Here is a 144,179-nt window from a genome sequence, read left to right on the forward strand (position 1 = left end):
GCCCCGCCTGGGAGGAAGTGGCCAGTGGCATGGCTGGCATCTCCCCAGATGCCACAGTCACTGGCAGAGGGGTGGAGGAGCTGCTGCCATCATCCAGAATGCCTCAGTGCCAGTATGGGAGATGGATGAGGCACCCAGTATCCCAGCTAGGTGCCCATCCATCAATGGCAAGCAGGGAGGTCCAGAGCGACCTCACATTGGCGCACAAGCTGCTTGTCGTCTCTGCGGGCTCCTCTCAGGACCACCTGAGGTCATTGCCGGTGTGAGGGCTTGCAGGTCCAAGCGCAACCCCAGGAACCCCTGATTCTGTCCCTGGAGCTGCCTCTCCATGAGAGTTGCCACTCTATCAATGGAGGAGGTAGTGCGTTCAGCCATGAGGGTCAACACAGTGCTTATACTCCTCATGGGCTCCTCCACAACAGAGACTATGGCACGCATACCCTCATGGGTCTCTGCCAGATTCTCCCACATATCCTGCTGGACATCTGCCACCTAATAGGCAACCCCAGAGGCTCATCACCTGCTTTTGACTCAGCATCATCCTGGTCTCCAGCAATCCTCCGACTGCCGGCGCCCAGGGCACTCTCTGCCTCCGCCTGCACTTCAAGCGAGTGTGACATACCCTCACCGCTGAGTGCCAATGTTTCAGCCGGAGATCTAATGCTCACCAAGGTGCAGGTATCTGCGCTGGTGCCTGGTTCAGAGAGCGGGTGTACGCAGGTGTAGCTGGAGCCCTGTGGCCCTCTGCAGCTGGGGTGGCTCCCCAGGGTCTTGCGAACGAGTGCCTGCTGGCAAATGTAAGGGAGAGCAACCACATGTCATTAGTTTCAGTCATCGCACTGTCACTGTGCATGCCAGGCACCCTGGTGAGACAATGGAGATCTGCATCATGGTGCCATCGTCTTTCAATGATCAATGGGGACTCCAGTTTTGAAGGTTCCCATCAATGAAGAGACTAAACAAGAATGTTTGCACCATCCGAAACTCGCACCTCTGTGCACTGCACCCTTACCTTCGTCTGACACCCCAGTCTCTCCAGGACTGGCAGAATAAGGTGCTTGGCAGTTCCAAGGCTTCTGGCTCAAATCTGGTCAATATTAGGAGGTTTGGGTGTTGTTATGGCTCATTTCCTGAAAGGACAGAGGAGCATTAATTCGTCCACTTTCTACCTGCAGCACCATTGCAACCTGACCAACCCCACCTGAGGAACACCTTGCAGGGCACACCCGAGTCGTGGCCCTCGAGCTGCAAGGCACTCAGTCCAAGCAGCCAGGGCTCACCCCCTTGGCCAGCTCCAGCGTCATTGACAGTTGGCACTCAGACTCTAACACCCCTGAGCTCCATGGGGGGGATGGCCAGACCTTAACACTTCCCCACACTGATCCATGCCAACACGGTACTCACCCTTCCCAAGCGCAGAAGGCCATTGAGCCTTTTGTGACACTGTACCCATGTGCGCCGCACAACGTCATGGCTACTGACTTTGGCTGCCACCTCCTCCCAAGCTTTTTTTGTCTGGTGCAGTGGCCTCCTCCTTCCATCTCTGGGGATGATGGTGTCCCTCCTGGCAGCCACTTCCTCCAAGAGCACTGCAAGGTACTCGTCTGATAAATGGGGGGCCGAGTGCCCACCCGACCTGCCTTTGTGCCTGACATCACCAGCTGCTGTTGAGGCCACAGCTTCACTCTCTGGAACGCAGAATATATGGTTCTTCCCTGGCGGCCTTCAAGGAGCTGCCTGGGGTGTTTTTAAAGCATCTGCCGGGCTGCCATTGGACCCAGTGCCTGACAGGCCCCCACCCCGCCCTTCCCGACCATTGGGAAGATGCGCTTCATGCTGGGGGGTCCTTAATTACCGAGCCAGTGTGAAATTGCGGTTGTGGGCCAATTGCGGGCATGGGCCTGTTTCCCGACTGGTCCCGGGCCCGCCGATCACACAGGCCCACCAAGGGTAAGATTCAGGCCAGAGTTTTCTTTCTCCCTGAGGGGTCTGAGTGAGCGCTGTCTGTCTCCTGATTTGGAATCAGTGTTTCTTTCTCCCTGAGGGGTCTGAGTGAGCGCTGTCTGTCTCCTAATTTGGAATCAGTGTTTCTATCTCCCTGAGGGGTCTGAGTGAGCACTGTCTGTCTCCTGATTTGGAATCAGTGTTTCCATCTCCCTGAGGGGTCTGAGTGAGCGCTGTCTGTCTCCTGATTTGGAATCAGTGTTTCTTTCTCCCTGAGGGGTCTGAGTGAGCGCTGTCTGTCTCCTAATTTGGAATCAGTGTTTCTATCTCCCTGAGGGGTCTGAGTGAGCGCTGTCTGTCTCCTGATTTGGAATCAGTGTTTCCATCTCCCTGAGGGGTCTGAGTGAGCGCTGTCTGTCTCCTGATTTGGAATCAGTGTTTCCATCTCCCTGAGGGGTCTGAGTGAGCGCTGTCTGTCTCCTAATTAGGAATCAGTGTTTCCATCTCCCTGAGGGGTCTGAGTGAGCGCTGTCTGTCTCCTGATTTGGAATCAGTGTTTCTATCTCCCTGAGGGGTCTGAGTGAGCGCTGTCTGTCCTGATTTGGAATCAGTGTTTCCATCTCCCTGAGGGGTCTGAGTGAGCGCTGTCTGTCTCCTGATTTGGAATCAGTGTTTCTATCTCCCTGAGGGGTCTGAGTGAGCGCTGTCTGTCTCCTGATTTGGAATCAGTGTTTCTATCTCCCTGAGGGGTCTGAGTGAGCGCTGTCTGTCTCCTGATTTGGAATCAGTGTTTCTATCTCCCTGAGGAGTCTGAGTGAGCGCTGTCTGTCTCCTGATTTGGAGTCAGTGTTTCTATCTCCCTGAGGGGTCTGAGTGAGCGCTGTCTGTCTCCTGATTTGGAATCAGTGTTTCTATCTCCCTGAGGGGTCTGAGTGAGTGCTGTCTGTCTCCTGATTTGGAATCAGTGTTTCCATCTCCCTGAGGGGTCTGAGTGAGCGCTGTCTGTCTCCTGATTTGGAATCAGTGTTTCCATCTCCCTGAGGGGTCTGAGTGAGCGCTGTCTGTCTCCTGATTTGGAATCAGTGTTTCTATCTCCCTGAGGAGTCTAAGTGAGCGCTGTCTGTCTCCTGATTTGGAATCAGTGTTTCTATCTCCCTGAGGAGTCTGAGTGAGCGCTGTCTGTCTCCTGATTTGGAATCAATGTTTCTATCTCCCTGAGGGGTCTGAGTGAGCGCTGTCTGTCTCCTGATTTGGAATCAGTGTTTCCATCTCCCTGAGGGGTCTGAGTGAGCGCTGTCTGTCTCCTGATTTGGAATCAGTGTTTCTATCTCCCTGAGGGGTCTGAGTGAGCGCTGTCTGTCTCCTGATTTGGAATCAGTGTTTCTATCTCCCTGAGGGGTCTGAGTGAGCGCTGTCTGTCTCCTGATTTGGAATCAGTGTTTCCATCTCCCTGAGGGGTCTGAGTGAGCGCTGTCTGTCTCCTGATTTGGAATCAGTGTTTCCATCTCCCTGAGGGGTCTGAGTGAGCGCTGTCTGTCTCCTGATTTGGAATCAGTGTTTCCATCTCCCTGAGGGGTCTGCGTGAGTGCTATCTGTCCTGATTTGGAATCAGTGTTTCCATCTCCCTGAGGAGTCTGAGTGAGCGCTGTCTGTCTCCTGATTTGGAATCAGTGTTTCTATCTCCCTGAGGGGTCTGAGTGAGCGTTGTCTGTCTCCTGATTTGGAATCAGTGTTTCCATCTCCCTGAGGGGTCTGAGTGAGCGCTGTCTGTCTCCTGATTTGGAATCAGTGTTTCTATCTCCCTGAGGGGTCTGAGTGAGCGCTGTCTGTCTCCTGATTTGGAATCAGTGTTTCTATCTCCCTGAGGGGTCTGAGTGAGTGCTATCTGTCCTGATTTGGAATCAGTGTTTCTATCTCCCTGAGGGGTCTGAGTGAGCGCTGTCTGTCTCCTGGTTTGGAATCAGTGTTTCCATCTCCATGAGGGGTCTGAGTGAGTGCTATCTGTCCTGATTTGGAATCAGTGTTTCCATCTCCCTGAGGAGTCTGAGTGAGCGCTGTCTGTCTCCTGATTTGGAATCAGTGTTTCCATCTCCCTGAGGAGTCTGAGTGAGCGCTGTCTGTCTCCTGATTTGGAATCAGTGTTTCCATCTCCCTGAGGGGTCTGAGTGAGCGCTGTCTGTCTCCTGATTTGGAATCAGTGTTTCCATCTCCCTGAGGAGTCTGAGTGAGCGCTGTCTGTCTCCTGATTTGGAATCAGTGTTTCCATCTCCCTGAGGAGTCTGAGTGAGCGCTGTCTGTCTCCTGGTTTGGAATCAGTGTTTCTATCTCCCTGAGGGGTCTGAGTGAGCGCTGTCTGTCTCCTGATTTGGAATCAGTGTTTCCATCTCCCTGAGGAGTCTGAGTGAGCGCTGTCTGTCTCCTGATTTGGAATCAGTGTTTCCATCTCCCTGAGGGGTCTGAGTGAGTGCTGTCTGTCTCCCTGTCGGAAATGAGTGAGCACTGTCTGTCTGAGTTTGGAATGAAGAGGCTGTAACCTCTGAGCTCCAGGGTGTCATTTGGGAGGTGGGGCTGGCAGGGTTCCCCAAAGATGCACTGGGGCACCCCCCCGCCCCCTCCAGCTTCCTACCCCCAGTGGTTCACAGGCAAGGTTTGCACGGTATTTGCCATGAAGTGCAATCTTTCCCTGGGCAACTGCCCTGTACTGGGAACCATCTGAAAATGTGATTTATCTCGTAATCTCCGGAATTTTCCGACTGCGTTCCATCAATAGGTACCCTGCCCCCAGCCAGGCCTGACTCTCACCCCTCCCACCTGGCCTGACCCAAACTGGCCCATCCCCCCTCCCTCTGAAGCCCGTTATGACCCCCTGAGGCCTGTCCTGACACCCCTTCCTCTACAGCCATTGAGGCCTGACCTGACACCCATCCCCGTTGCCCAACCCGAACCACGCCCCCCACCGAGGCCCAACAGCCCCTCCACCTCCAGAGGTCCGACTCCCAACGCCCCCCCCCACCAAGGCGTGTGACCTGACCCACCCCCATTTGAGGCCCAACCCGACCTGTCACTCCACTGACCTGACACCCCTCCCAAGGCCTGACCCGACCATTCCCCCCCATCGACTTGCACCCCACCTCCCCTCAGAGGCCTGAACCAACCCCTCACTGAGGTCATTGAACTGCCTGTGGCACTGAAGATCTTGTAGGCTGATGTGGAGGCAGCACTTACTGTCATAGCCATCCCCCTCTAATGTGTTGCTTTGGATGGCCTTCTCCACTGTAGCTCGGACAGGGCCTCCCATTCATGATGATTTGAGGCCAGCAGCATTGGGGTTAATACTTCCAAAAGTTTGGGAGCTCTTTACCCTGCAGCATAAGGACCAGATACCTTTTGTGGCTCCTACTCCTGATTCTGTTTGAAAACAGCTGCTGTCGCCTAAATTCTGCAGCACCGAGCTGGATTCAGGAATACTGCCAAGAGCCTTCCTCCAGTATTTAAATAAAATCGGTCAAAGAATGACTCTGTTGGGTGGGCACAAGTACCAGCCCTTGCTGCAAATAGGCAGGAACTAATGATTTTTGTCATGTGCAAAGTGCAATGCCTAAGCTAACTGCAGGCTTCTTTGTTAACAAGTGGTCTTGGTAGTACCTATTATTCCACTGGAACAGAAACTTTGGTTGCAGCTTGGTTTTGTATGTAGTTCTTCAAACTCACTCTTTCTGTATTTAAAATACAAATTCTGACTGATTTATTTTTGTTGTGTTTAGAGGAAGGATGCGCCTCTGAATGGCCTTTGATACATAAATTATTTGGTGCTGTTGCTTCACCATTTTTGTTATGTCTGCTTGTCGTCAGTTACAGTAAGTATTGCAAGTATCTATGCATATCCATAACTAATTTAAAGTGGAAACTTTAGAAAACTTTACAAAGTTGATAAATTAAAATGAAATCAAGAAATTACTGCTCAACAGAAGGTGGTAAAAACAAGTTCATAATTCCTGTCATCCGTTGCCTTTTAAAATGCTGCATCACACGCTATTCTCTTATCAAAGAGAACAAGTAGGAGAGCTGCTCCTAGGCCACGGCCATTGCCACCCTGAAACTATCCTTCCCTGCTTCATTGGCACTGTAATTGTAATTACCAATTGTAATATTCCTATTGCCCTCCTCGCTTAGAGCAGATACCTCAGCAGATGCTGGGAATTGAGCCTGGGACTTTACCTAATGTGTGTGGCTAAGTGCTATATTAGACAGATTGGTCCATTAAGCAAACAGAGACATACTGCGGTTATCATAATTGAACCTCTCCTTGTTCCTTTATTGAAGTAAGCATTCGATTATCTTTTTCTTTCTGTCTTGGATATAATTTACTTCCTTTTGGCTAGCAGTTGCTATCGAACTATAGAAGTCTACAACACAGAAACCTCTTTACTAGAGGTATCCAGAACTAATCCCACTGCTGTTTTCTCCCCAATACCCTCTATCTTCTCTGTTGCAAAACTCTCTCTGTTACTTCTTAAAAATACTTCCTTTGTCAAAGCATTTCATGCCCCAGCCACTATCACTATTTTTGCTAATTTCGTCCTTATCCTCTTAATAGCGATTTTAAATTGATGAATCCCCTATTACCATCTCCCTAAAGAGATGCAGAATGTATAGGGGAAAAGTATCAAAACGTATCATCATTTTAAATGCCTCTTTCAAATCTCTTCTGCTCCAGTGAAAACTGTCCCATGTCTTAAGTCTCTCCTCATAACCATCAATTTTCCCTTCACAGGCATTTATTTTCACTCATTCATGGGATATGGGGTTGCTGGCTGAGCCAGTATTTATTGCCCATTCCTAGTTGCCCTTGAGAAGGTGGTGGTGAGCTGCCTTCTTGAGCTGCTGCAGTCCATGTGGTGTAGGTACACCCACAGCGCTGTTAGGGAGAGAGTTCCAGGATTTTGACCCAGTGACAGTGAAGGAATGGCGATATATTTCCAAGTCAGGATTGTAAGTGCCCTTGTCCTTCTAGATGGGAGTGGTCATGGGTTTGGAAGGTGCTGCCGAAGGAGCCTTGGTGAATTCCTGCAGTGCATCTTGTAGATGGTACACACTGCTACTACTGTGTGTCGGTGGTGGAGGGAGTGAATGTTTGTGGATGGGGTGCCAATCAAGTGGGCTGCTTTTTCCTGGATGGTGTCAAGCTTCTTGGGTGTTGTGGGAGCTGCACTCATCCAAGCAAGGGAATGGTGGTGAATCTATGCTGAGCATTCTCAATGGCTTTTAGGTCATTTTTATAATATGGTGCCCAAACTACCAAACAGTACTCGAACTCTAGCCTAAACATTACCTTGTCTAAATTTATCGATACTTCTTTACTCAAGTACTCAATGGGCTGGATTTTACAGCCCCCACTGGGCGTGTTTTCGGCAGGGAACATGTAAAATACATCGGGTGAGAAGCCCATGGCCTCTTGCCTGCTACTGACCCAGTCCCCATACTACTGGCAAATAGGGTGGTATTGTGGGTAAGGCACCTACTTGGCTGTCCACTCTTAGGCCTATTGAGGCCCTAAGTGACATTTAAATGCCTCAATCTGCTTCCACTGCATAATACTCTGGGCAGTGGAGGGCATGCGAGAGTGGGCAGGCTGCTTTTTCACCAAAGTTGTTGAAAGGGCGGGAAGGAAGGGGGGTGCTTCCTTTGGGGGTGCCCTGCGCATGTCAAGGACATCCCCTCTAAGAGTGTAGTCCCCTTTTTGCCTCCCCACATAGCCTCCAAAACCTGCCCCCCTCACCCTTAAAGTGCTCAGTCCCTGCCACTGAAAAAGCCCTGGACTTACCTGGGTCCGTCGCCATCCATCTTCTTCACGGAGATGCTTGCAGTCCCACCAGCACCCACCACTGAGTTTTGACGGCCAATCTGATTAGCCGACAGCTCTCGAGGGTAGGACTTCTTTCCACTGAGGGGCAGAGGTCCCACTCTCTGCTTTTTAATTCCACCCGCAGCATAAACTCAATGTGGGACGGCCTTTCTTAAAGTCGGGCAGGCGGTTTGCAACCGATATTTCTAAAGGGGGTGGTGAGGGGGCAAGCCATACACTTCCCTGTAAAATTCATACCCATGTTTCTTTTATACTAATTTATCATATGACTTTAATAACCAGTATTTGCACTTAGGAAAATATGTATTTCTTCCCTCCTGTTTGTTGACTTCTTTTAGCATTTGACCATTTTTGTTAAACAAGTTACGTTTATATAGAACCGTACCACATCCTCAAGATATCCCAAAGTAATTCACAGCTGACACATTATGTTTGAATATAGTGCCTGTCCTTTTGCAAACAAAGATACAACAAGAAGCAGTTCACAGAATCACCGAATTTTAACAGCACAGAAGTAGGCCATTCGGCCTATCTGTCTGCACCAAATGAGCATTATGACCTGGTACCATTGCTCCGCCTTTTCCCTGTACATTGTTTCTATTCAAATAATCATCCAATACCCTCTTGAATGCCTCGATTGAACCTGCCACCACCACACTTCCAGGTATTGCATTCCAGACCTGAACCACTCGTTGTATGAAAAAGATTTTTCTCACGTTACATTTGCTTCTTTTACAAATCACTTTAAATCTGTGTCTTCTCATTCTTGATCCTTTTAAGAGCGGGAACAGCTTCTCCCTATCTACTCTGTTCAGCCTCATGATTTTGAACATCTCTATCAAATCTTCTTCTCTCCAAGGAGAACAGTCCTAACCTCTCCAATCTATCCTCATAGCTGAAGTTTCTCATCCCTGGAACCATTCTTGTAAACCTCTTCTACACTCTCTCCAATGTGTTCACATCCTTCCTATAATGTGGTGCCCAGAACTGTACACAATACTCCAGCTGCTGTCTAACGAGTGTCTTATATAAATTCAGCATAACCTCCTTGATCTTGTACGCTATGCCCCTATTAATAAATGCTTTATTAACTGCTCTCTCCACCTGTCCTGCTACCTTCAATGATCTATGCACATATAGACCCAAGTCTTTCTGCTCCTGCACCCCCAAATTACCAAATGGTTTACCAATGTAAAATGCTGAAAATCAGAAATAAAAATCGAAAATGATGGAAATACTCAGTAGGTCTGGCAGCAATTTCAATGGCACTACTATTGCTGAATCCCCCACTATCAACATCCTGGGGGTTACCATTTACCAGAAACTGAACTAGACCAGCCATATAAATACTGTGACTAAAAGAGCAGGTCAGAGGCTCGGAATCCTGCGGCGAGTAACTCACCTCCTGACTCCCCAAAGCCTGTCCACTATCTACAAGGCACAAGTCAAGACCATGATGGAACACTCCCCACTTGCCTGGATGAGTGCAGCTCCCACAACACTCAAGAAGCTCGACACCATCCAGGACAAAGCAGCATGCTTGATTGGCTCCCCATCCACAAACATTCACTCCCTCCACCACCGACGCACAGTAGCAGCAGTGTGTACCATCTACAAGATGCACTGCAGGAACTCACCAAGGCTCCTTCGACAGCACTTTCCAAACCCATGACCACTACCATCTAGAAGGACAAGGGCAGCAGATAGATGGGAACACCACCACCTGGAAGTTCCCCTCCAAGTCACTCACCATTCTGACTTGGAAATATATCACCGTTCCTTCACTGTTGCTGGGTCAAAATCTTGGAACTCCTTCCCTAACAGCACTGTGGTGTACCTACACCATAGGGACTGCAGCAGTTCAAGAAGGCAGCTCACCACCACCTTCTCAAGGGCAACTAGGAATGGGCAATAAATGCTGGCCTAGCCAGCGAAGCCCACACCCCATGAATGATTTTAAAGAAGACTGTGGAAGTTAAACTGAGTTAACAGGCTGATTTCTAAGACTCCATTCAGGCACCTCTGTGGTCATTGGGGCAGGCACATGGTAAAAATAGTACCACAGGGCAGCTGCCGTATCCTCTGCTCCATCACAACCCGCATGCCATTTTCCTGGAGGCAGGCTGTGGGTAATTGCAATGCTACCCACCCGCAGGCAGTGGGCAACCAGTTGACCCTGTTGGTGGCCACAAGACCAATAGATGGAGGCCAATTGGAATGTTCATTTGGCCTCCAGATCCCCTCAGGCAGCGTGGGACAGTGCTGCTGCCTGGAGTCCACCTCATGGTGGCAGACTGGGGAGCAAGGGCTGAAATAGGCTTAGAAACAGGGTTGCTGACCTTGCCAGATTGGCTGGAAGTCTACTGATCTTAGCATCTATCTCCCGGTGACCATTAAATGCAATCCAGAAGATGTAGGATATGCACTTGTGTTATGTTAATGGGTGTACATAGAGTGAATGAGTTGATGGGGTTGGCAAGTAGCCAAGTCTTTTGTCTGGTGGGTGCTGATGGCAGCCAGACATTCGCAGAGCACCAGTTCAATTTCCGGTAAAGATGGCGCCCCCAAAGCTGGGATGAGGCTGCTGCTCCCTTTGTTGAGCCTGAGGATTGTTTTGGGTGTCCTCTCCAGCTGCAGCATTTCTGACATGGATAAAGTGCAGGTTTGGAACGCTGTGCTGTGGTGTTAGTTCTCGCCAAAAGGCTATCTGTTCCTGGATGGTGTGCCAGGCAGAAGTGGTGCTCAGCCTGAAATCTAGTGAGTAACTGGGCCTGGGGGACAGGAGCAGCCCCGAGCTCCGCTGCCCTCAACCTGGCTGAGAGACCAATGGTAGGAGTCTGGGGAGTGGGCAGATGAAGGTAGGGGGTCATGTGACATTGCCTGGAATCTGTGCAGCCAAAATTGGCAACCCTTTTTAGTGGCCCCACCACCTGCCTAGATTTAGCTTCAGCCGCAGGCTGCCGTGTGAAATGGCAGCCCTGCTACTGGATCTCTTTTCTATTTTACATAGGAACTTAGGAGCAATAGTAGGCCATTTGGCCCTTCAAGCCTGCTCCACCATTCAATAAGATCATAGCTGACCTGATTGTAGTTTCTCCATTTCCCCATTATCCAAGAAAACTCAGTTTTCTTGTCTGCCCCCCTTAACCCTTGACTCCCTTGTCTATCAAAAGTCTGTTTAACTCTGTCTTCAGTAAATTCATGACCCAGCCTCCACTGTTCTCTGGGGAAGAAAATTCCACATACTAACGACCCGCTGAAAGAAAAAATATTCTCCTCATGTCAGTTTTAAAAGGGACACCATTTATTTTTAAACTGTGTCCTCTGGTTCTAGTCTCCCTCATGAGTGAAACATCCTATCAAGACCCCTCAAGAGCTTAAATGTTTCAATAAGATCACCTCTCATTCTTCTGAACCCCAATGGGTATCGGCCCAACTTGTTCAACCTTTCTTCATAGGATAAGGCCTTCATCTCAGGAATGAGTTGAGTGGACCTTCTCTGTACTGCTTCTAATGCAATTATATCTTTTCTCAAATGAGAAGAACAAAACTGTGCACAATATTCCAGATGTGGTCTTATCAGTGCCATACACAGCTGCAGTAAAACTTCCCTACTTTAATATTCCATTCCCCTTGCAATAAATACCAACATTCCATTTGCCTTTCTAATCACTTGCTGTACCTGCACACTAACTTTATGCGATTCATATACCAGAACACCCAGATTACTATGTACCACAGGATTCTGAAATCTCTCTCCATTTAAATAGTATACTGATTTTCCATTCTTCCTGCCAAAGTAGATAAGTTCGCATTTTCCCACATTATACTCCATCTGCCAATTTTTTGCCCACTCGCTTAAACTGCCTATATTCCTTTGCAGACTCTTTACCTCCTCTTGACAACTTACTTTCCTACCCACCTTGATGTCATTGACAAATTTAGCTGCCAGACATTCGGTCCCTTCATCCAAATTATTGATCTAGATTGTAAATAAGTGAGACCCCAAAACTGATCCCTGTGGAACTGCACAAATACAGCTTGCCAAGTCAAAAAAGACCCATTTATCCCTACTCTCTACTTCCTGTTAGCTAACCAATCCGTTATCCATGCTAATATGTTACCCCTACACAATGTACTCTTATCTGTGATGTGGCACCTTATCATATATCACATCTACAGGCTCCCCTTTATCCACCTTCATGTTACTTCCTCAAAAACCTATAATAAATTAGTTAAACATGATTTCCCTTTCACAAAGCCATGTTGTCACTGGGCAGTCACATTATGATTTTCCAGGTATTCTGCTATAACCTCCTTAATAATGGATTCTAGCAACTTCCCTATGACAGGTGACAAATGCATGGCTCAAAGACTGTATTGGGAGAAATGGGTTTTGATTCATGGGGCACTGGCACCAGTACTCGGTAAAGTGGGAGCTGTACCGTTGGGATGGTCTTCACCTGAACTGTACTGGGACCAGTGTTCTGGTGAGTTGTATAACTAGGGAGGTAGAGAGGGGTTTAAACTAAATAGTGGTTGGAAGGGATCATATCATGCAAGAGGAGATGTGGTAAATCAAAAGGAATTAATGAGGTAATAGAACAGAGTAGTGATCTACGTAATGATAACCAGAGCATGGCAGGAAGGGACAGAGAGTATAAACTTTAGAGTGCACCAGCCCGATAATGTTGGAGAGTGCAAAAATGGTAAAAAGACAGAGTTAAAGGCTCTATTTCTGAATGTGCACAGCATTTGTAATAAAATGGATGAATTGTTAGCACAAATAGAAATAAATATGTTTGATCTGATAACCATTTTGGAGACATGGTTGCAGGGTGGCCAAGGCTGGGACCTAAATGTTGAAGGGTATTTGATATTTCGATAAGATAGTAATCTAGGAAAAGGTGGTGGGGTAGCTCTGTTAATTAAGGGATGACAGTACAGCAGTGAGAGATGACCTTGGCTCAAAAGAGCAAGACATAAAATCAGTTTGGGTAGAGATAAGAAATAGTAAAGGTAAGAGGTCACTTGTGGGAATAGTTTATAGGCCCTCTAACAGTGGTTACATGGTTGGACAGGGTATACAGGAAGAAATAAATGGGGAGTGTAAGAAAGTTACTACAATAATCATGGGTGACTTTAATCTACATATAGATTGGGTGAATATAATTGGCAAAAGTAGACTGGAACATGAGTTCATAGAGTGTATTCGGGACAATTTCTTAGAGCAGTACGTTCTAGAGCCAACCAGGGAGCAGGCTATTCTGGACCTGATAATGAACAATGAGAGAGGATTAATCAATAACCTCATAGTAAAGGAGCCTCTAGGCGACAGTGAACATAACATGGTGGAATTTCACCTTCAGTTTGAAGGGGAGAAGTATGAGTCTAAGACCAGTGGTTTTAACCTGAATGAAGGTAATTATAAGGGCATGAAAGCAGATCTAGCTAAAGTGAACTGGGAAATTAGGTTAAAGGGTAAGACAGTAGAAATGCAGTGGCAGACATTTTAGGAGATATTTAATAACTCGCAGCAAAGATTTATCTCAGTGAGAAAGAATGATTTTGAGAAGGATGCTTCATCCATGGCTGAATAAGGAGGCTAAGGATAGTATCAAATTGAAAGAAATGATTTATAAATTGCTTTATAAATGCTTTATAAAACACTTGTAGACCTGTAAGACTCTATCTGTAGACCTGTAAGACTCTATCTGTAGACCTCTATGACTCTATTAGTGCTGGAAAATGGGATTAGAATAGTTAGGTACTTGTTTGACCGGCGCAGACTCGATGGGCCGAAGGGCCTTTTTCTGCGCTGTAGACGTCTCTGACTCTATGACTCTAAATCTGAAAAGATTAGTGGTAGATCAGAAGATTGGTGAAATTTTAGGAGCAGAAAAGAATGACTAAAAAAAATAAGGAGGGAGAAAGAAGATAATGAGAGAAGCTAGTTAGAAATATAAAAACAGATAATAAGAGTTTCTACAAGTATTTAAATAGGAAAAGAGTAACTAAAGCTAGTGTTGGTCCTCTAGAGAGTGAATCTGGGGAATTAATAATGGAAGTGGCTGCAGAGATAGTGGAGGCACTGATTGAAATATTCCAGAACTCACTGGATTCCAGGAGAGTCCCAGCGGATTGGAAAACTGCTAATGTGATGCTCCTGTTCAAGAAGGGAGGGAGACAAAAAACAGGAAACATTCAGCCAGTCAGCCTAACATCTGTCTTTGGGAAAATGCTGGAGTCCATTATTAAGAAAGAAATGGCAGGACATTTAGAAAAGCTGAACATAATCAAACAGAGTCAACATGGTTTTGTGAAGGGGAAATCATGTTTGACAAATTTGCTAGAGTTCTTTGAGGATATAACAAGCAGAGTTGGTAAAGGGGAACTGGTAGATGTAGTGTATTTGGATTTCCAGAAGGCATTCGATAAGGTGCCACATAAAAGGTCATTGCACAAGATAGGAGCTCACGGTATTGGGGGGTAATGTATTAGCATAGATTGAGGATTGGTTAGCACACAGAAGGCAGGGATTTGGGATTAATGGGTCTTTTTCAGATTGGGAAGACATAACTAGTGGAGTGCCACATGGATCAGTCCTAGGGCCTCAATTAGTTACTATCTATATTAATGACTTGGAGGAGGGGGCAGAGTGTAATGTATCCAAATTTGCTGATGATACAAAAATAGGTAGGAGGGTATGTTGTGATGAGGACATAAGGAATCTGCAAGGGGATATAGATGGGTTGAGTGAGTGGGCAAAAACGTGAAGTTTCATGTAGGAAAGTGTGAGGTCATGCATTTTGGCAGGAAGAATCAAAAGGCAGACTACTATTTAAATAGAGAAAGACCCCAAAAAAGTGCAGCAAAATGTTAGCATGCAGATGCAGCAAGTAATTATAAGGCAAATGGAATTTTGGCCTGTATTGCTGGGGGGTTGGAGTTTAAAAAAAGGGAAGTCTTGTAATAACTATACAGGGCATTGGTGAGGCTGCACCTGGAGAATTGTGTACAGTTTGAGTCCCCATATTTAAGAAAGGATATACTGGCACTGGGCAGTTCAAAAGAGATTCACTAGGTTGATTCCTGGGATGAAGGGGTTGACTTATCAAGAACGGCTAAACAGGTTAGGCCTTTATTCATTGGAGTTTGGAAGAATGAGGGGTGATCTTATTGAAACGTAAAAGATCCTGAGGGGGCTTGACAGGGTAGATGTTGAGAAGATGTTTCCTCTAGTGGGGGAATCTTGAACTAGAGGACATCGTTACAGAATAAGGGGACACTCATTTAAAACTGAGATGCAAAGAAATTTCTTCTCTCAGAGGGTAGTGAATGTCTGGAATTCTCTACCCCAGAGAGTTGTGGAGGCCAGATCACTGAAAGTGTTTAAAGAGGAGGTAGATAGTTTTTTGAAATATCGGGGAGTTGAGGGCTACAAGGAGCTGGCACGAAAGAGGAGTTAAGGCCTGGGGCAGATCAGCCATGATCTTATTGAATGGCAGAGCAGGCTTGAGGGGCCGAATGGCCTACTCCTCTTTCTTATGTTCTTATGAAAACAAGCAAAGGCAGAGGTGTGTCTGTCTTCATTATAGAAGACTTGGAAAACCTCAAAGATCAAGAGGAGAACGGAGGGAGGAACTTAAAACAATCACCATCACTAGGGAAAAGATGCTGGGAAAAACGGTTAGACCTAAAGGCTGACAAGTACCGAGGACCAGATGGCCTGTATCCTAAGGTCTTAAAGGAAGCGGTTGCGGAGATGGAAGATGCATTGGTTACAGTCTTCCAAAATTCCTTTGCCTGAGCGCACTGACCATAGCACCATCGTACAGGAAACCATTCAAGCAGAGGAAGTTAATAGGAATGCAGTGGGAGTTGGGGACAGGATAGTCAGTGGGATAGATCCAGTTCTGTGCAGCTGAGAGTGGTAATCCAGATGGCTGTGTTGCCTGCCAGATGCCAGGGTTTGGGACATCTGCTCCGCGCTGGGGAGGAACTTGCAGTGGGAGGGGAAGGATCCAGTGGTCATGGTCGACATAGGTAGAACTAGGAAAGAGGTCCTGCTGAGAGATTATGAGCAGCTAGGGACTAAATTAAAAAGCTGCATGTCAAAGGTAATAATCTCTGGATTACTACCTAAACCATGAATAAATTGGCAGAGGGTAAATCAGATTAGAGTTAAATGAAATAAAAACAGAAAATGCTGGAAAAGCTCAGCAGGTCTGGCAGCATCTGTGTAGAGAGAAACAGAGTTAACGTTTCGAGTATGTATGACTCTTCTTCACAACTCAGACAATGCTTCCACATCCTAACCACTCGATTGACCCTGTCTCCACCACACTATCAGACAGTGCATTCCAGATCCTAGCCACTCGATTGACCCTGTCTCCACCACACTCTCAGACAGTACATTTCAGATCCTAGCCACTCGATTAACCCTGTCTCCACCACACTCTCAGACAGTGTATTCCACATCCTAACCACTCGATTGACCCTGTCTCCACCACACTCTAGGCAGTGCATTCCAGATCCTAACCAATTGGTTGACCCTGTCTCCACCACACTCTCAGACAGTGCATTCCAGACCCTAACCACTCGATTGACCCTGTCTCCACCACACTCTCAGACAGTGCATTCCAGATCCTAACCACTCGATTAACCTAGTCTCCACCACACTCTCAGGCAGTGCATTCCAGACCCTAACCACTCGATTGACCCTGTCTCCACCACACTCTCAGACAGTGCATTCCAGACCCTAACCACTCGATTGACCCTGTCTCCGCCACACTCTGACACTTCATTACAGATCCTAACCACTCGATTGACCTTGTCTCCACCACACTCTCAGACAGTGTATTCCAGATCCTAACCACTCGATTGACCCTGTCTCCACCACACTCTCAGACAATGCTTCCACATCCTAACCACTCGATTGACCCTGTTTCCACCACATTCTCAGGCAGTGCATTCCAGATCCTAACCACTCGATTGACCCTGTCTCCACCACACTCTGACAGTGCATTCCAGATCCTAACCACTCGATTGACCCTGTCTCCAGCACACTCTCAGACAGTGCATTCCAGATGCTAACCACTCGATTGACCCTGTCTCCACCACACTATCAGACAGTGTATTCCAGATCCTAACCACTCGATTGACCCTGTCTCCACCACACTCTCAGACAGTGCATTCCAGATCCTAACCACTCGATTGACCATGTCTCCACCACACTCTCAGACAGTGCATTCCAGATCCTAACCACTCGATTAACCCTGTCTCCACCACACTCTCAGACAGTGCATTCCAGATGCTAACCACTCAATTGACCCTGTCTCCACCACACACACAGGCAGTGCATTCCAGATCGTAACCACTCGATTGACCCTGTCTCCACCACACTCTCAGGCAGTGCATTCCAGACCCTAACCACTCGATTGACCCTGTCTCCACCACACTCTCAGACAGTGCAGTCCAGACCCTAACCACTCGATTGACCCTGTCTCCACCACACTCTGACAGTGCATTCCAGATCCTAACCACTCGATTGACCCTGTCTACACCACACTCTGACACTGCATTCCAGATCCTAACCACTCAATTGACCTTGTCTCCACCACACTCTCAGACAGTGTATTCCAGATCCTAACCACTCGATTGACCCTGTCTCCACCACACTCTCAGACAATGCTTCCACATCCTAACCACTCGATTGACCCTGTCTCCACCACATTCTCAGGCAGTGCATTCCAGATCCTAACCACTCGATTGACCCTGTCTCCACCACACTCTCAGACAGTGCATTCCAGATGCTAACCACTCGATTGACCCTGTCTCCAGCACACTTTGAGACAGCTCATTCCAGACCTTAACCACTCAATTGACCCTGTCTCCACCACACTCTGACAGTGCATTCCAGATCCTAACCACTCGATTGACCCTGTCTCCACCACACTCTCAGAAAGTGCATTCCAGATGCTAACCACTCGATTGACCCTGTCTCCACCACACTTTCAGACAGCTCATTCCAGACCCTAACCACTCGATTGACCTTGTCTCCACCACACACACAGGCAGTGCATTCCAGACCCTAACCACTCGATTGACCCTGTCTCCACCACACTCTGACAGTGCATTCCAGATCCTAACCACTCGATTGACCCTGTCTCCACCACACTCTCAGACAGTGCATTCCAGATGCTAACCACTCGATTGACCCTGTCTCCACCACACTTTCAGACAGCTCATTCCAGACCCTAACCACTCAATTGACCCTGTCTCCACCACACACACAGGCAGTGCATTCCAGATCCTAACCACTCGATTGACCCTGTCTCCACCACACTCTCAGGCAGTGCATTCCAGACCCTAACCACTCGATTGACCCTGTCTCCACCACACTCTCAGACAGTGCATTCCAGACCCTAACCACTCGATTGACCCTGTCTCCACCACACTCTGACAGTGTATTCCAGATCCTAACCATTCGATTGACCCTGTCTACACCACACTCTGACACTGCATTCCAGATCCTAACCACTCGATTGACCTTGTCTCCACCACACTCTCAGACAGTGTATTCCAGATCCTAACCACTCGATTTACCCTGTCTCCACCACACTCTCAGACAATGCTTCCACATCCTAACCACTCGATTGACCCTGTCTCCACCACATTCTCAGGCAGTGCATTCCAGATGCTAACCACTCGATTGACCCTGTCTCCTCCCCACTTTGAGACAGCTCATTCCAGACCTTAACCACTCAATTGACCCTGTCTCCACCACACTCTGACAGTGCATTCCAGATCCTGACCACTCGATTGACCCTGTCTCCACCACACTCTCAGAAAGTGCATTCCAGATGCTAACCACTCGATTGACCCTGTCTCCACCACACTTTCAGACAGCTCATTCCAGACCCTAACCACTCGATTGACCTTGTCTCCACCACACACACAGGCAGTGCATTCCAGACCCTAACCACTCGATTGACCCTGTCTCCACCACACTCTCAGACAATGCTTCCACATCCTAACCACTCGATTGACCCTGTCTCCACCACATTCTCAGGCAGTGCATTCCAGATCCTATCCACTCGATTGACCCTGTCTCCACCACACTCTGACAGTGCATTCCAGATACTAACCACTCAATTGACCCTGTCTCCACCACACACTCGGGCAGTGCATTCCAGATCCTAACCACTCGATTGACCCTGTCTCCACCACACACTCGGGCAGTGCATTCCAGATCCTAACCACTCGATTGACCCTGTCTCCACCACACTCTCAGACAGTGCATTCCAGATCCTAACCACTCGATTGACCCTGTCTCCACCACACACTCAGGCAGTGCATTCCAGATCCTAACCACTCGATTGACCCTGTCTCCCTCACACTCTCAGACAGTGCATTTCAGACCCTAACCACTCGATTGACCTTGTCTCCACCACACTCTCAGACAGTGCATTCCAGATCCTAACCACTCGATTGACCCTGTCTCCACCACACTCTCAGACAGTGAATTCCAGATGCTAACCACTCGATTGACCCTGTCTCCACCACACTTTCAGACAGCTCATTCCAGATCCTAACCACTCAATTGACCCTGTCTCCACCACACTCTGACAGTGCATTCCAGATCCTAACCACTCGATTGACCCTGTCTCCACCACACTCTCAGACAGTGCATTCCAGATGCTAACCACTCGATTGACCCTGTGTCCCTCACACTCTTAGACAGTGCATTCCAGATCCTAACCACTCGATTGACCCTGTCTCCACCACACTCTCAGACAGTGCATTCCAGACCCTAACCACTCGATTGACCCTGTCTCCACAACACTCTGACAGTGCATTCCAGATCCTAACCACTCGATTGAGCCTGTCTCCACCACACTTTCAGACAGCTCATTCCAGACCCTAACCACTCAATTGACCCTGTCTCCACCACACACACAGGCAGTGCATTCCAGATCCTAACCACTCGATTGACCCTGTCTCCACCACACTCTCAGGCAGTGCATTCCAGACCCTAACCACTCGATTGACCCTGTCTCCACCACACTCTGACACTGCATTCCAGATCCTAACCACTCGATTGACCTTGTCTCCACCACACTCTCAGACAGTGTATTCCAGATCCTAACCACTCGATTGACCCTGTCTCCACCACACTCTCAGACAATGCTTCCACATCCTAACCACTCGATTGACCCTGTCTCCACCACATTTTCAGGCAGTGCATTCCAGATCCTAACCACTCGATTGACCCTGTCTCCACCACACTCTCAGACAGTGCATTCCAGATCCTAACCACTCGATTGACCCTGTCTCCACCACACTCTCAGACAGTGCATTCCAGATCCTAACCACTCGATTAACCCTGTCTCCACCACACTCTCAGGCAGTGCATTCCAGATGCTAACCACTCGATTGACCTTGTCTCCACCACACTTTGAGACAGCTCATTCCAGACCTTAACCACGCAATTGACCCTGTCTCCACCACATTCTCAGGCAGTGCATTCCAGATCCTAACCACTCGATTGACCCTGTCTCCACCACACTCTCAGACAGTGCATTCCAGATCCTAACCACTCGATTGACCCTGTCTCCACCACACTCTCAGACAGTGCATTCCAGATCCTAACCACTCGATTAACCCTGTCTCCACCACACTCTCAGACAGTGCATTCCAGATGCTAACCACTCGATTGACCCTGTCTCCACCACACTTTGAGACAGCTCATTCCAGACCTTAACCACTCAATTGACCCTGTCTCCACCACACTCTGACAGTGCATTCCAGATCCTAACCACTCGATTGACCCTGTCTCCACCACACTCTCAGAAAGTGCATTCCAGATGCTAACCACTCGATTGACCCTGTCTCCACCACACTTTCAGACAGCTCATTCCAGACCCTAACCACTCGATTGACCTTGTCTCCACCACACACACAGGCAGTGCATTCCAGACCCTAACCACTCGATTGACCCTGTCTCCACCACACTCTGACAGTGCATTCCAGATCCTAACCACTCGATTGACCTTGTCTCCACCACACTCTCAGACAGTGTATTCCAGATCCTAACCACTCGATTGACCCTGTCTCCACCACACTCTCAGACAATGCTTCCACATCCTAACCACTCGATTGACCCTGTCTCCACCACATTCTCAGGCAGTGCATTCCAGATCCTAACCACTCGATTGACCCTGTCTCCACCACACTCTGACAGTGCATTCCAGATACTAACCACTCAATTGACCCTGTCTCCACCACACACTCGGGCAGTGCATTCCAGATCCTAACCACTCGATTGACCCTGTCTCCCTCACACTCTCAGACAGTGCATTTCAGACCCTAACCACTCGATTGACCCTGTCTCCACCACACTCTCAGACAGTGCATTCTAGATCCTAACCACTCGATTTACCCTGTCTCCACCACACTCTCAGACAGTGCATTCCAGATGCTAACCACTCGATTGACCCTGTCTCCACCACACTTTCAGACAGCTCATTCCAGACCCTAACCACTCAATTGACCCTGTCTCCACCACACTCTGACAGTGCATTCCAGATCCTAACCACTCGATTGACCCTGTCTCCACCACACTCTCGGACAGTGCATTCCAGATCCTAACCACTCGATTGACCCTGTCTCCCTCACACTCTCAGACAGTGCATTCCAGACCCTAACCACTCGATTGACCCTGTCCCCACCACACTCTCAGACAGTGCATTCCAGACCCTAACCACTCGATTGACCCTGTCTCCACCACACTCTCAGACAGTGCGTTCCAGACCCTAACCACTCGATTGACCCTGTCTCCACCACACTCTCAGACAGTGCATTCCAGACCCTAACCACTCGATTGACCCTGTCTCCACCACACTCTCAGACAGTGCATTCCAGATGCTAACCACTCGATTGACCCTGTCTCCACCACACTTTCAGACAGCTCATTCCAGACCCTAACCACTCAATTGACCCTGTCTCCACCACACTCTGACTGTGCATTCCAGATCCTAACCACTCAATTGACCCTGTCTCCACCACACACTCGGGCAGTGCATTCCAGACCCTAACCACTCGATTGACCCTGTCTCCACCACACTCTCAGACAGTGCAGTCCAGACCCTAACCACTCGATTGACCCTGTCTCCACCACACTCTGACAGTGCATTCCAGATCCTAACCACTCGATTGACCCTGTCTACACCACACTCTGACACTGCATTCCAGATCCTAACCACTCAATTGACCTTGTCTCCACCACACTCTCAGACAGTGTATTCCAGATCCTAACCACTCGATTGACCCTGTCTCCACCACACTCTCAGACAATGCTTCCACATCCTAACCACTCGATTGACCCTGTCTCCACCACATTCTCAGGCAGTGCATTCCAGATCCTAACCACTCGATTGACCCTGTCTCCACCACACTCTCAGACAGTGCATTCCAGATGCTAACCACTCGATTGACCCTGTCTCCAGCACACTTTGAGACAGCTCATTCCAGACCTTAACCACTCAATTGACCCTGTCTCCACCACACTCTGACAGTGCATTCCAGATCCTAACCACTCGATTGACCCTGTCTCCACCACACTCTCAGAAAGTGCATTCCAGATGCTAACCACTCGATTGACCCTGTCTCCACCACACTTTCAGACAGCTCATTCCAGACCCTAACCACTCGATTGACCTTGTCTCCACCACACACACAGGCAGTGCATTCCAGACCCTAACCACTCGATTGACCCTGTCTCCACCACACTCTGACAGTGCATTCCAGATCCTAACCACTCGATTGACCCTGTCTCCACCACACTCTCAGACAGTGCATTCCAGATGCTAACCACTCGATTGACCCTGTCTCCACCACACTTTCAGACAGCTCATTCCAGACCCTAACCACTCAATTGACCCTGTCTCCACCACACACACAGGCAGTGCATTCCAGATCCTAACCACTCGATTGACCCTGTCTCCACCACACTCTCAGGCAGTGCATTCCAGACCCTAACCACTCGATTGACCCTGTCTCCACCACACTCTCAGACAGTGCATTCCAGACCCTAACCACTCGATTGACCCTGTCTCCACCACACTCTGACAGTGTATTCCAGATCCTAACCACTCGATTGACCCTGTCTACACCACACTCTGACACTGCATTCCAGATCCTAACCACTCGATTGACCTTGTCTCCACCACACTCTCAGACAGTGTATTCCAGATCCTAACCACTCGATTTACCCTGTCTCCACCACACTCTCAGACAATGCTTCCACATCCTAACCACTCGATTGACCCTGTCTCCACCACATTCTCAGGCAGTGCATTCCAGATGCTAACCACTCGATTGACCCTGTCTCCTCCCCACTTTGAGACAGCTCATTCCAGACCTTAACCACTCAATTGACCCTGTCTCCACCACACTCTGACAGTGCATTCCAGATCCTGACCACTCGATTGACCCTGTCTCCACCACACTTTCAGACAGCTCATTCCAGACCCTAACCACTCGATTGACCTTGTCTCCACCACACACACAGGCAGTGCATTCCAGACCCTAACCACTCGATTGACCCTGTCTCCACCACACTCTCAGACAATGCTTCCACATCCTAACCACTCGATTGACCCTGTCTCCACCACATTCTCAGGCAGTGCATTCCAGATCCTATCCACTCGATTGACCCTGTCTCCACCACACTCTGACAGTGCATTCCAGATACTAACCACTCAATTGACCCTGTCTCCACCACACACTCGGGCAGTGCATTCCAGATCCTAACCACTCGATTGACCCTGTCTCCACCACACTCTCAGACAGTGCATTCCAGATCCTAACCACTCGATTGACCCTGTCTCCACCACACACTCAGGCAGTGCATTCCAAATCCTAACCACTCGATTGACCCTGTCTCCCTCACACTCTCAGACAGTGCATTTCAGACCCTAACCACTCGATTGACCTTGTCTCCACCACACTCTCAGACAGTGCATTCCAGATCCTAACCACTCGATTGACCCTGTCTCCACCACACTCTCAGACAGTGAATTCCAGATGCTAACCACTCGATTGACCCTGTCTCCACCACACTTTCAGACAGCTCATTCCAGATCCTAACCACTCAATTGACCCTGTCTCCACCACACTCTGACAGTGCATTCCAGATCCTAACCACTCGATTGACCCTGTCTCCACCACACTCTCAGACAGTGCATTCCAGATGCTAACCACTCGATTGACCCTGTGTCCCTCACACTCTTAGACAGTGCATTCCAGATCCTAACCACTCGATTGACCCTGTCTCCACCACACTCTCAGACAGTGCATTCCAGACCCTAACCACTCGATTGACCCTGTCTCCACAACACTCTGACAGTGCATTCCAGATCCTAACCACTCGATTGAGCCTGTCTCCACCACACTTTCAGACAGCTCATTCCAGACCCTAACCACTCAATTGACCCTGTCTCCACCACACACACAGGCAGTGCATTCCAGATCCTAACCACTCGATTGACCCTGTCTCCACCACACTCTCAGGCAGTGCATTCCAGACCCTAACCACTCGATTGACCCTGTCTCCACCACACTCTGACACTGCATTCCAGATCCTAACCACTCGATTGACCTTGTCTCCACCACACTCTCAGACAGTGTATTCCAGATCCTAACCACTCGATTGACCCTGTCTCCACCACACTCTCAGACAATGCTTCCACATCCTAACCACTCGATTGACCCTGTCTCCACCACATTTTCAGGCAGTGCATTCCAGATCCTAACCACTCGATTGACCCTGTCTCCACCACACTCTCAGACAGTGCATTCCAGATCCTAACCACTCGATTGACCCTGTCTCCACCACACTCTCAGACAGTGCATTCCAGATCCTAACCACTCGATTAACCCTGTCTCCACCACACTCTCAGGCAGTGCATTCCAGATGCTAACCACTCGATTGACCTTGTCTCCACCACACTTTGAGACAGCTCATTCCAGACCTTAACCACGCAATTGACCCTGTCTCCACCACATTCTCAGGCAGTGCATTCCAGATCCTAACCACTCGATTGACCCTGTCTCCACCACACTCTCAGACAGTGCATTCCAGATCCTAACCACTCGATTGACCCTGTCTCCACCACACTCTCAGACAGTGCATTCCAGATCCTAACCACTCGATTAACCCTGTCTCCACCACACTCTCAGACAGTGCATTCCAGATGCTAACCACTCGATTGACCCTGTCTCCACCACACTTTGAGACAGCTCATTCCAGACCTTAACCACTCAATTGACCCTGTCTCCACCACACTCTGACAGTGCATTCCAGATCCTAACCACTCGATTGACCCTGTCTCCACCACACTCTCAGAAAGTGCATTCCAGATGCTAACCACTCGATTGACCCTGTCTCCACCACACTTTCAGACAGCTCATTCCAGACCCTAACCACTCGATTGACCTTGTCTCCACCACACACACAGGCAGTGCATTCCAGACCCTAACCACTCGATTGACCCTGTCTCCACCACACTCTGACAGTGCATTCCAGATCCTAACCACTCGATTGACCTTGTCTCCACCACACTCTCAGACAGTGTATTCCAGATCCTAACCACTCGATTGACCCTGTCTCCACCACACTCTCAGACAATGCTTCCACATCCTAACCACTCGATTGACCCTGTCTCCACCACATTCTCAGGCAGTGCATTCCAGATCCTAACCACTCGATTGACCCTGTCTCCACCACACTCTGACAGTGCATTCCAGATACTAACCACTCAATTGACCCTGTCTCCACCACACACTCGGGCAGTGCATTCCAGATCCTAACCACTCGATTGACCCTGTCTCCCTCACACTCTCAGACAGTGCATTTCAGACCCTAACCACTCGATTGACCCTGTCTCCACCACACTCTCAGACAGTGCATTCTAGATCCTAACCACTCGATTGACCCTGTCTCCACCACACTCTCAGACAGTGCATTCCAGATGCTAACCACTCGATTGACCCTGTCTCCACCACACTTTCAGACAGCTCATTCCAGACCCTAACCACTCAATTGACCCTGTCTCCACCACACTCTGACAGTGCATTCCAGATCCTAACCACTCGATTGACCCTGTCTCCACCACACTCTCGGACAGTGCATTCCAGATCCTAACCACTCGATTGACCCTGTCTCCCTCACACTCTCAGACAGTGCATTCCAGACCCTAAGCACTCGATTGACCCTGTCCCCACCACACTCTCAGACAGTGCATTCCAGACCCTAACCACTCGATTGACCCTGTCTCCACCACACTCTCAGACAGTGCGTTCCAGACCCTAACCACTCGATTGACCCTGTCTCCACCACACTCTCAGACAGTGCATTCCAGATCCTAACCACTCGATTGACCCTGTCTCCACCACACTCTCAGACAGTGCATTCCAGATGCTAACCACTCGATTGACCCTGTCTCCACCACACTTTCAGACAGCTCATTCCAGACCCTAACCACTCAATTGACCCTGTCTCCACCACACTCTGACAGTGCATTCCAGATCCTAACCACTCAATTGACCCTGTCTCCACCACACACTCGGGCAGTGCATTCCAGATCCTAACCACTCGATTGACCCTGTCTCCCTCACACTCTCAGACAGTGCATTTCAGACCCTAACCACTCGATTGACCCTGTCTCCACCACACTGTCAGACAGTGCATTCTAGATCCTAACCACTCGATTGACCCTGTCTCCACCACACTCTCAGACAGTGCATTCCAGACCCTAACCACTCGATTGACCCTGTCTCCACCACACTTTGAGACAGCTCATTCCACACCCTAACCACTCAATTGACCCTGTCTCCACCACACTCTGACAGTGCATTCCAGATCCTAACCATTCGATTGACCCTGTCTCCACCACACTCTGACAGTGCATTCCAGATCCTAACCATTCGATTGACCCTGTCTCCACCACACTCTCGGACAGTGCATTCCAGACCCTAACCACTCGATTGACCCTGTCCCCACCACACTCTCAGACAGTGCATTCCAGACCCTAACCACTCGATTGACCCTGTCTCCACCACACTCTCAGACAGTGCCTTCCAGACCCTTACCACTCGATTGACCCTGTCTCCACCACACTCTGACAGTGCATTCCAGATCCTAACCCACTCACTGCGTGAAAAAGATTCACCTCATGTCACTGTAGCTTCTTTTACCAATCACCTTAAATCAGTGTCCTTTGGTTCTCGATCCCTTCACCAAGGAGCAGTTTCTCTCTATCTACCCTGTCCAGATGCCTCATGATTTTGAATACATCTATCAAATCTCCTCTCAACCTTCTCTTCTCCAAGGAGAACAGACCCAGCTTCTCTGATCTATCTACGTAACTGAAGTTCCTCATCCTTGGAACCATACTTGTGTAATTTTCCTGCATCCTCTCTAATACCTTCACATTCTTCCTAAATTGTTGGTGCCAAGAACTGGATAAATACTCCAGTTGAGGTCAAACCAATGTTTTATACAGATTTATCATCACCTACTCAATCCCAATAAATCTCAGCAGTGGTAATATAGCTAGTAATATCCATTTGAAAATAGCAGTGGATCCTAAGATATGGGATCCCATGTTTCTATATAGCAAGGCAGAATTGATTGCGGATGAGTTCCTGAAAAGGAGGGTGAAACATGAACTGCCCAGCTTCAAAAGATAAAGAACCCGTGAAAGCGTTAGGAGAAAACATCTGACCCATCGAGCCTGTCCCATCCTGAAGTAGTACAGTCACACACACCATTACCTAGTCTCCCTAGGTATACCTGAGAAATGAGTTGTAGTTACCTTAATGCCAGTCTATATAAACTATACAGTCAGACATGAACTATTCTGTCATGCCTTCACATTGTAATTATAAATAATTATTTAGTTATTATGCTTGAACAATGGTTATCTCCAGATTTTTTAAATCTATATACAGAAAAGTCAGATCTACTGGCAGAACAGGAGCCTGCAAGACAACACGCAGAGATTGCTGCTGCCTCCACTACTGCCTCTGCTACTGCTGCTGACATACTGATCACTGCTGCCAGTGACGGCATATCCACTTCTAGCACCATTGCATCCATCAGATCCATTACTCCCAGCTCTGCCACCAATGCCAAGCTCATTAACATTACCCATACCTCTGCTGTCAGCAGCCCACCCAACTGCATTAATATCACACCCTGCATCGACACCATACCCATCAAAATCACATCTGCTGTGACCCCTGCAACCAGTGTCACTGCCCCTTTCATACCCAAGAATATATCCACGAATACCAGCCTTGCTACTGCTGTCATCCATGCCACCCCCCTCGTCACTCCCACCAAAAGCACACCTACCACCCTTGCCACCACCAGACCCACTAATACTTTGACTGTGGCTATTACATCCACTGTCACTACACCCATCACCTCCAGACATTCTGCAGGGACTTACCCTGTGATTATCACATATGATGAACCAGTACCATCCATCTCCACACCAGTAGATGTAGCACAGCAGGAGGAAGAAGCATTCGCTGGAACATTTGGATGGCCACGGAGACGTTGGCGTGTACCAGCGGGTGGTGTAAACACAGCATCACAGGAACTTCTGGCCCTGATGTTCCACGATGAATTCTCCGGGGTGCAGCAGGGGGAAAGTACGAGTGTTGGAGGCCTATTCACTGGCATACAGTCTGCCATGGCAGATATGCAGGCCTCCTTCCACACTGATTTACATAATGTACACAGAAGTATGCAGTCAGACATTGTAGATCTGCAATCCAAAATTCAGACAGGGTTTACAGGATTGCAGTGTATCTTGCAAAGTGGTATAGCCGAGCATCTGACAGTTGTGAGGACTGGATTAGGCAACATTCAGGATGTTCTTTGCAGAGGCTTGTCAGATATAAGGGATACTGTTCACAGTGGCCTCACTCAAGGAGATTCAAGCATTCAAAACGTACACACAACAGTTCTAGAGGGTTTAGCTCAAATCAGTGAGGAGGCTGACTCTGTAGTCAGCCTCCTCACTGAAGTGGTGGACAATCAAAGCTCTGCACAGTTCAGCAGGACAGAAATCTTTGAGACACCAGATGACTTAAGAGAACAAGAGGCGAACGCAGTTCCTAGTGGGGATGCATCTTCCCTTGGAGCTGGGTTCTCCACACATACTAAGGGTAGACCAACCCGTACTTCCTCCAGCAAAAGCACCACATTAAGAAAAGAACCATTAGTGCCCACACGAAAAAGTTTACGAAAGAAAAAGTGGAAGGGTAGAAAATATAAATAGTAACCACACATTATTTAATAAAATTACATTTTTCACAAAGCTTCGACTTATGTTCATTATTTAGTTGCATTGTTATGTGTATTAGAATTCTTGAAAGCTGAGTCAGATTGCACAATGCATACTATTTCAATTTTTTACACATGAGTCACTTTAGGATGCTCTGTTCATATCAATTGGTTTAGAATGGTTTGGAATATTTCCTCTTTGTTGCTGTCGTTTGAAGTGTAGCTGGAGTAAATTGTTTCTTGTTGTAATGTTGCTGTCTTGAAAGATCTGAAATGATATTGTCCCCTGGCAATGGTGTACAAGAGACATGCTGCATAATTTGCAAACATTTACATGGCATGTAGAAGAGAAAGATCATCTAGAGATACTGGAAGATCATTGTCAAGTATGCCAAAGATATGTTCTGTGACTCATGGAGTCATTATGGTGCGGAAGGAGGCCATTCAATCCATCAAGTCCATGCTGGCTCTCTGTAGAGAAATCCAGTCAGTCCCATTCTCCCGCTCTATTCCCGTAAGCCCTGCAAGTTTATTTCCCTCAAGTGCCTATCCAATTTCCTTCCCTGTAACAATTAGTGTGCCTCATGATAATTGCCTCAAAGCATCCTCAGCCTTAAATAGGGAATCACTGACTACCACTGCATTTCACAGTACCAAAGCCTCTATGTCTCTCCAGGGAGGTGACATATAAATTAAACCTGCAAGAAAATGAAGCTTTACAAAGCTTTATCCCTGTCTGATCATTGTGCACAACAACAGGTTATTAATCAACTTTGTACCTTTGGTGTCATACCTGACCCAAGATGAGCTATTGACCACATGTCTTCGCCATCACTAAGGCTGCCTATTTCCACCTCCTTAATTTGGCCCCACCTCAGATCATTTGCTGCTGAAACCTTAATTCATGCCTTTGTTATCCCCTGCCCTATTTCAATTCTCTCTGGCTTCCCACTCTACCCTCTGTAAACCTGAGGTCGTCCAAGGCTCTGCTGTCCTTATCTTTACTCACGCCAAGCTCTGTTCACCTATCACCTCTGTGCTCACTGTTGGCTCCTGGTCAAGCAACACCTTGATTTGAAAATTCTGATCCTTTTCAAACCCCTCTAGAGCCTGGCCCCTCCCTATCTCTGTCATCTCCTCCAGCCCCCACAATTCTCCGAGATATCTACGCTCCTCTAATTCTGGCCTCTTGAGCATTCCTGATTTGAATTGGTCCTCTATTGGTGGCTGTGTCCTAAACTTCTCTGACTCTGTATCTTTCTTTCTTTATGACACTCCTTAAAGCCTACTACTTTGACAAGCATTTGGTCATCTGCACTAACATCGCCTTATGTGGCTTGGTGTCTAATTTTGTCTTACAATGCTCCTGTGAAGTGCCTTGGGATGTTTTGTCACGTTAAAGGAGCTATATAAATACAAGTTGTTGCTGTTATTTGTAACCCACATTATTGATCTGTTGACCAGTTATATTCCGTAGTTTACATCTATGGATCCCCATAGATCCAGCAGCATCTGTGTTTCCTTAAATATGTATCCAGCATTTCTCGTGAATTTTTGCAATATTAGCTGCTTCTGCTGAGAGTCTATTGCACAAAACCAATGCTTTATATGAAAATCCTCAGAAAAATGTCAGCTGTGACTTTCAAGCACCCGGTGAGAAAGGAAATGTTTAATTCTTGGCCTGAACCAAGGCGAGTTAATTTTTTTGCCTTGAGTCTTCCAATTCTGAAATCTCACTCTTTTAAGTTAAATGACTTGTTTACACCTACAATATCCACAGCTTTTCCCCTCTCGGGCTCACAGTGAACCATCAGCCTGTTTTGCTCTGCACCCCATTTCCTTTCTTATCAGGCGGGGGTTTAAAACCGGCCACCAGTGCACCGTAAATCCGCTTTGCATTTCTGAGGTTAACCAATTCCGCTCCCATACAATGTTAGGACACAGAATTAGGCTGTTGGCCCTTCAAGGTCTGTGCCATGTTTTATCCGTGAGGCACTTAGTCTAATTTCACTCATCTGCTCATTCCCCTTTTTAATATTTCTCTTTTTCAAACAGCTAATTCCTTTCCAAAATGATTTATGGCAGAGAATTCCACATTCTAACCGCTCTGTAAAGATTATTTTTCTGACTTCCCTTTAATTCTTGTGATTATCTTCGAATGGTGCCCTCTTATTTATTGTCTTTCCAATAACTGGAAGCAGTCTTCCTTATAATTTTCCTTATAACCCTTCTTAATCTTCACCTTGTAAATACTCTCTTCTACAATGCTTATGAATAGTGTAATTAGCAGCAGCCCAAGACCAGGTTCCCACTGAACCCAGCAAACAGGGCTTCTCTCACTAATTAATGAAGCACCTCCTGCTTCAATTCTATTGCCCAGCCTGTGTTCTATTCATTCAACCCAATTACCATTAATTCCATTGGTCTTAATCTCTCTTTAAAGGCTTTGCATGTTGAATTTTGTCCAATGACTTCTGCATGTTTTTTTATTCATTCATGGGTGTGGACGTTGCTGCTAGACCAGCATTTGTTGCTCATCCCTAATTGTCTAAACACAGTAAATTAATTTAAAATTATCTTGAGCCGAGGTGGGTCAAGCATGGCTCTCAGGCCAGTTTAAGCCTGTGCACTATCTGCAATGAAGCAGAGCTGAAGGTAGTCCTTGTAATTCATGTCACCAAAGGGAGCGAGCAGGCAAGGACTCATAAGTGATTTGATTGACATTTTCATTTATATAAAAAAAATTTAAATAGAATATGGTTGTCTATTTTCTTTGAAAAGGAAGCAATATTCCAACTTTGGCTTCCCTTGTTTTGGTTATACTTTATGGTTACATGAAAACAAAATTTTACATTGAAATCACTTTGGAAAGGGAGTGGTTTGAGTGATGTTAAAAGCCAGGATAGAAAAGAATAAGCCGATCACTTTGAATTTAAAACTGAACATACTTGCTGTCCTGAATGGGTTTTTTTTTCTCTCTTTGTAGAAAAGTGTAACGCATTGATAAGAGAAAATAAGGTAATTACTTTTTTTCAAACTTTGCTGTTAAATAATTGCTATACCCTCACCTGCCACTTTACTAGTTTGCAAATTTGATGTTTTTTTTATAACATATGACTGATAGTTTCAGTTGTATGTTTTAACATTATTGAAGAGCATTAGAGATGCTTTTCTCCCCAGCAATCCAAAATTAAACATTTAACAATACAACATCATATTTCCCCACATATTAAGTTCCAGAATGGATCATTAAGCGGTCAGATGAATTCAGTCAGCTTTATTCTGGATGTGAAAATCGTTGAATTTGCCCTGTTACCTGGGCCAATACAAAAAGTACAGCTTTTCATTTTTAGCATCCTGCATATGAGCTTCACCCATCAGAAATTTGGGCACGAATTGACTGCAGAAAGACATTAACCGTAACTTGCATATGGGTGCTCCCAGCAGAGATAACCATCGTGCCCAGATACTGAAGAGGAAGTTTAGGCTGTAGGAATTTAATTACTCCGAGGGGAGCTAGAGATGCTCCCTCTAATCTCTTCAAATTTATTGAAAACCTTATTTATACAAGACAGTCTGAAGTACGATTTCTGGCAGTGACACCAAAGGATTTTTTTTTTAACAAATGCAAAAGAATGCTTTCAGGGTCTACTTATTTTAAACCAGTCAACAACTCCATTAACATGTTGCAAATTAAAAATTACAGCAGAGTATTAAGCAATCTTATGGTGATCCTTAAAAATAAAACAAAAATGAGCTGGACTTTTTAATCTAGTTATTACATTTTTTTAAAAAATTGCTTTGATCCACTAAAATGTGGTCAAAATGTGTACTGACAGATCTCCAAAAAACAAGCTAGTGCCATGATTGTTGACTTATGGATAAGTTGGTGCAAACATTCATTTAAAAAAAGTATAACACATTTAACAATTTTTTGCCTGTGAGATTTCTGGCCACCAAATTTACATTATCCTATCCTGCGGCATTGAATTCCAATGAATGGCACACACCTGGTGAAGAGGGGCTGGGATCTGAGCCCAGCAGAGACTGGGAGTGCCGCGCATGGCAGAACATAGGAGCTCTCAGCAAAATAGGGCATCACGAACTAAGGCATGGAAGTCTGAGAGAAGAGTGCAGCACAATGTGCAGGTAAAACACTCGAAGAACCAATGAACAGAATGTGGAACAAAAACAGAAAATGCTGGAAAACTCAGCAGGTCTAACAGCATCTGTGGAGAGAAAAAAATACAAGAGTTAACGTTTCGAATCCTTATGAGTCTTCTCCAGAGCAGAATGTGGAGCTGAGTTACAGGGGCATAGCAGTAGATGTAAAATATAGAGGGAATCAATGGGAGACAGATATGTGAAGCTAGAAGCAAAGGCAATTTATTCTGCTCTTTGCAGATTGTCATAGAGACCTACAGCACAGAAAAAGGCCCTTCGACCCATCAAGTCTGGTCAAACAAGTACCTAATTATTCTAATCCCATTTTCCACCACTAGCCCCATAGCCTTGTATGCCATGTGACATCGCAAGTGCACATCCAACTACTTCTGAAATGTTATGAGGGTTTCTGCCTCTACCACCCTTTCAGGCAGTGAGTTCCAGATTCCCACCACCCTCTGGGTGAAAAAATTCTTCCTCGCATCCCCTCTAAACCTCCTGCCCCTTACCTTAAATCTACACCCCCTGGTTATTGATCCCTCCACCAAGATGGAAAGTTTCTTCCTGTCTACCTTATCTATGCCCCTCATAATTTTATACACCTCAATCTTTTCCCCCCTCAATCTCCTCTGCTCCAGGGAAAATAACCCTAGTCTATCCAATCTCTCCTCATAACTAAAACTCTCCAGCCCAGGCAACATCCTGGTAAATCTCCTCTGGACTCTCTCTAGTGCAGTCATATCCTTCCTATAATGCGGATTCCAGAACTGCACACAATACTCTAGCTGTGACCTATCCAGCGTTTTATACTGTTCCAGCATAACCTCCCTGCTCTTATATTCTATGCCTCGGCTAATAAAGGCAAATATCCCATATGCCTTCTTAACCACCTTATCTACCTGTCCCGCTACCTTAAGAGACCGGTGGACATGCACACCAAGGTCCCTCTGATCCTTGGTACTTCCCAGGGTCCTACCATTCATCGTGTATTCCCGTGCCTTGTTTGTCCTGCCCAAGTGCATCACCTCACACTTATCTGGATTAAATTCCATTTGCCACTGATCAGCTCACCTGACCAGCCCGTCTATATCCTCCCGTAATCTAAGGCTATCCTCCTCACTATTTATCACCTCACCACTTTTTGTGTCGTCCATGAACTTACTGATCAACCTCCCTACATTCAAGTCTAAATCGTTTATATATACCACAAACAGCAAGGGACCCAACACCGATCCTTGTGGAACCCCACTGGACACAGGCATCCAGTCACAAAAACACCCCTCGACCATCACCCTCTGCTTCCTGCCACTCAGCCAATTCTGGATCCAATTTGCCTTGGATCCCATGGGCTCTTACCTTTGTTATCAGTCTCCCATGCAGGACCTTATCAAAAGCCTTGCTGATGTCCAAGTAGACTACGTCAAATGCATTGCCCACATTTACACACCTGGTCACCTCTTCGAAAAATTCAATCAAATTGGTCAGGCATGACCTCCCCTTAACAAAACCATGCTGACTGTCCTTGCTTAATCCCTGCCTCTCCAATTGCAGATTAATTCTGTCCCTCAGAATTGCTTCCAATAGTTTCCCCACCACTGAGGTTAGACTGACTGGCCTGTAGTTCCCTGGTTTATCCCTTCCTCCCTTCTTGAACAATGGTACCACATTGGCTGTCCTCCAGTCCTTTGGCACCTCTCCTGTGGCCAGAGAGGTATTGAAAATTATTGCCAGCGCCCCTGCTATCACCACCCTTGTCTCACTCAACAGCCTGGGATACATTTCATCTGGGCCTAGAGATTTATCTACTTATAAGCCTGCCAGACCACTTAGAACTTCCTCCCTTTCTATGCTAATTTCTTTAATTATATCACAGTCCTTCTGCCTGATTTCCATACCCACGTCGTCCCTCTCACTTGTGAACACCGACACAAAGTATTCATTTAGAACCCTACCTACATCTTCCAGCTCCACACACAAATTACCACTATGGTCCTTAATGGGCCCTACTCTTTCCCTAGTTACCCTCTTACTCTTAATGTACTTATGAAATAACTTTGAATTTTCCTTTATTTTACCTGCCAATGTTTTTTCATGCCCCCTTTTTGCTCTCCTAATTTCCTTTTTAAGTTCCCCCCTACACATTCTATACTCCTCTAGGGCTTCTGCTGTTTTGAGCCCTCAGTATCTGCCATAAGCCTCCCTTTTTCTCTTTATCCAATCCTGTATATCCCTCAACATCCAGGGTACCCTAGATTTGTTGGTCCCACCCTTTTTCTTTACTGGAATATGTTGGCCCTGTATTCTCCCTACTTCCTTCTTGAATGACTCCCTCTGCTCTGACACAGATTTACCTAAAAATAGCTGCTCCCAGTCCACTCTGGCCAAATCATATCTGATCTTATTAAAATCAGCCTTCCCCCAGTTTAGAACTCTGATTTCTAGCCCATCCCTGTCCTTTTCCATAACAACAGTGAATCAAACGGAATTATGATCACTATCTGCAAAATGCTCCCCCATTGATACCTCTACCATTTGCCCAGCTTCATTCCCTAAAATTAAGTCCAGGACCGCCCCCTCTCTTGTAGGTCCTTTTACGTACTGGCTTAAAAAGCTCTCCTGGATGCATTTTAAGAATTCCGCACTCTCTAAACCTATCGCACTATGACTAATCCAGTTAATGTTGGGGAAGTTGAAATCCCCAGATGTAACAAAGTGGATCAGGAACTGTCATGATGGCTTTTTGTAGGAGATTTTGTTCATATTTGAATGATTCAATAGTTTGATGAATTTCTCTTTAGGGTATGTCCTCATGGTACTAGACTAGTAATCCAGAAGTTATAAATTCAAATACTACCACATAAGTTGTGGAATTGAATTCAATATAACCTGGTAATACACCAGAAAATGATCATGAAGCTATCACTTTGTTCTTGATTTCTTCACTCATGTCCTTCAAGCAAGGGAACCTGGCCCACTTGATCTACACTTTCCTTATTCATTCATGGGATGTGAGCTTTGTTGGCAAGGCCAGCATTTATTGCCCATCCCTAATTGCCCATGAAGGTGTTCATGGGCTGCTTTCTTGAACTGCTGCAATCCATGTGGTGTAGGTACACCCTCAGTGGTATTAGGAAGGGAGTTCTTGGATTTTGACCTAGCAACAGTGAAGGATATAGTTCCAAGTCAGGATGGTGAGTGACTTGGAGGGGAACTTGCAGATGGTGGTGTTCCCATGTATCTGCTGTCCTTGTCTTTCTAGGAAGGAGATGTCAGTGTTTGGAAGGTGCTGTCAAAGGAGCCTTGGTGAGTTGCTGCAGTGCATCTTGTAGACGGTACACACTGCTGCTACTGTGCGTCGGTGGTGGAGGGAGTGAATATTTGTGGATGGGGTGCTAATCAAGCGGGGCTGCTTTGTCCTGGATGATGTCGAGCCTCTTGAGTGTTGTGGGAGCTGCACTCATCCAGGCAAGTGGGGAGTATTCCATCACACTCCTGACTTGTTCCTTGTCGATGGTAGACAGGCTTTGGGGAGTCAGGAGGATGGATGGTTAGATTATCTCTTATTGGAGATGGTCAATTCCCAGCATTTGGCGCGAATGTTACTTGTCACTTATCAGCCCAAACCTGAATGTTGTCCAGGTCTTGCTGCATACAGGCATGGACCTTTAATTGGAATGGAACAGAAGAAGAAAGCAGAGTGAGAAGAGCAATGTGGAAGAATAGAATGAAACACCAATCACAATAGAAACCAGCAATTTTGTTAAAGATTTATTAGGAGACAGCTATTCATTCAATCACTTAACTTCAACTGTTTTAATTAAGAACTTAGATGATCTCCTTTTGCAGTGCAGGGAGTCAAAACCAAGCATTGTTTTCTGGTGAAGGGGTGTTGGAGATTGGGGAGCGTTTGGGCTAGAGCATGTAGAGGAGATCGAGGCCCCAGATACAGTCAAATATCCTGTCCTTCCCTTTCCACATCCACATCTAAACTGGGAATTGGCCAATCCTTCTTCAACAATATCTTCCAAACCTGCAGCCTCTATCATCTAGAAAGACAAGGGAAGCAGATGCATGGGAACACCACCATCTGCAAGTTCCCCTCCAAGTCACTCACCATCCTGACTTGGAAATATATCACCGTTCCTTCACTGTCGCTGGGTCAAAATCTTGGAACTCCCTCCCTAACAGCACTGTTGATGTACCTACACCACATGGACTGCAGCGGTTCAAGAAGGCAGCTCACCCACCACCTTCTCAAGGGGCAATTAGGGATGGGCAATAAATGCTGGCCCAGCCAGCGACGCCCACATCCCGTGAATGAATTAATAATAACCATCTATATATGTAAAAATATCAGTGTTGGCCCTGCTGAAAGGGAAACATGGTGGAAGGGGGGAGGACAAAGAATGAAGAGGGAGAGGAAAGGGATTGGGGAGGAAGAAGTTAGAGGTCTGGTGGAGGAGAGAAGAGGGAAGATCAGGTTGGGGAGGAAGCTGAGCTAAAGGAAGAGCAAGGGGAAGTAAGTGATATGGAGGTGCAGCAGGAGAAGAGAAGGATAAGGAGAACTTCAAAGGGAGGAAGCAGGGAAGCTGGTTGGGGCAGAAGGAAGGTGGTTGGCAGGGGGTGTGGGGGGGGTAGATAGGAGGATGAGGAGGAGATGTGAAGGAGAGGATAACCCTTGCTAATGCTTCCATAGCCACAATAAAAAATAGTACAGAATTCACATTCTATCCTCAGCTGTCAAATAATTGAAGCCTGCTCCTGGTGCCACCTTCCCACATTCCCTGACATCCAGACTGAAACACTAAAATGCTCTCTGTTCTCCACTCCTTCCTGACATAATCCAGCACTGATTGACATGCTGGACTACATTACCAGGCAGAAGTGGCGGTCACACGGTGTGGAGAGGGGAAGAAGGGGAGAGAACCAGCCACATCAGGAATAGTTGCTGAGGGGGACAGGGTGAATACCAGGATAACAGCACCATCTTAGCCACACCTACAAGTAGAATGGCAGGAGGCTTGAAATCATAGTGCTCCTGGAGTCCAGGAGGCAATGGCACACAATGAATCATTACTGATCATACTGTGTATTAATTTAATAAATTCACCACTACTGATCCAGTCTGGAAGTATGGGGTTAAATTTCTGTGGGTTTCTCCCGTTCGTCTGCTATTGTCTTCAGCTGAAGACCAGAGGGAATTCTTGAATAATGTAAGGTTCACTAGGGACTGCACTAAAGTCACAGCAGGCGATCGGAAATTCAATGCCTATACAAAGACAGGATCAGGAGAAGGCCCTGTCGAACATGTCCGTTCATTGTTAGATCATGTTGTTCTGTATCTTAACTGCATTTGCCAAGAGTCTAAAAAAATGGAAAACATTTCAAATGAAAATATTATTTTAAAAAACTGTCAAAAAATGACAATGAAACAATTAACTGAAAAAAAATAAAGGTCACAGACAGACTGAGAACTTTCAGAGAGGAACTCTCTACAAAAATCACAGACTCCAGGAGGACTCTCTAAAAATATTAAAACAGACAGTACAATAAGCTATGCACTGGCCAGATTGCATAATGACAGTAAGGGCTGTTTACAGAGCCACGTATCCATATTAAATGGAGGCTTAGGAATTTATAATGGTGAAAAGGTGACACAAAAAATAGATGTTAAGTGGTCCTGACAGCAAGTGTGCACAGATGTAAGTTTTAACCATATTATAGATAGAGATACTTACCAGGATCAGCCAGCAGCATTGGCCTCACCAAAGTGGCAGGTACCTCCTCTCCATCGGACAGGTGGGCATAAACACGACTTTAGGAACATCCCAGGTGCTGGCCTGTTGATAACTACCAGTAACCAAGGAGGGGAAAGTGTTGCCCAGGCCTGAGTTACCCTGGATATGCTGCTCTTGGCCTTCTGTGCAAGAGGATCATTTGTCTGGTCTAGGTCCCCACCAGTGGGTACATAAGAACATAAGAATTAGGAACAGGAGTAGGCCATTCGAGCCCTGGAGCCTGCTTCGCCATTCAATAAAATCATGGCTGATCCGATTATGGCCTTAACCCAACTTTCCTGCCTGTCCACTATGACCCTCAACTCCCCTATAGTTCAAAAATGTGTTTATCTCAGCCTTGAATATATTCAATGCCCCAGCCTCCAAAGGTTCTGTGGTTCTTCTAGTTTCCGAGTTGCCTTGTGTGAGATGGAACCACATCCGCACTGTAAAATGTCAGTCAGAGGCAACTCCCTATGCCAAAGTTCCCAATCCTTAGAATGGATTCATTTAGACCTAGTATACCAGTGATCAACTGTATGCCAAGAGTAGTGAAATATGCCAAACTCCAAAATGGTAACTGGAAGCCTGGGTGTTAGCTATGGCTCAGCTGGTACCACTCACACTTCAGAGTCAGAATGTTGAGAGTTCAAATCCTGCTCCAATGACCTGAGCACAAAATATCACGCTGACATTCTAGCATAGTACTGAGGAAGTGCCATCTGTTATGGAGACAGGGCCAATCGAGTAGCTAGCATCTGGAATGCACTGTCTTGAGTGTGTGTTGGAGACAGGGTCAATCAAGTGGATAGGGTCTGGAATGCACTGCCCAAGAGTGTGGTGGAGGCAGGTTCAAATGCGTGGTTAGGGTCTGGAATACACTGCCTGCGTGTATGGCGGAGACAGGGTCAATTGAGTGGTTAGGCTCTGGAACGTACTGCCCGAGAGTGTGGTGGAGACAGGGTCAATCGAGTGGTTAGGGTCTGGAATGCACTGTCTGAGAGTGAGCTGGAGACAGGGTCAATCGAGTGGTTAGGATCTGGAATGCACTGCCTGAGAGTGTGGGGGAGACAGGGTCAATCGAGTGGTTAGGGTCTGGAATGCACTGCCTGAGAGTGTGGTGGAGATAGGGTCAATCGAGTGGTTAGGATCTGGAATACACTGTCTGAGAGTGTGGTGGAGACAGGGTCAATCAAGTGGATAGGGTCTGGAATGCACTGCCCAAGAGTGTGGTGGAGACAGGTTCAAATGCATGGTTAGGGTCTGGAATACACTGCTTGTGTGTATGGCGGAGACAGGGTCAATCGAGTGGTTAGGCTCTGGAACGTACTGCCCGAGAGTGTGGTGGAGACAGGGTCAATCGAGTGGTTAGGGTCTGGAATGCACTGTCTGAAAGTGAGATGGAGACAGGGTCAATCGAGTGGTTAGGATCTGGAATGCACTGTCTGAGAGTGTGGTGGAGACAGGGTCAATCGAGTGGTTAGGGTCTGGAATGCACTGCCTGAGAGTGTGGGGGAGACAGGGTCAATCGAGTGGTTAGGGTCTGGAATGCACTGCCTGAGAGTGTGGTGGAGACAGGGTCAATCGAGTGGTTAGGATCTGGAATACACTGTCTGAGTGTGTGGTGGAGACAGGGTCAATCGAGTGGTTAGGGTCTGGAATGCACTGCCCGAGTGTGTGGTGGAGACAGGGTCAATTGAGGCTTTCAAAAATGAATTGGATTGTCATCTGAAGAGAAAAGAAAAGATTGTAGGACGACAGGGAAACCGTGGAAGTGGGTGAATTGCTATTGCAGAGGGGCCAGCAGAGAGACAACAGGGAACTGACCACCTTCTGTGCTGTAACTATTCTATGATTGTATAGTCCTACCAAGCAATGAACTTGATGTATTCTGCTATGCCATGAATTTTGACCTAAATGAGTGTCAGCAGTGGCTCATTTGGTAACACTTTTGCTTCTGAGATAAGGTTCTAGGTTCCAGTCCCACTTCAGTACAAGATTAAGGGTGTGCTGCACTCTGAGGTGCTATCTTTTAGATTTGCCTATGACACCAAGATAGGTAGGAATGTAAGGTGTCAAGAGTCCACAAGGGGATATAGCCAAGTTAAATGAGTGAGCAAAAATTGGCAAAGTATAATATGGGAAACAGTGGATTTGTCCACTTTGGCAGGAAGAATAGAAAAGCAGTACGCTATTTAATTGGAGAGATTTTGCAGGATTCAGTGGTACAGAGGATCTGGGTGTCCTGATACATGAATCACAAAAAGTTAGTATGCAGGTACAAGAAGTGATTAGGAAGGTATATGGAAATGTTGGTGTTTATTGCAGGGGGAATGGAATATAAAAGTAGGGAAGTTTTACTGCAGCTGTACAGGACCTTAGTGAGACCACATATGGAATACTCTGTACAGTTTTGGTCTCCTTATTTGAAAAAAAGATAGAATTGTGTTAGCAGTTCAGAGAAGGTTCATTTGACTCATTCCAGGGATGAGAGGCTTATGTTATGAAGAAGGGTTGAGCAGGTTGGGCCTATACCCATTAGTTTAGAAAAATGATAGGTGATCTGATTGAAATATGTAAGACCTTGAGGGGACTTGATAGGGTCAATATCTGGAGGATGCTTCCTCTTGTGGGGAAGACCAGAACTCAGGACACAGTTTAAGAATAAGAGGTCTCCCCTTTTCAGATGGAGGTAAGATTTTTTCTCTGAGAGAGCAGGTTGGGTCATTTATGAGGTAGGTAGATTTTTGATAGACGAGAGAGTAAAGGGTATGGAGGGTAGGTAGGAAAGAGTTGACGACACAACAGGATCAACTATGTTATTGATTGGCAGAGCAGACTCGAAGGGCCGATGGCCTACTCCTAAGTCTTAGCTACTATTCAGCATCCCTCCTTTTCAAAGTTATCTTTTATAGACTCTTCTCCATCAACAGCTTGTAAATGAAAGTGCTACATTCCAATCTGTGAAGAGCGCTCCGATGTTGCTGGCTGTTACAGGAGCTAAAGGACATGGGTGGCAGTGAATGGGTTAATTGCCAGGAAAGTCACTCCTGCCCTGAAGGTGTGGGTAGCTCTAATCCATTGTGGTCTAAGTAATAAACCTAAATGCATTATGTATTCAGCTGAAAGAACTGCAATACCATTTTTTCCCCCATTTTGTAAATGTTTTGTTATCCCCCAACACAGAAAAGATACCAAGATGAAGATGAGGAGAGTGAAACTGATCCTGAGAAAGAAGTTGCTGGGCCTTCAAAGACCTGATACAGGCTTCAACTGACTGGAACAAGCTTAAATACCCAGGTGTAGGAATAATCTTTAAAATGGTTTCCTATAATTCCTCCTGTTACAAAGATGTTGAAGTTTTTCTTTTTGCAGTGGAGACTGAAGGCACATCACTTGTGTTCCTGTTAGTCACAAAGGCAGAACACACAATAAAGGGTGGAGATAAAAGCACCCCCTGTGCTGTGCCAATATCTTCACTTCAGGTCAATCCTGCAGGGAAATGCAACACTAACTTGCTACAAGTAGATTTGTGGCTGTTGTTAGCAGGTGCAAAGCCTCATAATCAGAATGTACTCATCCTGAATAGGAGTTCAGAAAAATGTCTATGCTTCTTGTTATAATTTGTTACATTTTCTCATTTGTAAAAGGTGAAGGATGTTGTTATTGTGGGGAATGGAGGGGAGGAATATATTACAAAAATCATCCTCCCAGATCTATCAATATGAGCGAGATCAATGGAGTCAAAGACAGTATAGAGCTGGATTTCTTTTTAGCCATCAGATGTGAGCCAAAATATTAAATATTTATAAACAAATGCACAATGGTTTTCATTGTAATGTCTAATAAGTGAAATGAAGATAGTTTCTAGAAGTTTTTCAATGTCGATAGTTTTAATACCTTCATATTATGCAGTGACCTACGAGTATACTACTGATGCTGGAAATCAAAATAAAGCCAGAAAATACTCAACCAGTCTGGCAATATCTGTGGAGAGAGAAACAGAGTTAATGCTTCAAGTCCAATATGACTTATTCAGAACTTACTTACCTGCAAGTCCTGAATCTGATACCTCAGCAGGAGTTGTTGATGGATAGTAAAATGGAGAAGGTTAAAAAGGGCAGGAGTTACACCTCCTGCTCCTGCATGGGAAGGGGACAGGTGTGATACTCTTGCTCCATACTCCACCACCAGGTTTGAACATGTGAAAGTCTATTACATTTCCAATTTTTCTCAGTAATCAGGGCAGGTCATCAATGTGAAACATTAACACTGTTTCTCTCTCCACCGATGGCAGTGGCCTGCTGAATATTTCCAGCATCGTGTTTTTATTTCAGATATTCAGGATTTTGCTTTTGGCCTTGATCAACTTGTTGAACACCTGTCCACGTATCTCCTGCTGTGGCTTGTCGTGAAATTCTGTGAAGCACCTTGGGGATATTTTATGACGATAAAGGTAGTGTATAAATGCAAATAGTTATTGCAAACATGAAGCTACAAATACCAGCAGCAATTGTAAACAGCAGACAAAATTTCTAATTGCCCAAGCAGAGCATCTTGACCAAAACAGGCAAAGGTGGGACAGCTCATGGGTTCAGGCTAGTGAGGGCAACTGAACAAGCTGTAGGAACAGAGGTCGATTAAACGATGCCATTTCTGCCCAAGCCAAGATAGGTTCAGGCAGTAAAGCCCCTGATGGTGCTGCAAACAAGGAGGGACCAACAAGGCAGTTACATTAGAGCAAAATCTATTCTCTCTCTAAAGAATTAAGACACTTATTGTTCAAAAAAGTACCTTTAATATGACACTAAACCAACAATTGAATTGTTCATAAGACATCAATAGAAAATTAACTTTGGAATTAAAAAAAACTTAAGGTATACAGCACACTTGAGGTAAACACTTAAATCCATTCCCACCGCCCCCCTCCCCTTCCCAAGGGTTTCCCCATCGTTACACTCCTTAACCCAACATAGCATCCTCTAACCAGCAGGTTGGAAGTGCCTGGGTTTCACACAAAGGCATTCCTGTCCCCTCTGTGATAGGACAGCCAGGCCAGTTCTGTTTCTCTGCTTTTCTGAGCTGATGGAACACACTCGTGTTGTTCACCAGAGCAGTTTTTGTCAGCTTTCCTAGTGGCACACATGAAGCAGGCTGCATTTAGTCAGGGATGCTCCTTTGCACCTGCTGTATCCCATTTACTCCAAACTATCAAATATTGTACTTTTTTCAAAAAACTTAACACGTCCTACTGCCATTTAGAAACCAGTTCATTAAATGAATTCATTTTAAAAGAGAGGGCAGCAGGAAAGATAAAATTAACCCTGATCCATGGCCATTCCGACCTGTTCATGTAGCAGCTCATCACCCTAAGAACAGTGGGGGATGTGGCAGGGACAAGAGGCAGAAGCTGTAATGAAGGGGCAGCAGGGAAGAAATATTTCTAGGGAGAAGGGATAGCACATAAGTGTGTACACATGCGAGGAACAGAGCAAGTGCTATGGACAGAAAGCGACAATTAAACAGTATAAAGATAAATAATATGCACCCTCAAAAAAAATGAACATACTGAATATACATAAAACAAGCGGTGACCCTGGCCACAGCTGCCCAGCTTGGGTCTCACTCAACTGTACTTCAGTTAAATTTGGAGGGGGGTGTGGAATTTGGGGGAAGAGAAAGAGAGGTCAGAAAGACAAAATCTCACAGATACCACCTTGTGGCCGAGTAGAAAATCGTCTGCAGGGATGGAGTCAAGAGGATATGCGTGATGTGTGACTGAGCTTTTATGGAGGGGGGGGCTCAAATCACTAAAACCATGAGTGTCATCGCCAGCCTACAGCTCATTAAATATTTTTAAATAGCATTATTAAAAACACACTCTTACCCTGTCATTATACATAAAAATATATGTAAATTACTAGGGGTTTCGTCCTTTTTTTAAAAAGGAACATTTAGCTAGCACTTTGTTACCTGTCTAAACTGTTTTGAGATCAGATAGGAGGAAGGAGAATGGTTCCTGCACTCCCCACAAAGTAGTCCCCCTTGATGGGAATCCCTCCCTGTAGCACTGCCCCAGTATAAAAAGACCCTCTCTAGCATAAAACTAACCGGAAATGATCTATCATTCTAACAGCCTGTCACCAAACACAGGAGACAATCTGGACATCTCCCCCACCACCACCCAGCGCAGTGTTTTCTAAATCTCTCCCTTTAATCATTATTAAATGGAGCTAGATCTCTAGACAGTGTGAATGTGCTGCAGAAGACAGTCTTCCTTTTCTATACAACCTTTCCTGACCTCAGGATGTCCCAAAGCAACTCTCAGGCAAGTGTAGTCACTAGTTTGCGACGTAAGAAACAAGCCTGATAATTTGCACACAGCAAGGTCCCTCAAATAGCAAATAATGAGATGAACGACCAGTTAAGATGTTTGTGATGTTGGTTGATGGATATACATTGACCAGGGCAGAGAGGAAAGCTCCCCACATTTGCCTCACCACTGCACTTTGAATAGTGTCATAAGGTCATTTACACCCATCCGAGGGGCAGTCCATGTCAATCTGAACAATACTGTGTTAACCCATTTTCCCTCTCTCCACAGATGCTGTCTGACCTGTTGAGTGTTTCCATAATTTTCTCCTTTATATAATCAAAGTAGGGATTATGGCTGATTCTCCCCGCCCCCTTAAACTCTGTGGCAAACAGGCAGAGCATAAAACTAATTCAGAATCAGAAATCAAATCTGGCCCAACTACTTTGCAAGGCAGCAAGAGAAACTCCCGCAGCCCTTCTCCCATACCTCGCTACAAAAGAGAACCGAAGTTGTAGCCAAACTCGACTGAACCATTCACCGTGTTCTCAGTTTACCCAGGAACCAGTCAGCTGCCTGTTTACAAATCAGCACCTTGCCTGCATGACCAACTGCCTCAAGAAAATAGCAAAAAAATCTGGCAGGTCGCATCTTGTAAAAAATTGATGCAAGTCAGTTTGGAAAACTATGGTCAAGAAGCATGAAAAATATTAAACGACAGCTGTTGCTCAGAAAGGCTCAGATTGAAAGGTTTTGCATTTTCAGCAGTTTGGGATTCACTGTAGTGGGGGGGTCGGGACACAGGGTGGGAGAGAAGCAGACAGATTTGCAACTAAAATACTTATTGAAGAATGACAGCAGCTTTCCTCCCTGTAAAGAGGGCGAGGAACCGCCACTCATCTTTAGCTGCTTGGGACCAGTGAAGGATTTCAGCAACATGGCCTTTAAAAGAACAAAACACAGGGTTCATTCCTGGAGGAGTAAATTGAAAACCAGAGAAGGAATGTGAAACTACATGGAGTACTGTGAATAGTTCCGGACTCCATGTTAGAAAAACGATAGAGGAATGACTCTCCTCTATAAGAGTGAATGAGGGATGACCAGATCTTAAAACAGGTCTTTAAGATTATGAAAGGGTTTGATAGGGTAGATGCAAAGATGTTCCTCCTTGTATAGGAGACCAAAAATAGGGGCCATAAATAGGAGATAGTCATCGATAAATCTAGTAGGGTATTCAGGAGAAACTTCTTGTGTGGGTGGAGGGTGAACCAAGAGCGCACGAACATGAGTCTACAGCGAGTGTCAGGAAATAATCTGGTGCTCAAAACAGTTTCCGCTTCAGAGGGCTTTTGGGGTGCCAGGCATCTTGCAGTTTATGGCTCAGTGAATTGGAATAATCACTGCATACCACAGAAAAAAAGTTTCTTGCAGAAAGACTGGCAAAGTGCATGAAATCTACAGTGCGCTTGTTTCTTGGAGCCATCTACACCTATTTTAAGGCCATTCTACTTGGGTTAATGGCCATTTGAGTTAACCTTCAACTGGCACTTTGGGTAACAAGCTTAAATCCACTACTTCCAAACAACATTGTTATTAAAGCAAACACACTAAGGGTATGAAAGCGTTCTGAAAGAAGCAAGGACAAGAGAGACTGCTTTACAGAGGGCTGCTGGAGCAAAGGATGTTTAGAGTGTTGTTGAGGGAGGAATCACTGCATCTTCTATGGGATAGTGGCAGAGGGTGCAAAGGGCTATGGGGAGAGAGTAGTCTGTGGGACTGCTCCAAAAAGCCAACACAGATACCAATGACCAGATGGTTTGCTTCAGTGTTGTCAACTTGCACCTAAATTCTTAATTGAAAATTGCGAGAAACTAATTAATTGGCCTCTAATGGCCATGCACTAGTTTTGGAGACAAGCTCTTCAATGGGTCATGAATTGTGGAGAAAATACAGGCACTTCTTTCCCTGGTTAAGAGGAAATTTAACCCTTAGAGTCAACAAATTAAGAGTTTGTCATTTCTGCACAGCTGCATCAAGCAGCCATCTTTGCCCAGTGCAAATAGTCATCTTCCTACTTTTCAAACTAGAGCTGTCTGAATCCAGTCATGAGTTTGCGATGTAGCTGCCTGGAACTTTCCCTTATTAACTGCACTCGTAAAAAGTTCCTGTCCGTTAAGTCAGTGGCTTGTGCAGAGATTTGCATCACTGAGAAAGGAGACGTTAGTCAAAAATGCAACAGTTCAGCTCTGCTAAAGTCGACTCTACGTGCATCCTAGTGTCTTTAAATACAAAGCTCAAGAAAGGAAAATCAGAGCTGCAGAGCAGGATTTCATTGGTTTCCCCCCTCACCTCTTAAAAACACTCAATACCATAAGCAGTATGGATTAACTGGGGAACAAGGCAGCGAGTACATTTCTATTCACAAGACATTGAGTAAACCACCTATGTTTTATACTCACATTTTTTATTAATTCATTGAGAGCTATTGGCAGAATTTCTGCTCAATAATCCACTGAACTCTGTATACAATACATATAATACACGATTCCCTGGGATTAGCATCAGCTACATCAATGTATTCATTTCTGATGCGGGTGACCCCTTTTGCTTCTCAGCTCTGACTTCCTCTGCGTCCGAGTGTGCGCTATTGAGTCTCCACAGCTCATTTCCATTGTGGGGGACAGGAACAATCAGCGCGTCCCAAGGAGGTGAAAGGTGGCAGGAGTTCCCGTGAACTTAGTGAACCAGCTCCAATGTTTTTGGCCAGGTTCTGACCAGGATTTTATTTTGTAATTTAAACTTTTAGTGCAGAACTGAAAGTTCTCTCTGCATTTAAAATGTGACAGGCTAAATAAATTGAATTAAAGGACAAGAAACTGTAAATCCCAGCCTGGGATGTGAGAAAGGACAATAATATTGCGCAATGAAATGTCCACTTACCCAACCAAATTAGTGATATTCATCAGCTGCATGCCTCACCCAATTCACACCAACTGCTTAAAAAGGCACAATAAGCACTGATGGCTGCAACGCTGGAGGAACTGAAGGGTGGATGGGAGTCAGAGAGAGAATGGTCCCAGCTTTGATCCCATACTTAGGGTAGGAAGGAACCAGAGTACAGGCCCCACTTCTTTCTTACTGACTGGTGGGCAGATGGAAACTGGAAGAGGGATCAGTGTGTGTGGCAGAGATAGCCCTGCCTGATATATAACAATGGGGTCAACACACCAGTGAGGTTCACGCCTGGGGAAGGTAAAGGGGAACCCTGTGGAAACTGTGTCCCAGCAGGTGCCTGTGGAACAGAATCAAACTTCAGAAACTGAGGGAAAGAGAACTGCAACTAAAAATACTGAAGAAAATTTTCACAAGAGTTGTGCAGTTAATTATGAAATTACCATTTAACGTCAAAACCCCAGAGGAGAATTACCAGAGTCAATGCTTTCTGGTGAATCCATTTTTGAACTGTTTGGAAAGTACAGGTGTGAAGGGCTTATGCGAACAATCAGTCCACAAAAAAGTGTTTTTTTTATTTTATATATATATATATATATAGAGATATATATATTTTTAAAAAAGTACTGCTAATCTTTCACAATCAGAAAATGCATCAACTGCACTTTGCACAGTGCACTCTGTAGAAAGCACCTCTAACAAAAGATGGCAGATTAATTTATACATCAATTTCAATAACAACCTTCCACCTTGAAGCAGAACAGAATTTCTTCATCTCTCACCCCCACTCCACCCCTAAAAACAGTGAAGTGGATATCTGATCAGCGTGGGAGAGGTCAGATGTGGAAAACCCATCCAGCTAGTGGACCTGGCTCCAGACATTTCGAGACAGGAGCTCCCTTGGGCCTGAATTGAGGCCCAACTCAAAAATTTAAAAAAAAACAAGTTTGCCTGCAGCTTTCGTCTTGCAATGCTTAAATTATACAAGAGAGCGAGTGAGGAGGCAGCACAGAGCATCAGTGCAAACTTTCCCCCGTTTCCTTGACAATTTATATTAACTCCCTGCAATCGAGGAGAGTCCAAACATCCGTCAGTGCTTCAGTCAGAGTCCGACAGGACAATGATTTCTTCTGGGTCACATTGAGTTGCCACATTCACCTGAAACATGGGCACAAACACAACAGGGTCAGGAAACAAGCTATACACATTCACTAGATGTCAACGCCCTTTCACTGCTTGCCACGAAGGAAAGGCCATTGCATTAACAAAACCACCCAGAGCTGCACTTTGAGAATCCTAATCACTGCTACAAATGTAGGGATTTGTTAAGAGTTATTTATTGTAGGATATGGGTGAGGCCACAGTTAAGTGCTCACCCCAAGCTGTGCTGAGGTGATAGGTGCTGAATCTCAGCAGGTGAGACAGTCTCTCTCTCCAGACCCCGGTTTTACAGCCACATGAGACAATATGGTACTTTACAAACCTTGCTTGAAAGCACAACCTCGGGACACTATCTGGAGCAGCTAGTGGAGGGGAAGCAATGGGCAGCAGGAATTTGCACCCTGTACAGGTACTGGGAGCCCACCATCATTCAGCAAGGAGCGGTTCCAGTCAGACCGAATCAGTCTTGCAGTTCAGATTCCTGCTTCTCCCTGCCCTTCACCTCTTGGGGGCAGTGGAGTTCAACTAAACGGCCGTTTTAAAATTGCAAGAGACTAACTCCCACAGTTGGGAAAAGATCCTGACACCTGATGCTCGGACATCTTCAGGCCGGTGTCCAACATGACAAGTTCAACAGCAAGGATGGGAAAGGATAGCCACCTGCAGCCTGCATTCCTGCACAGAACCCACCTGTTAAATCATGTCCTGTTTATGCCACTGCCTGTGAAGTGCTGAGACAGCAAGAGATGGGCTCATTTCCCATGGGGATACAGTTCTCTCCTCAACAGGACTGACCAAATGAGCTGGTAGCTAGGAGCAAGGGCTGCCAAACTGCACAAGCACATCCAAAATGTTGTAAGGACTGAAATCTCTCTCACCGCATGTCCTAAAGGTATGTGGGAAGGTGGTAGTGAGGGAGAGCCTCTCCCTACAGAGAACAAACTCCACAGCAACTCTCTGCTCACCACCTCTCCAGCTCCAGGGCACTTTACACAGCTGACAACAGGCTTCCTTGCCAAGGCTCAGAGCTCAAATGGTGCAATAGGGAAGGGCAAAGGAATGGATGGTCAAAGTGGGAGCACCATAGCTGGCTGGCTGCAAGTTTGCTGCCTGATACAAGACAGAGAGAAATACAATGGACAGCAAATCCCAGTCTCATTCCTTGCTAACTAGCATAAACTCAGCTCCGCCAACAGAGCCAGCTTTATCATTTATTCAACATCCTCCAGTTAGGGCAAACTATACACTAAATCAGACACCTTCCAAGAGCCCATGTAGGTGCCAGGCAAGGACAGGGTCAGTCTCTGCTGAGAACACACTAGTCTGGGCCCATTAAACAGTGGGATCAGGACTGGGACCTAAATATCCAAGGATATACATCCTATCGAAAAGATAGGCAGGTTGGCAGAGGGGGTGGGGTTGCTTTGTTAGTAAATGAAATTAAATCGATAGCAATAAACAACGTAGGGTCAGATGATGTAGAATCTGTGTGGGTAGAGTTGAGGAACCGCAAAGGTAAAAAAACCCATAATGGGAGTTCAGATACATAATTCCCTGAAAGTGGCGTCACAGGTAGACAAGGTTGTAAAGAAAGCTTTTGGCATACTGGCCTTCATAAATCAAAGTATTGCGTATAGGAGTTGGGATGTTATGGTGAGGTTGTATAGGACATTGGTGAGGCCAACTTTGGAGTATTGTGTGCAGTTCTGGTCGCCTAACTACAGGAAGGATATCAGTAAGATTGAGAGAGTGCAGAGAAGATTTACTAGGATGTTGCCGGGCCTTAAGGAGTTGAGTTACAGGGAAAGATTAAACAGGTTAGGACTTTATTCCTTGGAGCGTAGAAGAATGAGGGGAGATTTGATAGAAGTTTACAAAAGTGTGACGGGAATAGACAGAGTAAATGCGAGTAGGCTCTTTCCACTTAGATTAGGAGAAATAAACATGAGAGGACATGGCTTTAGGGTGAAAGGGGAAAGGTTTAGGAGGAACATTAGGAGGAACTTCTTCACTCAGAGTGGTGAGTGTGTGGAATGAGCTACCATCTGATGTGGTAAATGTGGGCTCACTCTTAAGTTTTAAGAATAAATTAGATAGATACATGGATGGGAGAGGTCTGGAGGGTTATGGACTAGGTGCAGGTCAATGGGACTAGCGGAATAATATTTCGGCACAGACTAGAAGGGTCGAATGGCCTGTTTTCTGTGCTGTAGTGTTCTATGGGAGTTATGTACAAGCCTCCGAACAGTAGTCAGGATGTGGGGCACAAGATACACCAGGAGATAGAAAAAGCGTGTAAGAAAGGCAAGGTTACAGTGATCATGGGGGATTTCAATATGCAGGTAAACTGGGAAAATCAGGTTGGTAGTGGATCCCAAGAAAAAGAATTTGTAGAACGTCTACGAGATGGCTTTTTGGAGCAGCTTGTGGTGGAGCCCACTAGGGAACAGGCAATTCTAGATTTAGTGATGTGTAATGAGGCAGATTTGATAAGGGAGCTTCAGGTGAAGGAACCCTTAGGAGGAAGTGACCATAATATGATAGAATTTACCCTGCAATTTGAGAGGAAAAAGCTGGAATCAGATGTAACGGTATTACAGTTGAATAAAGGCAACTAGAGAGGCATGAGGGAGGAGCTGGCCAGAATTGACTGGGAGATGACCCTAGCAGGAAAGACAGTGAAACAGCAATGGCAGGAGTTTCTGGGAGTAATTTGGGAGACACAGCAAAAGTTAATCCCTAGGAAGAAGAAGCATACTAAAGGGAGGACGAGGCAACCATGGCTGACAAGGGAAGTCAGGGACAGCATAAAAGCTAAAGAGAAAGCATACAATGCGGTGAAGAGCAGTGGGAAGCCAGGGGATTGGGAAGCCTACAAAGACCAAAAGAGGACAACTAAAAAAGAAATAAGGAGGGAGAAGATTAAATATGAGGGTAAATTAGCCAGTAATATAAAAGAAGATTGGAAGAGTTTTTAAAAAATATATAAAGGGTAAGAGAGAGGCATTGGGCCGCTGGAAAATGACGCGGGAGTAGTAGTAGTGGGGAACAAAGAAATGACGGAGGAACTGAATAGGTACTTTACGTCAGTCTTCACGGTGGAAGACACGAGTAACATCCCCAAAATTCAAGAGAGTCGGGGGGCAGAGGTGAGTATGGTGGCCATTACCAAGGAGAAGGTGCTAGGAAAACTGAAAGGTCTGAAGGTGGATACATCTCCTGGACCAGATGGATTACACCCCAGAGTTCTGAAGGAGATAGCTGAAGAGATAGTGGAGGCATTAGTGGTGATCTTTCAGGAATCACTGGAGTCAGAGAGGGTCCCAGAGGACTGGAAAATCTCTAATGTAACCCCCCCTGTTTAAGAAGGGAGTGAGGCAAAAGACGGGAAATTACAGGCCGATTAGCCTGACCTCGGACATTGGTAAGATTTTAGAGTCCATTATTAAGGATGAGATTTCAGAATACTTGGAAGTGCATGGTAAAATCGGGCAAAGTCAGCATGGTTTCATCAAGGGGAGGTCATGCCTGACAAATCTGTTAGAATTCTTTGAGGAGGTAACGAGTAGGTTAGACAATGGAGAGCCAATGGATGTTATCTACTTGGACTTCCAGAAGGCCTTTGACAAGGTGCCGCACAGGAGTTTGCTTAGTAAGATAAGAGCCCATGGTGTTAGAGGCAAGGTACTAACATGGATAGAAGATTGGCTGTCTGGCAGGAGGCAGAGAGTGGGGATAAGGGGGTCCTTCTCAGGATGGCAGCCGGTGACTAGTGGAGTTCCGCAGGGGTCAGTGTTGGGACCACAACTTTTCACTTTATACATTAATGATCTCGATGAAGGAACTGAGGGCATTCTGGCTAAGTTTGCAGATGATACAAAGATAGGTGGAGGGACAGGTAGTATTGAGGAGACGGGGAGGCTGCAGAAGGATTTAGACAGATTAGGAGAATGGGCAAAGAAGTGGCAGATGGAATACAATGTGGGGAAGTGTGAGGTCATGCACTTTGGTAGGAAGAATAGAGGCATAGACTATTTTCTAAATGGGGAGAGAATTCAGAAATCTGGAGTGCAAAGGGACTTGGGAGTCCTAGTCCAGGATTCTCTTAAGGTTAACTTGCAGGTTGAGTCGGTAGTTAGGAAGGCAAATGTAATGTTGGCATTTATTTCGTGAGGACTAGAATATAAAAGCAGGGATGCGCTGCTGATGCTTTATGAGGCTCTGGTCAGACCACATTTAGAATATTGAGAGCAATTTTGGGCCCCGTATCTCGGGAAGGATGTGCTGGCCCTGGAGAGGGTCCAGAGGAGGTTCACGAGAACGATCCCAGGAATGAAAGGCTTAACATATGAGGAACATTTGAGGACTCTGGGTCTATTTTCGATGGAGTTTAGAAGGATGAGGGGGGAATCTGATTGAAACTTACAGAATACTGAAAGGCCTGGATAGAGTGGATGTGGGGAAGATGTTTCTATTAGTAGGAGAGACTAGGACCCGAGGGCACAGCCTCAGAGTAAAGGGAAGACCTTTTAGAACAGAGATGAGGAGAAACTTCTTTAGCCAGAGAGTGGTGAATCTATGGAATTCATTGCCACAGAAGGCTATGGAGGCCAGGTCATTGAATGTATTTAAGACCAAGATAGATAGGTTCTTGATTGGTAAGGGGGTCAAAGGTTACAGGGAGAAGGCAGGAGAATGGGGTTGAGAAACTTATCAGCCATGATTGAATGGCGGAGCAGACTCGATGGGCCGAATGGTCTAATTTCTGTTCCTATGTCTTATGGTACAAGGTATCCCACACCAGTGACTGCTCTAAGATCACATAGGATGGCTACATCAGCAAAGAGCTGCTGCGCAATCAAATCAGCACTCAGAGGTTCCCAGTCTGCTGACTTCTCTCCATACCCTTGCTAGTTAACCAGCAGCTTCTGCATAGTGAGTAGACTCCTGGAGAGCAGGGGGGCAAAACCTAAACAGCAAGCAGCAGAACTTAAACAGCAACAGTCTGATCCCAATGTCTCCCTAATGACCTGCTCTTTTCATGGTCTGTAACTGATGCAGTGTCTACTGAAGGAAAGGGATCAAACAGCAGGGTGTAAAAGGTTGAACAATATAAAAGTGTACATGTCCATAGATCCCTGAAGGCAGCAGCACAGGTAGATAAGGCGGTTAAGGTGACAAATGGGATACTTGCCTTTATTAACCAAGGCATAGAATATAAGATCAGGGAGGTTATGTTGGAGCTGTATAAAACGCTAGTTAGGCCACAGCTGGAGCACTGTGTGCAGTTCTAGTTGCCGCACTACAGGAAGGATGTGATTGGACTGGGGAGTGCAATCAGATATGGGGAGATTCACCAGGATGTTGCATGGGCTGGAGGGTCTGAGCTATGAAGAGAGACTGGATAGGCTAGGGTTGTTTTCCTTAGAACAGAGAAGGCTGAGGGGTAGAGCTATACAAAGTTATGAGGGGCATAGATAGGAAGAAACTTTTCCCCTTAGCGGAGGTGTCAATAACCAGGGGGCATGGATTTAAGGTAAAGGGGCAGGAGGTTTAGCAGGGATTTGAGGAAAACATTTTTTCACCCAGAGGGTGGTTGGAATCTGGGACACACTGCCTCAGGGGGTGGTAGAGGCAGGAACCCTCACAACATTTAATAAGTATTTAGATGAACACTTGAAACGCCGCAGCATGCAGGGCTACAGACCGAGTGCTGGAAAATGGGATTAGAATAGATAGGTGCTTGTTGGCCGGCACGGACACGATGGGCCGAAGGGCCTGTTTCTGTGCTGTATAACTCTATGATAAGATGTACATCGCCATTCACTGGTCACTCTGTACAACAGAGCAGGATACTGCCATTCACTGCCGTAACTGGAGTGGAACCAGGCTGGAGGCAGCCATATCGCTTAAAATGTACAGGGTCAATGCCAAAATCATTAGTACAAGCTCCATCTAAACACACACAGCATTCCAAACAAAACAGATGAGCCGATAGCGTAAATAGAAATGAATACAATCTGACAGCCATTACATAGATAAAGCTACAGAATAACAGATTGGGACCTAACTATTGAAGGGTACGTGACATTTAGGAAGGGCAGGAAGTTAGGAAAAGGTGGAGGGGTAGCTCTGTTAATTAATGATGGTATTAGCACTTTAGAGAGGGATGACCGAAGTTCAGGAAACCAGGATGTAGAAGCGGTTTGGGTTGAGATGAGGAATGATAAAGGCAAGAAGCCACTTGTGGGAGTGGTGCACAGGCTCCCTAACTGTAATTAAACTGTAGGACAGAGTATAAAAGAACAGATAATGGGATCTTGTCAGAAAGGTACAACAATCATAATAAGGGGTTTCATCTACATACAGACTGAAAAAATCAGATGGGCAAATGTAGCATAGATGAGTTCATAGAATGTTTTCGGGATAGTTTCTTAGAACAGCACGTTCTGGAGCCAACCAGACAGCAGGATATACTAGACCTGGTATTGAGTAACGAGATAAGTTTAATTAATGACCTCATGGTGAAGGCACCCCTAGGTAGCAGTGATCATATGCTGATTGAATTTTACATTCATTTTGAGGGAGAAATCAGTGCGTCCAAGACCAGTATTTTGGTCTTAAATAAGGGCAATTATGAAGGCATGAAAGCAGAGTGAAGTGGCAAATGAGGCTAAGGGATAGGTCACTAGAGGTTCCGTGGCAGACATTTAAAGGGATATTTCAGAATACACAGACTATATACATTCCAATGAGAAAGAAAACTTACAAAGGGAGGGTCCACCATCCGTGGTTAACTAGAAATGTTAAAGACAGTATCAAACTTAAAGAAAATGCATATAATTACGCAAAGACAGGTGACAGGTCAGAAGATTGGAAAGAATATAAAGAACAGCAAAGAACGACAAAAAGATTAAGAAAAACGAGTGTATGAGAGGAAGCTAGCTAGTAATATAAAGATGGAAGAAAGAGTTTCCATAGATCCTTAAATAAGAAAAGGGTTAACAAAGCGAGTGTTGGTCCTATAGAAACTGCGTCTGGGGAATTGATAATGGAAGATAGGGAGATAGTGGATGAATTAAACAGGTACTTTGCTTTGGCATTCACCATAGAGGACACGAATAACATCCCAGAAATAGCTGTAAATCAGGAAATGGGAGGGAGGGAGGAAGAAACTTGAGAAAATTACAATCACCAGGGAAGTGGTACTGAGCAAATTGTTGGGGGTGTGGGCTGACAAATCCCCAGATCCGGAGGAACTAAGATCTTGAGAGAAGTGGCCAGTGAGATAGTTGATGCATTGGTTTCAATTTCCAAAAAATTCCCTAGATTCAGGGAAGGTTCCATTAGCTTGGAAAATAGCAAATGTAACTCCTTTATTCAAAAAGGGGAGGCAGAAAGCAGGAAACTACAGGCCAGTTAGCCTAACATCTTGTCATAGGGGAAAATGTTGGAAGCTGTTGTTAAAAATGTTATAGCAGGGCACTTAGAAAAATTCAAGGCAATCAGGTAGAGTCAACATGGTTTTGTGAAAGGGAAATCATGTTGAACAAATTTACTAGAGTTCTTTGAAGGAGTCACGTGCTGTGGATAAAGGGGAATCAGTGGATGTTCTGTACTTAGATTTCCAGAAGGCATTTGATAAGGTGCCACATTAAAAAGATATTGAAGAAAATAAAAGCTCTAGTGTAGGGGATAACATATTGGTATGGATAGATAGAAGGTTGGCGAGCTAACAGGAAGCAGTGAGTTGGCATATGTGGGTCAGGATATGAGAAGTGGTGTGCCACAGGGATCAGTGCTGGGGCCTCAACTTTTTACAATTTATATGAATAACTTGGATGAAGGAATGGTTGATAAATTGCTGACATCACAAAGATAGGTAGGAAAGTAAATTCTGAAGAGGGCATAAGGAGGCTACAAAGGGACATAGATATGTTAAGTGACAGGACAAGGATCTGCCAAATGGAATATAATGTGGGCAAATGTGAAATTGTTTATTTTGGCAGGAAGAAAATTATCTAAATGGTGAGCAGTTACAGGGTTCTGAGATTCAGAGGGATCTGGGTGTCCTAGTGCATGAATCACAAAAGGTTAGTATGCGGGTACAGCAAGTAATTAAGAAAGCTAATAGAATGCTATCATTTATTGTGAGGGAAATTGAATACAAATGTAGGGAGGTTACGCTTCAGTTACACAGAGCACTAGAGAGACCACATTTGGCGTATTGTGTACAGTACTGGTCTCCTTATTCAAGGAAAGATGTAAACGTGTTTGCAGTTCAGAGAAGGTTTACTAGACTAATACCAGGAATGGGCGAGTTGTCTAATGAGGAAAGGCTGGACAGGTAAGTATGGAAGAGAAAGGTTCCAATCAAGACACCTGTTAAAGGTCCTGAGAAGTCTTCACCGGATGGATGTGGAGAGAATGTTTCCTCATGGGAGAATCTAGAACTAGGGGTCACGGTTTAAAAATAAGGGGTCACTCATTTAAGATAGAGATGAGGAGACATTTTTTCTCGAGGGTCGAGTGTCTTTGGAGCTCTGCTTCTACTGCCTTTTGAGGGAGAGAGTCCTTGAATATTTTTAAGGCAGAGCTAGATAGATTCTTGATTAACAAGGGGGTGAAAGGTTATCGGGGGTCAGCAGGAATGTGGAGTTGAGGTTACAATCAGGTCAGCCATGATCTCATTGAATGGCAGAGCAGGTTCGAGGGGTCTACTCCTGCTCCTAATTCATATGTTTGTATATAAACTTGGATTCAGCACCAATAACCAACTAGTGGGAAAGATGTACAGGAGCAAACTTGTAAAGAAATTAGAGAAGTGCGAGAATTATAGAGTAGTTATAATGGGGACAAGAGCTCCTAGAATGTGTTCAAGAGAATTTTCTACAGCAGTATGTGTTCCAGTCCAACAAGGAAGGAGGCACTGCTAGACCTGGTTCTTGGGAATGAGGTGGGCCAAGCAGATCAAGTGTCAGTGGGGGAACATTTAGGGGACAGTGATCATTGTATTATAAGGTTTATGCTGGCTATTGAAAACAGAAAGGGGCAACCCAGAGTGAGAAAAATTAACCAGGGGAAAGCCAGCTTCAATGGGGTGATAATGGATCTGGCTCAGATAAATGGGAATCAAAGATTAGCAGGCAAAGCTGTAACCCAACAATGGGCTGACTTTAAAGAGGAGTGTGTTTGGGCACAGTCAAGGTATATTCCCAAGAGGAGGTAAGGTAGAGCAAACAAATCCAGAGCTCCCTGGATAGCGAGAGAGAGAGATTAAAATGAAGCAGAAAAAAGTGAACGCATGACAGATGCCAGTCAAATAATACAATTGAGACCCACGCTGAATATATAAGGTTCAGAGCAAAACTGATAAAGCAAATAAGAGAAGCAAAGATGGTGAGTAGAGGCTGGCAGCTAACATTTAAAGAAAATCCAGAAGTCTTCTACAGTCATATAAAAGGGCCCAAACAAAAAAAGGGATTTACACATGGTGGCAGAGAGAATGGCTGAAGTATTAAATTAATTAATTTTTTATTCATTCAGGAGATGTGGGCTTCGCTGGCTGGGCCCAGCATTTATTGCCCATCCCTAATTGCCCTTGAGAAGGTGGTGGTGAGCTGTCTTCTTGAACCGCTGCAGTCCATGTGGTGTAGGTACACCCACAGTGCTGTTAGGAGGGAGCTCCAGGATTTTTGACCCAGCGACAGTGAAGGAACGGTGATATATTTCCAAGTCAGGATGGAGAGTGACTTGAAGGGAGCTTCCAGGTGGTGGTGTTCCCATCTATCTGCCGCCCTTGTCCTTCTAGATGGTAGTGGTCGTGGGTTTGGAAGGTGCTGTCTAAGGAGCCTTGGTGAATTCCTGCAGTGCATCTTGTAGATGGTACACACTGAGCTACTGTGGGTCAGTGGTGGAGGGAGTGAATGTTTGTGGATGTGGTGCCAATCAAGTGAGGCTGCTTTGTCCTGGACGGTGTCAAGCTTGTTGAGTGTTGCGGGAGCTGCACTCATCCAGGCAAGTGGGGACTATTCCATCACACTCCTGACTTGTACCTTGTAGATGGTGGACAGGCTTTGGGGAGTCAGGTGGTGAGTTACCTGTACAGGATTCCTAGCCTCTGACCTGCTCTTGTAGCCACAGTATTTATATGGCTGGTCCAGTTTCTGGTCAACGGTAACCCCCAGGGTGTTGATAGTGGGGGATTCAGTGATGGTAATGTCATTGAACATGTTACTTGCTGCTTGTCAGCCCAAGCCTGGATATTGTCCAGGTCTTGCTGCATTTGGACATGGACTGCTTCAGTATCTGAGGAGTTGCGAATGGTGCTGAACATTGTGCGATCATCAGCGAACATCCCCACTTCTGACCTTATGATGGAAGGAAGGTCATTGATGAAGTAGCTGAAGATGGTTGGGCCGAGGACACTACCCTGAGGAACTCCTGCAGTGATGTCCTGGAGCTGAGATGACTGACCTCCAACAACCACCTTCCTGTGTGCTAGGTATGACTCCAGCCAGCAGAGAGTTTGCCCCCCGAGTCCCATTGACCTCGGAATGGTGTGTGTGGGCGTGAACAGACACTTTAACGCACTATATTCCACAGCTTCCCTCTGCAGCCTTTCAGACTGTCTGATGTACACCCCAATTCTGGCCCAGTGTACAGGCTTTGAGTTTTAAGACCACTCTAAGATAAAAGCCAGAGTCACAGCTGAATCTGCTGCTGAGAGTTTGACACAAAGGACAGCCACAAGTTCAAAATGATATCAAGACAGACGTTAGAAATGGCAGGTGGTTGGAGGGGGGTAAGAAGCCACTCTGAAATGCTGTAGTGCTGAGCTGCCTCAGTCATTCTCAGAAAGCTGTCAGTGTTATGTTGGAAGCATTCTCCTTCACCACTCCACACCAAACACACTCCAATAACCCACTCTAGTAATTGGTTCACACTGATGGCAAAATTAAAAAAAAAAAAGCAGTGAAAGGTGAATGAAAACCAGGTTTACCCTTGTGTGTCTTACAGGGCTGGGTTGCGAGCTGGTGACCACACTAACAAGAGGGGAATCTGCTCGTGTTGAATCGACAGCAGGGAGCGGACTCTTGACTCCAACCCCAGACTCCGTATGGTCCATCAGAGGATCCTCCATCCCTTCATCAGACTCCATCAGTTCGATTACTTCTACACTGCTCCTTTCCAGTATAAATAATGAAACAAAAGGTGAAAAAAATACTAGAAGACTTATCTTTTTAAAATTCTAAGTTGCTTAAAATTATGAAATGGTGACTAACTAAAGGCCCATTTCTTTATCAACTTCACATATGCATTAAACAAAACACGTCAATCTAATTGGTAACCTGGATTCATAGCCACTCTAACATGTCTCATTGTGCTCAGACTGCCTGTGAGCAATCTTACACCAAGTCCCATTTACTAATCACCCTGTGCTCACTGATCTACACTGCCTCCCGGTCCAACTAAACCTTCATTTTAAAATTCTCATCAGTGTTTGTCAATCACTCCATGGCCTCGCCCCTCTCCCTCTCTAACCTCCACCAAGATCTCTGTGTTCCTCCACCTCTAGCCTCATGTACCTCTTCTACTTTAAGATACACCCCAAAACCAACCTCTTTGACCAAGCTTTTAATCGTTCTGATGTCTCCTTTGGCTTGGCATCAATTTTTAAAATCTGATTTACAATCGTGTCAAACACATTGGGATTTCTCTGAAATCAAAAGGCGTGATATAAATGTAAGTTTTGTGTATTAGTTAGACTGCCCCTCTCCCCTAGCATGACTGCGAGTACAGATATCAGGGTGAACTCAGTAAAAATAACAAAGGAACTTTCTCCTGTGTTCCCACAACCCCTCGCATTCATCAACAGAACAGACCTCGCACCTCCTAGAACGTGCATTAACAAATTTATCGGGCACCAGTACACACAGGACAATACGTGAGCCAACAAGGAGTCAGCAGCTTCATGTTAAAGAGGGAAGAGCCATTATTTATCAGCAGAGCCATAAAATCTAGTGTTGTGTCATCGCGACACCTGATCGAGAGTTCTACATTATAGTAACCATCAAACTGGGCATCCATGAGGTGCTGTGGGCCATCAGCAGTAGCAGAATTGTACTTGAACACAATCTGTAACCTCATGGCCCATCATATCCCCCACTCTACCATTACCATCAAGCCAGGGCATCAACCCTGGTTCTATGAAGAGTGCAGAAGGGCATGTCAGGAGCAGCGCCAGGCATACCTGGTGAAGCTACAACACAGGACTACTTGCATGCCAAACAGCATAAGCAGCAAGTGATAGACAGGGCTATCCCACAACCAACAGATCAGATCCAAGCTCTGCAGTCCTGCCACATCCAGTTGTGAATGGTGGTGGACAATTAAACAACTCACTGGAGGAGGAAGCTCCACAAATATCCCCATCCTCAATGATGGGGGAGCCCAGCACATCAGTGCAAAAGATAAGGCTGAAGCATTCGCAACAATCTTCAGACAGAAGTGGCGAGTGGATGATCCATCTCGGCCGCCTCCGGAAGTCCCCAGCATCACAGGTGCCAGTCTTCAGCCAATTCAATTTACTCCACGTGATATCAAGAAATGGCTGAAGGCACTGGATACTGTAAAGCTATGGGCCCTGACAGTATTCTGGCAATAGTACTGAAGACCTGTGGTCCAGAACTTGCTGCGCCCCTAGCCATGCTGTTCCAGTACAGTTATAACACTGGCATCTACCCAGCAATGGGGAAAATCGCCAGGTATGACCTTTGAGGAAAGGTCTTCCAACTGAATTATTCGAAGGAGAAAGGAATTATTTTGTACTGGGCCAATAAAGGGAGCTTATAGGTAGCGGGTCTGTGTAGACTCAGCTCTTCCCACTCAGTCTACTTTCTCCCTCATACTCCTTAGTTCTAGTTAAATCGATTCTGTCCTTGATCCCTCTGGGCATCCTCTTTCTCCAGCACTGCAGTGCTCTCCTGAATCAAAACTGTACCCCTCCCTCCACCTGTCCTTCCATTTTGATTTCTGTCCTGACCGAGGAAATCTGATTCAGAGATTCTGTCGTAGGCAATCCTCCAACATTCCCAGCCAGTCCTCGACTCACCTCCCCCCCTCTGTCCATTGGCCTAACCCCGTTTGTTCCCTGCCTCCTTACCTGCCCGCGCGCACCACCCAAACCTGACACCTTTCTTCAGGACCGACTTCACTGCCTTCCAAACGCATCCCAATACATTTATTAAAAGAAAGTGGGAAATGCCCCTCAAAGATTTTGCCATGAGCAGGGAGTGTCTTGAAAGGAGCACTGATAAGTGGAAGTGTCTCTAAAAGAGTGCCGCATAACACAGCAGGGAGCGTCCCTAAAGGGAAGCACAGTTGTACCATTTATTTTACAATGTCTGTCCATGCTTTTCCTACCAAAATGAATCACTATGTCTATGGGAGGTCAAAAAACTATGGCCAGTGCCTCTGCAATTTCCACTCTCTCTTCCTTCAGTATCCTTGGATGAATCCCACCTGGTTCTAGTGCCTTATCAACTTTAAGGACAGATAGCCTGTCCAATATTTCCTCATCAATTTTGTGTGTCTGAATTTCCTTCACTTTCACCGTGGCCTGGGTAGCATCATCTTCCTTGGCAAAGACAGATGCACAGTATTCATTTAATACCATGTGTAAATCCCCCTTTTGGTCCCTAATTGGCCCTTTGCTTCCTTTTACCACCCTCCTACTACTTGCCTATTGAAGACTTTAGGAATTCTATTTCTACTATAACCTGCCTGGTTCTCAACTGTATTTCCGACATCTGTAATCAGCACATTTTCTCTTTTTTAATCTTCATTTCTATCTCCTTTATCATCCAGGGAGCTCTGGATTTGTTTGCCCTACCTTTTCCTTTGGAGGGATTATACCTTGACTGTGCCCAAATAATCTTTTCTTTGAAGGTAGCCCATTGCTCAACTGTTTATCCAGCCAACCTTTGACTCCAACTTATTAGGCCCGGATTCGTCCTTACCCCTTTCCCCAGTTAATTATTGTTTCTCTGGATTGTTCATTGTCCTTTTCCATAGTCAGTCTAAACCTTATGATGCAATGATCACTGTCCCCCACATGTTCTCCTACTGACACTTGATCCAATTGGCCCACCTCATTCCCAAGAACCAGGTCTAGCAGTGCCTCCTGCCTTGTTCGATTGGACACATACTGTAGAAAAATTCACCTGAACACACTCTAGGAACTCTTGCCCCTCTTTGCCCTTCACTATCCCAGCCTATATTCAGAAAATTGAACTACCCTTCCCTGAACACCTTGTACCCAGGAATATTTAATGTCCCGCCCTGCCCTTCTTTGAGCCAGGTCTCTATTACAGACAATCTGTGCCTGTAACTCACCAATCGTATTTGCCAATAATCCTATCCCCTCTTGAAAGCCTCGATTGACTCCGCCTCTACCAGGTACTCAAGTAGCACATTCCAGATCTTAACTGCTCGCTGTGAAAAAGTTTCTCGTGTTTCCATTGCTTCTTTTGTCAATTACCTTATATCTGTGCCCTCAGTTTTTTTCCCCCATCTAACTCTGTCCAGACTCTTCTATCAAATCTCCTCTCAACCTTCATGGTCATTGTGGTGCAAGGTGAGGTTTGTGTTGTGGTTAACTAGTCCACTAGGCTAAAATACAAACAGGTCGGAGAACCCCATGGGCAAGGAGCTGCAGAAGGAGCGGTAGTCACAGGAGGAGTGGAGTGTCCATGTTTGAGTCTAACCATTTCACTGTAACTGGCTCATCCTATACTATAGGAACAAACATTCACTATCTTTTGCGTAGGACAAAGGGAGAAGCCAAACCTTAGTCAGAACACCAGACCAAGAGAGATTGAGCAAGAGCTAGATGCAGCAAACTAGAGCAGGAATGGTGAAATTTCTGCATCACATAGATGGTGCCTCCAACCCAACACTCTTATCCCCAAAACCCGCTCACCTCAGGTCCATGTAATGTTAGGAACAGGAAACCACCAATGATATTGTGCCTCAACACCACTTTGCTGCAGATTGCTGACAGTGTTAACCAACAAAAACGAGTCTTGGTCCTGACACCTCCCCATATTATCGATAACAGCCATGGACACTCCCTTTATTAATGAGCACCTCAAACAACTCAATCAGACATGACGTACCTTTTACAAATCCACACGAGCTCTCATCAGCTCATATTTCACAATATGCTCAGCCATTCTCCCAAATGACTAGAAGTTTCACCACAACAAATGCTAAACCAACAGGCCTGCAGTTAACCTGGTTAATGGTATGTTTAGAATCAGAGAGTTTTAACAGCACAGGAGGCCGCCATTCGGCCCATCATGTCTGCACCGGCTCTCCAAATGAGCATTTATGGCCTAGTGCCATTGCCTTGCCTTTCCTCCATACCCTTTCACATTTGAATAGAAACAATCATCTAATGCTCTCTTGAATGCCTCGAGTGAACCTGCCTCCACCATTCATGCAAGGCGGGTGCAATTCTGGATGGTTTCTGTGACCTGAAGCAATTTGATTCCAATTTGCACCCAGAAGGCTAAAAACAGGGCATTATTCTAACATCCTGACCACAAGAGTTCATGTCTCAAAATGTTTGCTACCATTTCCAAAGAGATGTAGGACCGAAACCCAAGACCTTCAGTGCCCCTGCCTGCTGAATGTCTCAAGGGGGGTGGGGGTGGGAGGGGGCTAACTCATCACGTTAACAGTGAGTCCGTTCATTAATAACTGGAATGGATTCTTCATTATTTCGTGAACATTTTGCATCATTAATTTCCTACGAACTAGCTTTGTGCCAGCCTCAATGTAATTGACCTACTGGGAAATAAATCCGACTACTTTTTTTTAACCTGGAGCCGGTGAGGGTGGCAAGATCAACCTTGGTTGGCAAGCACAGCAGTACAAAGGGTTCAACCATGAGTGGCACTCTGCTTTACGTCACAGCATGACTAAAGGAATGTGTTTCACTTCACTGTTGGCCTTCATTGCCAGAGGACTTGAGTACGGGAGCAAGGATGTCTTATTGCAGCTGTACAGGCCATTGGTGAGACCTCACCTGGAGTAGTGCGCGCAGTTTTGGTCTCTTTACTCAAGGATATACTTGCTATAGAGGGAATGCAGCAAAGGTTCACCAGACTGATTACTGGGATGGCAGGATTGTCGTACGAGGAGAGATTGGGCCGATTTGGCCTGTATTTACTGGGGTTTAGGAGAATGAGAGGCGATCCCATTTAAACATAAAATTCTGACAGGGATGGACAGACTGGATATAGGGATGATGTTTCCTCTGGCTGGGGGGGTGGGGTCTAGTACAAGGGGTCACAATCTCAGGATAAAGGGTAGGCCACTTAGGACTGAGATGAGGAAAAGCTTCTTCACTCAGAGGGTGGTGAACCTGTGGAACACTCTAACCACAGAAGCCTGTGGAGGCTCAGTCACTGAATATATTTAAGGAGGAAATAGATAGATTTCTAGACTCTAAAGGTGTCAAGGATTATGGGGAGAGAGTGGGAGTATGGCATTGAGATGGTCATGATCAGAATGAATAGCAGAGCAGGCTTGAAGGGCCAAATGTCCTACCCCTGCCTCGATTTGTTATGTTTCTCTCTCCCCCAACTCAGTGAGATGTTCTCCCAGAAGACTTAAATCTTCTATGTATTACTCTGCTGGACTCAACATGAGAAAGAGATTCTTGAAGTACTGTGCTATTTATGTGCCTGGGATTCAGTTCTGAGGCGCCTGGCACTTCTGCTGGCAAGTCTTCGGATAAGGGATTGGTGAAGCCAGAATAATTTCAGACAGACTGATGGATAATGGCTGCTAGCAGGGGGAATGTTTGTATTGTGTTAACAGTCTTGAGCAGATAGTGCCCAGGAGTCAGCTAATGCTTATGGTCTGCAAACAGTGCAGTAGCAGATTATTCCTCAGGACAGATGGAAAGAAAATGACAATCTAGGGGACCATCACATCTCGCCAACCCCACCATTTCCAGACTACTCCCACCCCTCAAGCTGGCTAGAAATAAAAACTGACGACAGCTATATTTTAAAAATTAGGAGCAATATTAGCCTTACAAGATCTACGCAGCAAGAGGGAGACAGCTGGTGAACCAGGTGTGCATGGAGTGCTCATCATACTGCTCATTGGCATATGCTGTTTATCCAATACATATGGGACACAGACTGACCACAATAAACAAACTCAGCTCTTTTACAGCCTCTGTGCCAACCCCCTTGGGAAGAGCCGCTGAAAGACAAGCTCCAACAAGCAGCAGTCAGCCAGTTGAGCACAGGCTACGTAAGACTGTAAGGCAACAAAGCCAGTAACCATTAGAAAGGGAGGTGGACTCAACCACCTTGAAGACAGGGGCTCCAGATACAAACATTCAGCTCCTTTGTTGGGCAATGATTGACACTGGGGAAAACACAGCCCTGCAGAGTGCGAACTTTCCATGGTCCTTACAAACACAATAAAAACAAAAATAAAAATACATTGAAAATTCTCAAATTGAAAATTTGACAGGGCCCTCAACCATGTCCGGCCCATCTCCCGCGCATCCGCACTCACACCTTCCTCTCCCTCCCAGAACCATGATAGGGTCCCCCTTGTCCTCACTTATCACCCCACCAGCCTCCGCATTCAAAGGATCATCCTCCACCATTTCCGCCAACTCCAGCATGATGCCACCATCAAACACATCTTCCCTTCACCCCCCCGGCGGCATTCCGCAGGGATCGTTCCCTCCGGGACACCCTGGTCCACTCCTCCATCACCCCCTACACCTCAACCTCCTCCCACGGCACCTTCCCATGCAACCGCAGAAGGTGCAACACCTGCCCCTTTACTTCCCCTCTCCTCACCGTCCAAGGGCCCAAACACTCCTTTCAAGTGAAGCAGCATTTCACTTGCACTTCCCTCAATTTGGTCTACTGCATTCGCTGCTCCCAATGCGGTCTTCTCTACATTGGAGAGACCAAATGCAGACTGGGTGACCGCTTTGCGGAACACCTTCGGTCTGTCCGCAAGCATGACCCAGACTTCCCTGTCGCTTGTCATTTCAACACTCCACCCTGCTGTCATGCCCACATGTCCGTCCTTAGCCTGCTGCAATGTTCCAGTGAAGCTCAACGCAAACTGGAGGAACAGCACCTCATCTTCCAACTAGGCACTTTACAGCCTTCCGGACTGAATAGTGAGTTCAACAACTTTAGATCATGAACTCTCTCCTCCATCCCCACCCCCTTTCCGATCCCCCTTTTTCCCAATAATTTATATAGATTTTTCTTTTCCCACCTATTTCCACTATTTTTAAATGTATTTCCATCCATTGTTTTATCTCTACCTTTTAGCCTATTTCGATCCTTTCCCCCCACCCCACCCCTTCTAGGGCTATCTGTACCTTGCTCGTCCTGCTTTCTACTCTTAATGTCACCTATTAGCACATTCCTTAGATAATATCACCACCGTCAACACCTCTTTGCCCTTTTGTCTGTGACATCTTTTGGCAATCTCCACCTATCACTGGCCCTCTATCCAGCTCTACTTGTCCCACCCCCCCTTAAACCAGCTTATATTTCACCTCTCTTCTATTTTTCCTTAGTTCTGTTGAAGAGTCATACGGACTCGAAACGTTAACTGTGTTCCTCTCCGCAGATGCTGCCAGACCTGCTGAGTTTTCCCAGGTGTTTGTACTTTTGTTTTGGATTTCCAGCATTCGCAGTTTTTTGCTTTTGTCCTTACAACACAAAGCTCCATAAGGCTTGCAGCTGTTCAACATAAAACACAGGTGCTGCGAAGGAACAACACAGGCCATATGGCCTGTTCAAACAATCAACACCCATTAGGTAGACTGAAGACAGTGCGCAGATTTTGTAATTTAACTCTGGACACAACACTTTTAAAATGGAGGGGGGCTGAGAGGGGAACCTGGGTGTCCTTCGACATGAATCACAAAGTTAACATGTAATACAGTAAGTAATCAGGAAGGCAAATGGTACGTTAGCTGTGTTACAAAGGGGTTAGAGTAAGAGAATGAAAATCCTACTACAATTATACAGGATCTTGATGAGAGCACACCTGGAGTACTGCATGTAGTTGTGGTCTCCTTTGCCAAGGGAGGATATACTTGTCTTGGAAGGGTGTAATGAGATTGGCTCCTGGGTTAAGAGGGTTGTTCTATGATGAGGATCTGAGTAAATTAGGCCTATACTCTCAAGTTTAGAAGAATAAAAAAAGGCTGGCATTTATCTAGCACCTTTCACAGCCAGTGGAGGCCTCAAATGCTTTAGTGAATGAAGTACTTTAAGTGCAGTTGTAATATGGGGAACATGGCAGCTAATTTGCACTCAGCAAACTCCCACAAGCAGCAACGTGACAACGACCAGTTAATCTGTGCTTTGTGATGTTGATTGAGGGATTAATACTGGTCAGGACACGAGGGCAGGACTCCCTTGCTCTTCTTCGAAATAGTGCCATGGGATCTTTAACGTCCACCTGAGGGGGCAAACGGGGCCTGAGTTTAACATCTCATCGGAAAGACAGCACCTCTGAGTGCTGCACTTTTGAGCAGCACTGGAACCCAGAACCTTGTGATTCAGTGGCGAGAGTGCGACCAACTGAGCCACAGTTGACACCAAACGAATGAGGGGTGGTCTCATTGAAACACAGACAGGGCGGACACATTGTTTCTGCTGGCTGGAGAATCTAAAACATGGGGAGAGTCTAGGACTGGGATGAAGCGAAATTTCTTCACTCAAGGGATTGTGAATCTTAGAACATCAACAGCTCTCCGGGGTAGAGGATTTCAGTCATTGGGATATGGACATATTGTCAAAAATTAGCCACCATCTTGCTGAATGGCACAGCAGGCTTGAAGGGTTAAATAGCTACCTCCAGCTCCTATTTATGTTCTTAGGAGTGCAAGTGCCACACACTATCCCTACAAAACTGGACAGCTGTGACTAAAGCACCAGTTCAATTAAAAGGCTACAAATGAAGAAAGACCATTAGGACAGCTAGTTATTCAGGTAGACCACTGCACTCACTGTGACGACTTGCAGACAGTCCGAACAGTCGGGCCGAGTGGGATTCAGCCTGAAGCAGGGCCTAAGGAAGCAGCATAAGGCAGTCAGGCAGCTGCTGTTGGGAAGAGTTCCCAAAGGGACAGAAATTCCTGTGGCTTTCCTATGACACCTCAAACAGAGCAAAACCTTTTGGGAAGCAATAAACTGCTCAAGTTTCAATTAAACTTTGAGGCAGTAAAGAGACTGATTTATTATCCAGTCCTCACATTGCTCTCAATACTCTCACTGTGAAAAAGGGCAGGATAATTAAGGTGACAGGAGGGGAAGACAGAACATGACATGGTGGAGTGTTGGAATTCTCCATGGTTATAAATGACACCAGCTCAGACAGACGGTGAACCTGCCTCCCCTCTCAAAGTTCCCATCACACAGCATCAGAAGTGGAGCAAAAGACTTGTACACTAATAATCTGGGGTGTGAAGAGGCTCCATTTGAAATGTCTGTCTCCAGACAGGCAGCATCTCTCAAAGGTAGTAACTGGAACAAGGCACAAGTCAGGAGTGTGATGGAATACTCTCCACTTGCCTGGATGAGTGCAGCTCCCACAACACTCAAGCTCGGCACCATCCGTGGCAAAGCAGCCGCTTGATCAACACCCCATCTGCTGCCTTAAACATTCGCTCCTTCCATCACTGACAAATTGCACCTTCCAAACCCATGACCTCCACCATCTAGAAGGACAAGGGCAGCGCACACACATGGGAACATCCACCTGGAAGTTCCCCTCTGAGCCTCACACTGTCCTGACTTGGAAGTATATTGCCGTTCCTTCACTGTCACTGGGTCAAAATATCCTGGAACTCCCTCCCTAACAGCACTGAGGGTGTACCTACACCACATGGACTGCAGCGGCTCAAGAAGGCAGCTCACCACCACTTTTCCAAGGGCAACTAGGGATCATATCCTGAAAAACATGCTTTTCTTTTGAATCCAGATTCAAGGTTCCGCTGAACATCACAACATTGGAACACTTAAAATAAAAATAAAATAATAGTCTATCAATTTCTGATCAAATTTCTCAAGATCAGATGCCCCGAATAAATGTTTCTGGAGTTTAATACAGGCGATCTGGTGATATCCATGTAGTTTTACAACTGAAACTATCAACTGCATCATTCCGTGTTCTTCCAGATAAACTTTCAGCTGCGAATCCGAAAGTTAAGCCAAATGTTAGCATTGAAATTTAGTATGGAATATTTCACCTATTACACTGACAGTACACACACTTTTGATAGATTGAGGGAAGGGTTGTTAACTGGACATTTCTGGATGAGAGTACCACTGGGAAAGTACTGCCTTTGTTGAGATGCTAAGCAATCTCCCCATACCCCGATCCAGGCATTATTCATAAAACCTGTTTCAAATGGTAACAACTCACCCAATGAGAGGAGGGGAGGCAGTGGCATAGTGGTATTGTCACTGGAATTACCAGAGACTCAGGGCGATTCTCTAAGGACCGGGGTTCGAATCCCACCATGGCAGATGGTGAAATTTGAATTCAATAAAATCAAAGTCTGAAGATGACCACGAAACCACTGCCGACTGTCATAAAAACCCATCTGGTTCACTAACACCCTTTGGAGAAGGAAATCTGCTGTCCTTAACTGGTGGTGACTGCAATGTGGTTGACTCTTCTGAATGAGGCCAATTAGGGATGGGCAATAAATGCTGGCCTAGTCCACATCCCATCAATGAATAAAAAAAAAGTTTTAACTTTACAAAACTGCACAGGAGCTAAGCGTAATGTGCTAAGCCAAGGGAGGGATCTCAATGAAAGCCAGGTCTCAAATGAATAATTGCTTCCTTTTTGAAACCAACTTAGCACCACTCAATCGTTAACTTTCCTTTAAAAGAATGGGCAGCTTGTAAAATAACTTTGGACATATTAAACAAACTTCCTCCCACCTCGAATACTTTCTCAAGGAGCAGCTACTAAAAATATTGATTCAGTAGTCAGGCAGCCAGCTGCAGTACACAGAACTGGGCAATACTGCTCATCATTCTTGTTATAGGAGGGGCCAGTGATTGGATAGACGTCAGATCACAACGCAAGCGCTGCAAGTCTTCAAGGGAAACCGGTTCAGAGGTGGTCTAACTGTTATGTGGTGCTTGATTTGTGCAACTGGTTAAATAGGGTGTGTGTGTGGAGCTGTAATAAGACCAAACGTTCCCTACAAACAGATACTCGAGTGTACAGGACTTGAATATCACTGACAAAACTTTTCATCTTGCACTCATCAGGATGAAACAAGAATTTACACCACAGGAGAAAAAAAGATTCTGACTGGCTGGCATGTTGACTCCGAATTTCCATGGCGATACCACAGTTAAAGCAACAGGAAACTACAGGCTCCCCATGCTCCCGGGTAATTCAAAAAAGGCACAAGGTGTGAACATATTCCTTTTGTTTGCAGAGGACTGGCCTCTGTGCATGAATGTATGTCACTTCTAGCAAGCGTAAATGAGCCATGTTGGGAGCTCAACTGATTATATTAAATTAGTTGGTAGCTAACGCTGTACACTCAGGATTGTTCAGCAAGTGCTGTCCAATCTCAGAATTCCATCTAACTGTCGATGTTTCGTTTTGGGTTTTGCAGTTGTGGGCTGGTTGAGTACGTACGGTCAGTAATACGGACACCTGAAGGAATGTGCTGCTTGATCTGATCAGCCAATCGCTGGGACGTACGGCCCATGTACCTGGCATCGCACTAACACTGAAAATTCATACACAACATTGCTCAATTGTGGGGTAGGCTGAATGCCCGAGGGCAGCATCCTTTTAATGGATTCTTGAATTTGCTCTGATGAGTGCGAAATGAAAAGCTTTGGCAACATGTCTCCATTTTCAGCAATATTGATGTTTCCATGCTACTTTAAACCGATTCTCCAATGTACTGACAGCTTTCCCCAACAAGCACACCCCATCGGCTTTCCTTTAGCTTAGTCTGAGCACCTCTCTCTCCCTCCTTTCCCATTACTGCCAGATGTCACCTGGGGTTTTTCCAATTCCTAACCTGTGGAAGCAGTCTTTGGGAATAATGCAGGTAGGATGGGAAGCTCCCTTCACCTGCTCGAGTCCACAGTAGCCAGCTGCCCGGGAAGTGGGTGACAGAGCAGGCTGGGACTCAGCCACTGTTATCAGCATGTGTTGGAGGCAGTCGCTGTCATCGCCGCCTCAGTCTGAAGCAGCCCAGTAAAACTGACTGCGACAGTTTGCTCAAGATCAGTGCAAAGCATCGTCTAATTCAAGGAACACAAAGTGGGAAACACTATCTTTCAGTGGCAGTAACTTTTCTCTCAATTTGTAGCACAACAGAGGGAAGGAACAAAAACAGCAAATCCGAAGGAACTTCGATACAACTTTCTACTTACTGCATCTCCATATCTTGCCCTCGCTTAACTCTCTTTGAAACTGGTGGACTGTCCAGATCGACAGAGCCTTTCTTTTCCCCGTTTACTGCAGTTAAATAAATGTCTGGACTGTGTCCATCAGTTTTTAGCATATCCAAATTCTCCTTCTTGATAACAGGCTTTCTGTCCAGATTTGTATCATCTCCTGTGCTCAAAGATTTTGGTTCATAACAGGGGGATGTTTCTGCATTGCACTTATCATGTGCAGACAGATTGTTTGTTATTGTTTCCTCCCTCGCTGAAAGATCCTCAAGTGCTTCGGAGGCAGTTTTAGGGTTTGGTTTGGCAGTCGGTGCCTCCAGTTTCTGCCCACTGGAGTCTGCTCGTTTCCTCTTTGGACGCCTCACTGCTTGTTCCCCGAGCTCACCTTTCATTCCCTCGTGATCAGTTGGTGGCGGGCTGGCCTCGTCACTCCCGATTTCTTCCTCGGCAGAGCGGGCAGGGCTATCCCCGATGTCGGAATGGTCCCCTTCCCCTGTGACACAGGCAGGGCTCCTCACGCTGTCAGACCCAACACCTTCCACCATGGGAGTAGCAGCCCTGTTCTCACTGCTCGATCCCACCCGCTCCTCCGCATCCCCTTTCTCGCTACTGGATCCAATCCCTTCCTCCACAGCGGGAACAGCTCTGCCTTCAATGCTTAATCCCACTCCTTCCTCCACAGTGCATACGGGACTAGTGCCATCGTCACCCCCAACTTTCTCTGGCGCAGTGTTCCCACTTTCATCGTTGCACTCAGACCCCTCGTGTGGGGTGCAGACGGGGCTGCTCTCATTATTGGAGCTGACATCTTCCCCTGCAGCGTCCACTCCCACTCCTCCTTCCACCTCGCCTTCACCCGATTCTGCATCCTCCTCACTCTCAACATCTGAAGACTGAGCAGACTCTTCAGACTCATCCACCTCTTCCCCATCAGTGCCTTCTGCCTTTTCATCTGAAATACAATTTAAAGGTGTAAACAGTCTCCAGGGAAAAGACAGATTAACTACTTTAAACTGTTGACTGAGCTGAAGCAAGCCAGAGCAGGTGAACAGAAAGTTAGAGGGTAAAAGCAAAATACTGCGGATGCCGGAAATCTGGAACAAAAACAAAAATAGCTGGAAAAACTCAGCAGGTCTAACAGCGTCTGCGGAGAGGAAGACAGAGTAAACGTTTTGAGTCTGTATGACTCTCCGTCAGAACCCGCTAGAGGGATTGCATTCAAGGCTGACGCAGGTGACAACCATGGGGACGTTTTTCTTCCTACTAGTTGGATTGTTACATTCACTCAGATGTTTAATCTCAAAATATACAGTTTAGACTGATTCTTTAATAACGTCAGAAAAATCTTTAGTTGAAAGAAGTAACTACTTCTTAATTATGCCATTGGAACTTAGCCCTCCATTTTTAAAAATTTGTTCATGGGATGTGGGCATCATTGGTCAGGCCAGCATTTATTGCCCATCCCTAATTGCCTTTGTTCAGAGGGCATTTAAGAGTCAAACATATTGCTGTGGGTCTGGAGTCATATGTAGGTCAGACCAGGTAAGGACGGCAGATTTCCTCCCCTAAAAGGGCATTAGTGAACCAGATGGGTTTTTACGACAATCAGCAATGGTTTCATGGTCATCAGACTTTTAATTCCAGACTTTTATTGAATTCAAATTTCATCATCTGCCTTGTCGGGATTCAAACCCTAGTCCCCAGAGCATTATCCTGGGTCTCTGGAATTACCTGAGAATAGATGCTTATCAGGGTTTATATTCACAGGAACACTGAGGAAGGGAATGGGACATATGTAACATGAGGAAGGACTATCCCACAGGACATGCTGCTAATGTTTCAGCAGATTACAGAGTACAACCACTCAGTCACAGCTTTTCGACCACAAAATTTGCTCTCTAACTCCCTGTCCCCACTGGTTTCTTCAATGTCCATCTTACTGTTTGTCGAAACTGGCCATTCCAAAAGTAAAAGAGTAGTGAGAGCGACTGCCCTTGACATCAAGGCCGCATTTGACCGAGTGTGGCATCAAGGAGCCCCAGCAAAACTGGAGTCAGTGGGAATCAGGGGGAAAACTCTCCATTGGTTGGAGTCATACCCAGCACAAAGGGAGATGGTAGTGGTTGTTGGAGGTCAATCATCTCAGTCCCAGGACATCACTGCAGCAGTTCCTCAGGTGGATGTCCTTGGCACAACCATCTTCAGCTGCTTCAGCAATGACCTTCCTTTCATAAGGTCAGAACTGAGGATGTTCACTGATGATTGCACAATGTTCAGCACCATTCGAGACTCCTCAGATACTGAAGCAGTCCCTGTCCAAATGCAGCAAAAACTGGACAGTATCCAGGCTTGGGCTGACAAGTGGCAAGTAACATTCATGCCACACAAGTGTCAGGCAATGACCATCTCCAACAACGGAGAATCTAACCGTCACTGAATACCCCACTATCAACACTGAGGGTTACCACTGACCAGAAACTGAACTGGATTAGTCATAAAAGGAAGTCAGAGGCTAGGAATTCTGAGGCGAGTAACTCACCACCTGTCTCCCCAAAGCCTGCCCGCTATCTACGAGGCACAAGTCAGGAGTATGATGGAATACTTCCCACTTGCCTGGATGAGTGCAGCTCCCACAACACTCAAGAAGCTCGACACCATCCAGGACAAAGCAACCTGTTTTGAATGACACCCCATCCACCACCTTAAACATTCACTCCTTCCACCACTTGCACACAGTAGCAGCAGTGTCCACCATCTACAAGATGCACTGCAGCAACTCACCAACACTTCCCTGACAGCACCTTCCAAACTTGCAACCTTTACCACCTAGAAGGGCAAGCGCAGCAGATGCATGGGAACACCTGCAAGTTCCCCTCCAAGTCACTCACCACCCTGACTTGGAAATATCGTTCCTTCACCGTTGCTGGGTCTAATCCTGGAACTCTCTCCCTAACAGCACTGTGGGTGTACCTACACCACATGCAGCAGTTCAAGGAGGTGGCTCACCACCACCTTCTCAAAGGCAAATAGGGATGGGCAATAAACGCTGGCCTAACCAGTGGCTCCACATCCTGTGAACAAATTAACATTAAAAAAAATTCCCCAAGGGGAACATGGAAAGGGTATTAGGCAGCAGAACTTTGCTTCTTAGTCCCACTCTTTAGAATGTGCTCAAATGGCCAACACTCTTCACAAAAGGATCTCACACACAAACATCTGGCCCAGCATGACGACAGCTAAGACTAGACAGGTGATGGATGCAAAGTCTGCAAAGAGGCATCAATAGGTTCAGAGGGTGGGCAAAAATCTGGCAGATGAATATGTGGGAAAAAGTAAGATTGTCCACGTTGGCAGGAAGAATAGAAAAGCAGAATTTTATACAAATAGATAGAGACTGCAGAATGTTGTGGTACAGAGGGATCTGGGTGCGCTGGCATACGAATCACAAAAACTCAGTACGGAGGTACAGCAGGAATTAGGAAGGCAAATGGAATGTTGTTCTTTATTGCAAGAGGGAAGCAGTATAAAAGCAGGGAAATCTTGCTACCACTGTGCATGGCATTGGTGAGACCACACCTAGAGTACTGTGACATAAGGGAGGGATATACTTGTATTGGAAGTAGTTCAATGAAGGTTCCCTGGGCTGGTTCCTGCATGAAGGGATTGCCTTATAAGGAAAGGTTGAGCAGATCAGGTCTATACTCTTTGGAGTTTAGAAGCACGAGGGGTGATCTTATTGAAACAGATAAGTTTGAGGGGGTGGGTGGGGGGCTTGACAGGATAGATGCTGAGAGGAATCCGGAACTCGAGGGCACGGTTAAAGAATAAGAGGTCTCCCTTCTAAGACTGAGATGGAGGAATTTCTTCTAACAGGGGGTCATTTTTCTTTGGAATTCCCTACCTCAGAGAGTAATGGAGGCTGAGTCATGGAATACATTCACTGCCAAGTTAGACAGTTGTCTGAGCTATTTGACAGAGCAGGCTCAAGGGGCCAAAAGGCCCACTCCTCTTCCTATTTCTTATGACTGGTCGCAAGCAACGTATGAGGATATCGAAGCAGCTTCTAAAACACACAAGGTACCTTCTTGTGGCTCCTCCTCAGCTTCTACAACCTCCTCAATCTTTGACAGCTCCTCTTCAATATCCGGATCTGATGACAAGTCCTCCTCGTCATCCTCCTCCGAGTCACGAGCATCCTCCTCTTCCATCTCCTCTTCCTCTGGTTCTTTCCCTTTACTTTCATCCACCTTTAGAAGCTTCTCTTGCTCCTCCTTGACCCCCTCAGCATTCGCTTTGGAGGCCTCAGAGGTGGAGGTCACCGCTGACTGCAGCAGTTTCTTCTTCTTCCTCTTTTCTTCCTCTTCTATTTCACCAACGTCCTGAATCTCAGCATATTTCCGCACCACCTCATCAAGGCGGCCAAGAGCGACGGAACGGTTTGACCTGAGCCGCTTCTCTAAGGTGATGTCGGTCATGGCTGGGTCCTTACCTGGAAATAAAGAGAAACAGGTTATATTGCGATGCTGGTGAATGGTGAGATGAGGCAGTTGTTCTGGGTTACACTGACTGCTCCACAGCCTCTCAGGCTGGTGAGAACTGATCACGGCACGAGTATGCACCCGGTGCTCTGCTCACCAGAGAGAACGCCAAGAGAGAGCAGATAATCCTCTTAGCTCATCACCAAGAGCGAAAGCAAGCTTTATAAAAGACTCCACCTCATTTATGCTGTAGTGGAGGAGACTGTCCTGTGGTCCCCACTGAAACATGTGGTGGCAAAATCCACAGCCCAGGCCGCTGCATTATCGCATGCCCGGCATGCTCCATCCCACGCTCCCACCCACCCAGTATCAGCCACTGACCCACCTACCTGGCTTATAATCATCAGTGAGATGGCTGCCAAAATTGTACACCAAGTCCAGGTGGCGCCTCTCTTGCAGACGATTGCCAACCTCCCGGAACACATCCTGTGCCATGCTATGGATCTGCCTCTGGCTGAGTCCCAACGAGTGCTTGACGCTGACTTTCTGCATGATGTTCCGGATGTCCTGATAGTCAGGGAAATGATCTGGTTTGTTGATGAACCTCTCGATCTTACGGTTGATCTCAGGGTATCGCGTGCCCGTGAAGGCGATGCGCTGTTCGATGACCCGACCGGTCAGGCTCGAGCAGCTCTTCAGCTCACACAGCTTCTCGAAGATCTTCACCATCTTCTTCTTGAGTCGGTGCTCCTGGATGTAAGAGGAATCCTCATCTTGCAACTCATTCAGGTCCAGCTCCTTCTCCTGAAGCCGCTTGATTTCATCGGCGTAAACCTTTAAGAGATTCTCCAGGTAGCGGATCTGACGGCGTGACCCGCTGCCAATACGCTTCTTTTTGGCGGTTGCTATGGCGGTGGCCTGTGAAACTGAGGTAGAGGCGACATCCCCTGACTGGGTAGAAGTCCTCTCGGAGCAGTCATTCTGCTCTTTAACATCTTGGGTAGACTGACCCTCAGGCCCTGCAGCCAGCGGCTGCTTGGAGTTGTCCCTGTTGGTTAAGGCGAGTTTTGTTTTTTGAGAGTTGGCTTTGAGTGCCGTACAGAGCTCATTGATGTAAACAAAGACTTTGCTTTTCTTGCCCTGCACACGAGTGAGGCAGCGGCCCAGCACGTTGCGAAACTCCGTGGAGGCCAAATAGTCCGGAAAAGCCTTGCTGTACTTTCTCTGCAGGAAATTTATCACCTCCGGGTTTTCTTCCGTTAAAGACCCACAGAATTCCACAAACTGAAGTGGGGAGGGTGGAAACAGAAAGTAGAAGTGTTAGTCAACGATCACAGTTCACGCTTATAAGCAAGTCTGCCATCACATTGTAACCATCCACCCTTTCCAAAAATAGACTCTATTCACAGAATTTATAAAAATACATGACATAAGTTACTGTGTAAACCAGGTGTGTTTCAAAACGTGGCACTATGGGGTGCTTCACTGCACTGTTGATTATAGCTCATATTTACAATCTTCATCTCATATCCAAACTACAGCCCAAAAGGGTTTACATGGTTCCCAAACCCTCAGTGTACTGCAGGAGGGCACTAGACAGTGGTCTTTCGCTACTGCAACTTCACTGCACACCCCAGCATGTAGTCCTGGACTTTGGAATGTGCCAGTCTGCACCACTCGGCCCTGGACAGCTCTTTGCAGCTGAAAACCAGCAGGTTTTGGGCAGACCAAAGAGCGTCTTTCACTGAGTTGATGGTTCTCCAGCTGCAGTTGATGTTTATCTCGCTGTCCCACACGCCACCCCAAACCCCGGGGAACAGCCTGAAGAGGGCAGAGTCCTGCGTCACAAAGCTACTCAGGATAAACCCCGATAAAAACTCCTGCATCTCTCTCCAAACCAGGGGAAGATGGTCTAGTGATCCAGGGGCCCAGGCTAAAGCTCTGGGGACTTGAGTTCAAATCCTACCACAGCTGGTGGAATTTAATTTCAACCGATAAAAACTGAAATATAAAGTTAGTCTCAGTCATGGCGACCATGAAACTATCAGGTTCACTGATGCCCTTTAAGGAAGGAATTCTGCAGACTTACCTGGTCTGGCCTATGTGTGACTCCAGACCCACAGCAATGTGGTTGACTCTTGACTGCCCCCTGAAATGGCTGAGCAAGTCACTCAGTTGTAACAAACTGCTACAAAGTCACAAAAAAGGAATGAAACCGGACGGACCACCCGGCATCAATCTAGGGACCGGAAACAACAACAGCAAACTCAGCCCTGTCAACCCTGCAAAGTCCCCCTTACTCACATCTGGGGGCTAGTGCCAAAACTGGGAGAGCTGTCTCTCTCAGACTAGTCAAGCAACAGCCTGATATAGTCATCCTCATGGAATCATACCTTACAGATAATGTCCCAGACACCACCATCACCATCCCTGGGTATGTCCTGTCCCACTGGCAGGACAGACCCAGCAGAGGTGGGGACACAGTGGTATACAGTCGGGAGGGAGTTGCCCTGGGAGCCCTCAACATCGACTCCGACCCCATGAAGCCGCATGGCATCAGGTCAAACATGGGCAAGGAAACCTCCTGCTGATTACCACGTACCACCCTCCCTCAGCTGATGAATCAGTGCTTCTCCATGTTGAACACCACTTGGAGGAAGCACTGAGGGTGGAAAGGGCGCAGAATGTACTCTGGGTGGGGGACTTCAGTGTCCATCACCAAGAGTGGCTCGGTAGCACCACTACTGACCGAGCTGGCCAAGTCCTAACTGACATAGCTGCTAGAATGGGTCTGCGGCAGGTGGAGGGGCAACTGAGGGGGAAAAACTTGACCTCATCCTCACCAACCTGCCTGCCGCAGATGCATCTGTCCATGACAGTATTGGTAGGAGCGACCACCATACAGTCATTGTGGAGATGAAGTCCCACCTTCACATTGAGGATCCCCTCCATCGTGATGTGTGGCACTACCACCGTGCTAAATGGGATTGATTTCGAACAGATCTAGCAACTCAAAACTGGACATCTATGAGGCGCTGTGGGACACCAACATCAGAATCGTACTCAAACACAATCTGTAACCTCATGGCCCGGCATATCCCCCACTCTACCTTTACCATCAAGCCAGGGAATCAACCCTGGTTCAACGAAGAATGCAGGAGGGCATGTCAGGAACTGCACCAGGCATACCTAAAAATGAGGTGTCAACCTGGTGAAGTTATACCACAGGACTACTTGCGTGCCAAACAGCATCTGCAGCAAATGATAGACAAGGCTAAACGATCCAAAATTAATGGATCTGGGCCAAGCTCTGCAGTCCTGCCACATCCAGTCCCCCGGTGGACAATTAAACAACTCACTGGAAGAGGAAGCTCCACAAATATCCCCATCCTCTGTGATGGGGGAGCCTAGCGCATCAGTGCAAAAGATAAGGTCGAAGCATTTTGCTGCAATCTTCAGCCAGAAGTGCTGAGTGATGATCCATCTCGGTCTCCTCCGGTGATCCCCAGCATCACAGATGCCAGGCTTCAGCCAATTGGAATCACTCCACATGATATCAAGAAATGGCTGAAGGCACTGGATACTGCAAAGGGTATGGGACCTGACAATATTCCAGCAATAGTAATGAAGACCTGTGCTCCAGAACTTGCTGCACCCCTAGCCAAGCTGTTCCAGTACAGCTACTACACTGGCATCTACCCGGCTATGTGGAATGTTGCCCAGGTATGCCCTGTACACAAAAAACAGGACAAATCCAGCCAGGCCAATTAACACCCCATCGGTCTACTCAACCATCAGTAAAGCAAAGGAAGGGGTCATCAAGCGGCACTTGCTTAGCAACAACCTGCTCACTGGCACCTAGTTTGGGTTCCACCAGGGTCACTTAGCTCCTGACCTCATTACAGCCTTGGTTCAAACTGGACGAAAAAAGAGTGAGGTGAGAGTGACTGCCCTTGATATCAAGGCTATATTTGACCAAGTGTGGCATCAAGGAGCCCTAGCAAAACTGCAGTCAATGGGAACTGGGGGGAAACTCTCTGCTGGAAGGAGCCATACCTAGCAGAAAGGCACATGGTTGTGGCTGTTGAAGATCAATCATCTCAGCTCCAGGATATCACTGCAGGAGTTCCTCAGGGTAGTGCCCTCAGCCCAACCATCTTCAGCTGCTTCATCAATGTCAGAAGTGGGGATGTTCGCTGATGATTGCACAATGTTCAGCACCATTCACGACTCCTCAGATACTGAAGCAGTCCCTGTCCAAATGCAGCAGGACAGGGACAATATTCAGGCTTGGGTTGACAAGCTGCAAGTAACATTTGTGCCACACAATGACCATCTCCAACAAGAGAGAATCTAACCATCGCCCCTTGATGTTCAATGGCATTACCATCACTGAATCCCCCACTATCAACATCCTGGGGGGGGGGGGGGGTCACCATTGACCAGAAATTGATCTGGACTAGCCATATAAATACTGCGGCTACACAAGGTCAGAGGTTAAGAATCCTGCGATGAGTAACTCACCTCCTGACTCCCCAAAGCCAGGCCACCATCTGCAAGGCACAAGTCAGGAGTGTGATGGAATACTCCCCACTTGCCTGGATGAGTGCAGCTCCTACAACACTCGAAGCTTGACACCGTTCAGGACAAAGCAGCCCCGCTTGATTGGCACATCCACTCCCTCCACCATCGGCGCACAGTAGCAGCAGTGTGTACCAACTACACGATGCACTGCAGGAATTCACCAAGGCTCCATGGACAGCACCATCCAAACCCGTGACATCAGTGACTACACTTCAAAAGCAGTTCATTGGTTGTAAAGCACTTTGGGATGTCCTGAGATCGTGAAAAGTGCTTTACAAAAACAAGTCTCTCTATCATCTGGAAAACAACATAAACCCCCCTTACATAGCAGAGGGCTGCTGGGGCCATGGACACTCCTGTGGTGCTGACACCTGGCACAAAATTGGTACAGATTCGCCCAGTTTCCTACCGAGCTCAGAAAGCACGCAATTTGAAAAACCATCATTACATCTCTGAATAATCCACTCCAGGTTGCAATTATGGACCTTGGTTTAATTAATGCAGCCATTTTCAAAGAGTAGCTCTGTCCCCACAGTGTGATTCTATCAAGAACGCAATTAAATCTTCATCATCTTTTAAAACTCAGGTGAAAAGGTAATGGGCGGATAGGAATCAAATGATTCTGAATATTAACTGAGGGGACAGAGTTGGGCTGCGAGTAACTCAGCTTCAGAAAGCAGACATGTCGGAACTTTATTCAAGGGCCAGGCCCTGAATCCAGCCCACGTCAGTGGAATGAAAATAAATTTCTAGCCCCCTCTCCCATTTAGTAAAAAGGCTGCAGAGTATGGGAATTAGCAAGTCTCAGTCCCTTGCACACAGGTCAACAGCAACAACTTGCATTTATATATCTTTATTCTGGTTAAACATCCCAAGGCTTGTGCACAGGAATTTTACCAAACTAAATTTGCCACTGAAGGTGGTTATCAGGTGGATGACCAAAAGCTTGGTGAAAGGTACAAGTCTTGTGGAATGTCAGACGAGAGATGTAGATGGATGGAGAGATTTAGGGAAGGACTTTGTGTCAAAGCAGCTGTGAGCACTGTAACAGTGATGCGATTAAAACCTGAGTAATTCTTGTGGCAGTTCCCATTAATAATTCCCATACTAACTTCCATTTCTGTTAACAGCTTTCAGCCTCAGGAAGCCCCAAAGCACTTCACTGAATGGAGGAGTCACCCTCAATTTGAATTTATTCTCAATTATCTTCGATTTTTAGCTCCTGAAACCATCCTGTAATTTATCCTCACTGTGCATATACCGGCTGCCACACGAAACCAAGACTAGGCTCCAAAAGCAATTCATTGCCTGTGAACCACTTCTGGGATATTCCGTCAAAGAAAATATTTAAAAGCAAGTTTGTTCTCCTCATTCTTTTCTGACTGATTTATAATAGCAGGTTTTGTGGTCATGGGAGAGAAGTTCTCGCATTAAATTCAATAAGAACCTAACTAGGAGCAAGAGGCCGCCATTCTGCCCCTCAAACCTGTTCACCATTCATTAAGATCAAGACTGATTTCTGGCCCGAATTCCACTTTCCCGCCCAACTCCAATATCCCTCAATTTCCCCGAGAGCAACAACAGCTTCCACAGCTCTCTGAGGTAGCGAATTCCTTCAGTGAAGGAGTTTCTCCTCATCTCCATCCTAAATGATCGACCCCTTATCAGAGATGATGATCCCTAGCTCTAGGCTCTCCAGTAAGGGGAAACAACCTCTAAGGTAACCATCTCATCAAGACCACTCAATGTCATGGTTCAATGAAATCGCCTCAATTCTTCAAAACTTCAATGGCCTCAACAGAATTATGGAACTTAGGCCACTAAGTGTTCTCAGTAGGTGCTCTTCAGTTTAAATGGTCCACTTTTAGAGAGAAAGCAATTGTTATCCAGTTTTACACAGCAAGACATGTAAGGAGATCTACATTTTAAATGTACTGTTCATGAATGGATTGGGCGCAAACAAAACCACTTGTTAAACTCACAGGGTGTGGGCTTTGCTGGCTGGGCCAGCATTTATTGTCCATCCCTAATTGCCCTTGAGAAGGTGGTGGTGAGCTGCCTTCTTGAACTGCTGCAGTCCATGTGGTGATGGAGCAGAGGATACGGCAGCTGCCCAGTGGTACTATTTTTACCATGTGCCTGCCCCAACGGCCACAGAGGTGTCTAAATGGAGTCTTAGAATTCAGCCCGTTAACTCAGTTTTTAACTTCCACAGTTTTTTATTCATTCATGGGATGTGGGCTTTGCTGGTTAGGCCAGCATTTATTACACATCCCTAGTTGCCCTTGAGAAGGTGGTGGTAAGCTGCCTTCTTGAGCCGCTGCAGTCCATGTGGTGTAGGTACACCCACAGCGCTGTTAGGGAGGGAGTTACAGGATTTTGACCCAGTGGCAGTGAAGGAATGGCGATATTTTTCCAAGTCAGGATGGTGAGTGACTTGGAGGGGAACTTCCAGGTGGTGGTGGTGTTCCCATGTATCTGCTGCCACTGTCCTTCTCGATGATGTGAGTTTGGAAGGTGCTGTCTGAGGAGGCTTGGTGAATTCCCGCAGTGCATCCTGTAGATGATACACACTGCTGCTGCTGTGCGTCAGTGGCGGAGGGAGTGCTAATCAAGTATATTAAATTAAATAATTTAATTACATATCAGGAAGGCCAAAGATATTGTTTTCTATAACCATTCCAAACTCCACTCCCTAGGCTCCAACCTCTCCCTGGCAACACTGAGGTTAAGCCTGGCTCTGTTCATCTCGGGTTCATGAGATGAATTTCCGACCTCACATTCGTGCCATCATGAAGGCCATCTATTTCCATCGCCCTGTCTCAGCTCATCTGCTGTTCAAAACGGAGACTGCTGGATTTCTGCTAGCCAAAGGGATATGGGCAAAAGCAGGTTTATGGAGCCAGGCATAGGTCAGCCACAATCTCACTGAAGAGCAGAACAGGCTCAAGGAAGTAACAGCCTCCTTCTGCGTTTCTACCTCTGACCTTCTCCAGCTGCACAATCCCAAGGTCTCAAGCTTTCCTGTAATTCCAGCCTTCTGAGATCCTGGATTTTAATCGCTTCACCACTGGAGACTGGATCTGCAGCTGCCAAGGCCCAAACGTTGGAATTTCCTCCATAAATCTCTCTGCCTCTCGATCTCCTTCCCCATTTAAGATGCTCCTTATAACTTAGCTCTTTGACCAGTTTTTGGTCATCTGCCCGAATATCCCCTTGCAAACATTCCTGTTAAGCACTTGGGATGTTTTAAAACATTTACAGTGCGTAAAAATATAAGTTATTTTTAATTCATTTACAGGATGTGGCTGGGCCAGCATTTATTCCCTATCCCTAGTTGCCCTTGAGAAGGTGGTGGTGAGCTGCCTTCTTGAACCGCTCAGTCCATGCAGTGTAGGCACACCCACAGTGCTGTTGGAAAGGTAATTCCAGGATTTTGACCCAGCAACAGTGAAGGAACGGCAATATATTTCCAATCAAGATGGTGTGTGGCCTGGAGGGGAACTTCCATTTCTATCAGCTGCCCTTGTCCTTCTAGATGATAGTAATTGTGGGTTTGGAAGGTGCATCCAAGGAGCCTTGGTGAATTCCTGCAGTGCATCTTGTAGATGGTACACACTGCTGCTACTGTGCATCGGTGGAGGAGGGAGTGAATGTTTGTGGGTGGGGTGCCAATCAAGTGGGGCTGCTATGTCCTGGATGGTGTCCAGCTTGAGTGTTGCTGGAGCTGCACTCATCCAGGCAAGTGGGGAGTATTCCATCACACCTCCTGACTTGTGCCTTGTAGATGGTGGACAGGCTTTGGGGAGTCAGGAGATGAGTTACTCGTCACAGGATTCCCAGCCTCTTACCTGTTCTTGTAGCCACAGCATTTATATGGCGAGTTCCAGTTCAGTTTCTGCTCTATGGTAACCCCTAGGGTGTTGATAACGGGGTTTCAGCAATGGTAATGCCATTGAATGTCAAGGGGGCGATGGTTGGATTCTCTCTTGCTGGAGATGGTCATTACCTGACACTTGCGTGAAGTGAATGTTACTTGTCACTTGTCAGCCCAAGCCTGGATATTGTCCAGGTCTTGCTGCATTTGGACATGGGCTGCTTCAGTATCTGAGGAGTCACGAATGGTGCTGAACATTGTGCGATCATCAGCGAATATCCCCACTTCTGACCTTATGATGGAAGGAAGGTCATTGATGAAGCAGCTGAATTGTTTGGGCCTAGGACACTACCCTGAGGAACTCCTGCAGTGATGTCCTGGAACTGAGATGACTGATCAGCAACCATAACCATCTTTCCTTGTGCTAGGTATGACTCCAACCAGCGGAGAGTTTTCACGATTCCCACTGACTCCTGTTTTGCTAGGGCTCATTGATGCCACACTCTGTCAAATGCGGCCTTGGTATCAAGGGCAATCACTCTCACCTGACCTTGGAAGTTCAGCTCTTTTGTCTATGTTTGAACGAAGGCTGTAATGAGGTCAGGAGCTGAGTGGCCCTGGCGGAACCCAAGCTAAACGTAAGCAAGCAGCTTATTGCTAAGCAAGTGCCGCTTGATAGCACTGTTGATGACCCCTTCCATCACTTTACAGATGATCGAGAGTAGACTGACAGATTTGTTCAGCTTTTTGTGGACAGGACATACCTGGGCAATTTTCCACATAGTTGCAGCGTTGTAGTTGTACTGAAACAGCTTGGCTAGGGGCGCAGCAAGTTCTGGACAGCAAGGACAGCTTGTTAGCAAGGAGGACTTTGCGGGGCTGGGTTTGCTGCTGTCGTTTCTGGTGCCTTGGTCGTTGCCGTGTGGTCCACCAGGTTTCATTCCTTTTTATTGAGTTTTTAGCAGTTTGGTGCGACTGAGTGGATTGTTAGGCTATTTCAGATGGGCATTTAAGAGTCAACCACATTACCGCACATTTCCTTCCCTGAAGGACATCAGTGAACCAGATGGGTTTTTACGACAATTGACAATGGTCATCATCAGACTTTTAATTCCAGATTTTTATTGAATTCAAATTCCACCATCTGCCATGGCAGGATTCAAACCCAGGTCTCCAAAGCATTTCCCTAGGTCTCTGGATTACTATCCCAGTGACAATACCACTATGCCACCACCTCCCCCTATTGTTACTGACAGTAATCTCTCCCGCTCACAGCTCTTCCTCCTGGCTTCACTATTGAAGGACAAAATGAGCTTAAAAACTGACCGAGTCCAACGACCCAACACAAGGTCACAAATAAGCCTCCAAGGAAACAATTTGTACATAACTGAACAGATAAACGTCTCTATTCATTGTATCTGCATGGGGTTGAATCTTATGCAACACACTGGAAGCAGCACTCAGGGCAAATAATTTGAGGTAATTGGATTTCTTGACTGAGCAGGAACCCACATGTGGAGAAACCTAGGGTTATCGAAATCTCTCCGCCCACTCCTCCACAACACTTTAACCGGAGGCAAAGGATCAGAATCTGACATGAAACACAGCTTACTAAGTGTGTTAGTGCAACTAGGGTGAGGATTTTAACAAACAGTAGCTGGCAAGTGATTTGGCTTGGGACAACAGGCTGGAAACACATACCGGCAAGGGTCGTTTAGGTCCCACGTTGGGCACAAGTCCTGGAGGAAAGGCAGTCGATCCATTCCTCAGAACCTGTCAGATTTCTGAAAGTACAATGTGCTTTTGAAAGATGAACCTCAAACTTTTAGATTTCACTGTCGCTGGGTCAAAATCCCAGAACTCCCTTCCTAACAGCACTGTGGGTGTACCTACACCACGTGGACTGCAGCGGTTCAAGGCGGCAGCTCACCACCACCTTCCCAAGGGCAATTAGGGATGGGCAATAAATGCTGCCACCCACACCCCATGAAAGAATTTTAAAAATCAGCCCGAGAAAGCTTCTTATTTTATGATTTTTGTTCATTTAAAGAGAGAGAGTTCCATTGAGGAAACAAGTACACAATTCCAATTATTTGCTATTTCATGTCACTTCTGTAGTTCCTCCCCAATCAACACTCAGTTCTCAAAAATGTAACATACATTGCAACTTCAAGATACCAGAACAAGACGGTCACAACTGAAGCTCGGCAATTACAATACTATACTCCAAAAATATGACTAACTCTTCTGTGAGGAATTTGTACAATAAAGAAGAACCTCTCCCAAGAAACATTTTTAAACTGTAAAATTAATCAAAAAGATAAACTTTGCCCTGGATTTTCATTTTGAAAACGTAGGAACAGGATGTCATGGGTAGGTTATTGACTGACAGGGTGGTCCGGAGGTTTTTTGTGAACTAGAATTTTAAATATGTCTAACTCATGGGTAAACTGTGGGTCACGTAGCTTCTTTTGGAAGTGATGGAGAGTTGACTTGATGCAGCCCCACCCTGGAGAGGGAGAGAGAGAGAACATGCAAAATATGACACCTTCCACAACCCCAGGATGTCCCAGAGCTTCATGGCCAGTGAAGATTTTTTTCTAAAAAAGGCACACTAATGTAGCAAACAGTTTGGGAATGGCAAGATCCCAAAACCAGATACATAACCAGACCTGCTTTTCGTAACACTTGTTGCCTTGGACGCCAGAAGTGCCAATGTGCCTGCCCAAGTGGGCAGAACAGGCTAACGCCTCATCTGAAAGACAGCACCTCTGGTCGTGCAGCATTCCTTCAGCACAGTGGGCAAGTATCAGCCTAGGTTGTGGGCTCAAGTCTCCAACTGGACTCAAACCCACAAATTCTTGACTCAGACGACATTTCTACCACTGAGCCAAAAGGGACTTCATCATTAGTTGCCTAATTCACAGATTAATCGTCGAGGGGCTCCACAGAATTCTACACAAGTATGAAATGTGAAAAAGACAGTTAATTCATCAAAAAAAAAATGGTGGCATCTGAATGGTTTCGATTGCAATGCCAAGGGAACATGTTTGCACTTTGGGTACCTGATAAATGTGGAGCGTCCAGATAAGATGCAGGGCAAGACACCCGCCAATCTGTCCAATCAACAAGGCTTAGCTCCAGGAGCATTTGTGTCGCATATCCATCTCTCAGCCAGGCTGGTTACCTTTCTGAGGAGCCCATAGTGGACATTCTTGTGCTGTGGATCTGTACCCACTAGAGAAAAGAGATTCAGCGTATCAGTCTGGGTTGGATTGAAACCCAGCAAGTCGCAGAGCTGAAAGGATTTGTTCATCCAGTTTCTCAGGGAGTTTTTAAAAAAAAACTATAAAAGCCACACATTCCCCCACACAGCACAATTCCCGCTCTAGCCTGAATCAGTTCTCGTTTTACACCCATCCAGCTAAGTATGCACCAAGTAGAGTTCTGACCACTTGACCAATCGTTTAATCAGTTTGACCACAATTCCTAAACTAACACAGCCTTCTGTACAGCCTGAGGGGACCTGGTGTCATGCAGAGATGTTCAAAGCAAAATACATTAGTCAGCATGACAAAATCAGGCACACAGGCACAGCACTGTCAGGGAGGAGCGATACGGGTTACTCACCAGACCGGTTACACAAATTGTTAAACACTGTTACAGTAACACAAGATTTGTGCAATTCCTGTGACAAAAGTACACGTGGAAAGTTGCAAAACTGTGGTCACTTTCCATTTACCTTCAGACTTCATGCAACAAAATACATTTGTTAAATTGTCCTCAACAGCCAAATTCAGTGAAACAATTGCTTCACCATATCATTCGGTTGTCTGTTTAGAAAGGGGAATGAAGTCACTGTATAAGGTACCTTTAGGTTCTGGGACAACCTGTTCAAATATACAGAACCCCTCCCCCCACACCCTATTCAAGGCCAATGAAAATGCACAACAGCACAAGATGTCACAGAAGAACTCATATCAATAACAGAAAATGCTGGATATAGACAGCAAGCGCATCAGCTTCTGAAAGAGAGAAAATGTTAATATTGCAGATCAACACCCTTCACCAGAACAAAGGTTTTCAAGGGGCTCCGGCGAAGGGGTGCCTGCTGGAAACATTAACAGATTTTTTTTCATCTGCCAACAGAACACCATCTGCTGCGGCCTCAGATGTAGAGTTTATATTTTACATTTAAAATTGTAAATACATGTTTTAAAAATGCTGCCTCACAAAACAGCCAGTAACACAGTAAAAGCAAGATCTCATCCAACCTGTCAACATCCCAGTTTCACTTCTAGAATTTCAGCTAAAGTTTCATGCTGAAACATGAAACTAAATCCCTATCATTGCTGCATAGCACCCTGCAAATTTCTAACCTGTATACTGACCAAACTCCAAGCAAAATCTGTCAAAATATCTACAGGTCTCAAGGGCACGCAAATCACTTCCTCTAATCACTATCTATTTGGGAGCAGGGGCACTGCCCCTTCCAACTTAAGTGACCTGTCACATCCCCTTCAAGTGGCAGGCAAACTGCACGCAGAAAGTGGACTTTCTACGGAAGATGCATGGAGGCAAGATGCAGCTTCCAGATGAGGCACAAAATGGAATTCACCTCCACTCCCAAGAGGACAGTGTTCGAGGGGCAGGCAAGTCCTTCCAGCATCATAGCCAACATTTATTCCCAATCTTACTGCCCTTTGCAGGGCCTTGCTGTGCACAGCTGTCACATCTCCCCACATTGTAGCAAAGTCTGAGGTGGTGAAAGACACTGTAAACAATCCCTATCTTTACAATAAGGAGCTCAGTTATCTGCCATTTGCAATGAAGTGGGTGTAATCCTCTTGTAAACCACAGAAGTTAAGGTGCAGAAAGAGGCCATTCAGCCCATCATGCCAGCCAAAAAGAAAAAGAAACTAGCCACTCACTTTAATCCCACTTTCCAGCACCTGGTCCATAGCCTGGCAGGTTACAGCACTTCAGATGCAGGTCCAAGTACCTTTCAATGAGCTGGGTGTTTCAGTCTCAATCACCAACTTAGGCAGTGAATTCCAGGTGCCCACCACCTTCTGGGAGAAAAGGATTTTCCTCATGTCCCCTCTAATCCTTTTACCAATCACCTTAAATCTATGCTCCCTGGTAACTGACCCCTCGACTAGGGGAAACAAGTCCCTCCAGTCCACCCTATCTAGGCCCCTCAAATTTTGTACACCTCACTTAGGTCACCCCTTGGCTTCCTTTATTTTAAGGAAAACCCTAGCTTATCCAATCTCTCCTCATCAGTTTCAAGGCCTGGCAACATTCTTGTAAACTTCCTCCAGGCAAGCTGGCTGTGCATTGCAGGACTTCTGTAGTGCAAGAGAAACTCTACAAACCCCAGGAACATTTGCACTGTGGACAATAAGGGGAATGAAACAAGTCTCCTTCATGTGCACGTATCAATGGAATTCACTCCATGAACCCCTCTCTCTCCCCTTCAAAATGTCCCTTAAAACCTACCCCCTTTGACCAAGCACCTGTGTGAATTACACAGCTCTTGAAAGGTACCTGGATCTGCATCTGAAGTGCTATAACCCGCAAGTGTAAAATTGTTTTCATACAACAGCTAGTGCTCTGAACAGTCATCATATTGGACTCGACAGGTTAACTCAGATACTGCCAGGCTGGCTGAGTTTTTGTTCCGCAGCTCTTTGTTTTATTTCAGACCTGAATCTGCCGTATTTTGCTTTCATTGTTTCATAACACTCCGACGAAGTACCTTGGGACATTTTACTACATTGGAAGTGCTATATAAATGGAATCTGTGCATCAGCACACAGAGACAGAGAGAGAGACACGCACGCAGACAGAGAGAGAGAGACGCACGCAGACAGAGAGAGAGAGACGCACGCAGACAGAGAGAGAGAGACGCACGCAGACAGAGAGAGAGAGACGCACGCAGACAGAGAGAGAGAGACGCACGCAGACAGAGAGAGAGAGACGCACGCAGACAGAGAGAGAGAGACGCACGCAGACAGAGAGAGAGAGACGCACGCAGACAGAGAGAGAGAGACGCACGCAGACAGAGAGAGAGAGACGCACGCAGACAGAGAGAGAGAGACGCACGCAGACAGAGAGAGAGAGACGCACGCAGACAGAGAGAGAGAGAGACGCACGCAGACAGAGAGAGAGAGACGCACGCAGACAGAGAGAGAGAGAGACGCACGCAGACAGAGAGAGAGAGAGACGCACGCAGACAGAGAGAGAGACGCACGCAGACAGAGAGAGAGAGAGACAGAGACGCAGAGAGAGAGACAGAGACGCAGAGAGAGAGACAGAGACGCAGAGAGAGAGACAGAGACGCAGAGACAGACAGAGACGCAGAGACAGACAGAGACGCAGAGACAGACAGAGACGCAGAGACAGACAGAGACGCAGAGACAGACAGAGACGCAGAGACAGACAGAGACGCAGAGACAGACAGAGACGCAGAGACAGACAGAGACGCAGAGACAGACAGAGACGCAGAGACAGACAGAGACGCAGAGACAGACAGAGACGCAGAGACAGACAGAGACGCAGAGACAGACAGAGACGCAGAGACAGACAGAGACGCAGAGACAGACAGAGACGCAGAGACAGACAGAGACGCAGAGACAGACAGAGACGCAGAGACAGACAGAGACGCAGAGACAGACAGAGACGCAGAGACAGACAGAGACGCAGAGACAGACAGAGACGCAGAGACAGACAGAGACGCAGAGACAGACAGAGACGCAGAGACAGACAGAGACGCAGAGACAGACAGAGACGCAGAGACAGACAGAGACGCAGAGACAGACAGAGACGCAGAGACAGACAGACAGAGACGCAGAGACAGACAGACAGAGACGCAGAGACAGACAGACAGAGACGCAGAGACAGACAGACAGAGACGCAGAGACAGACAGACAGAGACGCAGAGACAGACAGACAGAGACGCAGAGACAGACAGACAGAGACGCAGAGACAGACAGACAGAGACGCAGAGACAGACAGACAGAGACGCAGAGACAGACAGACAGAGACGCAGAGACAGACAGACAGAGACGCAGAGACAGACAGACAGAGACGCAGAGACAGACAGACAGAGACGCAGAGACAGACAGACAGAGACGCAGAGACAGACAGACAGAGACGCAGAGACAGACAGACAGAGACGCAGAGACAGACAGACAGAGACGCAGAGACAGACAGACAGAGACGCAGAGACAGACAGACAGAGACGCAGAGACAGACAGACAGAGACGCAGAGACAGACAGACAGAGACGCAGAGACAGACAGACAGAGACGCAGAGACAGACAGACAGAGACGCAGAGACAGACAGACAGAGACGCAGAGACAGACAGACAGAGACGCAGAGACAGACAGACAGAGACGCAGAGACAGACAGACAGAGACGCAGAGACAGACAGACAGACACGCAGAGACAGACAGACAGACACGCAGAGACAGACAGACAGACACGCAGAGACAGACAGACAGACACGCAGAGACAGACAGACAGACACGCAGAGACAGACAGACAGACACGCAGAGACAGACAGACAGAGACGCAGAGACAGACAGACAGAGACGCAGAGACAGACAGACAGAGACGCAGAGACAGACAGACAGAGACGCAGAGACAGACAGACAGAGACGCAGAGACAGACAGACAGACACGCAGAGACAGACAGACAGACACGCAGAGACAGACAGACAGACACGCAGAGACAGACAGACAGACACGCAGAGACAGACAGACAGACACGCAGAGACAGACAGACAGACACGCAGAGACAGACAGACAGACACGCAGAGACAGACAGACAGACACGCAGAGACAGACAGACAGACACGCAGAGACAGACAGACAGACACGCAGAGACAGACAGACAGACACGCAGAGACAGACAGACAGACACGCAGAGACAGACAGACAGACACGCAGAGACAGCACACACAGAGACAGACACACACACAGAGACAGACACACACACAGAGACAGACACACACACAGAGACAGACACACACACAGAGACAGACACACACACAGAGACAGACACACACACAGAGACAGACACACACACAGAGACAGACACACACACAGAGACAGACACACACACAGAGACAGACACACACACAGAGACAGACACACACACAGAGACAGACACACACACAGAGACAGACACACACACAGAGACAGACACACACACAGAGACAGACACACACACAGAGACAGACACACACACAGAGACAGACACACACACACACACAGAGACAGACACACACACAGAGACAGACACACACACAGAGACAGACACACACACAGAGACAGACACACACACAGAGACAGACACACACACAGAGACAGACACACACACAGAGACAGACACACACACAGAGACAGACACACACACAGAGACAGACACACACACAGAGACAGACACACACACAGAGACAGACACACACACAGAGACAGACACACACACAGAGACAGACACACACACAGAGACAGACACACACACAGAGACAGACACACACACAGAGACAGACACACACACAGAGACAGACACACACACAGAGACAGACACACACACAGACAGACACACACACACAGACAGACACACACACAGAGACAGACACACACACAGAGACAGACACACACAGAGAGACAGACACACACAGAGAGACAGACACACACAGAGAGACAGACACACACAGAGAGACAGACACACACAGAGAGACAGACACACACAGAGAGACAGACACACACAGAGAGACAGACACACAGAGAGACAGACACACAGAGAGACAGACACACAGAGAGACAGACACACAGAGAGACAGACACACAGAGAGACAGACACACAGAGAGAGAGACACACAGAGAGAGAGACAGACACACAGAGAGAGAGACAGACACACAGAGAGAGAGACAGACACAGAGAGAGAGAGACAGACACACAGAGAGAGAGACAGACACAGAGAGAGAGAGACAGACACAGAGAGAGAGAGACAGACACAGAGAGAGAGAGACAGACACAGAGAGAGAGAGACAGACACAGAGAGAGAGAGACAGACACAGAGAGAGAGAGACAGACACAGAGAGAGAGAGACAGACACAGAGAGAGAGAGACAGACACAGAGAGAGAGAGACAGACACAGAGAGAGAGAGACAGACACAGAGAGAGAGAGACAGACACAGAGAGAGAGAGACAGACACAGAGAGAGAGAGACAGACACAGAGAGACAGACACAGAGAGACAGACACAGAGAGACAGACACAGAGAGACAGACACAGAGAGACAGACACAGAGAGACAGAGAGAGAGAGAGGGGTGGGGTGTACGGATGGGGAGAGCTGGTGGTTCACCAGGTGAGGGAAAGAGATTAATTAAAGTTTCGCCCAGGGAGGTTATTTCTGAGCTGCTGTTATTCTCCTTCCCCCCCGGGGAATCCCAGCTCCTCCTGCTCCCTCCCCGGGGGCGGGGGGGGCGGGGAAGGTTTGTTGCTCCCAACAGTAGGCGGCCGGGTCCCCTGGCAGCAGGAAGCCCGGCTCCCTCACCCTCCCCAGGCCTCACTCACCTCGCTGAACAGCTTCTTGTTCTCGAAGCGGACGAGGCCGCGGTCCCGGTCCCTCCGCTCGTCCAGGGCGGCCTCGTCCGCCAGCTCGGCCAGGCCGGGGAGAGGCGAGTGCGGCGGCTGGCGAGGAGGAGCAGGAGGCGGCTGCTGCAGCTTGACCCGGCGGGGCCGGCTCTCCCGGAGGCCGGTAGGGCCCGCGGCCTGGGCCTCGCCGCCTTCCTCGTCCGACAGGAGGTTGACGACTCCGGCCGCCGGCTCGGACCGCAGCGCCATGGAGCCCCGGAGGGAGGAGAGGAGGGAAGGTTAAGGTGGGGGGGGAGGTTAATGGGGAGGGGACGGTTCCGGGCTCAGCAGCCGCGGCCCAGCCGCCGCCTCCCGGGGAAAAGCAGCGACGCCATCGAGACAAAAGCTTCTTCCCTCAGCGAACGGACAACCGTCAACACTTCGCCGCAACGAGCGCCCCCATTGGCCCCGACCCACACACTCGACCCTTACCCCGCAGTGTCGCCCGCTCCCATTGGCTCAAACAACAGCCGCACAAACGTTTCGGCGGGTGTGGGAGGGAGTGGGGGGAGGGGAACGAAACCCCAATCCTGATTGGCCTGTGCCCTCCCGACCTCTCTCAACCCATTGGCTGGACCGCGCCACCGAACTTTCCCTTCCGATTGGCTGAACGCCTCCGGCCCGCCGGCCCGTCTCGCGGAATTGGCTGAGCACTCGGAGTGACGCGTATGGCCGCTCGCCGATTGGCTGGCGCAGGCCTCCCGGTCCCCCTCTTCCGATTGGCTGCGCGCCCGGGCCGCCCGTTGCCGATTGGCTAGACCGTTTTGGCGCTGAGATTTTCTTTCAATTTCCCGGACGTGGATTGGTTAAAAGCGGCGGTGAGGCGCAGTTGGTGATTGGTTCAGCCGGGGATCCTACGTGTCATATCTGGTGGTGATGGTCCGGGCTAAAATCAGTGGTTTTTGTAATTTAGATACTCTGGGGGGGATGTGGTTGGTTTCAAATCACACCAGGGGAAGGATGTATTTGTTGGCAGTTAAATTCACTTAGTATAATTAAGTAAAATAATCTGGAATCTACACTCAATGGTAATCATGAAATTATTATTGTTTAAAAACCCATCTGCTTCATTAATGTCCTATAGGGGAGGAAATCTGCCATCCTTACCTGGTCTGGCCTACATGTGATTCTTAACAATTAATAGGATGGGCTAAGAATACAGGCATTGAAATCACATCCCCAAGAAACAGTTAAAAAAAAAATCTGTGTATGCTGGCTCTTTCTGAGAGGAATCATCTCGGAAGTAGGAGTAGACCATTTGGCCCATCCAGCCCACTCCACCATTCAGTACAATCATTGGGCTTCAACTCCACTTTCTCGCCCACTCTCCATGCCCCTTGATTCCCTGAGAGAACAAAATCTGTCTAAACCAGCCTTAAACGCTTTAGTGCCACCCTTCCCCCATATCCCTGCAGTCAAGTATTTCTCCAATCCCCCTTTGAAAGTTATTCAATCTGTATCCAGCATTCACTCCCTCCATCACCAGTGCACAGTAGCAGCAGTGTGTACCATCCACAAGATGCAGTGCAGAAACTCACCTTCGACAGCATCTTCCAAACCTGCAACCTCTACAAAACAAAAACAGAATTACCTGGAAAAACTCAGCAGGTCTGGCAGCGTCGGGGGAGAAGAAAAGAGTCGACGTTTCGAGTCCACATGACCCTTCAACAGAACAGTTCTGCTGAAGGGTCATGTGGACTCGAAACGTCGACTCTTTTCTTCTCCCCCGACGCTGCCAGACCTGCTGAGTTTTTCCAGGTAATCCTGTTTTTGTTTTGGATTTCCAGCATCCGCAGTAGTTTTTTGTTTTTATCTCTGCAACCTCTACCACCTAGAAGGACAAGGACAAGTGCCCCTCAAAAGCCACACACCACCCTGACTTGCAACGATATCACCGTAGCTGGTTCAAAATCCTGCAACTCTCTTCCGATTGTGGGTGTACCTACACTACATGGGCTGCAGTGGTTCAATGGAAGGCGGCTCACCATCACCTTCCCAAGGGCAATTTGGGATGGGCAACAAATGCTGGCCTCGGCAGCGACGCTCACATCCCATGAATGAATCAAAAGAATTAATTCACGCATTATCCGCTAAAAACTGACATGAACAATGACCAATGCTGCTTTTCTCCTCATTGTTCACAAAAATATATTAAAAATAACTAATTGATTTGTCAAAAAGGGCTGTCAGCACAAAGGAAGTGGGATTTCTGGTCTAGAGATGGACGGTAGATTGCAATCACATTGAAATGCACCGAGTTATTGCTGATTTTTGAATTCATTTCAAACTGAGAATCTGCATTGACTGACACATGGCAGGTCAACCGTGCGCGCATGCGCGGCCACCGGGCCCGACGCGCTGCACGCATGCGCAGCTGCCGCGGCTGGTTTGCCCGTCCGGCCTGTTTAGACGCATGCGCAAGGGCGGTCGAGCCCTTTTCCGCCTGTGAAGGCCCGCAGCTGAAATTCGCTACCTGAGGATCCCTGCATCGAGGGCGCAAAATCAGCCGAAATGGTGAGCACAAACCGCCGAAGAAGTTTCCGTTAGGTAGAGGGGGGTCTCCTCTACTCGGATTGCCGGCTGATGGAGGCGGAAAGAATCGGATGGCGGGGATATTGGGTGGATGCGAACGGCGAGGGGGGCGGTGGCTGGAAATGGTGGCGGACATTGATGGGGGAGGGGAATAATGTGTCAGCTGGTTCTCTGCACTGGCTAGAGCACAGATGCTGTTGTACATGCCATTGCTTTAGCGGGCTTGTATATTTTCACATTTTAATTATTTTGTAAATACTTTGCTATTGTGAAATTTCATAACTGAAGTTATTGCTGCATCAGGGAGAGGAGGGGGAGGCCATTTGGCCCCTCAAGCCTGCCCTGCTATTCACTAAAGCTGTGAGGAGGATACAAAGACTCTGCAAAGAGATAGAGACAGGTTAAGTGAGTGGGCAGCAAGGCAGTAGGTGGAGTATATTGCGGGGGAAGCGAGAAATTGCTGGCTTTGGTCGCCAGAGCAGAAAAGCAGAATCATTTTTTTTTAAACCTGTGCAACTTGTAAAGGTTGATGCTCAGGGGGACTTGGGTGTACACGTGCAAGGAATGCAGAAAGTTAGCATGCAGGTACAAGAAGCAATTAGGAAAGCAGATGACGTGTTGGTTGGCCTTGCAAGGGGATTCAAGCACATGAACAAAAAAGCCTTGCTTCTCGTACAGGGTTTTGGTGAGACCGCATCTGGAATATTGTGTTTTGTCTCAATAACTAAGGAAGGATGCACTGGCCTTGGAGTCGGTACTGTAGATTTGGTTCCTGGAATAAGAGGGCTGTCCAATGATGAGGCTGAGTAAATCGGGGCTGTATTCTCTGCAGTTTGCAACACTTGATTGAAACATTCTGAAGGGGATGGACACGGTAGACACTGAGCTTATTTCTGCAGGGCTGGGGAATCTAAAACACGGGGGGCACAGATAGCCTCAGGATAAGGGGCCGATCGTTTAGGACTGAGATGAGGAGAAATTACTTCACTCAAAGGGCGAATCTTTGGAATTCTCTACCCGAAGGGGCTGTGGGCTGCCCCATCGATCATGGAATATATTTAAGTTAGCGATCGATAGATTTGGGTGAGTAGGGGAATCGAGGGAAATGGGGTGCAGGTGGGGAAGTGGAGTTGAGGCAAAAGGTCAGCCGCGACCATATTGAATGTTGGAGCAGGCTCGATGGTTTACTCCTCTTATGTAACCAGAGCAGGTATTTTAATCCCCTTCTGACTGCCTTGTTACCCTTGGTAAAAGTCGATCTATCTCCATTTTGAATTTATTAACTCCCTTTTCAGTCCATCCCTTTTTTTCCCCCAGTTTTTTAACTTTTATGAGCTTGGATAAAGGTGAGAGTAACGTGCGTTCATGAGAGTGTTAGTTAAGAACCTTCATTTGACAATCTCTGGGGATAAATGCTGCTGTTCCAGGCCCAGAAAGGGGTTGCATGCTCTGGGTTTGGTGCTACATTTAACTCCCCACAGTTAACCTATTCTCCAGCATTCCTTTACCTGTCCCACTCATCCCTTCCCCCAACTGTCCCTTTTAAAGCAGGCTTTTAAAACGGAGATCTCTTTTCTCAGTCAGGTGAACACGTTATTATTTTCTGACTGGCTGTGATGTATTTAGTGCGTTTAAAATAAAAAACCTCTCCCCCATCGGGTTTGAGAGACTGAATGGCTTCAAGTGCATTGTGGTGTCCAGTTCTGGGCACTGCACTCCAGGATGATGTCAAGCCCTGGGAGAGGCTGCAGAGGTGATTTACTAGAACAGCCCCAGGGATGAGGGGACTTCAGTTAATGTGGAGAGACTGGAGAAGCTGGGATTGCTCTCCTTGGAGTAGAGAAGATAAAGGGGAGATTTAACAGAGGTGTTCAAAATCAGGAAGGGTTTCAGTTCAGCACATAGCCAGAAACTGTTTCCACTGAGTGGGTCGGTAATAGGGATCTTCACATTTAAAACAGTTAGCAACTTTGGGGTGGGGAATGAGGAATGAGGTGGGAATATTCTTCAGAAAGGGTTGTTAAGATGTGGAATGCAGCTCCTGCGAGGTGTAAAGATCAGACTCCACAGGCAGCTGCACGCCTACCTGAAGGTGACTGTATGGCAGGGCTATGGGTCAATTGAGAAGCTCTTTCTAAGAGTTCACACGGGCTGAAGGGCCTCCTCTTGTGCTTTTTATGTTCTAAGATTCTATGCACTCCAATTGCTGCTCTGTTCCGTTGCAGGGGTTCATAAAAGTCGTCAAGAACAGGTCTTACTTCAGGAGATACCAGGTCAAGTATAGGAGACGACGGGGTGAGTGACCTGTTGCTTTCCCCAGTTTAATAAACTGGCTCCTGGACGCTGTGAAAAGAGCTTAAGCTTTGGATGGTTGTGGCTGTGTAACAGCTCGTGTACAGCATTGAGTAAACTCTGGTTGTGTCTGTGACTGTGAAGGCCATAACTCTGCTTATCGCTCTCACTTGATGTAGCCGTACGCAGTTACTGGCAGTCGGGTGTGAATGAGACCCCTAATGCAGGGAGGCAGACTGCTGGGTTGTGGCCGTGCCGACTCGCTCAGAGGGAGATTGAACCTGTGCGTGTGTACGATGTAAATGATTGGAATTGGGCCTGGCCAAGGTGGGCACCGCAAGAGCCTCACTCCAGAGGCCGAGGGGGTGCTGTCAGTGGAGGGCTGGTGTTGAGGGAGTGCCAGCACTGTCGGGGTTGGAGGAGAAGAAGGAGGGGGTGGGGGTGAGGGTTCATTTGAACATACAAAATTGGAGCAGAAGGAGGCCATTCGGCCCCTCGAGCCTGCTCCACCGTTCATTAAGATCATGGCTGATCTGTTTGTGTTTCCATTTCCACATTCTCATCGAGCTCCGATACCCTTTGACCCCCTTGCCTAACAAGAATCAACCCACCTCCATCTTAAAAATATTCAATGACCCCCCCACCTCCACCACCTTCTGAGGCAGAGGGTTCTAAAGTCACACAACCCTCTGAGAGAAAAAATATCTCCTCATCTCCGTCCTAAAAGGGTGACCCTAAGTGCCCCCTCACTCTTCTAAACTCCAGTGGGAACAAGCTCAGTCTGCCTAAGCTATCTTTGTTATGTTAAGTTCCTCTCGTAATGAAGGATAGCATTCCATTGGCCTTCTTAATTACTTGCTGTGCCTGCATACTAACTTTTTGTGACTCATGCACGACAACACCTAGATCCCTCTGTAGCTCGGAATTCTGCAGCCTTTCTCTAAGTAATCTTTTTTCATTCTTCCTGTCAAAGTGAACGACTTCACATTTTCCCACATTATGTCTCATCTGCCAGACTTTTGCCCACTCACTCAACCTATCTATAACCGTTTGCAACCTCCTCATTGTCCTCTTCACAACACACTTTCCTAACTCTTTGTGTCATCTGCAAGTTTAGCTACCATCCCTTATCTCCCCTCATCTAAGTCATTGATATAATTGTAAAAAGTTGAGGCCCCAGCACAGAGCCCTGCAGGATTCCACTCGTCACGTCCTGCCAATCAGAAAAAGACCCATTTCTGCATACTCTGTTTTCTGCCTGCCAGCTAATCCTCTATCCAGGCTAATATGTTACCCCCTACACCAGGAGCTTTTATTTTCCACACTGATCTTTGATGAGGCACCTTATCAAATACCATCTGGAAATCCAAGTACAGCACGTCTACAGGCTCCCCTTTACCCACAGCACATGTTACTCCTTCAATTCCGCAGGAGAGAAAGGCAATTAATATGGGAAATGGTAAACAGAACGTGACCGGAAGGGACAGAGTACAAATCCAAGAGTAAATCAGCGGATAAGACCAGGCATTTCAAAAATAATAAGGACAAAATTAAAGGTCCTATAAATAAGTGCACATAGTATTCGAAGCAAAACATGAACTGATAGCGCAAAAACATCAAAGTACAATCTGCTAGCCAATTCAGAGACATGACTGCAGGATGACAATGTTGAAAGGTATGTGACATTTAGAAAGGACAGGAAACTGGGGGAAGGTGGAGGGGAGGCTCCTTAAATGAAAATGTCATTTTGGGGGCTAGTTCCTCTTGACGCTCTTTTGAGGAGAAACAGTAAACAGGTGGACAAATGAACAAACCCCATCACGGTGACAGTGGCTTGAAACTCTTTCGAGTTATCAACAGTCACAGATTGCAACTCATTCGAGTACAATCACAGTTCTTGGTTTCCGGGAGTGGGACATGAACCCACAACCCTCTGATTCAAAGGCGAGGGTGCTATGAACTGAGCCACAGCTGACACCTCCAGACAGCGGCTTGAAGGGGCACTGAACAAAAGACAAGTCTAAAGGTAACTTATTAAATCTCAGTCCATAATCAAACAATGCCCGTCACCTGGGGATCTTTCACACATAAACAACCAACCCTGACTGTGGAGATCATGTCCTTTTTGTGGGGGTAGGTGAAACGCTAGCCTGGGAGAGGAATTTTCCTGATTTATTCTTAGTGTTTTACGGTGGTAGCTATTGGGATAGGGAACTTGCAACTGTCACAGGGGAGGGGGGAATGTTCAGTGGTGAGGTTTAAGGGGGTCTCTGCTGCCTGTAATTGTTTGTTGGTGAACTTTGGCCATTGAATCTGCTGTCCCTGTTCTTCTCCAGAGGGTAAGACTGACTACTTTGCACGCAAGCGCCTCGTCGTTCAAGATAAGAACAAGTACAACACCCCCAAGTACCGCCTGATTGTACGCCTCTCAAACAGGGATATAGTCTGCCAGGTAAGGAGGGAGAGGGGGGGGAGACGGGGAGGGGGGTGGAGACGGGGAGGGGGGTGGAGACGGGGAGGGGTCAGCGCTGTCGGAGTTGGGGGGGCAGCAGGGGTGCTATCACAGTGGAATTTACTAGTTTAAATAGTCTGTAAAGTGCTTTGGGAAATGCCGAGGTTACTTTATAAATGTGTCTTCTCCTAGTCTGTGTGTCCTGGGGCCTTTGCTGTCGGTTTACTGGTCGTTGGGATGTGTGTTTTGTTCTTATGGATGTGAAATGTGCCCATGTTCCTTTTCTCTTGGTGCAGGTAGCGTTCGCCAGAATCGAGGGAGACATGATTGTGTGCGCCGCGTACTCTCATGAGCTCCCCAAATACGGCGTGAAAGTCGGGCTGACAAACTACGCAGCAGCTTATTGCACCGGTCTCCTCCTCACACGCCGGGTAAGAGGGGGGTTAGCGCTGTGGGGGGGGGGGTCAGCGCTGTGGGAGTGGTGGGGGGGTCAGCGCTGTGGGAGTGGTGGGGGGGTCAGCGCTGTGGGAGTGGTGGGGGGGTCAGCGCTGTGGGAGTGGGGGGGGGTCAGCGCTGTGGGAGTGGCGGGGGGTCAGCGCTGTGGGAGTTGGGGGGGGTCAGCGCTGTGGGAGTGGGGGGGGGGTCAGCGCTGTGGGAGTGGGGGGGGGTCAGCGCTGTGGGAGTGGGGAGGGGGTCAGCGCTGTGGGAGTGGGGGGGGAGGCGGTCAGCGCTGTGGGAGTGGGGGGGGAGGCGGTCAGCGCTGTGGGAGTGGGGGGGCGGTCAGCGCTGTCGTGGTGGGGGGGGTCAGCGCTGTGGGAGTAGGGGGGGCGGTCAGCGCTGTGGGAGTGGCGGGGGGGTCAGCGCTGTGGGAGTGGGGAGGGGGGTCAGCGCTGTGGGAGTGGGGAGGGGGGTCAGCGCTGTGGGAGTGAGGAGGGGGGTCAGCGCTGTGGGAGTGGGGAGGGGGGTCAGCGCTGTGGGAGTGGGGGGGGGGTCAGCGCTGTGGGAGTCGGGGGGGGGGTCAGCGCTGTGGGACAGTGAGCAGCTTACTGCACAGTCCTTCTGCTCACTCGCCAGGTAAGAGCCAATCTCGCTGTGGGAGAGACCCACTCCCCTCACTCCGCCCGCCAGGTTTCACAGGCCCGTTCACCTCTGATTAAAACAGTGTAAATACTCGGCAGCTCTAAGCCTTTGTGGCCAGAGAAACAAAATTAACGTTTTAAGTCAGTGACCGAACAGGAGAAAGTTCTAAGATAAATAGGTTTTAAGCAAGTACAGAGGCAGGAATATTGGGGAGGAGAAAACCTGTGAACCTAAATAGGAGCAGGAGCAGGCCATTCAGCCCCTCACGCCTAGTGCTAGCTGTGCTTCTGTCGCAACTCCACTTTTCTGTGTTGTTGCCGTGAGAGTGTCGCTGCTGAGGCCGGGATTTGTTGCCCAGCCCTAATTGCCCCTTGAGAAGGTGGTGGTGATCTGCTGCAGTCCATGTGTAGGGACACCCCACAGTGCTGTAAGGAGCCTTACATTCCCTTGGTACCAAAAAACCTTATCGATTGCTGCCTTGAAAAAACTCTCTGGGATAGAGAATTCCAAAGATTCACAGCCCTTTGAGTGAAGAAATTTCTCCTCATCTCTGTCCTTATCCTGAGGCTGAACTCCCTGTTTTAGATCCCTCCAGTCAGTGCAAGCAACCTCTTGGTGTTCACCCTGTCAAGAGCCTTTAGAATTTTGTATGTTTCAGTGAGATCACCTTTCATTCTTCTAAACGTCAGGGTCTAGTCTACTCCGTCTCTTCTAGAAGTCTCCTCATCCCAGGAGTCAAGTGAACCTTCTTGGCACTCCCCCCTAGGGCCGACATATCCTTCCATTGGTGAGGGAAAACTCCAGGTTTGGCCTCAGCAATACCCTGTAGAACAGTGGTAAGACTCCCTTACCCTGATTTACCAATTACTGTGTAACAAAGAATATCATTTACCTTCCTGATCACTTGCTGTTAGCTGCATGTCAACCCCCTGTGATTCAACAGAAGGGAAGCTCTGTGATCGGGAGGAAGACAGGAGAGATTAAATGGGGAAAGCGGGTGATGGTGTAAGGCAAAAGGAGATGGTAATGGGACAAGTAAAGAGAACAGACAAGGTGTGGCAGAGGAGATGTGAATGGCAGCGAGAGAATCATGACCAGCGGCCACTGTCTGACTTAAACAAACTGAAGCCACGGTTATGATGTGAAGTCGTTGAGATCAGTGTTGTAAAGTGTTTAACGCACAGTTGTTATCGAGGCTTTCGGCCCAGTTCACACTCTGTGTTTAAACTTGTTACTAACAGCCTGGACCCGCTGCTGTAACAAAGCAGCATTAACCTGTTTGTTCTATTCATTCGTGGGCAGTGAGCGTCGCTGGCAAGACCAGCGTTAATTTCCCAGCCCTAATTTCCCTGGGAGGTGGTGGTGAGCTGCCCTCTCCCTGCACCACAGTAGTCCGTGTGGTGGAGAAACTCCTGGAGTGCAGGGCTTTGATGAAGGAATAGCCGACGTATCTCCAAGGCAGGGTGGCATCAGGAGCTGAGGGGAACTTGCTCCCTCCTGTGCTGGGAGTTGTGTTGTGCTGCGGTGAGTGGCCATGTTCTGGCTCTGCTATCCCTTGATGCAGCCAGGAGGCTGTGTGTCTGCACCTGGGTTCAGATGCGAGGCTGGAGCGAGGGAGCCTTCACTCCCCTCGGGTCAGCTTAAATTAGCACACTGCTGAATGGCTAAACTGCGCTGAAGCAAACCTGCCAGTTATTCAGAGTAACGTGTGCTTTTTGAATGTGAAAGCAGCTTATCCCTGCCCACACATCTGTTACATGCTCTGATGCTGACTGGAGCCTGACTAATAAATACAGCTCCTGTTGCCTTTAATTAGCTCTGTTTAAAGAGAGAGTTTGTAACGTGCTGCAGTACCACAGCTTTACGGGACGTCTTGCTTTGTCTTGGCAGCTGCTGCAGAAATTCGGGTTGGATAAGATCTACGAAGGAGAAGTGGAGGTGACCGGTGACGAGTTCAATGTGGAGAGCGTCACAGGGAAACCCTCTGCGTTCACCTGTTACCTGGACTGTGGCCTGGCTCGGACCACCACTGGCAACAAGGTGTTCGGAGCCCTGAAAGGGGCAGCTGATGGTGGCCTCTCCATCCCACACAGGTAAAAGGGCAGAAGATCATCAAATCACACAGCAGTGACAAAGGCCATTCATCCCCTCCTGCCTGTGCAGGCTATCCAATTAGTTTACCTTCCCCTACTCCTTCCTCACACCTACTTATGTAACCTCTTCTCTTCGGGTATTGTTATGTCTAGCAAGGGGTTCTGACTTTGGGGGAAGGTGCTGACATAGTGGTATTGTCACTGGGCGAGTAATCCAGAGGCCCAGGTTAATGCTCTGGGGACATGGGTTCAAACCCCACCATGGCAGCTATTGGAATTTGAAAGCTAAACCTCAGTAGTGGTGATCGTGACAGCAATCTTTACTTGTTGTAAAAGCTCGCCTGCTTCACTAATATCCTTTGGGGATGGAGACCTGCTGTCCTTGTCTGCTCTGGCCTACATGTGGCTCCACAGAAAAGTGGTTGACTCTTAATTGCCCTCTGAAATGGATGAGCCTAGATACTGGCCTAGGACCTCACCTCCCAATGGTGTTGGCTATGGACACAGGAGCTTGAGTTGAGAAATATTGAGGAAGATGGGACAATTTTAATATGCATAGATGTTTATTGTGATCTCTGAAATCAGTGTATCTTTTTAAAATTTCTAATCTCGAATTCAAGAATCTGGGTTAGTACAAAGTATCCACGAATGAACAGTTTTAACTCTGTGTCGACTGGTTCCTATCCCGGAGGATGTTGTTGTTTCTCTTCTCGTCCCTCCCACTGACATGTCCTGGTGCAGGAATGATAAAGCAACGTGCATTTATTGCCCATCCCTAATTGCCCCTTGAGAAGGTGGTGGTGAGCTGCCTTCTTGAGCCGCTGCAGTCCATGTGGTGTAGGTACACCCACAGTGCTGTTAGGGAGGGAGTTCCAGGATTTTGACCCAGTGACAGTGAAGGAATGGCGATATATTTCCAAGTCAGGATAGTGAGTGATTTGGAGGGGAACTTCCAGGTGGTGGTGTACCCATCTACCTGCTGCCCTTGTCCTTCTCGATGGTAGTGGTCGTGGGTTTGGTAGGTGCTGTCGAAGGAGCCTTGGTGAATTCCTGCAGTGCACCTTGTAGATGGTACACACATTGCTGCTACAGTGTGTCAGTCAGCGGTGGAGGGAGTGAAATGTTTAAGGTGGCAGATCTCGCTCTTTCATGCTCTCTCTCACGCACGTTCCTTCTCTCCTTAGCACCAAGAGGTTCCCTGGTTACGACTCTGAGAGCAAAGAGTTCAATGCCGAGGTACATCGTCGACACATCTTTGGATTGAATGTTGCTGACTATATGAAACAGCTGATCGAGGAGGATGAGGATGCTTACAAGAAACAATTCTCCTGTTACATCAAGAATGGCGTCACCCCTGACATGGTGAGCAATCGCTCCGCCTGTGCGGAGCCCAGTGTCGCTGGGACGGAGCACAGCTCTGGGCAGGACTGTCGAGCTTGTGCAATATGTCGCCATGGTTCTCCCAGGGTCATTCACTGAACGCAGTGCACCCAGCTTCTCTCTGCGTCTCTGGTTTTTATTTCAATTCACCCAACGCCGGGATGTGGGATATGCATCTGTTTATGAGCTGCTCATTGCGCACGCCCCCACCCCTAGCAGGTCTGCCGTTGGAGGAAGGGAGGGAGGGAGGGAGTGGGTTGCTGCTGTGTGTATGGAACTGATGGTTGTTTGGGATCCTGCAGGTGGAGGGAATTTACAAAACTGCTCACCGAGAGATACGGGCCAATCCCAGCCACGAGAAGAAACCCAAGAAGGAGATGGTTAAAGTCAAGCGGTGAGTATCGGCATTCCGGGAAAGTGCAGGTCTGGGTGATCAGGGGCTGAACGAAGCAGTTGGGACAAAACTCCTGACTAATGCTCCCTCTAATTATGTTTCTGTGCTTTGGCGGTGACTTTGATGTGTTCAGATTTTAAATATTTAAACGTGGCAGAGTGGTTGTAAGGTCGTTTGAGGGGGCTAGTTTGTGCGTGGCCTATTCAGTGACTTTTGGATTTTCTTTTATTTGTTCACGTGATGTGAACATCACTGGCTGGGCCAGCATTTATTGCCCATCCCTAATTGCCCTTGAGAAGGTGGTGGTGAACTGCCTTCTTGAACTGCTGCAGTCCGTGTGCTGTAAGGGAGTGTTGTGAGACAGCCTTTGGTAAAGTGGAGTTATTTAGAAATCCCAGAGGGAAACTTTAAACAACTGTCATAACCTATATTTTTAATTGTTATGTTTGAGATGCAGCTCTAAATTCAGGAATCAGACCACCAGTTCTTAAGAGGTTTTATATTAAAACTAAATGAAACATTTTATTAATTTACACAAGTTAAATATGTACACATGGCTACAAATTACTGCTATCATAACTTTTAATAAATTCCCAAACTAATCTTCATTACGGCAACAGCAACCCATAGACTTAACCAGACACCAGGCAAAGCATTTTCACCGTACGAATTCAAAATGAGGTCCCTTTCATTTTGGTTTCTGTGGAGACAGTTGGAGGCTTACAGCTGCTTTGACCTCACATTACCTCTGCTCTGCACACCCAAAAACTGCTGAAGTTATACCTATCACAGCTCATTGAATGTAAATTCTCATTGTATCACCAGCCTCTTTGAACTCCACCTTTCCTAACAATAAAAGTTATGTAGTACCAATTTTGTTAGTAACATAAGCATTGCTTGGTCTCTGCTAGCTAGGTGCTAGATTTCACTCGCCTTCTTGAATGCTCTATCCAAAAAATGCAAAGCACTCTACCTCTCTTACATCTCAAAACTAGGACACATCAAAGCACCCAGACTAGCTGGCTTTAATCCAATTAAGACACACCCACATACTAAACCTCTATTTTTAATCAAAACAAATTTCCAATAACATTACATACATTAATAGCTTCATAACAGGGAGGGAGTTCCAGGATTTTGACCCAGTGACAGTGAAGGAATGGCGATACATTTCCAAGTCAGGATGGAGAGTGACTTGGAGGAGAACCTCCAGGTGATGGTGTTCCCATGTCTCTGCTGCCCTTGTCCTTCTAGATGGTAGTGGTTATGGGTTGGAAGGTGCTGTCTAAGGAGCCTTGGTGAGTTCCTGCAGTGCATCTTGTAGATGGTACACACACTGCTGCTACTGTGCGTCGGTGGTGGAGGGAGTGAATGTTTGTGGATGTGGTGCCAATCAAGTGGCTGCTTTGTCCTGAATGGTGTCGAGCTTCTCGGGTGTTGTGGGAGCTGCACTCATCCAGGCAAGTGGGGAGAGTATTCCATCACATTCCTGACTTGTGCCTTGTAGATGGTGGACAGGCCTTGGGGAGTCAGGAGGCCAGACTCATAGATGTTTACAGCACAGGAGGAGGCCATTCGGCCCATCGTGGCTGTGCTGGTCAACAAAGATCTGACTACACTAATCCCATTTTCTGGCACTTGGCCCATAGCCCTGGAGGCTATGGTAACGCAAGTGAATATCTAAATACTTCTTAAATGTTACGAGAGTATCTGACTCAACCACCCTTTCAGGCAGTGAGTTTCAGTCTCCGACCATCCTCTGGGTGAAAGAACTTCTCCTCAACTCCCCTCTTAGCTTTCTACCTCTTACCGTAAATCTACGCCCCTTGGTTATTGACCCCTCTACTAATGGAAAAAGTGCCTTCCTATCCATGCCCTTCATAATCTTATACACCTCTATCAGGTCCACTCTCAACCTTCGCTGCTCCAAAGAAAACAGCCCCAGCCTATCCAATCTTTCCTCATAGCTCAGACCCTCCAGACCAGGCAACATCCTGGTAAATCTCCCCTGCACCCCCTCCAGTGCAATCACATCCTTCCTATAATGTGGTGACCAGAACTGTACGCAGTACTCCAGTTGTGGCCTAACCAGGGCTTTATACAGTTCCAGCATAACCTCCCTGCTCTTGTATTCCAAGCCTCGGCTAATAAAGCTAAGTATCCCATATACCTTATTAACCACCTTATCTACCTGCCCTACAGGTACTTGCCGCAGGATTCCCAGCCTCTGACCTGCTCTTGTAGCCTTAGTATTTATATGGCTAATCCAGTTCAGTTTCTCATAGAGTCAGAGTTATACAGCACAGAAACAGGCCCTTCAGCCCATCGTGTCAATGCTAGCCAACAAACACCTATCTATCCTAATCCCATTTTCCAGCACTCGGCCCATAGCCCTGCATGCTGCGGTGTTTCAAGTGCTCATTTAAATACTTATTAAATGTTGTGAGGGTTCCAGCCTCTACCACCCCCTGAGGCAGTGTGTCCCAGATTCCAACCAACCTCTGGGTGGAAAACCTTGCCTCAAATCCCCTTAAATCTAGTTTAGTCCCTGGTTATTGATCCCTCCACCAAGGGGAAAAGTTTCTTCCTGTCTACCCTATCTATGCCCCTCATAATTTTGTATACCTCAATCAGGTCCCCCCCTCAGCCATCCCTGCTCTAAGGAAAACAACCCCAGCTCTATCCAGTCTCCCTTCATAGCTGAAACGCTTCAGCCCAGGCAACATCCTGGTGAATCTCCTCTGCACCCTCTCCAGTGCAATCACATCCTTCCTATTCTTTATGGTGATTGTGACCACAGGGCTTAGGGGAACATTGCTCCTGACACCGAGTTGTCTCTCCTGATATCAGACCTGAGTTGCCATAACCAGGAAAAGTCTCCGCACCTTTTAAGAGCCTGGTATCTGTCGTTTGGTCAGGGCGCGAGTTCCTTCTTAAGAGTGGAGGTACTCCCCCAGCGAAATGCTTCTCGTTCGGAATGGGTGGATGATGTTGTGTTATCTAACTGGAGGGTGCGTGAGTGCTTCCCGGGACTGAACCCCGCTTCTCCCTTTCTGCTCCCCACAGGTGGAACCGGCGAAAGATGTCCCTGGCTCAGCGGCAGGACCGTGTTGCCCAGAGGAAAGCCAGCTTCCTGCGGGCACAGGCAAAGGTCGATGATTAATCAGCAACAGGGAGTGTCTCTGCGTTCATCTCTCTTCAACACCGCTGTGTCCAGCCAGGCAAATAAAAAGAGATTTTTAAACGTACCCATCCTGTGCCTTTCACCAGCTCTTTCTTTTTGAATTGGCGAAGCTGCCTAATGTCAGGGCTGAAGTCAGCAGCCTCGCCTCTGCTCTCAATGCCCCTGGCACCTGGCTCACTTGCGGAGCGAGCTCGGCCTGGGTTAAATGCAGAGCCCTGTGGTGTTCGTCCAACACTGTGTTTAACCCCGAGTGCGCGGTTATCTGCTTCCAGTTGCTGCTGTCTCAAGGAGCACCAGTTGCCTGCAGCTTTGTCCCTGCAGCCTTTATTCCGGCCAGTGTCAGAGCCAAGGAACCTTTTTCCCCTCTGCCCACCGACAGACCCTTTGGAAATAGCGTCTGCTACCCAGACTGTTCACAACCTCAGTCATATTTGACCCTGCAATGAGCCCCTGACCACATCTCCACCCCAACGGTAAGACCGCCCATTTCCACCTCTTCGCTGACCTTGTCACGTCTCCGCTCGTCTGTTACTGAAACCCTCATTCCTGCCTTTGCTACCTCTCGATTTGACTGCTCCCAGTGCTCTCCTGGCTGCTCTCCCACATTCTACCCTTTGTAAACTTCAGATCATCCAGAACTCTGCTGCCTGCCTGTGTCCTAACTTGCAACAACTCCCGTTACCCTGCTGTCCGTGCTTGCTGGCCGACATCGGCTCCCCACTTGAGCATCGCCTCGATTTTGAAATCCTTGTTTCTAAATCCCTCCATGGCCCCTCCCCTCTGTATCTCCGTGATCTCTGCAACCCTATAACTCTCCAAGATCTCTGCGCTCATCTAATCCTGGCCTTTTGTACATCCCCGCTTTTAATCGCTCCATTCAGCTACCAAGTCCCCAAGCTCTGGAATTCCCTCCCTAAACCTCACCACCTCTCTACCTCTCTTTTCCTCCGACGTTGCTTAAGACATAAAATAAAAACAGAAAATGCTGGAAAAACTCAGCTGGTCTGGCAGCATCTGTGGAGAGCAAAACAAAGATAAAGTTTCAACTCAGTCTGATTGATACAGGGCTATGGGGAGAGAGAGCAGGGCAGTGGGATTAGTTTGGGATTGATACAGGGCTATGGGGAGAGAGCGGGGCAGTGAGATTAGTTTGGGGATTGATACAGGGCTATGGGGAGAGAGCGGGGCAGTGGGATTAGTTTGGGATTGATACAGGGCTATGGGGAGAGAGTGGGGCAGTGGGATTAGTTTGGGATTGATACAGGGCTATGGGGAGAGAGCGGGGCAGTGGGATTAGTTTGGGATTGATACAGGGCTATGGGGAGAGAGCGGGGCAGTGGGATTAGTTTGGGGATTGATACAGGGCTATGGGGAGAGAGCAGGGCAGTGGGATTAGTTTGGGGATTGATACAGGGCTATGGGGAGAGAGCAGGGCAGTGGGATTAGTTTGGGGATTGATACAGGGCTATGGGGAGAGAGCAGGGCAGTGGGATTAGTTTGGGGATTGATACAGGGCTATGGGGAGAGAGCAGGGCAGTGGGATTAGTTTGGGATTGATACAGGGCTATGGGGAGAGAGCGGGGCAGTGGGATTAGTTTGGGGATTGATACAGGGCTATGGGGAGAGAGTGGGGCAGTGGGATTAGTTTGAGATTGATACAGGGCTATGGGGAGAGAGCAGGGCAGTGGGATTAGTTTGGGATTGATACAGGGCTATGGGGAGAGAGCGGGGCAGTGGGATTAGTTTGGGGATTGATACAGGGCTATGGGGAGAGAGCAGGGCAGTGGGATTAGTTTGGGGATTGATACAGGGCTATGGGGAGAGAGTGGGGCAGTGGGATTAGTTTGGGGATTGATACAGGGCTATGGGGAGAGAGTGGGGCAGTGGGATTAGTTTGGGGATTGATACAGGGCTATGGGGAGAGAGCAGGGCAGTGGGATTAGTTTGGGATTGATACAGGGCCATAGGTAGAGAGCAGGGCAGTGGGATTAGTTTGGGGATTGATACAGGGCTATGGGGAGAGAGCAGGACAGTGGTATTAGTTTGGGATTGATACAGGGCTATGGGGAGAGAGCAGGGCAGTGGGATTAGTTTGGGATTGATACAGGGCCATGGGTAGAGAGCGGGGCAGTGGGATTAGTTTGGGGATTGATACAGGGCCATGGGGAGAGCGGGGCAGTGGGATTAGTTTGGGGATTGATACAGGGCCATGGGGAGAGAGTCGGGCAGTGGGATTAGTTTGGGAATTGATACAGGGCTATGTGGAGAGAGAGGGATTAGTTTGGGGATTGATACAGGGCTAATGGGAGTGTGGAGCAGTAGGGTTTAGGATTGATAGACCATAAGACATAGGAACAGAAATTAGGCCATTCGGCCCATTGAGTCTGCTCCGCCATTCAATCGTGGCTGATAAGTTTCTCAACCCCATTCTACCGCCTTCTCCCCGTAACCTTTGATCCCCTTACCGATCAAGATGTTGGTCTTAAATACACTCAATGACCTGGCTTCCACAGCCTTCTGTGGCAATGAATTCCATCGATTCACCGCTCTCTGGCTAAAGAAGTTTCTCCTCATCTCTGTTCTAAAAGGTCTTCTCTTTACTCTCAGGCTGTGGTTTAGGTTGGTCATGGAAGAGGACAGAGAACAATCCAGAGCAGGGATAATTATTTGGGGGAAAGCCAACTTCGATTGGATGAGAATGTATCTGAGTCGAATGAGTTGGAATCAAATGTTGGCAGAAAAGACAGTGGCTGAACAATGGGCCACCTTCACAGAAAAAGTAGTGCAGGCCATGTCAAGGTATATTCCCTTGAAGGGGAAAGGTAGGGCAAATAAATCCGGAATGCCCTGGATGACGAGAGACAGAGGTGAAGGTGAAAAGAAAGAAGTGCCCAAAAGGCATGTCAGGTAGAAAATACAATAGAGAATCAGGCTAAATATACAACGACCAGAGGGGAAGTGAAGAAAACTAATAAAAGCAAGGAGAGAGCATGAAAAGAGACTGGTAGTTAATATAAAAGGGAATCCCAAAGTCTTCTATAAGCATGTAAATAATAAAAGAGGGCCGATTAGAGATTTTTTTTTAAAAAGGGGACTTGCACATGGAGGCAGGAGAAATAGTGGATGTATTAAATGAGTACTTTGCATCTATCTTTACAAAGAAAGAAGATGCTACCCAGGCTGAGGGGAGAGCGAGGAGGTAACTGGTACACTAGAAGAACTTACAATTGAGAAGGAGGAGGGTTTAGAAAGGCCATCTTTACTTAAAATAGATAAGGTACCAGTACCGGATGTGATGCATCTAAGGGTACTGAAGGAAGTGAGAGTGGAAATTGCTGAGGCACTAATGATAATCTTCCAGTCTTCCTTGTTCAAAAAAGGGTGCAAGGATAAAGCTGGTAACTATAGACCAGTCAGTTTGACCTCAGTGATAGGGAAACTTCTGGAAATTATAGTTCAGAACAAAGTCAATAGTCACTTAGACAAGTGCAGGATAATTAAGGAAAGCCAGCATTGAATCATTAAGGGAAAATCATGTTTAACTAACTTGCTGGAGTTTGTCGAGATAACAGAGAAGGTTGTTAAGGGAAACGCTGTTGATGTGGTGTATATGGATTTTCAAAAGACTGCAGTGCCACACAACAGACTTGTGAGCAAAACCTGAGATCATGGAATAAGAGGGAAAGTAAGCACTTGGATGAGAAATTGGCTGAGTGACAGGAAACAGAGAATAGTGGTTAATGGATGTTTTTCAATTGGAGGAAGGTTTGAGTGGAGTTCCCCAGGGGTCTGTGTTGGGACCCTTGCTCTTCCTGATCTATATTAATGGCTTAGACTGGACTTCAGGGCATTATTTGAACATTTGCAGATGATGTGAAGATTGGAAGCTGTGGTAGGGATAGTCCTGAACTTGAAAAGGACATTGACATGTTGGATTGGGCAGACAAGTGGCAGATGAAGTTCAATGCAGAGAAATGTGAGACTATTCATTTTGGCAGGAAATATATGGCGAGACAGTATAAAATAAAGGGAGACCCTCTAAAGGAGGTGCAGGAACAAAGGGACCTCGGTGTATATGTACATTGGTCATTGAAGATGGCAGGGCATGTTGAGAGAACAGTTAATAAAACATATAGCATCTTAGGCTTTATTAATAGGGGCATTGAGTACAAGAGTAAGGAGGTCAAGCTGAACTTGTGTAAGACACTAGTTAGGCCTCATTTGGAGTACTGTGTCCAGTTCTGGGCACCATACTTGAGGAAGGATGTGAAGGCTTTGGAGGGAGTACAGAGGAGATTCACAAGAATGATGTCTGGGATGAAGAACTGTAGCTATGAGGATTAATTGGAGAGGCTGGGATTGTTTTCCTTGGAGAAAAGGCTGAGAGGAGACTTGATGGAGGTATTCAAGATCTGGAGGGGCATGGACAGGGTAAATAGTGAGAAACTGTTCGCACTCAAGAGAACATCAAGAACTAGAAAGCACAGATTCAAAATAATTGGCAAAAGGAGTAAATGTGAAGCGAGGAAATATTTTATTCACCCAGAGGGTGGTTGGAGTCTGGAACAAACTTCCTGAAAGGGTGGTGGAGGCAGGTTTGATCAAGGTATTGAAAAGGGAATTGGATTGCTACCTGAAAAGAGAGAATGTGCAAGGTTACAGGGAAAAGGGAGTGGGGCTAGGTGGAATGCTCTTTCAGAGGGCCAGTCCAGACTCGATGGACCTCCTGCATGGTAAAGATACTGTGATTCTGCAACTCTTGTATTAATTAAAACTCATTTCCTTCCCCCCTCCTCGTGTGCTACTCTATCTATTCTTCATCCTTAAACTGACTGAGATACACCTGACATTTCCTCATTTTCTCTAGACTTGGGACTGAGGTTTAAATAAATAGCCCTGGTGTGTTTGACTGTACACCTGCAAAATGTTTTCTCTTTATTCGCGAATGGAAGTGAAGAACTGTTCACTTGCCTTGACGCTGCTTCCCAACGATGTTCTGTTTTATGTATTGGAATGGCTTCCTACTTAGGATATTCAACTAAGGATCATCGTCTAAATCCCTTTTGAATGTCTCAATTGAATCTGCCTCCACCACACTCTCAGGCAGTGCATTCCAGATCCTAACCACTCGATTGACCCTGTCCCCACCACACTCTCAGACAGTGCATTCCAGATCCTAACAACTCGACTGACCCTGTCTCCACCACACTCTCAGACAGTGCATTCCAGACCCTAACCACTCGATTGACCCTGTCTCCCTCACACTCTCAGACAGTGCATTCCAGATCCTAACCACTCGATTGACCCTGTTTCCACCACACTCTCAGACAGTGCATTCCAGACCCTAACCACTCGATTGACCCTGTCTCCACCACATTCTCAGACAGTGCATTCCAGACCCTAACCACTCGATTGACCCTGTCTCCACCACACTCTCAGGCAGTGCATTCCAGATCCTAACCACTCGATTGACCCTGTCTCCACCACATTCTCAGGCAGTGCATTCCAGATCCTAACCACTCGATTGACCCTGTCTCCACCACACTCTCAGACAGTGCATTCCAGATCCTAACCACTCGATTGACCCTGTCTCCACCACACTCTCAGACAGTGCATTCCAGATCCTAACCACTCGATTGACCCTGTCTCCACCACACTCTCAGACAGTGCGTTCCAGATCCTAACCACTCGATTGACCCTGTCTCCACCACACTCTCAGACAGTGCATTCCAGACCCTAACCACTCGATTGTCCCTGTCTCCACCACACTCTCAGACAGTACATTCCAGATCCTAACCACTCGATTGACCCTGTCTCCCCCACACTCTCAGACAGTGCATTCCAGACCCTAACCACTCGATTGACCCTGTCTCCACCACACTCTCAGACAGTACATTCCAGATCCTAACCACTCGATTGACCCTGTCTCCCCCACACTCTCAGACAGTGCGTTCCAGACCCTAACCACTCGATTGACTATGTCTCCACCACACTCTCAGACAGTGCTTTCCAAACCCTGACTTCTCGCTGCGTTAAAAAAGTCTTTGTCTCCAAGAGTAAGAATTCCCAATTTTTATGTTCCATCTCCTTTGCAATAAAGACCAACATTTAATCTGTCTCCCTCATTACTTGCGTGCTAACTATTTTCATGTGGGAGGGGTCCCTCTGTACTGTGGCATTGCATTGAAGAGGTGTTTAGACTCAAGGTACATTGTGGTTGGGGGGGTGCAGTTGTGTAAGAAGTTTTGCCTTGGCCCTTGGAGGGTGATTTATTGGAGAATGATTCGGGTCCTGGTGCAGTGAGGACTGGAAAGGCCGAGTCAAGTGAAGCCAAGCTGTATGGACACTGGCTTTGGCTATTTCTCAATGAATGGGCAGAAACTGACCGGCCACCAATCAGCCTGGTCCCCTGTCAATTACCCGCTGGCCCGTCTCACGGCTGCTTGTGACTAACTTTGGAGACAATGGGACCGGCTTTTATCTCATTGGTCAACTGATGCAACCAATAGCGTGGCGGCCTTGGGTTGGTATTTTTATCTGATTGGCTCCTGGTAAAGCCAATGCAAACCCGCCTTGTGTTTGCTGCTAGCGAGCGATTGGTCACCCATTATTTTGGTGAATGACTGAGTGGACATAGGCTCATTCCTAAAGCGGCGCCGGGATTGGCCGGAGTTTACTTTGGTGCGCTTTTTGGACACTTTGGAGTTGTCCAGTGGAACAGTATTTTCAAGGTAATTTTGTGAAACTCCACCACTGTCGGAGGTCGAGGTTGTGATGTTATTGTTGTGAAGGTTGCACTTGAGAAGGAGCCTGTGTTGACTTGGTGACCAAGGTGCCAGCTGCTGGGTTGGGTTACCTTGGCTCTATTTCCTTGTAAGTCTTGATGTGGGACACCACCCGGTACTGGAAAGAGACAGACTCCCCAAAAGCAGAATGTTATTTAAATGGAGAGAGAGAGAGAGTGCAGAAGGCTACAGTGCAGAGGGAGCCCTCCTACATGAATCACAAAAAGTTATTATGAAGGAATGTTGGGCTTTGTTGCAAAGGAGATGGAATATAAACACATAAACGTACTGCAGCAACTGTACCGGGCATTGGTGAGACCGCGCTTGGAATACTGTGGACAGTTTTGGTTTCCTTATTTAAGCAGGGTTATAATTGCATTGGAAGCAAGGTTCAGAGATGGCTCACTCAGCTGGTTCCTGAGATGAAAGGGTTGTTTCATGGTGAAAAGTTGAGCAGATAAGGCTTGTACTCATTGGAGTTCAGAAGAACGAGAGGTGATCTTATTGAAACCTATACCGATTCTGAGGGGGCTTGACCGGGTGGATGCTGTGAGGAAGGCTTCTCTCCAGAGTGTAGAAATGGAGGAACTTAAAACAATCACAGACACTTGGGAAAACTACTAGAGCTAAAGGTTGACAGGTCCCCTGGAACCTAATTGACTTCACTCTTGGGCCTTTAAAGAAATGGCTGCAGGGACAGTAAATGCATTGGTTGTGATCTTTCGACTTTCCCTAGATTCTGGAAAGGTCTCAGTGGATTGGAAAATTGCTAATGTAACATCTCTATTTAGAAAGGAGGGAAACAGAAAGCAGGAAACTAAAGGCCAGTTAGCCTAACATCTGTCATGAGGAGAATCCAATATTAAGGAGTTAATAGCAGAGCATTTAGAAAGTCGTGCAATCAGGCAAAGTCAACGTGTAAAAGGAAATCGTGTTTGACAAATTCTTTGAGGAAATAACAAAGTGAGGTGGAATAAAGGGGAACATGTAGATGTGGTGCACTTGGATTTATAAAAGGCATTCGACCAGGCAAAAGTTGCTACAAAAATAAGAACTCGTGTAGCATGGATATAGGATTGGTTAGCTAACAGGAAGTGAAGATAAATGGGTCATTTTCAGGTTGGCTAGCTGTGGAGTGCTGCAGAGATCAGTGCTGGGGCTCAACTATTTACAATTTATATCCATGACTTGGATGAAGGGGGCAAATGTACAATAGCTACATTTGCTGATGACACAAAGATAGATAAGTTGTCAAGAGGACATAACGAGTACAGGAGGATTTAGATATGTTAAGTGAGTGGGCAAAAATTTGGCAGATGGAATATAATGTGGGAAAGTGTGAACTTGTCCATTTTGGCAGGAAGAATAGAAAAGGAGCAAATTATTTAAATGGACAGAGACTGCAGAACCCTACAGTACGGAAGGATCTGGGCGTCCTGGTGTACAAATCAGAAAAAGTTAGTGTGCAGGTACAGCAAGTGATTAGGAGGGAAATTGAATGTTGGCATTTATTGCAGGAGGAATGGAATATAAAAGTAGGAAAGTGTTGATGCAGCTGTACAGGGCCTTAGTTAGACTGCATCCAGAGTACTGTGTACAGCTTTGGTCTCCTTACCTAAGAAAGGACTTTAGAATCAGTTCAGAAAAGGTTCACTCGATTGATTCCTAGGATGAAGGGGTTATCTTATGAGGAAAGGTTGAGCATGGCCTGTATCCATTGGATTTTAGAAGAATGAGAGGTGATCTTAATGAAACATTGACAGGATGGATACCAGGAGGATGTTTCCTCTTGTGGAGAAACTAAAACTAGGGGACACAGTTTAAAAATTAGGGTCTCTAATTGAAGACTCGGATAAGGCAAAATTCCTTTTCTCTGATGGTTGTTAGTTGGTGAAATTCTCTTCCTCGGAGAGCATCGGAGGCTGGGCCAGTGAATGTATTCAAGGCTTAGTTAGGTTTTGATGAACAAGGGAGTTGAGCATTATGGGGGGCAGATAAGAAAGTGGAGTTAAGGCCACAGTCAGGTCAGCCATGATTACATTGAATGGCAGCACAGGATTGAGGGGCCGAATGGTCCTACTCCTGCTCCTATTTCTAAAGTTCTTGAGCACTCTTGTCTGTTCCTCCATGAGTTCAATTTAATTGAGGTTTTGGTCTGTTGGAGGCCTGATGATGCTCCCCTGGCGCACCGGAGGCGATTGGCCTCCCCTGGCGTGCCGGAGGCGATTGGCATTCCCCCTGGCGTGCCGGAGGCGATTGGCCTCCCCTGGCACGCCGGAGGCAATTGGCCTCCCCTGGCGCGCCGGAGGCGATTGGCCTCCCCTGGCGCGCCGGAGGCGATTGGCCTCCCCTGGCCCACCGGAGGCGATTGGCCTCCCCTGGCGCGCCGGAGGCGATTGGCCTCCCCTGGCGCGCCGGAGGCGATTGGCGCTCTCCTGGCGCACCGGAGGCCATTGTTGCTCCTTTTCCCTTCACAAGCTTTCTACATTTTAACTTCTGCTCAATTTCTCATTGTGTAGCTCCAAGAGAGCAGACACAGTGTCCAGGGAAGAGGGTGGGTGGGGCAGAGATCATTGGAATGGGATCTGTTCACTATAGGAAATGGTTGGGCCAGAGATCACTGCATCTTTTGAAGGGAAAACTCAGGCAAAAATTTGAAGTGGACACAGAACTAAGGAGAAAGTAGGGATGTGGGATGAGTGTGGGCTGTTATAAGGTCTGGGTCTCTGTGTCCCTGGTGGAACCCACACTGAGCATCGGTGAGCAGGATATAGGTGAGCGAGTGTTGTTTGATGGCACCTTCCATCACTTTTCTGATGATTTTTTCAAATTGTTCATGGGATGTGGGCATCATTGGCTAGGCCAGCATTTATTGCCCATCCTTAATTGCCCTTGTTCAGAGGCCATTTAAGAGTCAACCACATTGCTGTGGGTCTGGAGTCACATATAGGCCAGACCAGATAAGGACAGCAGATTTCCATTAGTGAACCAGGTGGGTTTTTACGACAATCGGCAATAGTTTTATGGTCATCGTCAGACTTTTAATTCCAGATTTTAATTGAATTCAAATTTCACCATCTGCCATGGTGGGATTCGAACCCTGGTCCCCAGAGCATTACCCTGGGTCTCTGGAATAATAGTTCAGTGACAATATCACTATGCTACCGCCTCCCCGAGAGTAGACTGATGGGGCGGTAATTGGCTGGGTTGGATTTGTTCTGCTTTTGTGTACAGGACATACCTGGGCAATTTTCCACATAGCTGGGTAGATGCCAGTGTTGTAGCTGTACTGGAACAGCTTGGCTAGGGGCGCGGCAAGTTCTGGAGCACAAACTGTCAGTACTATAGCTGGAATATTGTCATGGCTCATTGCCGTGACTGTATCCTGTGCAATCTACTCTGTTGTATCAAACCACTACAGAAAAGTCAAAGTAGGACCACCCTGCTTCGAACTAGGCAACGGAAACTACAAAGACACACACTGACCAGTCAACTCTACAAAGTCTTCCTCACTGACAACTGGGATGTGCCAAAATTGGAAGCCGTCCCTCAGACTAATCAATCAACAGTGTGACATGGTCAAACACACAGAATGAGACCTTACAGCCAATTTTACGAGGGAGTTGCCCTGAGTGTCCTCAACATTGACCCCGGACCCCATGAAGCCTCATGGCATATGGTTAAACATGGACAAGGAAACCTCCTGCTAATTACCACCTACAGCTCCCTCCAGTCCTGCCCCACAATACCCTCCCCCTGCCCTCAGCTGATGAATCAGTAACAACTCCATGTTGAACACTGAGGGTGAGAAGGGCACAGAATATTCTCTGGGTGGGGGACTTCAATGTCCATCACCAAGAGTGACTCAGTAGCACCACTACTGACCGAGCTGGCTGAGTCCTGCGCAACATAACTGCCAGACCGGGTCTGTGGCAGGTGGTGAGGGAACCAGCAAGAAGGAAAAGCCTACATAACCTGATCCTCACCAACCTGCCTGCCACAGATGCATCTGTGCATGATACTATTGGTCGGAGTGACCACTGCACAGTCCTTGTGGAGACAAAGTCCCACCTTCACATTGAGGATACCCTCCATCGTGTTGTGTGGCACTACCACTGTGCTAAAAGGGATAGATTTCGAACAGATTTGGCAACTCAGACTGGGCATCCATCGAACCAAAACCAGTCAATCCAGGAGCACGTTTGCGAGTTAATTATTTAAACCAAACATTGTTGGTTGTCATGGATGTTATTGTTGTGAGGATTACCTTGAGAAGGAGCCTATGTTGAGTTGGTAACCAAGGTGCCAGCTGATGGGTTGCCTTGGCTTTATTTCCTTGTAAGACCTGGTGTGGAGCACTGCCAGAGCTAGAATAAGACAAACTCTCCACTGTTCAGTACTTACTCCTGTCTATTGCTCAATGGGATTTACTGAATTGAGGTGATTGGCCTGTTGAAAGTCTGATGACAATGAGCTGGTCTGCTTTCCACATTTTGGGATTGATGCAGGGAATCAACCTCCAACAGGCCACCACATCAGTTTCTTCACTCTGAAACGAGGAGAGAAAACTAGGAACAGATGGAAAATGGGGTGAGTGGATTTACCAGAATAATGTTTGAGCCCCAAGGGGTGGTTTTACTCGTTCATAGGATATGGGCGTCACAGGCAAGCTCCACATTTATTGCCCATCCTTAGTTGCCCTTGAGAAGGTGGTGGTGAGCCGCTCTCTCAAACCGCACTGCATTCCGTGTGGTGTAGGTACCCCCACAGTGCTGTTAGGGAGGGAGTCCCAGGATTTTGACCCAGCGACAGTGATGGAACGGCGATATATTTCCAAGTCAGGATGGTGTGTGGCTTGGAGGGGAACTTGCAGTTGGTGTTCCCATGCGTCTGCTGCCCTTGAACTTCTGGAAGGTAGAGGTGCTGAACATTGTGCAATCACCAGTGAACATCCCCACTTCTGACCTTATGATGGAAGGAAGGTCATTGATGAAGCAGCTGAAGATGGTTGGGCCGAGGACACTACCCTGAGGAGCTCCTGCAGTGATGTCCTGGAGCTGAGATGATTGACCTCCAACAGCCACAACCATCTTCCTTTGTGCTAGGTATGACTCCAAACAGCGGAGAGTTTCCCATTGACTCCAGTTTTGCTCGGGCTCCTTGGTGCCACACTTAGTCAAATGTGGCCTTGATGTGAAGGGCAGTCACTCTCACCTCACCTCGGGAGTTCAGCTCTTTTGTCCATGTTTGAACCAAGGCTGTAATGAGGTCAGGAGCTGAGTGGCCCTGGCAGATCTTCAGTGAGCCATTTCAGAGGGCTTTCAGAAGCCAATAACATTGCTGTAGGTGTGGACTCACATGTAAAAGCCACACCAGGTAAGTTAGTAATGAAGGCTATTGGTGTCCCAGATGTTTTTTAATGAAAATCTGGTGGGCCAACTTTTATTAATTAAATTATTATTCTTATTATTAATTAACTGAATTTAAATTCCCTCAGCTAATGTAGGATTTGAACGTGTGTCCAGAGTATTAGTCCAGATCTCTGGATTATTAGTCCAGTAACGTTACCACTATGCCAACATATCTTCAGTTAAATTACTACTGTTTTATTTCTTGCAATTTAGATGGTTAAGGGGTGATTTGATTGATGTGGAGAAAGGCTGCAGAAAGCTGCAGCACAGAGGGGTTTGGGTGTCCTCATGCATGAATCCCAAAAAGCTAAGTTCAGCAGGTAGTATGGAAGGCAAATGGAATGTTGGCCTTTATTTCAAAGGGAATGGAATATAAAAATAGGGAAGTCTTGCTAAAACTATACAAGGCACTAGTTAGACCACACCTAGGATACTGTGAACAGTTTTGGTCCCCTTATCTAAGAAAGATATACTGGCATTGGAGGCAGTCCAGAGAAGGTTCACTAGGTTGATCCCAAAATGGGAGGGATTTTCTTATTTGGAGAGGTTGAGTAGATTGGGCTGTACTCATTGGAGTTTAGAAGAATGAGAGGCAACCTTATTGAAACATATAAGATTCTTAGGGGGCTTGACAGGTTAGATGCTGAGAGGTTGTTTCCCCTTGTGGGAGAGTCTAGGATCAGAGGGCATAATCTCAGAGTAAGGGGTCGACCATTTAATTTCTTCTGAGGGTGGTGAATCTGTGTAATTCTTTACCACAGAGGGCTGTAGAGGCTGGGTTGTTAAGTATATTCAAAGCTGAGATAGACAGATTTTTAATCAGTCAGGGCATCAAGGGTTATGGGGAAAAGGCAGGAAAGTGGAGTTGAGGATTATCAGATCAGCCATGATCTCATTGAATGGCGGAGCAGACTCGATGGGCCGAATGGCCTACTTCTGCTCCTACGTCTTATGGTCTTATGCTTTTAAGATATTAAGGGGAACAAATAGGATAGGTAGAGAGGAACTAATTCCATTGCTTGGAGATTTAGGGACCAGGGGGCAGAGTCTGAAAATTAGAGCCAGATTTATCAGGAGTGCTATTGGGAAACAGTTCATCACACACAAGGAATGTGGAACTCTGGAACACTCTGTCGAGTGGAGGGTTAACCTTGGGAGCACCTGACATGGCTGTAACTATGATGTGGTGTTCCATGACTAAGTAACAGCCCTGGTGGGAATCAGAAGTATAACCTCATGGACTGTACTGAGATGTACAGAATGTTTTTTAACGAATAACAGTCTTTGATACCATCCTTAGGGGAACAGGCAAACTCTAACGAAGCTCCATCTAGACCCGAAGCTTAAGACAAAACAGTCTCTTCTTCAAACATCAGTTGATGCTCGATCAGTCATTACATTTGAGTGAGAATGATCAATTTTTGTTAACCACCGAAAAGGCAGGTTTATGGAGCTAGTTACAGATCAGCCATGATCTCACTGAGTGCAGGAACAGGCACAAGGGGCTGAATGGCCTCCTGTTCATGTGAAAGAACATAGAGCAGTGGGATTAGTTTGGAATTGACACAGGGCTATGGGGAGAGAGTGCGGCAGTGGGATTAGTTTGGGGATTGATACAGGGCTATAGGGAGAGAGCGGGGCAGTGGGATTAGTTTGGGATTGATACAGGGCTATGGGGAGAGAGTGGGGCAGTGGGATTAGTTTGGGATTGATACAGGGCTATGGGGAGAGAGCGGGGCAGTGGGATTAGTTTGGGGATTGATACAGGGCTATGGGGAGAGAGCGGGGCAGTGGGATTAGTTTGGGGATTGATACAGGGCTATGGGGAGAGAGAGGGGCAGTGGGATTAGTTTGGGGATTGACACAGGGCTATGGGGAGAGAGTGGGGCAGTGGGATTAGTTTGAGACTGATACAGGGCTATGGGGAGAGAGTGGGGCAGTGGGATTAGGTTGGGGATTGATACAGGGCTATGGGGAAAGAGCGGGGCAGTGGGATTAGTTTGGGATTGATACAGGGCTATGGGGAGAGAGCGGGGCAGTGGGATTATTTTGGGATTGATACAGGGCTATGGGGAGAGAGTGGGGCAATGGGATGTGTTTGGGATTGATACAGGGCTATGGGGAGAGAGCGGGGCAGTGGGATTAGTTTGGGATTGATACAGGGCTATGGGGAGAGAGTGGGGCAATGGGATGTGTTTGGGATTGATACAGGGCTATGGGGAGAGAGTGGGGCAATGGGATGTGTTTGGGATTGATACAGGGCTATGGGGAGAGAGCGGGGCAGTGGGATTAGTTTGGGATTGATACAGGGCCATGGGTAGAGAGCAGGGCAGTGGGATTAGTTTGGGATTGATACAGGGCTATGGGGAGAGAGCAGGGCAGTGGGATTAGTTTGGGATTGATACAGGGCTATGAGGAGAGAGAGCAGGGCAGTGGGATTAGTTTGGGATTGATACAGGGCCATGGGTAGAGAGCGGGGCAGTGGGATTAGTTTGGGGATTGATACAGGGCTATGGGGAGAGAGCAGGGCAGTGGGATTAGTTTGGGATTGATACAGGGCTATGGGGAGAGAGCAGGGCAGTGGGATTAGTTTGGGATTGATACAGGGCCATAGGTAGAGTGCGGGGCAGTGGGATTAGTTTGGGGATTGATACAGGGCTATGGGGAGAGAGCAGGGCAGTGGGATTAGTTTGGGATTGATACAGGGCTATGGGGAGAGAGCAGGGCAGTGGGATTAGTTTGGGATTGATACAGGGCTATGGGGAGAGAGCAGGGCAGTGGGATTAGTTTGGGATTGATACAGGGCTATGGGGAGAGAGCAGGGCAGTGGGATTAGTTTGGGGATTGATACAGGGCTATGGGGAGAGAGTGGGGCAGTGGGATTAGTTTGGGGATTGATACAGGGCTATCGGGAGAGAGCGGGGCAGGGGGATTAGTTTGGGGATTGATACAGGGCTATGGGGAGAGAGCAGGACAGTGGGATTAGTTGGGGATTGATACAGGGCTATGGGGAGAGAGCAGGGCAGTGGGATTAGTTTGGGATTGATACAGGGCTATGGGGAGAGAGCAGGGCAGTGGGATTAGTTTGGGGATTGATACAGGGCTATGGGGAGAGAGCAGGGCAGTGGGATTAGTTTGGGATTGATACAGGGCTATGGGGAGAGAGCAGGGCAGTGGGATTAGTTTGGGATTGATACAGGGCTATGGGGAGAGAGCAGGGCAGTGGGATTAGTTTGGGATTGATACAGGGCTATGGGGAGAGAGCAGGGCAGTGGGATTAGTTTGGGGATTGATACAGGGCTATGGGGAGAGAGTGGGGCAGTGGGATTAGTTTGGGGATTGATACAGGGCTATCGGGAGAGAGTGGGGCAGTGGGATTAGTTTGGGATTGATACAGGGCTATGGGGAGAGAGTGGGGCAGTGGGATTAGTTTGGGATTGATACAGGGCTATGGGGAGAGAGCGGGACAGTGGGATTAGTTTGGGATTGATACAGGGCTATGGGGAGAGAGCGGGGCAGTGGGATTAGTTTGGGATTGATACAGGGCTATGGGGAGAGAGCAGGGCAGTGGGATTAGTTTGGGATTGATACAGGGCTATGGGGAGAGAGCAGGGCAGTGGGATTAGTTTGGGGATTGATACAGGGCTATGGGGAGAGAGCGGGGCAGTGGGATTAGTTTGGGATTGATACAGGGCTATGGGGAGAGAGCAGGGCAGTGGGATTAGTTTGGGGATTGATACAGGGCTATGGGGAGAGAGCAGGGCAGTGGGATTAGTTTGGGGATTGATACAGGGCTATCGGGAGAGAGCAGGGCAGTGGGATTAGTTTGGAATTGATACAGGGCTATGGGGAGAGAGCAGGGCAGTGGGATTAGTTTGGGGATTGATACAGGGTATGGGTAGAGAGCGGGGCAGTGGGATTAGTTTGGGGATTGATACAGGGCTATGGGGAGAGAGCAGGGCAGTGGGATTAGTTTGGGATTGATACAGGGCTATGGGGAGAGAGAGCAGGGCAGTGGGATTAGTTTGGGATTGATACAGGGCCATGGGTAGAGAGCGGGGCAGTGTGATTAGTTTGGGGATTGATACAGGGCTATGGGGAGAGAGCAGGGCAGTGGGATTAGTTTGGGATTGATACAGGGCTATGGGGAGAGAGCAGGGCAGTGGGATTAGTTTGGGATTGATACAGGGCCATAGGTAGAGAGCGGGGCAGTGGGATTAGTTTGGGGATTGATACAGGGCTATGGGGAGAGAGCAGGGCAGTGGGATTAGTTTGGGATTGATACAGGGCTATGGGGAGAGAGCAGGGCAGTGGGATTAGTTTGGGATTGATACAGGGCCATAGGTAGAGAGCGGGGCAGTGGGATTAGTTTGGGGATTGATACAGGGCTATGGGGAGAGAGCAGAACAGTGGTATTAGTTTGGGATTGATACAGGGCTATGGGGAGAGAGCAGGACAGTGGGATTAGTTTGGGATTGATACAGGGCCATGGGTAGAGAGCGGGGCAGTGGGATTAGTTTGGGGATTGATACAGGGCCATGAGGAGAGCGGGGCAGTGGGATTAGTTTGGGGATTGATACAGGGCCATGGGGAGAGAGTCGGGCAGTGGGATTAGTTTGGGAATTGATACAGGGCTATGTGGAGAGAGAGGGATTAGTTTGGGGATTGATACAGGGCTAATGGGAGTGTGGAGCAGTGGGGTTTAGGATTGATAGACCATAAGACATAGGAACAGAAATTAGGCCATTCGGCCCATTGAGTCTGCTCCGCCATTCAATCGTGGCTGATAAGTTTCTCAACCCCATTCTACCGCCTTCTCCCCGTAACCTTTGATCCCCTTACCGATCAAGATGTTGGTCTTAAATACACTCAATGACCTGGCTTCCACAGCCTTCTGTGGCAATGAATTCCATCGATTCACCGCTCTCTGGCTAAAGAAGTTTCTCCTCATCTCTGTTCTAAAATGTCTTCTCTTTACTCTCAGGCTGTGGTTTAGGTTGGTCATGGAAGAGGACAGAGAACAATCCAGAGCAGGGATAATTAATTGGGGGAAAGCCAACTTCGATTGGATGAGAATGTATCTGAGTCGAATGAGTTGTAATCAAATGTTGGCAGAAAAGACAGTGGCTGAACAATGGGCCACCTTCACAGAAAAAGTAGTGCAGGCCATGTCAAGGTATATTCCCTTGAAGGGGAAAGGTAGGGCAAATAAATCCAGAATGCCCTGGATGACGAGAGACAGAGGTGAAGGTGAAAAGAAAGAAGTGCCCAAAAGGCATGTCAGGTAGAAAATACAATAGAGAATCAGGCTAAATATACAACGACCAGAGGGGAAGTGAAGAAAACTAATAAAAGCAAGGAGAGAGCATGAAAAGAGACTGGTAGTTAATATAAAAGGGAATCCCAAAGTCTTCTATAAGCATGTAAATAATAAAAGAGGGCCGATTAGAGATTTTTTTTTAAAAAGGGGACTTGCACATGGAGGCAGGAGAAATAGTGGATGTATTAAATGAGTACTTTGCATCTATCTTTACAAAGAAAGAAGATGCTACCCAGGCTGAGGGGAGAGCGAGGAGGTAACTGGTACACTAGAAGAACTTACAATTGAGAAGGAGGAGGGTTTAGAAAGGCCATCTTTACTTAAAATAGATAAGGTACCAGTACCGGATGCGATGCATCTAAGGGTACTGAAGGAAGTGAGAGTGGAAATTGCTGAGGCACTAATGATAATCTTCCAGTCTTCCTTGTTCAAAAAAGGGTGCAAGGATAAAGCTGGTAACTATAGACCAGTCAGTTTGACCTCAGTGATAGGGAAACTTCTGGAAATTATAGTTCAGAACAAAGTCAATAGTCACTTAGACAAGTGCAGGATAATTAAGGAAAGCCAGCATTGAATCATTAAGGGAAAATCATGTTTAACTAACTTGCTGGAGTTTGTCGAGATAACAGAGAAGGTTGTTAGGGAAACGCTGTTGATGTGGTGTATATGGATTTTCAAAAGACTGCAGTGCCACACAACAGACTTGTGAGCAAAACCTGAGATCATGGAATAAGAGGGAAAGTAAGCACTTGGATGAGAAATTGGCTGAGTGACAGGAAACAGAGAATAGTGGTTAATGGATGTTTTTCAATTGGAGGAAGGTTTGAGTGGAGTTCCCCAGGGGTCTGTGTTGGGACCCTTGCTCTTCCTGATCTATATTAATGGCTTAGACTGGACTTCAGGGCATTATTTGAACATTTGCAGATGATGTGAAGATTGGAAGCTGTGGTAGGGATAGTCCTGAACTTGAAAAGGACATTGACATGTTGGATTGGGCAGACAAGTGGCAGATGAAGTTCAATGCAGAGAAATGTGAGACTATTCATTTTGGCAGGAAATATATGGCGAGACAGTATAAAATAAAGGGAGACCCTCTAAAGGAGGTGCAGGAACAAAGGGACCTCGGTGTATATGTACATTGGTCATTGAAGATGGCAGGGCATGTTGAGAGAGCAGTTAATAAAACATATAGCATCTTAGGCTTTATTAATAGGGGCATTGAGTACAAGAGTAAGGAGGTCATGCTGAACTTGTGTAAGACACTAGTTAGGCCTCATTTGGAGTACTGTGTCCAGTTCTGGGCACCATACTTGAGGAAGGATGTGAAGGCTTTGGAGGGAGTACAGAGGAGATTCACAAGAATGATGCCTGGGATGAAGAACTGTAGCTATGAGGATTAATTGGAGAGGCTGGGATTGTTTTCCTTGGAGAAAAGGCTGAGAGGAGACTTGATGGAGGTATTCAAGATCTGGAGGGGCATGGACAGGGTAAATAGTGAGAAACTGTTCGCACTCAAGAGAACATCAAGAACTAGAAAGCACAGATTCAAAATAATTGGCAAAAGGAGTAAATGTGAAGCGAGGAAATATTTTATTCACCCAGAGGGTGGTTGGAGTCTGGAACAAACTTCCTGAAAGGGTGGTGGAGGCAGGTTTGATCAAGGTATTGAAAAGGGAATTGGTTGCTACCTGAAAAGAGAGAATGTGCAAGGTTACAGGGAAAAGGGAGTGGGGCTAGGTGGAATGCTCTTTCAGAGGGCCAGTCCAGACTCGATGGACCTCCTGCATGGTAAAGATACTGTGATTCTGCAACTCTTGTATTAATTAAAACTCATTTCCTTCCCCCCTCCTCGTGTGCTACTCTATCTATTCTTCATCCTTAAACTGACTGAGATACACCTGACATTTCCTCATTTTCTCTAGACTTGGGACTGAGGTTTAAATAAATAGCCCTGGTGTGTTTGACTGTACACCTGCAAAATGTTTTCTCTTTATTCGCGAATGGAAGTGAAGAACTGTTCACTTGCCTTGACGCTGCTTCCCTTCTGTTTTATGTATTGGAATGGCTTCCTACTTAGGATATTCAACTAAGGATCATCGTCTAAATCCCTTTTGAATGTCTCAATTGAATCTGCCTCCACCACACTCTCAGGCAGTGCATTCCAGATCCTAACCACTCGATTGACCCTGTCTCCACCACACTCTCAGACAGTGCATTCCAGACCCTAACCACTCGATTGACCCTGTCTCCACCGCACTCTCAGGCAGTGCATTCCAGATCCTAACCACTCGATTGACCCTGTCTCCACCACACTCTCAGACAGTGCATTCCAGATCCTAACCACTCGATTGACCCTGTCTCCACCACATTCTCAGACAGTGCATTCCAGACCCTAACCACTCGATTGACCCTGTCTCCACCACATTCCCAGGCAGTGCATTCCAGACCCTAACCACTCGATTGACCCTGTCTCCACCACACTCTCAGGCAGTGCATTCCAGATCCTAACCACTCGATTGACCCTGTCTCCACCACACTCTCAGACAGTGCATTCCAGACCCTAACCACTCGATTGTCCCTGTCTCCACCACACTCTCAGGCAGTGCATTCCAGACCCTAACCACTCGATTGACTATGTCTCCACCGCACTCTCAGGCAGTGCGTTCCAGATCCTAACAACTCGATTGACCCTGTCTCCCCCACACTCTCAGACAGTGCGTTCCAGACCCTAACCACTCGATTGACCCTGTCTCCACCTCACTCTCAGACAGTGCATTCCAGATCCTAACCACTCGATTGACCCTGTCTCCACCACATTCTCAGACAGTGCATTCCAGACCCTAACCACTCGATTGACCCTGTCTCCACCACATTCTCAGACAGTGCATTCCAGATCCTAACCACTCGATTGTCCCTGTCTCCACCACACTCTCAGACAGTGCATTCCAGACCCTAACAACTCGATTGACCCTGTCTCCACCACACTCTCAGACAGTGCATTCCAGACCCTAACCACTCGATTGACCCTGTCTCCACCGCACTCTCAGGCAGTGCATTCCAGATCCTAACCACTCGATTGACCCTGTCTCCACCACACTCTCAGACAGTGCATTCCAGATCCTAACCACTCGATTGACCCTGTCTCCACCACACTCTCAGACAGTGCATTCCAGATCCTAACCACGCGATTGACCCTGTCTCCACCACACTCTCAGACAGTGCATTCCAGATCCTAACCACTCGATTGACCCTGTCTCCACCACATTCTCAGACAGTGCATTCCAGACCCTAACCACTCGATTGACCCTGTCTCCACCACATTCCCAGGCAGTGCATTCCAGACCCTAACCACTCGATTGACCCTGTCTCCACCACACTCTCAGACAGTGCATTCCAGACCCTAACCACTCGACTGACCCTGTCTCCACCACACTCTCAGACAGTGCATTCCAGATCCTAACCACTCGATTGTCCCTGTCTCCACCACACTCTCAGACAGTGCATTCCAGATCCTAACCACTCGATTGACCCTGTCTCCACCACACTCTCAGACAGTGCATTCCAGACCCTAACCACTCGATTGACCCTGTCTCCCCCACACTCTCAGACAGTGCGTTCCAGACCCTAACCACTCGATTGACTATGTCTCCACCACACTCTCAGACAGTGCTTTCCAAACCCTGACTTCTCGCTGCGTTAAAAAAGTCTTTGTCTCCAAGAGTAAGAATTCCCAATTTTTATGTTCCATCTCCTTTGCAATAAAGACCAACATTTAATCTGTCTCCCTCATTACTTGCGTGCTAACTATTTTCATGTGGGAGGGGTCCCTCTGTACTGCGGCATTGCATTGAAGAGGTGTTTAGACTCAAGGTACATTGTGGTTGGGGGGGTGCAGTTGTGTAAGAAGTTTTGCCTTGGCCCTTGGAGGGTGATTTATTGGAGAATGATTCGGGTCCTGGTGCAGTGAGGACTGGAAAGGCCGAGTCAAGTGAAGCCAAGCTGTATGGACACTGGCTTTGGCTATTTCTCAATGAATGGGCAGAAACTGACCGGCCACCAATCAGCCTGGTCCCCTGTCAATTACCCGCTGGCCCGTCTCACGGCTGCTTGTGACTAACTTTGGAGACAATGGGACCGGCTTTTATCTCATTGGTCAACTGATGCAACCAATAGCGTGGCGGCCTTGGGTTGGTATTTTTATCTGATTGGCTCCTGGTAAAGCCAATGCAAACCCGCCTTGTGTTTGCTGCTAGCGAGCGATTGGTCACCCATTATTTTGGTGAATGACTGAGTGGACATAGGCTCATTCCTAAAGCGGCGCCGGGATTGGCCGGAGTTTACTTTGGTGCGCTTTTTGGACACTTTGGAGTTGTCCAGTGGAACAGTATTTTCAAGGTAATTTTGTGAAACTCCACCACTGTCGGAGGTCGAGGTTGTGATGTTATTGTTGTGAAGGTTGCACTTGAGAAGGAGCCTGTGTTGACTTGGTGACCAAGGTGCCAGCTGCTGGGTTGGGTTACCTTGGCTCTATTTCCTTGTAAGTCTTGATGTGGGACACCACCCGGTACTGGAAAGAGACAGACTCCCCAAAAGCAGAATGTTATTTAAATGGAGAGAGAGAGAGAGTGCAGAAGGCTACAGTGCAGAGGGAGCCCTCCTACATGAATCACAAAAAGTTATTATGAAGGAATGTTGGGCTTTGTTGCAAAGGAGATGGAATATAAACACATAAACGTACTGCAGCAACTGTACCGGGCATTGGTGAGACCGCGCTTGGAATACTGTGGACAGTTTTGGTTTCCTTATTTAAGCAGGGTTATAATTGCATTGGAAGCAAGGTTCAGAGATGGCTCACTCAGCTGGTTCCTGAGATGAAAGGGTTGTTTCATGGTGAAAAGTTGAGCAGATAAGGCTTGTACTCATTGGAGTTCAGAAGAACGAGAGGTGATCTTATTGAAACCTATACCGATTCTGAGGGGGCTTGACCGGGTGGATGCTGTGAGGAAGGCTTCTCTCCAGAGTGTAGAAATGGAGGAACTTAAAACAATCACAGACACTTGGGAAAACTACTAGAGCTAAAGGTTGACAGGTCCCCTGGAACCTAATTGACTTCACTCTTGGGCCTTTAAAGAAATGGCTGCAGGGACAGTAAATGCATTGGTTGTGATCTTTCGACTTTCCCTAGATTCTGGAAAGGTCTCAGTGGATTGGAAAATTGCTAATGTAACATCTCTATTTAGAAAGGAGGGAAACAGAAAGCAGGAAACTAAAGGCCAGTTAGCCTAACATCTGTCATGAGGAGAATCCAATATTAAGGAGTTAATAGCAGAGCATTTAGAAAGTCGTGCAATCAGGCAAAGTCAACGTGTAAAAGGAAATCGTGTTTGACAAATTCTTTGAGGAAATAACAAAGTGAGGTGGAATAAAGGGGAACATGTAGATGTGGTGCACTTGGACTTATAAAAGGCATTCGACCAGGCAAAAGTTGCTACAAAAATAAGAACTCGTGTAGCATGGATATAGGATTGGTTAGCTAACAGGAAGTGGAGATAAATGGGTCATTTTCAGGTTGGCTAGCTGTGGAGTGCTGCAGAGATCAGTGCTGGGGCTCAACTATTTACAATTTATATCCATGACTTGGATGAAGGGGGCAAATGTACAATAGCTACATTTGCTGATGACACAAAGATAGATAAGTTGTCAAGAGGACATAACGAGTACAGGAGGATTTAGATATGTTAAGTGAGTGGGCAAAAATTTGGCAGATGGAGTATAATGTGGGAAAATGTGAACTTGTCCATTTTGGCAGGAAGAATAGAAAAGGAGCAAATTATTTAAATGGACAGAGACTGCAGAACCCTACAGTACGGAAGGATCTGGGCGTCCTGGTGTACAAATCAGAAAAAGTTAGTGTGCAGGTACAGCAAGTGATTAGGAGGGAAATTGAATGTTGGCATTTATTGCAGGAGGAATGGAATATAAAAGTAGGAAAGTGTTGATGCAGCTGTACAGGGCCTTAGACTGCATCCAGAGTACTGTGTACAGCTTTGGTCTCCTTACCTAAGAAAGGACTTTAGAATCAGTTCAGAAAAGGTTCACTCGATTGATTCCTAGGATGAAGGGGTTATCTTATGAGGAAAGGTTGAGCATGGCCTGTATCCATTGGATTTTAGAAGAATGAGAGGTGATCTTAATGAAACATTGACAGGATGGATACCAGGAGGATGTTTCCTCTTGTGGAGAAACTAAAACTAGGGGACACAGTTTAAAAATTAGGGTCTCTAATTGAAGACTCGGATAAGGCAAAATTCCTTTTCTCTGATGGTTGTTAGTTGGTGAAATTCTCTTCCTCGGAGAGCATCGGAGGCTGGGCCAGTGAATGTATTCAAGGCTTAGTTAGGTTTTGATGAACAAGGGAGTTGAGCATTATGGGGGGCAGATAAGAAAGTGGAGTTAAGGCCACAGTCAGGTCAGCCATGATTACATTGAATGGCAGCACAGGATTGAGGGGCCGAATGGTCCTACTCCTGCTCCTATTTCTAAAGTTCTTGAGCACTCTTGTCTGTTCCTCCATGAGTTCAATTTAATTGAGGTTTTGGTCTGTTGGAGGCCTGATGATGCTCCCCTGGCGCACCGGAGGCGATTGGCCTCCCCTGGCGTGCCGGAGGCGATTGGCATTCCCCCTGGCGTGCCGGAGGCGATTGGCCTCCCCTGGCACGCCGGAGGCAATTGGCCTCCCCTGGCGCGCCGGAGGCGATTGGCCTCCCCTGGCGCGCCGGAGGCGATTGGCCTCCCCTGGCGCGCCGGAGGCGATTGGCCTCCCCTGGCCCACCGGAGGCGATTGGCCTCCCCTGGCGCGCCGGAGGCGATTGGCCTCCCCTGGAGCACCGGAGGCGATTGGCGCTCTCCTGGCGCACCGGAGGCCATTGTTGCTCCTTTTCCCTTCACAAGCTTTCTACATTTTAACTTCTGCTCAATTTCTCATTGTGTAGCTCCAAGAGAGCAGACACAGTGTCCAGGGAAGAGGGTGGGTGGGGCAGAGATCATTGGAATGGGATCTGTTCACTATAGGAAATGGTTGGGCCAGAGATCACTGCATCTTTTGAAGGGAAAACTCAGGCAAAAATTTGAAGTGGACACAGAACTAAGGAGAAAGTAGGGATGTGGGATGAGTGTGGGCTGTTATAAGGTCTGGGTCTCTGTGTCCCTGGTGGAACCCACACTGAGCATCGGTGAGCAGGATATAGGTGAGCGAGTGTTGTTTGATGGCACCTTCCATCACTTTTCTGATGATTTTTTCAAATTGTTCATGGGATGTGGGCATCATTGGCTAGGCCAGCATTTATTGCCCATCCTTAATTGCCCTTGTTCACAGAGGCCATTTAAGAGTCAACCACATTGCTGTGGGTCTGGAGTCACATATAGGCCAGACCAGATAAGGACAGCAGATTTCCATTAGTGAACCAGGTGGGTTTTTACGACAATCGGCAATAGTTTTATGGTCATCGTCAGACTTTTAATTCCAGATTTTAATTGAATTCAAATTTCACCATCTGCCATGGTGGGATTCGAACCCTGGTCCCCAGAGCATTACCCTGGGTCTCTGGAATAATAGTTCAGTGACAATATCACTATGCTACCGCCTCCCCGAGAGTAGACTGATGGGGCGGTAATTGGCTGGGTTGGATTTGTTCTGCTTTTGTGTACAGGACATACCTGGGCAATTTTCCACATAGCTGGGTAGATGCCAGTGTTGTAGCTGTACTGGAACAGCTTGGCTAGGGGCGCGGCAAGTTCTGGAGCACAAACTGTCAGTACTATAGCTGGAATATTGTCATGGCTCATTGCCGTGACTGTATCCTGTGCAATCTACTCTGTTGTATCAAACCACTACAGAAAAGTCAAAGTAGGACCACCCTGCTTCGAACTAGGCAACGGAAACTACAAAGACACACACTGACCAGTCAACTCTGCAAAGTCTTCCTCACTGACAACTGGGATGTGCCAAAATTGGAAGCCGTCCCTCAGACTAATCAATCAACAGTGTGACATGGTCAAACACACAGAATGAGACCTTACAGCCAATTTTACGAGGGAGTTGCCCTGAGTGTCCTCAACATTGACCCCGGACCCCATGAAGCCTCATGGCATATGGTTAAACATGGACAAGGAAACCTCCTGCTAATTACCACCTACAGCTCCCTCCAGTCCTGCCCCACAATACCCTCCCCCTGCCCTCAGCTGATGAATTAGTAACAACTCCATGTTGAACACTGAGGGTGAGAAGGGCACAGAATATTCTCTGGGTGGGGGACTTCAATGTCCATCACCAAGAGTGACTCAGTAGCACCACTACTGACCGAGCTGGCTGAGTCCTGCACAACATAACTGCCAGACCGGGTCTGTGGCAGGTGGTGAGGGAACCAGCAAGAAGGAAAAGCCTACATAACCTGATCCTCACCAACCTGCCTGCCACAGATGCATCTGTGCATGATACTATTGGTCGGAGTGACCACTGCACAGTCCTTGTGGAGACAAAGTCCCACCTTCACATTGAGGATACCCTCCATCGTGTTGTGTGGCACTACCACTGTGCTAAAAGGGATAGATTTCGAACAGATTTGGCAACTCAGACTGGGCATCCATCGAACCAAAACCAGTCAATCCAGGAGCACGTTTGCGAGTTAATTATTTAAACCAAACATTGTTGGTTGTCATGGATGTTATTGTTGTGAGGATTACCTTGAGAAGGAGCCTATGTTGAGTTGGTAACCAAGGTCCCAGCTGATGGGTTGCCTTGGCTTTATTTCCTTGTAAGACCTGGTGTGGAGCACTGCCAGAGCTAGAATAAGACAAACTCTCCACTGTTCAGTACTTACTCCTGTCTATTGCTCAATGGGATTTACTGAATTGAGGTGATTGGCCTGTTGAAAGTCTGATGACAATGAGCTGGTCTGCTTTCCACATTTTGGGATTGATGCAGGGAATCAACCTCCAACAGGCCACCACATCAGTTTCTTCACTCTGAAACGAGGAGAGAAAACTAGGAACAGATGGAAAATGGGGTGAGTGGATTTACCAGAATAATGTTTGAGCCCCAAGGGGTGGTTTTACTCGTTCATAGGATATGGGCGTCACAGGCAAGCTCCACATTTATTGCCCATCCTTAGTTGCCCTTGAGAAGGTGGTGGTGAGCCGCTCTCTCAAACCGCACTGCATTCCGTGTGGTGTAGGTACCCCCACAGTGCTGTTAGGGAGGGAGTCCCAGGATTTTGACCCAGCGACAGTGATGGAACGGCGATATATTTCCAAGTCAGGATGGTGTGTGGCTTGGAGGGGAACTTGCAGTTGGTGTTCCCATGCGTCTGCTGCCCTTGTCCTTCTGGAAGGTAGAGGTGCTGAACATTGTGCAATCATCAGTGAACATCCCCACTTCTGACCTTATGATGGAAGGAAGGTCATTGATGAAGCAGCTGAAGATGGTTGGGCCGAGGACACTACCCTGAGGAGCTCCTGCAGTGATGTCCTGGAGCTGAGATGATTGACCTCCAACAGCCACAACCATCTTCCTTTGTGCTAGGTATGACTCCAAACAGCGGAGAGTTTCCCATTGACTCCAGTTTTGCTCGGGCTCCTTGGTGCCACACTTAGTCAAATGTGGCCTTGATGTGAAGGGCAGTCACTCTCACCTCACCTCGGGAGTTCAGCTCTTTTGTCCATGTTTGAACCAAGGCTGTAATGAGGTCAGGAGCTGAGTGGCCCTGGCAGATCTTCAGTGAGCCATTTCAGAGGGCTTTCAGAAGCCAACAACATTGCTGTAGGTGTGGACTCACATGTAAAAGCCACACCAGGTAAGTTAGTAATGAAGGCTATTGGTGTCCCAGATGTTTTTTAATGAAAATCTGGTGGGCCAACTTTTATTAATTAAATTATTATTCTTATTATTAATTAACTGAATTTAAATTCCCTCAGCTAATGTAGGATTTGAACGTGTGTCCAGAGTATTAGTCCAGATCTCTGGATTATTAGTCCAGTAACGTTACCACTATGCCAACATATCTTCAGTTAAATTACTACTGTTTTATTTCTTGCAATTTAGATGGTTAAGGGGTGATTTGATTGATGTGGAGAAAGGCTGCAGAAAGCTGCAGCACAGAGGGGTTTGGGTGTCCTCATGCATGAATCCCAAAAAGCTAAGTTCAGCAGGTAGTATGGAAGGCAAATGGAATGTTGGCCTTTATTTCAAAGGGAATGGAATATAAAAATAGGGAAGTCTTGCTAAAACTATACAAGGCACTAGTTAGACCACACCTAGGATACTGTGAACAGTTTTGGTCCCCTTATCTAAGAAAGATATACTGGCATTGGAGGCAGTCCAGAGAAGGTTCACTAGGTTGATCCCAAAATGGGAGGGATTTTCTTATTTGGAGAGGTTGAGTAGATTGGGCTGTACTCATTGGAGTTTAGAAGAATGAGAGGCAACCTTATTGAAACATATAAGATTCTTAGGGGGCTTGACAGGGTAGATGCTGAGAGGTTGTTTCCCCTTGTGGGAGAGTCTAGGATCAGAGGGCATAATCTCAGAGTAAGGGGTCGACCATTTAATTTCTTCTGAGGGTGGTGAATCTGTGTAATTCTTTACCACAGAGGGCTGTAGAGGCTGGGTTGTTAAGTATATTCAAAGCTGAGATAGACAGATTTTTAATCAGTCAGGGCATCAAGGGTTATGGGGAAAAGGCAGGAAAGTGGAGTTGAGGATTATCAGATCAGCCATGATCTCATTGAATGGCGGAGCAGACTCGATGGGCCGAATGGCCTACTTCTGCTCCTACGTCTTATGGTCTTATGCTTTTACGATATTAAGGGGAACAAATAGGATAGGTAGAGAGGAACTAATTCCATTGCTTGGAGATTTAGGGACCAGGGGGCAGAGTCTGAAAATTAGAGCCAGATTTATCAGGAGTGCTATTGGGAAACAGTTCATCACACACAAGGAATGTGGAACTCTGGAACACTCTGTCGAGTGGAGGGTTAACCTTGGGAGCACCTGACATGGCTGTAACTATGATGTGGTGTTCCATGACTAAGTAACAGCCCTGGTGGGAATCAGAAGTATAACCTCATGGACTGTACTGAGATGTACAGAATGTTTTTTAACGAATAACAGTCTATGATACCATCCTTAGGGGAACAGGCAAACCCTAACGAAGCTCCATCTAGACCCGAAGCTTAAGACAAAACAGTCTCTTCTTCAAACATCAATTGATGCTCGATCAGTCATTACATTTGAGTGAGAATGATCAATTTTTGTTAACCACAGAAAAGGCAGGTTTATGGAGCTAGTTACAGATCAGCCATGATCTCACTGAGTGCAGGAACAGGCACAAGGGGCTGAATGGCCTCCTGTTCATGTGAAAGAACATAGAGCAGTGGGATTAGTTTGGAATTGACACAGGGCTATGGGGAGAGAGTGCGGCAGTGGGATTAGTTTGGGGATTGATACAGGGCTATAGGGAGAGAGCGGGGCAGTGGGATTAGTTTGGGATTGATACAGGGCTATGGGGAGAGAGCGGGGCAGTGGGATTAGTTTGGGGATTGATACAGGGCTATGGGGAGAGAGCGGGGCAGTGGGATTAGTTTGGGGATTGATACAGGGCTATGGGGAGAGAGAGGGGCAGTGGGATTAGTTTGGGGATTGACACAGGGCTATGGGGAGAGAGTGGGGCAGTGGGATTAGTTTGAGACTGATACAGGGCTATGGGGAGAGAGTGGGGCAGTGGGATTAGGTTGGGGATTGATACAGGGCTATGGGGAAAGAGCGGGGCAGTGGGATTAGTTTGGGATTGATACAGGGCTATGGGGAGAGAGCGGGGCAGTGGGATTAGTTTGGGATTGATACAGGGCTATGGGGAGAGAGTGGGGCAGTGGGATTAGTTTGGAATTGATACAGGGCTATGGGGAGAGTGTGGGGAGTGGGATTAGTTTGGGATTGATACAGGGCTATGGGGACAGTGTGGGGAGTGGGATTAGTTTGGGATTGATACAGGACTATGGGTAGAGAGAGGGGCAGTGGTATTAGTTTGGGATTGATACAGGTCTATGGGGAGAGACCGGGGCAGTGGGCTTAGTTTGAGACTGATGCAGGGCTATGGGGAGAGAGCGGGGCAGTGGGATTAGTTTGGGGTTGATACAGGGCTATGGGGAGAGAGTGGGGCAGTGGGATTAGTTTGGGGATTGATACAGGGCTATGGGGAGAGAGTGGGGCAGTGGGATTAGTTTGAAATTGATACAGGGCTAGAGGGAGAGAGTGGGGCAGTGGGATTAGTTTGGGGATTGATACAGGGCTATGGGGAGAGAGCAGAGCAGTGGGATTAGTTTGGGGATTGATACAGGGCTATGGGGAGAGAGTGGGGCAGTGGGATTAGTTTGGGATTGATACAGGGCTATGGGGAGAGAGTGGGGCAGTGGGATTAGTTTGGGATTGATACAGGGCTAGGGGGAGAGAGTGCGGCAGTGGGATTAGTTTGGGATTGATACAGGGCTAGGGGGAGAGAGGGGCAGTGGGATTAGTTTGGGATTGATACAGGGCTATGGGGAGAGAGTGGGGCAGTGGGATTAGTTTGGGATTGATACAGGGCTAGGGGGAGAGAGTGGGGCAGTGGGATTAGTTTGGGATTGATACAGGGCTATGGGGAGAGAGCGGGGCAGTGGGATTAGTTTGGGATTGATACAGGGCTATGGGGAGAGAGTGGGGCAGTGGGATTAGTTTGGGGATTGATACAGGGCTATGGGGAGAGAGCAGGGCAGTGGGATTAGTTTGGGATTGATACAGGGCTATGGGGAGAGAGCGGGGCAGTGGGATTAGTGTAGGATTGATACAGGGCTATGGGGAGAGTGCGGGGCAATGGGATGGGTTTGGGATTGATAGAGGGCTATGGGGAGGGAGTGGGGCAGTGGGATTAGTTTGGGATTGATACAGGGCTATGGGGAGAGTGTGGGGAGTGGGATTAGTTTGGGATTGATACAGGGCTAGGGGGAGAGAGTGGGGCAGTGGGATTAGTTTGGGATTGATACAGGGCTAGGGGGAGAGAGTGGGGCAGTGGGATTAGTTTGGGATTGATACAGGGCTATGGGTAGAGAGTGAGGCAGTGGGATTAGTTTGGGATTGATACAGGGCTATGGGTAGAGAGTGGGACAGTGGGATTAGCTTGGGATTGATACAGGGCTATGGGGAGAGAGCGGGGCAGTGGGATTAGTTTGGGATTGATACAGGGCTATGGGGAGAGAGTGGGGCAATGGGATGTGTTTGGGATTGATACAGGGCTATGGGGAGAGAGCGGGGCAGTGGGATTAGTTTGGGATTGATACAGGGCTATGGGGAGAGAGCGGGGCAGTGGGATTAGTTTGGGATTGATACAGGGCTATGGGGAGAGAGTGGGGCAGTGGGATTAGTTTGGGATTGATACAGGGCTATGGGGAGAGAGCGGGGCAGTGGGATTAGTTTGGGATTGATACAGGGCTATGGGGAGAGAGCGGGGCAGTGGGATTAGTTTGGGATTGATACAGGGCTATGGGTAGAGAGTGGGGCAATGGGATGGGTTTGGGATTGATACAGTATTTTGCCTACAATGTGGGATTCTTGTAGCGAACTGCTGCAGCTGCAATTGTCCAAACGTCCTCTCTCCATGCTGTAAATGTCTGTGGTTCCTGTGTATTTTTTTAAAAAAAAACAGCTTTTTTTAATGCTGTTGAGACATGTTGGCATTATGGGACATGACATGCTCCAGTATGATCTCACACCCCAGTTCACATAACCAGTGTTAATCCAGGCCCATTGTGGGACTTTCTTCATGCTCCAGGTTTTGTCTGCTTCTCCAGGACCAGGAGAGATGAGTTTCCGCAGGCTGGTGAAGAGGGAAGGCCTGACCCAGATGAAACTTCGCCATGAAGTCTCACTGACCAGAGACACCCAGGGGATTTACAGCTTGGCTCTGACTCCAGATGGGCAGGAGTTAATGGTGGGATTTGGGAATGGAGCCATTCAGGTAGAGTGGAAATATAGAAAAAGCAGAGAATTGGCAGAACTTATGTCAGCAATATAAAGGCTTGCTTAAAGCCCAGTGGGTTCTTTATCTGCACATCCCCCATCCCTCTCAGGCCACTCGCTCTCTTTCTCCCTCCTGCTCGCACTATCTGACTTACCCCTTTCCCCCAGACACAGTCTGGACCCCAAACATTCACATCCCCTGTATTCCCCACCCACTCCTTACTCTCTGTGCTCACTGACCGCTCCTTACTCTCGCTCTCTGTGCTCACTCACTGACCGCTCCTTACTCTCGCTCTCTGTGCTCACTGACCGCTCCTTACTCTCGCTCTCTGTGCTCATTGACCACTCTTTACTCTTGCTCTCTGTCCTCACTCACTGACCGCTCCTTAGTCTCGCTCTCTGTGCTCACTGACCGCTCCTTACTTTCGCTCTCTGTGCTCACTGACCGCTCCTTACTCTCGGTCTCTGTGCTCACTGACCGCTCCTTACTCTCGCTCTCTGTGCTCACTGACCGCTCCTTACTCTCGCTCTCTCTGCTCACTGACCGTTCTTTACTCTCGCTCTCTGTGCTCACTCACTGACCGCTCCTTACTCTCGCTCTCTGTGCTCACTGACTGTTCTTTACTCTCGCTCTCTGTGCTCACTGACCGTTCTTTACTCTCGCTCTCTGTGCTCACTGACCGTTCTTTACTCTCGCTCTCTGTGCTCTCTCACTGACCGTTCTTTACTCTCGCTCTCTGTGCTCACTGACCGTTCTTTACTCTCGCTCTCTGTGCTCACTGACCGTTCTTTACTCTCGCTCTCTGTGCTCACTGACCGTTCTTTACTCTCGCTCTCTGTGCTCACTGATCGTTCTTTACTCTCGCTCTCTGTGCTCTCTCACTGACCGTTCTTTACTCTCGCTCTCTGTGCTCTCTCACTGACCGTTCTTTACTCTCGGTCTCTGTGCTCACTGACCGTTCTTTACTCTCGCTCTCTGTGCTCACTGACCGTTCTTTACTCTCGCTCTCTGTGCTCACTCACTGACCGTTCTTTACTCTCGCTCTCTGTGCTCACTGACCGTTCTTTACTCTCGCTCTCTGTGCTCTCTCACTGACCGTTCTTTACTCTCGCTCTCTGTGCTCACTGACCGTTCTTTACTCTCGCTCTCTGTGCTCACTGACCGTTCTTTACTCTCGGTCTCTGTGCTCACTGACCGTTCTTTACTCTCGCTCTCTGTGCTCTCTCACTGACCGTTCTTTACTCTCGCTCTCTGTGCTCACTGACCGTTCTTTACTCTCGCTCTCTGTGCTCTCTCACTGACCGTTCTTTACTCTCGCTCTCTGTGCTCACTGACCGTTCTTTACTCTCGCTCCCTGTGCTCACTGACCGTTCTTTACTCTCGCTCTCTGTGCTCACTGACCGTTCTTTACTCTCGCTCTCTGTGCTCACTGACCGTTCTTTACTCTCGCTCTCTGTGCTCTCTCACTGACCGTTCTTTACTCTCGCTCTCTGTGCTCTCTCACTGACCGTTCTTTACTCTCGCTCTCTGTGCTCACTGACCGTTCTTTACTCTCGCTCTCTGTGC

General features: G+C 47.3%; 2 protein-coding genes across 4 annotated transcripts; one reads left to right on the forward strand and one right to left on the reverse strand.

Moving 5' to 3' along the window:
• Positions 1–47,872: 47,872 nt before the first annotated feature.
• Positions 47,873–96,015, reverse strand: daxx (death-domain associated protein). 2 transcript variants are annotated; one of them, XM_078566449.1, is made up of 6 exons: positions 95,583–96,015; positions 77,919–78,813; positions 77,133–77,540; positions 73,031–74,003; positions 60,556–60,724; positions 47,873–49,535 (listed from the first exon to the last, which is right to left on the reverse strand). In XM_078566449.1, the coding sequence occupies exons 1-6, from the start codon at positions 95,850–95,852 to the stop codon at positions 49,476–49,478; spliced, it is 2,775 nt and encodes a 924-aa protein (XP_078422575.1). In that variant the 5' UTR covers positions 95,853–96,015; the 3' UTR covers positions 47,873–49,475. The 2 variants fall into 2 exon arrangements, with proteins under 2 accessions (XP_078422575.1, XP_078422574.1); XM_078566448.1 differs by having other exon boundaries at positions 60,541–60,724.
• A 1,973-nt stretch (positions 96,016–97,988) lies between these two features.
• Positions 97,989–111,113, forward strand: LOC144695557 (large ribosomal subunit protein uL18-like). 2 transcript variants are annotated; one of them, XM_078566436.1, is made up of 9 exons: positions 98,051–98,156; positions 100,400–100,469; positions 102,803–102,918; positions 103,215–103,329; positions 103,973–103,992; positions 105,889–106,091; positions 107,276–107,453; positions 107,774–107,865; positions 110,932–111,113. In XM_078566436.1, the coding sequence occupies exons 1-9, from the start codon at positions 98,154–98,156 to the stop codon at positions 111,026–111,028; spliced, it is 894 nt and encodes a 297-aa protein (XP_078422562.1). In that variant the 5' UTR covers positions 98,051–98,153; the 3' UTR covers positions 111,029–111,113. The 2 variants fall into 2 exon arrangements, with proteins under 2 accessions (XP_078422561.1, XP_078422562.1); XM_078566435.1 differs by lacking the exon at positions 103,973–103,992 and having other exon boundaries at positions 97,989–98,156; positions 103,215–103,349.
• Positions 111,114–144,179: the final 33,066 nt, after the last annotated feature.

The sequence above is a fragment of the Cetorhinus maximus genome, chromosome 21 (assembly GCF_964194155.1).
Source record: "Cetorhinus maximus chromosome 21, sCetMax3.hap1.1, whole genome shotgun sequence".
NCBI lineage: Eukaryota > Metazoa > Chordata > Chondrichthyes > Lamniformes > Cetorhinidae > Cetorhinus > Cetorhinus maximus.

Coding starts and splice junctions, on each gene's coding strand:
- LOC144695557 (XM_078566435.1), top strand. Junction 100,470..102,802: donor CAAGTATAGGAGACGACGGG/GTGAGTGACCTG, acceptor GTTCTTCTCCAG/AGGGTAAGACTGACTACTTT. Junction 103,350..105,888: donor GTCTCCTCCTCACACGCCGG/GTAAGAGGGGGG, acceptor TTGTCTTGGCAG/CTGCTGCAGAAATTCGGGTT.
- daxx (XM_078566448.1), bottom strand. CDS start 95,852: ATGGCGCTGCGGTCCGAGCCGGCGGCCGGAGTCGTCAACCTCCTGTCG. Junction 60,725..73,030: donor GGGCAAGATATGGAGATGCA/GTAAGTAGAAAG, acceptor TATACTGGAAAG/GAGCAGTGTAGAAGTAATCG. Junction 49,536..60,540: donor GCCCTGTAAGACACACAAGG/GTAAACCTGGTT, acceptor CCCATGTTTCAG/GTGAATGTGGCAACTCAATG.